Source organism: Lissotriton helveticus, chromosome 2_1 (genome assembly GCF_964261635.1).
Source record: "Lissotriton helveticus chromosome 2_1, aLisHel1.1, whole genome shotgun sequence".
In the NCBI taxonomy this organism is placed as follows: domain Eukaryota; kingdom Metazoa; phylum Chordata; class Amphibia; order Caudata; family Salamandridae; genus Lissotriton; species Lissotriton helveticus.
This window is the reverse complement of record NC_136059.1, coordinates 329,995,063-330,139,241: the sequence shown is the minus strand read 5'-3', so window position 1 is coordinate 330,139,241 and position 144,179 is coordinate 329,995,063.

Here is a 144,179-nt window from a genome sequence, read left to right as displayed (position 1 = left end):
AGTTGCAGTACACGCTCCATTCCGGTGTCCACGGTAGTCTCTCCAGACTAGATTACGTGTTGATGCCCTCTCCGCAGGCCTCCTCTATCAGGGAGATTAAGCATCTGGCCAGGGGTGTCTCGGACCACTCCCCATTATGGTTGGTCATAGACACGAAGCTGGGAACGGAGGGTCGAGTGGCTCCGATTAACCCCTGGTACCTCCGGGACCCTAAGGTGCGGGCGGAACTGATTAAAGCACTAGATCATTGCTTTGCGTAGAATGTGGGCTCCGTGTCCTCCTCTGTCTCACTGTGGGAAGCGTACAAAACTGTCATTCGGGGCCAGGCCCTTTCCTTGGTCAGTAACGTCAAGAAACGCAAACAGGAGGCGGTTGTTCGAATTGAAAATGAAATAACTGCTTTGGAAGAGGAATTGGATTCCGGGGTTACCCAGGATGGGCTACATCTCCTTGGTCTCAAGCAACTCGATTATAAAGCACTGGTTACTGACGCAGCAAAAGTAGTGGGCAGTGAGCAGCAAGGACGTCTGTATGATGTGGGTGACAAAGCGGGGAAATTACTCGCGTGGTTGGATAAGAAGGAGTGTGCTAGTCGTGTGGTTCCGGAGATTGAGAGTGCGAATGGAACGAGAATAACGGGCCCTGCTGAGAATGTAGAGTGTTTTGCGGAGTATTTCCGGGATGTCTAACTCTATTCCCCTGTATCAGATAGACCTGAGGAGGACTCTCGGCTGCTTTTGCGGGATATCGCGTTGCCCTGTTTGTCAGACCCTGAAAGGGAGCTCCTCGATGCCACACCCACTGTCGAAGAGGTGGCGACTGCTGTCCGCGCGGTTCTGTCGGGGAAGGCCATGGGCCCGAATGGACTCCCCATTGAGCTCTACAAGATTCGCCCGGATACGATAGCCCCTTATCTTAGGTCGATGTTTTTGGAATCGTTGGATACGGGCTCCCTCCCTCCCGATCAAAGACTGGCTTCTATTGTTGTAATACACAAGGAGGGGAGGCCGCGCGATCGCTGCACCTCCTATAGACCCATATCTCTTTTAAATGCCGAGCCTAAGATCCTGGCCAAACTGCTTGCTAATCGCTTAATCACCGTCATCGGCGACTTGGTTCACCCCGATCAGTCCGGCTTTATACCACACCGTAACACGGCACTGAACCTCAGCGCGGGCGGGGACGCTACGTGAACCGGCCATTTTGGCTTCTTTGGACGCCACAATGGCGTTTGATACACTGGAGTGGTCTTATCTTTGGGCGGCCCTCGCAAAGTTCGGTTTCGGCCCAGTATTTATTAGCTGGGTGAAGTTGCTCTACACTGATCCTTTAGCTCAAGTGGTCGTAAACGGCCGGGTTTCCACTCCGTTTGCCCTTGGCAGGGGGACGTGTCAGGGCTGCCCCTTGTCCCCGCTTCTTTTCGCTCTCGCCTTGGAACCCTTGGTGGCCTGGCTGAGGTGGGAGCCATCTTTGAAGGGCATTCGATGGACTTCAGACTTTGAGGACCGTGTGTCCTTGTATGCGGACGATATCCTGTTGTATCTTACGTCACCTCGGAAGTCGTTGATAGTCCTCTTCGACGTCCTGAACTCTTTCCGTAGAAACTCCGGTCTTGTCATTAACTGGTCTAAGTCCTGTATCTATGTTCTCTCGGGGGACGCTCCCCTTCTGCCTCATGGATGTCCTATACAGGTGGTGCGAGAGGGATTCAAGTATTTGGGGATTTTTATCACCTTGGACCCCGTACTTCGTTATGAGCGTAATTTGTTGCCCCCGCTTCAGCGCCTCAGGTCTGATGTTGCTGCCTGGCGTAGGCTCCCTTTATCCCCTCTAGGACGGGCGGCGTTGTTCAAGATGATGTCCTTGCCCCGTATATATATGTATATCTTATATGCGTTGCAGAATACTCTTGACACTGTGCTTCTAGCTATTTTCGGGAGGTTGAAAGTTTACAGAGGCAATTGCTATGGCGGGGTCGTCCCCGTATTGCCCTCGCGAAGATGACACTCCCGTGGTACGATGGCGGAATCGCGCTTCCCGACATTCGTCGTTATTATTGGGCCTCTCAGATGGGGGCGAATAACCACTGTACTTATAGTCCCGCGCCGAATCCGGCGTTGGAGATGGATAAGTGGTTGTTACCCGGCGGAGACTATAATAGGGTTCTGTACGCAAGATCCACAGGGAAGGCGCTCACGGGCCCCACCAGGATAGCAGTACAGGTGTGGTATCGCGCCACAGCCGCCCTGGGTTGGACGGATAAATTGACTCGAGCGACCCCGCTATGTGTGTCTGAGAGACTGGGGTCCCTATGGAAAACGAAGGGATTCGATAAGTGGAATGTAATTGGTATCTGCAGGGTAACTGATGTGTGGACCAAAGGTAGGATTAAGACGTTTGAGGAGCTGAGGGTAGAGTATGATTTGAATGATAGGGAATTTTTCCGCTACGCGCAAATTCGACATGCGGTGTTATCTGTTTTTCCATTGGGTGTGGATATTCCGGAGGCATCCCCACTTGAAGACCGAATACTGGACGGGTATGTCCCGGACAGCACGATTTCGCTAATATATAAAAAGTTGATAAATAACAGGGTTGATCTCCTATGTCGCCTCCGAGAGGCTTGGATCAGTGATGGCTTGGAGCTGGACGATGAGGATTGGCAGGCGGCAGTATCTTCTCCTAAGGAGGTGGCTATCCCGGCACGCCTTCGGTTCGTTCAACTCAAAATTCTTCACAGGGTCTATGTTACCGGTCCGCGTCTGGTGCACATGGGATTTTCTTTGGATGGGCTGTGTAGGCGTGGTTGTGGCCTCGTGGGTACCTTTCTCCATATAATCTGGGAATGTCCTGCGGTAGCGCGCTATTGGACTCGTATGCATGAGGTTATGAGTGAGGTCACGGGTGTGATGTCGATGCCTGAGGCTAGGCGGTGCTTGTTGAACGTGTGGGAGCCGAATGATTACAATGTGGCGCAGCTCCAATGGGTAACCCTGGGCAACATGATTGCCAAGAGAGATATAGCCCAGTTGTGGGGCGCCCAGAGGCCGCCTACGGTTCTGGCGTGGAAAAAAAACATGGATTGGTGCATGTTCAGAGAAAAGACGGTGTACGTTGCTCGTGGCAGACCTCGTAAATGGGGGAAGATCTGGGACCAATGGAACTCATACCGTGGTGAGATATGTGCTCCCCCCACACGGAACTAGAGTCTGCACTGCTTCCCTCCCAACCTGATGTTTCCTCCGTAACCGTTTAAACATTTCTCCTGTTCCAGATTTCCTCTCCCCTGCCTCTCCCGTGACTTTGTCGATTGTACCGCACTTGAATGTCCCAATCCCCGCTTTGATGTAACACGTTTATGACTCTACTGCCTTCTGTTGTTTTTTCTTTATGTTTATCTGTTTTTCATTTTAATAAAAAGAAATATAAAAAAATAAATAAAAAAAATAAATAAATAACAAATTTATTAAAGTACAATACAGAACAAAGTACAAAGACTTACCCTCACTGTGGCGCCCCCAGGCCGCCATCCTCCTATTCCTTGCGTCTCAGGGTAATCTTCGCATGTGCGCACGCACGCACTTGAGCATTCCTTGTGAGAAATGTGCATGCGTGGGAGCGCACTCATGCGCAGATTACCCTGAGACGCGAGGAAGAGGAGGACGGCAGCCCGGGATGCCGCAGTGAAGGTAGGTCTGTTTCTACTTTATTCTTTAATGTATTTTTATTTAATTTTTAATGTGGGGTGGAGGGGGGCGGCAGAGTAGAGCGGAGCGGAGTTCCACGGAGTTTATCCCCAACTCCGTGGACTTCCGCGTAGTGCCGCTCCGCCAGCTCTGCCCAGCCGTAGCTCTCAGGAATCCCACTGTGTCAGACTTACTGTAAGTAACAGGAAGACTTCGGGCCCCTAAGAACCCTCAGCTCAGCATCCAAGAAGACTTCATCTCGCAACCAGCTGTGCTCCTGACTGTGAGTTTACAGAGTGGTGGAGAAAGGGGGCATGGCTACCAATGATCTCTCAGCAATTTCACTGTGTGTGACTTACTGGAGGTAATAGAAGGACTTATTGGTCCCCAAGGACCCTCTGGAGCCAAGGGGACTTTATCCCCCAACCAGCACTGCGTCAGGAGGCCCATTTGCAGAGTGGTGGAGAAAGGAGGCATAGCCTCTGAAGTCATCTCAGCAATCACTCTCTGGGTGTCTTACTGGAGGTAACAGGAGGACTTGTTTGCCCCAAAGAACCCTCAGCATCCAAGTAAACGTCATTCTCCAACCAGCAATGCACCAGGAGGCACGTGTGCAGAGTGGTGGAGAAAGTGGGTGTGGTCTCAGCAAACCTCTCAGCTATTTCACTGTTTGTGACTTCCTGGAGGTAACAGAAGGGTTTGTTAGCCCCCAAGGACCCTCTGCAGCCAAGGGGACCTCATCCCACAGCCAACTGTATTTATTACAGGAGGGTACCATGTGCCCGCCTTTCCTGAGCCAATTTTGGCCCCAGGAATCCCATTCCCCTGGACCATGTCTTTTATCAATGGGGGGGGGGGGCACATGGCCACCCTGCCTGGGCCAATTGTGATCCCGCAGACCCTATTCAATGGGGCCTGGCCCTTGTAAAAAAAAAGTCATTAACATGAAAGGAAAGGGGGCAGTGCCCAGGGCATTGAGGGCCCCAAGAGGCCCCCTATTCATAAACAAATAAGCCACGGGGAGGTGGTGGTCCACAGGGCAGCAGGGGAGGCCATACGGGCCTTCCCTGCATATCCCTTTTATCAAGCCCCAGGAAGGTGGTGGTCCTCAGGGTTTCAATGATCCCCAGGAGGGGGGAACTGTGCCCCCTCTTCTTTACTAAAATGCCCTTGGGATCTGTCCCACCTGGGCTAACCCAGGAGTCACTTTACTGCACTCTATACCCTTCCAGTCTATGCCACTATAATGACAGTATGAAATGCCACTGCCCTTGACTATACAACATATTACTCCACTGTACGAAACGCAACTCTACTGTTGGACAGACCACTAATCACCAGTCTCTGATACTCAACTTCACTCGAAGATACTCAACTGTATACCACTGTACGAGACTACACCATAGTCTATGAAATTCCACTCAACAACAGTCCACTCTACAACACTCTCCTCTACTGTACTGTATTCTATGCCACAGTAAGGCACTGTACTCCACTGGATACCACTGTACCATACTCTGCTACAGTACATAAAAGTCTACAAACCTCTACTTGACAACACTCCACTGTACAACCCTATGACACTCCACTGTACCACAATCCAATCTACGACACTCTCCTTCACAGTACATTACGTTATTCCACTCTACCCCACTCCACTCTATGCCACCCCACTTTGCAAAATCTACTCACTCTGTGAGGGGATAGATCTTGGTGCAGTCAATGGGACTACGTGTTCCAGAATTCTTTGGGGGTCCAGGAGTTGGCCCTACCAACCACCAGCTCATATACCTGCTTAACTCGCGCTATATAGCGCTTCCACTGTAACTGTTGTGTGGGACAGATCTGGGTGCAGTCAGTATGACTATTTGCCCCAGAACCCTTCAAGGGCCAAGGAGGTGGCTCTACTAACCAGCAGCATCTGTACCTGCTTAACTTGCGCTATAGAGCACTTCCGCGGGAAACTGCTGCATGGGTCGGGTGCAGGCTACGCCCGGGTGGAGCCATCCTGCGCCCATCAGCACCAGGAAGAGACAGGGCAGGGCCACCCCCTTGACCCTTGAATCAAAACTCCTGTGACATGCTCTGTCCTCAAGTACATTCCCCAGTATGTCTGTCTTCATTTACCTGCCAAATAACTGTTTGAAATGCAGGTCTAAGAAGTATCTATTACAAAGTGAAAGGGTATATTGAACAAGAGACCTATTGAGTTATTGAGAGCCACTATGGGGAAGAGGAAAGCGGCAGAAACCGTGTTGGCTACTTCTGCCAAAAATTGCACCTTTAGTGAAATAAACAATTTAATTGTAGAAGTGGAGGGGATACTCAGGCAAGACAAAAACACCCTGCCATACTTGATAAAGCAAATAAATTCACCCATTTCTACTTGGGCAAACAATTTAACACAAGCAGGAAATAACACACTCCAGGCAATAAATTGAGAGATCACAACATAAGCCCCTTAGGGATTACTGTAATTCCTAATGATGCTCCTTTAGAACCCACACAATGTCCCAGCCACATCTGTGGCTGCTTTAGGATTGTGAGCATGCCTTCACATGACCTGCCAAGCAAACAGAATGACAATCAAGCTCCGCTTCCCAGCTCAGCTAATCATCAAATTACTAATACCCATACAGAGGAAAACAGCAACTCATCTACTGACCTGGTATCAGAAGTGGGGTTAAACACTACTTATACTGGGGACTTACAAGCCTTAATCGCCTTTCTTAAAATTGAGTTTGCCCAAATCAAGGAGTCAATTTTTCCTGCTAAATTCCAAACTAATTATTTATAACAAGGGGTGGTGATGGACAGAGTCTCTGAATTAAGCAGAGTACTCTCACCCAGTCAAGAGATCAGGGCTAGATCCAACACCGTTTTTTAGCTCATTGCACCATCCCAGTTTCAGAACCTGGCTGTATGCAAATTAGTCTGTCCCTGGCCCAGTGCATCATGGGAACAGGGCAGACCAGACTACAAAAGCCAATTCTTACACTGGGAAGGAAACAAGCTTCCGGGGACCGGTTTCTGGCATTTCAGCCGTCTTCGGCCCGGCTTGCTTGAATCCTGATGGTGCAATGAGCAAGGGACTCACATCTGAGTATACCCTTCCACGCTTAGGGTGGACAAAATTATTTACAACAAGGGGTGGTGATGGACAGAGTCTCTGAATTAAGCAGAGTACTCTCACCCAGTCAAGAGATCAGGGCTAGATCCAACACCGTTTTTTAGCTCATTGCACCATCCCAGTTTCAGAACCTGGCTGTATGCAAATTAGTCTGTCCCTGGCCCAGTGCATCATGGGAACAGGGCAGACCAGACTACAAAAGCCAATTCTTACACTGGGAAGGAAACAAGCTTCCGGGGACCGGTTTCTGGCATTTCAGCCGTCTTCGGCCCGGCTTGCTTGAATCCTGATGGTGCAATGAGCAAGGGACTCACATCTGAGTATACCCTTCCACGCTTAGGGTGGACAAAATTATTTACAACAAGGGGTGGTGATGGACAGAGTCTCTGAATTAAGCAGAGTACTCTCACCCGGTCAAGAGATCAGGGCTAGATCCAACACCGTTTTTTAGCTCATTGCACCATCCCAGTTTCAGAACCTGGCTGTATGCAAATTAGTCTGTCCCTGGCCCAGTTTGGTCTGCCTGTTCCCATGATGCACTGGGCCAGGGACAGACTAATTTGCATATAGCCAGGTTCTGAACTGGGATGGTGCAGTGAGCTAAAAAACGGTGATGGATCAAGCCCTGATCTGTTGACTGGGTAGGAGTGTTCTGATTAACTCAGATACTCTGTCCATCACCACCCCCCTTTTTGTAATTATTTTGGCCACCATGAGTGTGGAAGGGTATGCTCAGACATGAGTCCCTTGCTCATTGCACCATCAGGATTCAAGCAAGCCGGGCCGAAGACGGCTGTAATGCCAGAAACCGGTCCCCGGAAGCTTGTTTCCTTTCCAGTGAAGAATTGGCTTGGCAGTTTGGTCTGCCTGTTCCCATGATGCACTGGGCCAGGGACAGACTAATTTGCATATAGCCAGGTTCTGAACTGGGATGGTGCAGTGAGCTAAAAAACGGTGATGGATCAAGCCCTGATCTGTTGACTGGGTAGGAGTGTTCTGATTAACTCAGATACTCTGTCCATCACCACCCCCTTTTTGAAATTCCAAACTAAGGCCTCAGCAGGAGTCTATTACTGCTGATTCAAATCTCCCCTAGAATAAATGAAAATGAACCACACAAGGGGCCAGATGTAGGTAAATTTTATTTTACCACCTCTTAAATACCACATCATACCGACTCGGTATTTAAGAAGTGGTAAAATAAAAGTACCGAGATGTAGGTAAATACAGATGTGCATTTACCGATTCGGAAACAATCGGTATTTACCGATGCGGTAAATACCGACCGGTAAATGCCCATGCATTCCTATGGGCTTTGAAGCCCATAGGAATGATTGGGCATTTACCGGTCGGTATTTACCGCATCGGTAAATACCGATTGACACAAGGGTGCAGGGGGTGTCACTTTGACACCCTCTGGCACCCCCAAAAGAGGCTCAGGTGCCATGTGGCAGGCATACCTGCCCTAAGGGCAGGTCTGCCTGTCATATGGCATAGGTGTGCATGCACACATGTGCAAGCACACCAGAATCGGTATTTTACCATCAAATAGTATTTGATGGTAAAATACCGATTTTTTAATGCTTGTGGGACTCAGAAGAGTCCCACCTACATATCAATTTTCCCTATTCCGTAAAAATACCGACTCGGTATTTTACATAATCGGTAAATTTACCTATTGGTAAATTTACCGAGTCTGTAAAATACAGGGCCCTACATCTCAAATTGCATTTACCGGTCGGTAACGGCCGAATTCGGCCGTTACCGACCGGTAAATGCCTACCTACATCTGGCCCAAAGTATTTATAAAAATATGTATTTATTATATAACACTCTCTAGTACGTTACAGTATCTCCTACATGGCGTAGAGCACTCAATACCTTAGCAAAGAAATCACAGTAAATAGCACTAATATACAGTGGGCCCAGGGGGGGGGGACCAAACCATATACTAAGAAAGTGGTATAAGAACCACGACTAGAGTCAGGACAATGTCAAGAGGACGTAGAATTGCTAGGGACCCACAGAACCAACCAAGGTAAGTAGATAGGGACCCCACATAGAGTGTGTGCAGTGTGTGAACACAACCACGTGCCCAGTAGAAGTCTATGTGTAAGTTGCAGATGAAATTTTAAAGGTTAGGAACACTTCCCAGTGGACTCTGAAGAAACCCTGTGGAAGCTAGACGGTTGGAGAGCCACTCCACACGTGGATACCGTGGTACACAAGTTACCACTCCCAGGGAAACCAGGTGCATCAGTGTGAAGTGGCATCGGGAAACGCAGGCAAACCCAATGGAGGACCTCAGGAAAGTGCCGCTGCTGGAAGAGGAGAAAGTGTCCAGGGGATTCCAAATGTGGATTCTTGAAGAGGAGTACCTGGAAGCAGAGGGGACAGTGTCTATATCACTCAGGAGTAACCAGGAGACTGGGAAGACGAATGCCCTCCGATGTCGGGTGCTTCAGGAAGGATGACGGTGACTTTGACTCAGCAGCTGCTAGGACCAGGCAATGCTGAGGACAAACAGGACCCAGATATGAGTTGTCACACAAAGGATATCGAGTGCTGAGGGGTCGGTGTCCGGCTGGAGTACCAACAAGCCTTGGCAAAGGCAACCCATGCAGGAAGTCAAGAAGGAGCACGGTTGGGACCAGCAAGATCCAGGAGATTTACCACAAGCAGGGGAGTCAGAGCAGGGCCCGAGCAAACAGGGGAGCACAAGGAAAGCAAATATGACCCTCAATCGGACCCAGAGGCTGGAGGCACATGGATCGCGAGAGGACACCGAGCAGCTTCCAAAAAGGAGCAGGCCACGGTGCCCACAAGGTGATGTGGCTGAAGATCCTAGTGGAAGAAGTTGCCGGAGGTTGAGGCAACTTGGAGCTCAATGCACTTAGGAGCCTTAGATAACCTCTGCTTGTGTTGTTGAACTCTTCAGAGTCCACAGGAGCTTGGGATAAGCAGACTGGTCAGCAGTGTTGAGGTGCCTATGAATGTAGGGGAAATAACTTTGGTTGTCCTTGATGCTTCACAGGCCTTGGAAGGTTCCTGGATGATGCACAGGCACAGACGATACAGAAGACTGGAAGGGAGACAAAGTCAGGCCCAAACAAAATCCACCAAAATCCAGAGTGCCCAGACTGTAGAAGTGCAGTGATTTCAGTTCTGAATCTAATGCCAGGACAAATCTAGGGACCTACACCCAGGTAAGCTCCTAAGTTACCCTGATGAAAGGGTTGGGAAGATTCAGGGGACTCTCCCAGGGGAGGGTCTGGACAGGGGCGAGGTTACTCCCAGGTCCTCAGTACAGTTTCACGCCATAGCAGGAGCCAATGGCTCCCAAGTCTGGTTTGAACTGTTCTATGCACATGGACACAAAATGTGCCCCTCATGTAGACTTTCAGGCACTGGCAAGCGCACCCATTCAGCCCAAATACACTAAAGGGAGAGCCCTTTCTAAACTGCCAGAGGTGACAGGTGAGGACGCTACCTTGTGGAGGCGGAGAACGAGTCCGCCAACGGGTCCAGCGGGTCCAGGAGCTGCGTCCACTCTGCTGCCGCCTTTCACCACCAGCAACGCGGACAGCAGAGCAGGGGACTCCAACCCCCAGGAGCCTTAGCGGGGGCGCGCAGCTGTGACGCGCATGTAGGCGCCCGGAGGCGCTACAAAGACCAGCGCGCCCGGAGCACCGTGGAGAGCCCTTTCTAAACTGCCAGAGGTGACAGGTGAGGACGCTACCTTGTGGAGGCGGAGAACGAGTCCGCCAACGGGTCCAGCGGGTCCAGGAGCTGCGTCCACTCTGCTGCCGCCTTTCACCACCAGCAACGCGGACAGCAGAGCAGGGGACTCCAACCCCCAGGAGCCTTAGCGGGGGCGCGCAGCTGTGACGCGCATGTAGGCGCCCGGAGGCGCTACAAAGACCAGCGCGCCCGGAGCACCGTGGAGAGCCCTTTCTAAACTGCCAGAGGTGACAGGTGAGGACGCTACCTTGTGGAGGCGGAGAACGAGTCCGCCAACGGGTCCAGCGGGTCCAGGAGCTGCGTCCACTCTGCTGCCGCCTTTCACCACCAGCAACGCGGACAGCAGAGCAGGGGACTCCAACCCCCAGGAGCCTTAGCGGGGGCGCGCAGCTGTGACGCGCATGTTGGCGCCCGGAGGCGCTACAAAAGACCAGCGTGCCCGGAGCACCGTGGAGAGCCCTTTCTAAACTGCCAGAGGTGACAGGTGAGGACGCTACCTTGTGGAGGCGGAGAACGAGTCCGCCAACGGGTCCAGCGGGTCCAGGAGCTGCGTCCACTCTGCTGCCGCCTTTCACCACCAGCAACGCGGACAGCAGAGCAGGGGACTCCAACCCCCAGGAGCCTTAGCGGGGGCGCGCAGCTGTGATGCGCATGTAGGCGCCCGGAGGCGCTACAAAGACCAGCGCGCCCCAGCACCGTGGAGAGCCCTTTCTAAACTGCCAGAGGTGACAGGTGAGGACGCTACCTTGTGGAGGCGGAGAACGAGTCCGCCAACGGGTCCAGCGGGTCCAGGAGCTGCGTCCACTCTGCTGCCGCCTTTCACCACCAGCAACGCGGACAGCAGAGCAGGGGACTCCAACCCCCAGGAGCCTTAGCGGGGGCGCGCAGCTGTGACGCGCATGTAGGCGCCCGGAGGTGCTACAAAAGACCAGCGCGCCCGGAGCACCGTGGAGAGCCCTTTCTAAACTGCCAGAGGTGACAGGTGAGGACGCTACCTTGTGGAGGCGGAGAACGAGTCCGCCAACGGGTCCAGCGGGTCCAGGAGCTGCGTCCACTCTGCTGCCGCCTTTCACCACCAGCAACGCGGACAGCAGAGCAGGGGACTCCAACCCCCAGGAGCCTTAGCGGGGGCGCGCAGCTGTGACGCGCATGTAGGCGCCCGGAGGCGCTACAAAGACCAGCGCGCCCGGAGCACCGTGGAGAGCCCTTTCTAAACTGCCAGAGGTGACAGGTGAGGACGCTACCTTGTGGAGGCGGAGAATGAGTCCGCCAACGGGTCCAGCGGGTCCAGGAGCTGCGTCCACTCTGCTGCCGCCTTTCGCCACCAGCAACGCGGACAGCAGAGCAGGGGACTCCAACCCCCAGGAGCCTTAGCGGGGGCGCGCAGCTGTGACGCGCATGTAGGCGCCCGGAGGCGCTACAAAGACCAACGCCCCCTCCGCGTAGCGGGACGCGAGCGGGGAACAGCGCGGGGCTAAGCCAGGGCAAAGGGCGGGCCCTCTGTGGCCCTCCGAGGCCTGAGGAGCCTGGCCTGGGCCAGAAACCCTGCCTGACTGCCATTAGCACACGGACAGTGGGACATCTGAACTGTAAGTTGGCTAACCACCCATGCTACTTGCTATTGTGACCTATTAGGATATTGATATTTCGAGACTGGCTGTTGTTCTCACCAAGATCATCCTTATTGCCGGGCACTCGTAGGGTCTGCCATGAATTGCCCAGAAACTAGAAGTAGGGCCGCTGCAGGAGTAAAGAAACTGACTGGTACCCTTGACGATTTCATTGTTCGCACCAATGCCTTAATCGATGAAGGGATCATACTTATGGATAGAAGGGTGTCTCAGGATTTAGCCGCGGCTAGACGCTCCTCTTTAGGTCCTATTGCTCAAGCTCGTACTCCTACTAGTGTATCTGTTGCGAAAAATCCTGGAAATGTACAGAACAATGGGGGTCATAATGCTCTAGGCTCCCAGGAAGATCTGGAGGCAACTCCTAATCTCTCTTTGTTAGTGGTTAGCAATTCAGCTGAAAATGAGACTGAAAATTTACCCGTGGTTAGCGATTTAATCCAAAGGGGTATGAAAGAGGGGGCAATCCCTAAACAGAAGATTATTATTCCAAAAACTATTAAACCTAACACGAGCAAAGGGAGAAAAGGCAATATTAGTAAGAATCAAGATCTGACCATTTCAGATCCCCTGCCTTTGAATGTGAGCAGTAATCCAGTTGCCCATACTAGTGATGAGAGGGCAGGCCACCAGCCTAACATCGGCCTACCATTAAATCTCCCAGACGAAACTGTCTTAGATAGTAGTTTGGAGGAAATATTGGAATTAAGTGGTGTAGTAAACAATCAAGCTAAAGGTAGTGAGGACAGTAGTAGCCTAAATATGGCTAATAATAACATCTTCGAAATGCTAAAAAATCTCCTCGAACCTATCGAGGTTAGGTTACGCTGTTTGGAAACTATATTAAAAAATATTCATAAAGATATAAGTGCCCCTAGCTTAAACTTGAATAATAAAGCTCCTCCTGTAAAAAGTAACACGAATAGGCCACTAGTAGCTGCTAAAAGTACTCCTACCACGAATCCATCATCAAAAACTATATCAACCCCTAAAACTCCCGCCCCGAAAGATAAAGTAGTGCCAGTCCCACAAACTCTTAAACCTCAACAGGATAAAGATAACTCAGAAAAAAGGGAGGTGCGTAGAAATATACACTTACCCCCAAAAGCCGCACCGTATGTTGTGGTTCTTACAGGAGTCCCTCAACTAAATGCAAACTCAAATGAAAATAATGGGGGACTTGTAAATAAAACCATTCATTGGCTGAATGATAATTACCCTCTCCCGCCAGCTATCAAAAGTAATATCCTGATGGTTGAAAGGGCCCCATGGCTTGGGTATAATAAAAAAAGGGCATACGGTGACTGTGTGGTAATAACATTTGAGAACCCACTAACTGCGAAATATATTACCACAAGACCCCCTAGTAACCATGGTCTTTCCATTACGGCTAGGGCTCTATCCTATTTTTACCCTGAGGGTGACCACCCGGACAACAGGTGGAGTTGGACTAGGGACAACCGACACCAAGGAGGTAACAAGGGCATGGCTTCTGATAGTAACTATTATAACATACAAGGGGGAGGGAGAGATGATGAAGAGGGCTGGAACGTAGTGAAACATAGAGCAAGGCCCCTTTACCGCCATCCACAAAGTTTTGACCCAGGATGGCTAGGCAATCTACAATTTCCTCCGATCTTTCCGTGTTCCAACCGGTTTGATTGTTTGGAAGCGGTGGATTGACTCCCCATGATAAAAGAAGAGGTATTTAAGACAACTAAACCCGCAGATTTAGGACCTATCAAACCCTTGGAGTGTGTTGAGATACACGAAATTCATGTTGAGACACACGAAATTCATGGGGTGGAAGAGATTATACAAGGGAGTCAGGTTAGTCAAACTGGAGTTATTGCCGAAGAGTTACCCATAGAAGAATACTGCAAGGTGGTTTTTTGGAATGTGGCAGGTCTAAAGCAGAAAATTTCCAATTCGTCTTGGTGTGATGTAATTGCCGACGTTGGCATATTAGCCTTACAAGAAACCTGGACCACCGCACCGATACACATTAATGGTTATAGAACTTATTTCACACCTGCGGTGGGGGGCGCACACGGAAGAGCCAAGGGAGGATTGACTGTGTATATATCGAACCTGCTAGTCTATGATAAGATCTCCTTTTCTCTAGGATCCAGTTACTATCAGAAAATAGTGATAGACACAAGGAATGGTCCAACGATTGTTCTTCTTAATTTTTACAATAACTGTTTAAGCAGCATGATTAAGGATGTATTTGTTACTATAACCGCAGATATACAGAATGAATTTGATACAAAAAAGGGTGAAGTCATGGTGCTATGGGGGGGTGATTTTAATTGTACTCTGTGTAAAAAGGGTCAGAAGGGTATTTGCGGCCTGATGCTGGAACAGGATATTAACTTGACGCATTTTGAACATACCCCTTTAAGTGATTCATTAAATGAGATGATTTTTAATTTTGATCTTGGGTTTACAAATGAACTAGCCCACCACACAATGCCATTTGTTCCAACATTTGTGGGGCGGGGCTTCATCTATCATTGATTTTAGTTTGTGTACAACTAGCTCTGCGGGCAGACTGATTAGCTCTAGTATCATGGACCTACCATTAAGTGACCACTACCCACAGGTAGTAAAAATGGAGAACCTATTTTCTGCACCCGATCATATAGTAGGTCCCAACTATATGGCGCAGGATGTAAAGTTAGGTACCCAAAATGGTTATAGTCTTAAATGGAGTAGAGTGGTCCCGGTAGATTTTTTGTCTAAATTACTGAATAAGTGTATGAGTAGCTTTTTGATCTGTTTGAACGAGCATGCAGAGAGTAATGACATTTTAAAACATTTTAACATTATTTCCACCGCAATTAAGGAGGCGGTGTGGGTTGCAAGAAAAAACTCCCTAAATCCCACTAGAAAATGGTTCGATAAGAAATGTACTAAAGCCTTATCAAAGCTTAGACATGCGATCCACAAAAGACCACGGGATGTAACCCAAATTAGAATTCTGAGGAGGGACTATAACATAGTATTGAAGGACAGGAAGGTCTCCATAAGAAGGGAGGCTTGGGATGATTTATGTGCGGCGTCACAATCCAAGGATCCGGCAGCTTTTTGGAGGGTTATTAATACCCCACTCCCATATGAAAAAAAGGCATGCATGGAAATCGCCATCCCAGAAGATGAGTGGGTGGCGCATTTTTCCTCCCTTTACAGGGCTGTGGAACCAGTCTTCGATACAGACCAGGACCCTATGATTTTTAACTCGGACACATCCAAAGCTTTGGTTGTAACCCTTCCTGAAGTGCTTGCGAGCTTGAAGGCAACTAAGGGGGGTAAGGCGGCTGGACCAGATGGTATACCAGCAGACCTCTATAAGGCTAACATCGAATTATGGGGGCCAGTGCTTGTCCAGCTTTTTAACGTTGCTTTGGCAAAAGGTTTAGTTGCTACCTGGTTTACATCGACTATAGTCCCAATCTTCAAGAAAGGTGACAGGCAGAACTGCATGTGCTATAGGCCAATTTCTTTATTGGACTCTTCTATAAAAATTTTGGGGAGAGTGGTTTTAGATAAGCTGCGAATCTGGGCAGAAGATAATGGGGTGTTAAGCGATTTTCAATTTGGGTTCCAAAGGGGTTTAGGGACTATAGAGCAAGGATTGAATTTGTTTATCCTGCAACAGAAGTATATAAGGGTTAAAAAGCAACGTCTATACCTCACCTTTGTTGACTTATCGTCAGCTTTTGACTGTGTTTCACATAATAAACTGTGGTCAATTATGGCCGAGCTGGGGGTAGACAATGCCATTATATGCTTCTTGCGAGATCTATATTCCGGGGCCACTGCAAGTGTCCGTTATGGGAAAGATGGAGAATGTAGTAGACAATTTGGGATTGGTCGGGGTGTACGCCAAGGGTGCGTTTTAGCCCCCTTTTTATTTTTGTTATATATAAATGGCTTGGAGAAACGTCTCGTGCAGGAGGGTAGGGACATGCCTATGGTGGGTGGAAGGCCTGTCCCAGCCCTGATGTACGCGGACGATGCTGTTTTGATGGCACGAACCCCAATGGCGCTACAAACTTTGGTCACATCTTTCAATAGTTTCATGCTTGGCTTAGACTTAAAAATTAACTGCTCAAAAACTTTGTCTATGTACTGTGGGTTAAGAACAAGCAAGCATATGAAACCTATTTTTATAAATTCTAATCCCTTAGAAAATACCTCCACCTTCCCATATTTGGGAATTCTGTTTCATGAAAGTGGCTCATGGACTAGCGCAATCTATGCTAGATCCCTGCTGTTTTCCAAAACTATTAGGGCCTTACAATGTTTTATGAATAAGTTAGGGAAAAAACCCATAAAGGAAATTTTAACCATTTATAGGGCAACTTGCTTAGCTGTAGCCACCTATGGATCAGGTTTGTGGGGTTACTCAAATATTAGTTCAATTCAAACTATGGAAAACTAATTTTTACGTTACATCTTGTCCGTGCCTGAAAGTACTGCAACTATGATATGCCATGTTGAATTGGGAGTAATCTATGTTACTGATACGATTAGGATTCAGCCAATCCTTCTTTGGCACAGGGTTTGGACAAATGATGAATGTGTGGTTAACCGGGCCATCTTAAAGGACATTTTAGCACTGGACAATATTAATGATTTTAAATGGATATGCTATGTCAGAAACTTCCTGAAGGAACTAAATTGTGCCCAATACTTTGAGGATCCCTCATCAATGGCATACATATCAAGAAGAGACCTGAAAAATTTGTGCATTACCTATCTCAGGGATAAAAGACACTTAGAGGAGGCAAGAAAAAAGACTGTTTCCGCTCATCAGGACATTTTATGTGGAGAGAAACTACAGCCATATTTATCATTGTATATGTCCAATCATGAACGTTTCCTTTTAACCCGGTTCAGACTCAACATTGTTTTTAGGGTTTTATCTTTTCCTGTTATGAATTGCTGGTCGAAAGAACTATCCTCTTGCCCATGTGATGACGTGTCCCCACAGTCTGATATACATATTTTATTCTTTTGTAAATTTTATACCTTTTTTCGAAAGAAACTTATCATTCCTATTCTTAAAGACTTAAATATATACAGATGTCGCTTAGCGTTTTTAGAGTGCCAGAAAATGGAAACTGTTTTTATGGTAGCCTCACTTGGTGAATTTTTTTAATCTGTTTTTAAATGTCGCAAATCGATTCAATTGAATTAATCGCTATGTTGTACACATGTATTTTAAATAATGAATCCATGACTCCCCTGTAAACTGTACCTTTTCATGCTACTTTTATGGTTATTCTTGTTTTTTAACCGAATAAAGTATTTTGAATCTGAATCAGTTCTGAATCTAATGCCAGGACAAATCTAGGGACCTACACCCAGGTAAGCTCCTAAGTTACCCTGATGAAAGGGTTGGGAAGATTCAGGGGACTCTCCCAGGGGAGGGTCTGGACAGGGGCAAGGTTACTCCCAGGTCCTCAGTCCAGTTTCACGCCATAGCAGGAGCCAATGGCTCCCAAGTCTGGTTTGAACTGTTCTATGCACATGGACACAAAATGTGCCCCTCATGTAGACTTTCAGGCACTGGCAAGCGCACCCATTCAGCCCAAATACACTAAATCCTGTCTGGGAAGTTGTCACACCTCCCTGTAACAGGATGCCTATTGTTCTGCCCTCCCCTGCTCGAGCTTGGCTCAGCAGCAGGAGGGCAGAAATGTGTCTCTGGTCGGCAGCAACCATTTTGTGCTGTCTGGGACTAGAAGGCTGGTACCAGGAACACTGAGAGCCTAACGGAGGGCTCTCCCAGACCTTGAAATCACACCTTCCACACCATAAACGGTGTGGAAGGTATGATTCCAACATGTTTGATAAGAAACATGATAGGATCCGTTGCATCCGTTTTTGAGATGGTCATCGTGCGATTACGCGATGCCCCTCTATATAGTATGACGGTTTCACTGACAACCTGGTAGCATGGACTCCGTAGGCTCCAGGGGTGTCCTGACCATACAGGGTCACCCTTTCACTTACAACCAAGCACCCTGCCCTCAGCATTGTAAAGGCCTGCTATAGGGGTGACTTATAGGTTTTAAGTGCACTGACCCTTAGATATAGAAAACATATATCTTTAGGAAGTGGTGCATGCACCAGCGTACACAGGCTGCAATGACAGACCTGTAGTTCCAACAGTGATCTATAATTCTTTTAATACTCTAGTTGGACCCTTGTCAGATAACTATTATCAATTGAAAATAAAAGAGCGGCTGACTATAGTTATGCACACAGTATTTCAAAGTATGAAATCAAAGTCCAAGAATTGTGCACAAGACATCCAGAGTATGCCACAACAATACTCTCTTGCAAAGCAGATCCCAGAGTTCATGTATATAGGGACGGTGCACCAAAGGGAGTACTCGAAAGCTCCAGATCTTATTCCAAAAATTCTTTTATTTTATTTAATTCTCATAAAAACAGACTCCTCAGCCAACGCGTTTCACTCACATTGAGCTTCGTCAGGGCTGAAACAATTCAAAATGTGCAATCAATGCACAGCTTGAAAAATGCCCGATAGAAAAACACCAACTTACAAAGCATTATATTAAAAACAAATATTTACATGTGCCTTAATCACATAATGTAACAGTGGTTTATAGTTTGGAAGGGAAAACCAAGGAAACACAGTACATATCGAAAAGGACCATTTAAAGTCAATTCTTCTAAGTCTTGAAAATATATAGCATCACATAAAACAAAGACATAAGGTGTGCAATTTCATGATTTCTAAATGGAAATAAATATGTGCACATATTTGAGAAAAACCATAATGTGTCCATTGCTTCCTAGAATGTTACATTAATCTCCAATTTCCAACCATCAATAGCATTGCCTATACAAAGAAGTGAAGAGGGAAAGAGAAAAGGCAAGGTAGGGCAAGGGAAAATAATTGTGTTTTGAGTTTTGGAGATTACGGAAACAACTAAAACAACAAGTGCCCACCCGAACATGCCCTATTAGATGCGTATTCCTCACCTATTAAATTGAATGAGCTATTCCGCTGTATTTAGCTTGTCATAAGGCTGTTGTGGTCATTCCACAGACGGGAATTCCAATTGTGACCATATAGTGGTTGGGCACTTTATTGGCAACTAAGTGGGCTTCCATTCTATAAAGAAACAAAGCTAATTTATAATCAAGTTTCTTTATATTGTTATTGTTGAAGGTCCAAGCATTTAGATTGGCCAGTATTCGTACAAATTACATATCCATTAGGGATGTTTTTAGTAAGAGTTTGAGATCTACGATGTCACCTCTATATAAGAAACGAAAGAATCTTACCTCACTGAGACGAAATAACTGGCTTGATCCCAATAGCTTGATAACTTAGGGAGGGTCCGACCAAAAATCTTGGCTGCCCGTTCTACCTCAGAGATGAGAAAAAAACAACAAAAAAAGAGAGAAAACACCAATTAGAATTTATATGTGCCACCCACGGGAGGAGAAAGAAAACAGGAGAAACATACGCCTCCCTGTAACAATTTTGAAATCAATGGGACAACCTGCATTAGTCTCTATACCCGGCTGTCTCAAACAAGAGGTAGATATATAAATGTGGCAGTAGCTATCAAACCGGACCAAATCCTTAGTATGTCAAAGCCCATATGGTCAGGGGTCACCGGAGGACCAGCAAAGTAAATAACAATGCTTTCAATAATTTTTACAAGAAACCAGCCATCGTGTTCGCCAGATAAATAAAGTGTGTCATAAAAAAACACAAACAACAATATTGTGTCCTCTATTATCCCCATAAAACCCCAAATCATGTTAATAAAGAGGGGTCAGAATCATATTGGTAAAAAAGGGGGGGGATGTTCACACATAATTATGTGTGTATCAAGAAACCAGACATAATGCTAGAAAACACTAGAGAAAAGACCGAAACCCCTCCTCTACGCTCACCGAAAGATTCGCCGTGTCACGAATGAAACAGGTCGCAAACCAAACCGTAGTTGTTTCCTGGTTTAAATATCCCGGCAAACTTCCATAAAGACCCAATTTCCGGCGTTTTGCGACGGAGTAGACTGTGTCTCATATATTACTGTGTGTTACCGTCGGCACCATATTGGAATGTATACCATTATGTGCCAGCACTATAATATTCATATATATTCAAAGCCCAGACTGACTATGGTGTTGTATTAGTTTGAAGAAGTTATATCAACATTAATCCGAACGGTCTATTTACGTAATCCGAGTGCTAGGGGCATTATCATTTTGGAAGACATTGTCCATATTTAAAATATCAATATAAAAAAGAAAACGTGCGAAATATATCTATTGCCCGTCGATAAAGTAACGGCACACATACATATTATATCGATAGTAAGATCAGTGAGGCGAAAGTTGTTATATGCTAGTAATTGGGGGCCGCGAAAGTAAAAACGGACTAACCGGGTAGTAAATTGGGCGCCATCTTAAGACGGTCAAGTCCTTTATGTCGTATCTCGAATTCTTGAGAGTACTCATATATTAACATGAGTCCAAATGATCCAGTCCCAGGCAAGGATAAATTTAGTCAAACACAAGGTTAGAACTTCTGTTTAGTAAAGGGCAGGGGGCGGGGGGGGGGAACAACAATATTTTTGGGGTCCCAGTAAGTGTGTGTTGGTATGATCTCTTCATCAAACAATAATAGGTTATGTGTTGAAGTTGTGATCAGAGAAGTAAAAGAAGAATAAAGGTTAATGAAAAGGGGCAGAAAGGAAACAATTTAATCTATTAAATATACACGATCCAAATCGTATTATATTTTACTGAATACAGATTTTTAGATAATAATTTATTTTGTTTTCACTCCATAGTTTCATAGTGTATCAAAGGCAAGTGCACCAAATACTTTATGCAAATTGTCAGTTCAACCACAATTGTATTCCAGTTTAGTTGTCAACATAGCAGCTCATGATAAATTGTTTATTTGTTCAATCAATCCCACTGGGCCCTGTGGGAAGTGTTCATATGTAGTGCGCCTTACAAGAAGTGGTGCATCTCATCATCAGTATTGTGCCCAAGACTGATGGCCCTCAAGCGGCAAATCCACTTTGCCTCTTTTTGTCGTAATAAAAGTTCTCTGTTGCCACCCCTTTTTGGAACTGGGATATGATCTATAGCATGGAACCAGAAATCAAGATCATTAGGATGTTCGGCCATGTAATGATTCGTGATGGGGTATCTAGTATCCCTATTTCTAATTACGCTTCCATGTTCTTGAATCGTAAGTTTGAGTGGGCGCACTGTACTACACACATATATGATATTGCACCTGCATCCAAGTATATATACTACATGTGTGGTGTTACAATTTATAAAAGAGTCAATTTTGTAATTATTACTCGAATTGTAGCCAAAACTAGAGATCTTGTTTTTGCCCATAGGGCATATATTGCACGTGCCACATATGAAAAAGCCTTTTGGCCTCTCTGGGAACCAATTTGTAGTCGATTTTGGAGTAGTTATATAACTGGGACATAGTGTATTTCTCAAAGAGACCCCTCTTCTATATGTCACAGTTGGCCTATTTTCAATATACTCTTTAAGGCCCGTAACATCTTGTAAGAGGTGCCAATGTTTCCGAAGAATGTTGAAAACCGCACCACTACGTGTGGTATTTTGAGTTACAAACCTTGCTTTCGAATGTTTGGTTTCGTCAGTGGTGTTTTCTTTTAGGGTATCATTCCTAGTAATATTTTTAGTTCTCTGTTCAGCTCTTTTGAGTACACCCTTGTCATATCCCCTCTTAGCAAACCTACTAACAGTATCTTTAATGTTAGCATCAAAATTTTCTTCTTCACTACAATTCCGTCGGATTCTTATCATCTCTCCGTACGGAATGTTGTTCTTAACTGAGGGCGGGTGTGCACTTGCCGCGTGCAATACTGAGTTGCACGACGTTTCCTTTCTGTATAAGGTGCTGTTAATCCGACCATCCTTGACGTAGAACTTGATATCAAGAAAATTGATATATTCATTGTGATGTGTCATGGTGAATTTAATATTAAAGGTGTCATCATTAAGAAAGGCAAAGTATTGCTCAAGCTGTCCAGTGGTGCCGGACCAGAGACATATCACATCGTCAATGTACCTCCCCCAGTACACGATGTTGTTGGTTCAGGGGGAGGCCGCCCGTTCTCTGCGGTAGAACGGGTGGCCAAGATTTTTGGTCGGACCCTCCCTAAGTCATCAAGCTATTGGGATCAAGCCAATTATTTTGTCTCAGTGCGGTAAGATTCTTTCGTTACTTATATAGAGGTGACATCGTAGATCTCAAACTCTTACTAAAAACATCCCTAATGGATATGTAATTTGTACGAATACTGGCCAATCTAAATGCTTGGACCTTCAACAATAACAATATAAAGAAACTTGATATAGCTTTGTTTCTTTACAGAACGGAAGCCCACTTAGTTGCCAATAAAGTGCCCAACCACTATATGGTCACAATTGGAATTCCCGTCTGTGGAATGACCACAACAGCCTTATGACAAGCTAAATACAACGGAATTGCTCATTCAATTTAATAGGTGAGGAATACGCATCTAATAGGGCATGTTCGGGTGGGCACTTGTTGTTTTAGTTGTTTCCGTAATCTCCAAAACTCAAAACACAATTATTTTCCCTTGCCCTACCTTGCCTTTTCTCTTTCCCTCTTCTCTTCTTTGTATAGGCAATGCTATTGATGGTTGGAAATTGGAGAACAATGTAACATTCTAGGAAGCAATGGACACATTATGTTTTTTCTCAAATATGTGCACATATTTATTTGCATTTAGAGATCATGAATTTGCACACCTTATGTCTTTGTTTTATGTGATGCTATATATTTTCAAGACTTAGAAGAATTGACTTTTAATGGTCCTTTTCGATATGTACTGTGTTTCCTTGGTTTTCCCTTCCAAACTATGAACCACTGTTACATTATGTGATTAAGGCACATGTAAATATTTGTTTTTAATATAATGCTGTGTAAGTTGGTGTTTTTCTATCGGGCATTTTTCTAGCTGTGTATTGATTGCACATTTTTAATTGTTTCAGCCCTGACAAAGCTCAATGTGAGTGAAAGACGTTGGCTGAGGAGTCTGTTTTTATGAGAATTAAATAAAATAAAAGAATTTTTGGAATAAGATCTGGAGCTTTCGAGTACTCCCTTTGGTGCACCGTCCCTATATACATGAACTCTCAGATAACTATTATGTAGGAGTCATGGAAGTGCACCTTGAACTGTTTAGCATTCAGATCCTGTTATGCTAAACACCTACACCTTCCACTAGCAATAAAGCCATCACCACAATATAAGGCCTAGAAAAGGTCTCAATAAATTATTCCCTTGCTCAACCATTGGCAGCTGGCAACTAACAGGCAGGCTTAACTTAGGACACAGGTGTGTAAAGCGTTTACAAACACCAATACATTAAATAAGTAAGACACCGCTCACTATAAAAATCCAACATCAATTTATAAACATAGGACAGATTTTTATCTTTAAAATGACACCACAATGACAATAATCCAATGTAGGAAATTGGAGATATGAATAAACACTTTCTAGTTCTTAATCTGGTTATGCTTGACTGGGACAGAGTAAAGTTTCAGGCCAACTGCGATGGAACCCTAGTCAGATACACTAAGCGGGACGCTTTGATCAAAATTTTACCTTCAAGCTTTGACATTTTTCTGGAGGATTTTCTCTCAACATCGAGCGTACCTCTACAGCAGGCCGGATTCACAGTGGCTTCATCGGGTTGGTTCAGACTGAGCCTCCAGTCAAACTCCTGAAAGTCTTAAGCTCCGGAGCTTTCAGAGGGACAAACCTGGAATCCAGGCTGGGTCATGGTTTGACGTAGTCAGCTTCACTATTGACGTTGGGCCAGTCACCTTATGGAGCTTTTTCCTAAAGTTACTCTAAACTTCTGGAACATTTTCCTGAATGTCCTCTTGTGGGTTCAAAGTGTCCAAAACACAAATCCAAGGTTACAGACCGTCTGAGTTTCTCCCTGGAAGTTGGGACTACTGTTCCCACAATGAACCTGGCCAAAAAAAAAACAGCTGAAGGCCGTCAGCTGGGTTTTTCTTTCTGGAGATGATGCAGGTGCAACTCTGTTGCTTTCAGGGAGTCCATGCCTTCTCTTTTTGAAGCAAGGCAAAGTCCTTAGGGCTGTGGTACCTTAGAGTGCAGCAGGTGCAGTCCATCAGAGTGTAGTCCTCTTAGTGCAGGCCAGGGTTCCAGCAGGGCAGTCCGTCTTCTCCTTGTAGTTCCAGGCAGGGAATCTAAGTTGCAATGCAGCTCTCCTAACTTTATCCAGTGTTCTTGGGCGACAAGAGGGTGGGCATCTGTGGCCAATGGAGTACAGTGTGCCTCCCAAAAGTATCACAGCTTCCTCCAAAGTGTGCCATAGTCTTGTCCCACTGTACTTTACAAATTCAAGATCGAGAATCTGTCTCCTTAGGGTTAAGATCTGGCAAAGCCAACCTTATGTTACCTTATGTTTTCACCAACTAACATTGAAGGCCCCTTGTCATGTCTGAAGAGTGGAGCCATGTTTGGAGCCTCTTCAGGACCACCATTTGCGATTGCACAGGTGTCAGCTGAGACGTCACTAATGGTGGGGCCTTAGTAATGTATGCTCTCTGAGTAAACATGCTCAAGAAATATTCAACCTGCTCACTGATCTCCAGCTTGACTTCCTGTTCATCACAGAGATGTGACTCAAAGAGTGGTACAACCCCTATATTGTAAATGCTTCATGTTAGAAATGGGATCCCTGGCTGGCCAGGGCTTGCGCCAAAGTCAGTCAGAGACCACCACTTCAACGTCAGGGCAAGGGAGTTACACGCCAAGATAACCCCTGCTCACCCCTTGGTAACGTAGCACCAGCAGTAAGGCTAAACTCGGAGGCAATGTGAGTTAAGTGTTTGCGCACGCACCCCAGCAACAACACCCAAGGCCCACCACAAAGGAAACTCCACACAAGGTTATATATAAAAATAGCCTTTGTATTACACTAAAACACATTAGATAAAAACACACACTTTACAATGTGCCAACAGGCACGGGCAGAATTTACAGGGGATATGTACAAGTCAGGGCCACCTGGATCACTGTCAGGAATCAGCATTTTTAGAACTTAGCACTTAGAACATAGAATGTAAAATCACTGTAGCACAAATTAGCACACCACCAGTCACTACTGGTAACAGGTAAGTACCACCTACGTAACCCTAACCACCTTAGGAAAATATTGCGCAGGGAACCAGGACCTCACTAGCACCACCTGCACTAGGAGAAAAAACAACCACCTAAGTATCACAATACCTGTAGGGGTATAAGCACAGAACACATGATGCATAACATACATTCAGCGGTGTAAGGAACAAGGCACATGACGCATTAACAACACATTCAGAGGTGCAGGGAAGGAAAACACATGATGCCTAAAAACATTCAGAGGTGTATCAAGAACACAATTGCGCAAAAATCACATTAGTCACCACCTGTGACTGTCCCTAGGCCAACTGGCCTCTCTAGGGCTAGGACGCCCTGTGTCCCAATGTCAGGGGCCTAAACATGGCAGCTGCCCACGAAGTGCTAGGCAGCTGGGGAAAATGATGGGGCCAACGTGGGAGCCTCGCAGGCTCTGTAGAAATAAAATGTCCCCCTGAGCCTCTCAGGGCTCAAATGAAACCAATCTGCCCCCACGAGCCTCTCTTAGGCTCGAAAACAACGTGATGCCGCTACGAGCCTCTCTGGCTCCAATTAAGAATATGCCCCGCGTTGGAGTTCCCCTCTCTGGGGACTCGAAGTGAGCAAACTGCCCCCTGGGTCGTTGGAGTCCCGCTCGGGGACTCAAGAAAATCTGGGGCACTGGGGAGCCTCTCAGGCTCGTAACTCAGGTAGATGGGTGGAGCCTCTCGTGGGCTCGGAAGCAATGTGGGCCAGACGTTGGAGTCCCGCTCGGGGGACTCTAAAATAACAATATGCCCCCAAGGGTCTCTTGTGGCCCTCAAACAACCAGAATGGCCCCCGGAGCCTCTTGGGCTCAAAATCACTCAGCGCCCACACAGAGAGAGCACTGGGGGGGGGGGGAGGGGGCGGGCACCGGCAATGTGCCCCGACGGCCCCCCTCTGCCACCCACACCGGGCCCCACTCACCAGTGGCTCGCGCAGGGATGTCTCCTCTCTCGGGCTGACCCTCCATGCTGGGGAGCTCCACTCTGCTCCCGGTCGTGCTGCAGCGGCTCTTGGGCTCCGGGGCTCTCCCTTGGTCCCAGGAGCCCTGAGAAGGCAGGCGCCGCTCTCCCTCTTCACGCACCGGATCCCGGGGTCGGCTCCCGGCAGCTTCCGGCTTCCTCTTTCCTGTCCCGGGCCGGCAGCCAATCACAGCGCGGCCCAGGAATGATGTCAGGGGGGTGTCCCGCAGTCCCGCCCCCGGCCTGCCTGACTTCCTGGTTGCGGGCCGGGCGGCGATTTTCCTGGCAAAACGAGGGGTGGGCTCCCTCAATGAATTTAAATATAAAGCGAAGTTGGCACTCGCTCGGGCCCCCAAGAACGGCACCAGGTCCCTGGCGGGGTGGGCACCTGCCAGGGGCACGAAATGGGTAAAAACGGGCCAAATGCCGGGTAGGCACCGGCGAGGAACAAGTGAAGCGCCCTCAAGCACTAGGGGGGGCCAGGAGGCTAAAAGAAAAGCGCTCCCAGGCGCTATAAGTGAAATAAAGCGCTATGGAGCGCTAGGGACAAAAATACAGCGCTCCAGCAAAGTTCTGTGATGGGCAGGGGGCAAGGCTGGGCCCAGAGCCAGCTCACTGGGCCTCCAGGCAGGGAGGCAGTCCAAGTGGCGGTCCTCCTGCCCAGCAACAGCAGCAGCCCCCTCAGGATCCTGGAAGAGAACAACTTGTAAGGGGACACAGCCCCTTCTTATACTGTAAAACCCTTTGTCTGTAGGTGCAGGGTCGGGGAGAAACCAGTCGCAGCTGGTTTTGGAGCACCCTTGTATTGCGACTTATATAGCGCACGTATCACCCAAAGGCATCAAGGCGCTTGCCTTGGGAACCCGTCCTGGCTTTTTCCCTGTGAGATAATCCCTACTGGGTATCCCCAGGGTGAAAGCCAGGCATCCCGCAGCGGGGTGGGCCGCCGTAGTGGAGATTAAGCAACTATTGCCCAGAGTTGCAGCGTGGGACCCCATGATTAGAATAGGCACCGAGGCGAGAATTATCGAGTCCGTGGACATTTTGGGCTCAGGACCCTGCCGCGTCGGGAATTGAACCCTGGTCCCGGGCCAGACATCTGCATCAGAGTCTGCCACTCTAATCAGTGAGCCACACTCCTCCACATTGTGGAGCTCAACCACCCTTTTCATTCACTAGGGAGGCTAGGGTCGTTAGACGCACCACAGGGGGCGGAGCCAGCATTGTATGGGGAAAAGCTCAGCCCTATTCAGGAGCCAGGTGCAGCCCTCCCTCACATCACTCATGCTAATCTCTCCACTCACCACTGGGCATCCCCATCCAGACATCCTGGAGCCAAGCTCCAGCCAATCACGTGTCAGCACACTCACAGCACACGCACAGCCATGTCTAGAAGTGGCACTTCCACACTAGACACATACACGCCGCATACATCATTTCGCAGCATTCAATCACACGAGTCCGCACATACCAGACTCGAGCCTGTACACCCCACGCATCAGGAACTACCAGGGACACATACATTCCCTATGCATTCCTATGGAAGGGCAGCCCTATCTCACCACATGCACTCAAAGTGCGCACGCACTTTCCACTGGGACACAGTGAAAGTGCGCGGAACCCAAAAATCACCACCACCAGGTCACCATTAAAAGCAAAACGTTTAGGGGTGAACCTGCCAGAAGGGCCAAGTCCAACACTTCACCCTTGGGCTACACCATTCTCATGCATGATAGAACAGAGCCCAGAGGGGGTGGCTTGGCTATAATTTTTCATAAGGCTTTTCAATGTCAAACCTTTGATTGATTACCCCTGAAAGAGGCAGAAAGCCTTGGCATTTGTCTTATGATTAATGCCTCTACATCTTCTTCTGGAGGGTTTATCTATTGTCCCCTAGCACTTGCTCTAGCTTCGCTAGGAGACACGCTTGCTCCTTCTGTAGTTCGCTATGCGAATTTTAAAATTCTGGGAGATTTCAACCTCCATTTGGAAGCAAGCAATAATTTGTAGGTGTCTAATTTTATAGACACTTTATGTACTTTTGATCTATACCAATTGGTCACCTCATCCAATCACACTGCAGGTCCCCCAATTTGAAGAAACCCCATCCGGCAGGTCTGGTGGGACCATATGCTGATCCCGTTTAGACTTCGGATTGAGTCAGGTAGTTTATATTCCCCTACACCAGGGCCAGGCTCCCAAAACCTTTGGCAATGGGGAAGGTTACTGTCTGTTCCCAATGATACCATAGGGCTATCCTCCTCTATCCCCACTTTGTCAGGAAATGTAGTAGTGGATGCCTCAGCCTTTAAGAACTGGATCACCCAAGCCATTAATAAATTAGCTCCAGCCATTCATTTTAAGAATAAACAGAGCTCTCAGCCCTCAGTTCCATGATACCCTCAGGCCTCAGCAGAACAGCACCTCTGTCAAACAACTGGAAAGGAAATGGCATTGAGCCTATAATGCATAAGACCTGCTTCAATTCAGAAGGGCGTTGAAAATTTACCATGGCCAGATTAAAATGGCAAAAAGGCCCTTTTCTCCACCCAAATCGACAAAGCCCCATCCAACCCCAAAAATTATTTTTAAATTGCCAAAGCATTTTTATAACTGAAAGCAATGATCAGGGACATTCCATCTTCTAAAATCTTATGCAATCAAATATTCTCATTTTTTAATGAAAATACATGCAATTCAACACCAGTTTTGAACCATGTCTCCCTTTAAAAACTGAGCCGGTGGGGAACACTCCCCCGACAGGAGTGTCACTGACAACTTTTCAGGTAGTCACCTTACCTCAGTCTCGAAAGGATATGCTCTCTTGCAAATCCGGATCACCTCATGATCCCTGTCCCCTTCTATTCTTCATAAAGTGTTTGACAGCATCAATCCTGTAATTATTGAAATCCTGAACACTTCACTGGCCACTGCTGAGGTCCCTAATGACTGGAAATTAGCAGTTGTCAAACCACTTCAGAAAAAACAATTGTCTAAGCATGCAACTCTCTCAAACTCCTCCCTGTCGCACTTCTACCTGCTTCGAGAAAGACCATCGAAAAATAGGTGAATGACCAATGAACTACGTTCATGGATGAGGCAAATATCCTCCATCCACAGCAGTCTGGTTTCTGCCCAAGACCCTCCACAGAGCCCAATCTATTGGAAGTTGCAGACACTCTAAAGCTGACCTTGGATGCTGAAAAAATGCAGTGCTGATTTTGTTAGAATTACATGACATCCTGCTGCAAAGCATTAAGAACTGTGGCATCTCTCATCTTGCACTGTCCTGGATCAAATCCTTCCTCTCAGATCGTAGACAAACGGCCATGCTAGGGCCTATTTTATACCCCAAAAAGACTGTTAATTCACAGGTCCCACAGGGCTCCTCGCTCAGCCCTGCATTATTGAACATATATGGCCAACTTGATTTACTTGATCACCTCTTTTAGCATTGAAGCCACATCCTGTGCGGACCACACACAGTTGAGCCTGCCATTGCAAAATCTTGCATTGGCTCAGAGGACAATTTTAGGAACTGCTCAACTGAAGTCATCCGGTGGACTCAATTTAATGACTTATAATGCAACACTGATAAAACTGAGATTATGCTGCTCGGGAAGTCCAATTTCTTTGATCCGGCCTTATGGTGGCCCAATTCTTCACTTCTAACACCAGCTACATTTAAGGTTGTAAAAAACCTTGGAGTAAAATTTGACACCCTCTGTCATTCTGCCCACAAACTCTTGCAGTAGCACAAATGTGTTTTAGTCTAATGAAATCACTAAATAGTTCTTTGACTACCTCCCATTAGTGGCAAAAAAGACAGTGGCCTTTGCTTTAATAGCATCCAGACTGAACTACTGTAATAGTTTGTATGCAAGTTCATCAAAAGAAACTATGCAGAAACTACAAGTGGTACAACATGCTGCTTCTAGATTGGTATTGAAACTCCCTAAATGATCCTCTACGTCAACAGCTCTGGAATCTCTACACTGGCAGTCTGTGCATAAATGGGTCCTCTTTAGATTATTTTACACACTTTTAGAGCTCATAGAGTACTAGGGCCAAAATATCTAATTTCCAGATTCACACACTACACAACATCATGGGCACTAAGGTCATCACATGCTAATATCTTTAAGCCTCCGACGTTGAGACTTAAAACACAGGGTGGAAAATCCTGTGTAGTCCTCGGTAAAAAGACTTAGAACTATCGCCCCAGGCCCTTGAGACTCATTTATTTATGTATTTATTTACAGAGCGCTGAATCAGAAGTCATCTTTAGAAAGCAGCTCAAGAGATGGAAGGATCCCCAATGCATTGTGCTACTTGCTCATTCTCTAATCTACCCCCTTGCAGGCCACTGTGTGCTATCTAATCATACCTGTTACAGCTCATCTTGGGTTTGAACTGGAGAAAGGCTGACATCAGCAAACCCGGTCTGCCATTGAAATGGGACAGTTCGATCAAATAAGGCCAAGATGCTGCTTAAACAGATGATTTCACATTGGTGGCAATGGCAGACGGAGTGATCCAAAGTCACCCCTAAGGTGTACCCTAGGTGCCGCCAGGGCAATAAGCAATAACAATAAGCAGAGACATTTTTAAAGATGTTTCAAATGCCCTGGTGAGGGGAAAAACTGGTAATTATTTAGTTTTCCCCATTGTATCATTTTAGCTTTATAGACTACCATGGGAATACTTTAATAAAGTATAACTATTGACAGGAGTGAGCTAAATTAATATTTCAAGAACTTAAAAGATTGATAAGGATAACTCCAACAACTTCCCATTGTTGTACTTATTATAACTAGTACAGAAAATATGTTTTATATATATTAATAAGCTTTCTTATCTCATTCTGGAAGGTGCAAGTATCCCCGAAACATGGAGGGGTGTGGAAGCCATCCCAATGTATAAGAAGGGTGACAGAAATAATCCTGGGAATTATCGTCCCATAAGTCTTATTGACAATTTACAAAAGCCATTTTGTTATCAGGTTCTGGAAAAGACTAAGGATTGTTTAATCAATGCTAGTATTTTGCCCCCTCATACAAGCTGACTTGAGACAGAAGACTAGTACTATATACCAAACCCATGGTTCACTTTAATGCAATGGAAGTATATCCAGTTATCTAAGGACCATCTTTACGTAGCTTTCATGGACTTTAAAAAGGGTTGTTATTTGGTACTTTGGGCCAAGCTATAGCAAGTGCTTGAGTAGATGGGGATGGACCTGTCTCTACTACATATAATAATTAGATTGCAAGAATCAAATTATGCACAGGTGAGATTAAACAGACTTATTACAAATTGCAATCGAGCCTGGCGTCCGTCTGGGCTATTCGTAAGCCCAGAATCTGTTTTTGCTATATATTAATGATGTACTGAAGTATTTACTCGATTACATTCATGACTCCCTTAGATTGTGTGGCAAGTCTATACCAGTACTTTTATTTGCCAATGTTACTCTTCTGGATCAATTGACACTTTTCTGTGATGAGAGGGGTCTTGAAGTCAGCATGTCTAAAACAAAGTATATGTGCTTCAATCCCCTTAGATCTCATAGAGGTGGTTTCAACATGGAAGGTATTTCCCCACAGAGCAAGGGTACATTTGATTATTTGGGTATTTCAATAGATAAATCCAGTACTTGGGTGTCACATATGGGCAAAGCAAGTGCTTCTCTTTTGCATGGAGCAAATGATGTGTGAAAGGATATAAAAGCCTCACCAGCTATTGAAATATATTGCACAAAGAGCCAGAGTGTGGCCTTCTACGGGGCAAAGATACAGGGACAAAAAAAGAGGTGACAACTAAAGAAAATGTAATCCTCAGAACATTGTTTCATGTATCGCAGAGTACCCCTATTATTCCTTTAGTTTTTTTAATTGGTCTCATGCGGATCGGTGATATAGCAGACTTTCAACCTTTGCTATTTTCGGTGTGCTTATGGAGTACCCCAGAGTTGGTACCATACAGTAAAGAAGGGGAACAGCCATTGCAACGCGGGTTTTACCACGCGTTGCTTTTACATCGCATACATTACAACGCATGCGATGTTACAAGGCGTGGTAAAACCATGCATACCATTACATCGCATGCGCTTTTACAACGCATGCGATGTAATGTGTAATGGCGGCGGTGGGGGCGGTTATCCACGTCGTTGTGAGGAAACTTAGGCTGTTTCCTCACAACGACGTGAAGCAAGCAGGAAGGATGAAGCAAGATCCGACGGCGACGCTGGAGAGGAGAGAGGTAAGGGGGTTTGTGCATGGGGAGGGGCTTACTTTTGTAGGGTTTAGGATAGTTTAAATGTAGTGTGATAATGTTTGTGTTGTGTGTGTTTTTAAAAAAATGTTTTAGTGTGTGTTGTGGTGTTGTCGTGTTTGTTTAGTGTAGTGTATTAGGGAGGGTAGTGTAATGTTTATGTAGTGTCGTGATTTAGGTTTTAGGGTAGTGTAGGGTTGTAGTGTTTGTTTATTGTAGTATATTAGGGTAGTGTAGGGGTGGGAGTAGTGTGGGTAGCATAGTAGTGTTTTAGGGTTTAGGGTAGTGTAGGGGTGGGAGTAGTGTGGGTAGCGTAGTAGTGTTGTAGGGTTTAGGGTAGTGTAGGGGTGGGAGTAGTGTGGGTAGCGTAGTAGGGTTTAGGGTAGTGTAGGGGTGGGAGTAGTGTGGGTAGCGTAGTAGTGTTTTAGGGTTTAGGGTAGTGTAGGGGGTGGGAGTAGTGTGGGTAGTGTGGTAGTGTTTTTCAGTTGGGGTAGTGTAGGGGTCGGAGTAGTGTGGGTAGCATAGTAGTGTTTTAGGGTTTAGGGTAGTGTAGGGGTGGAAGTAGTGTGGGTAGCGTAGTAGTGTTTTAGGGGAGTGTAGGGGTGGGAGTAGTATGGGTAGTGTAGTAGTGTTTTAGGGTTTAGGGTAGTGTAGGGGTGGGAGTAGTGTGGGTAGTGTAGTAGTGTTTTAGGGTTTAGGGTAGTGTAGGGGTGGGAGTAGTGTGGGTAGTGTAGTAGTGTGGTAGTGTTTTTGGGTTGGGGTAGTGTAGGGGTGCGAGTAGTGTGGGTAGCGTCGTAGTGATTTAGGGTTTGGGGTAGTGTAGGGGTGGGATTAGTGTGAGTAGCGTAGTAGTGTTTTAGGGTTTAGGGTAGTGTAGGGGTGGGAGTAGTGTGGGTAGTGTAGTAGTGTGGTAGTGTTTTTGGGTTGGAGTAGTGTAGGAGTGGGAGTAGTGTGGGTAGCGTAGTAGTGTTTTAGGGTTTAGGGTAGTGTAGGGGTGGGAGTAGTGTGGTTAGCGTAGTAGTGTTGTAGGGTTTAGGGTAGTGTAGGGGTGGGAGTAGTGTGGGTAGTGTAGTAGTGTTTTAGGGTTTAGGGTAGTGTAGGGGTGGGAGTAGTGTGGGTAGTGTAGTAGTGTGGTAGTGTTTTTGGGTTGGGGTAGTGTAGGGGTGGGAGTAGTGTGGGTAGCGTAGTAGTGTTTTAGGGTTTAGGGTAGTGTAGGAGTGGGAGTAGTGTGGGTAGCGCAGTAGTGTTGTAGGGTTTAGGTAGTCTAGGGGTGGGAGTAGTGTGGGTAGCGTAGTAGTGTTTTAGGGTTTAGGGTAGTGTAGGGGTGGGAGTAGTGTGGGTAGTATAGTAGTGTTTTAGGGTTTAGGGTAGTGTAGGAGTGGGAGTAGTGTGGGTAGTGTAGTAGTGTGGTAATATTTTTGCATTGGGGTAGTGTAGGGGTGGGAGTAGTGTGGGTAGCGTAGTAGTGTTTTAGGGTTTAGGGTAGTGTAGGGGTGGGAGTAGTGTGGGTAGTGTAGTGTGGTAGTGTTTTTGGGTTAGGGGTCGTGTAGGGGTGGGAGTAGTGTGTTGTGTAGGTGTAGGGTTGTCACTTACCTTGCATACTTTTACCACGAGTATAGCTTTACCACGCATGCCTTTGCGTTGTAATGGCATGCGTGGTAAAGGCATACTCGTGGTAAAAGTATGCGATGTAATGGCATGCGATGTCATTGACATTGCGTAGTAATACCCGCGTTGTAATGGCATGCGTGGGATTAGTATGCGATGTAATGACATACATTTGTAAAGAATTAACTGAGATCATGAGTATTCCTAATTTTCAATCCATCAAGTGGCTTTTGCACTGAAAAATACCTTTCTAGAGATAGTCATGAGCTGACTTTGGACCACTCCATCTGCCATTACCACAAATGCGAAATCAGCTGTTAAAGCAACATCTTGGTCATATGTGAAGGAACAGTACCATTGTAATGGCAGATTGGGTTTACTGACATCAGCATTTCTCCAGTTCAAACCCAATCCAGTATCTGAACCTTAGCATGATGATATACAACCTGGCCATGCGAGGACCCTACTTGTCAACATTTAGATTGGGTATCCTCCAGATGGGGCATTTCACCAAAAGCTAGAACAATCATCTTGCAGATTATTTCTCTTGCAGCATGTGTGGAGCACTCTGTGAAGCTTTTGAACATATTTTCTTTTGTCACCAGTATAAATACTCCCGTAGGAAATGGCTTTAGCCCATTTGCAACAATCTAGGGCTTAGAAGCTATGCAACAGCCCTGAGGATTTTATTTATTTATTTAATACATTTGTAGAGCGCAGCTGTCACCTGGCAGGTATCCTGGCGCTGAGAGTTTTACACCTGAGTTGGAAGCAATGGGGGACTGTTTAGGGAAATGAGGGGAATGAGGTGGCGGGAAAACTAGGGGAAGAGCCACGTTTTGATTCGCTTTCTGAAAGGTAGGAGTTGTGGAGTTTGACGGATGTCTGCGGGCAGACTGTTCCAAAGTTTAGCAGCAGCCACTCTGAAGGATCTTCCCCCGGTCCTTACCTTGTTGAATCTAGGTACCGTCACAAGGCAGGCTGTAGCGGATCGTAAAGTTCTGGTGGGGGTGTACCAGGAAAACATCTGTTGTTGGGATCTGGGGCCTGATCCATGTAAAGCCTTGAAGACCAGGCAGAGAGCCTTAAAAGCTATCCGTTGTTTCAGAGGAAGCCAGTGTAGCTCGGCTAAGGCTGCTGTGGCCGAAGATCTCCTTGTCCAGCCAAGGGCCAGTTTGGCTGCTGCCGACTGGACACGTTGGAGTCTGTCCAATAGTACAGCTGGGGACTCGAGCAGGAGAGCATTACAGTAGTCAAGGCGACTAAGAATAGTACACCTGACTATCAGCGCTCTGGCCTGGGCGGGGAGTAGTGGCAGAATTTTGCGTAAAGAATGCATAAGGGCCGAGCAGGTGGAGACTGTTTTGGTTACCTGTGTTTCCATGCTTAGGTTATTGTTGAGCATAACGCCCAGATTGCGGACACTGGTAACCGGCTGTGGTTTATCAGAGTTTTCCGGGGGCCAGAATTCCACTGGAAAAGGACGAGGGATTCGGCTCCTGGGACAGAACAAGACCTCGGTTTTCGAGGAATTGAATTGCAGGGAATTCAAATGCAGCCAGCCGGCTGTGTCTCTTAGGCAGTCATGGAATGCTTCCATGGGGATAGAGTCTTCTCCCTCCCAAGAAAGAATAAGCTGGGTATCGTCCGCGTAATATACTGTTTTCATTCTGTGACTTCTGATTAAAGTGACCAATGGTTTTAAATAAATATTAAAAAGGATCGGACTAATAGACGAACCCTGAGGTACACCGTGAGGGACTTGGGAGAAGGCAGATTGAAAAGGGGGAAGGGATACAGCTTGTTTCCTATCGCTGAGATAGGAATGGAACCAGAGCAGAGCTGTGCCACCGACCCCTGCCTCTCGCAGTCTCTTTAGCAGAATCACGTGGTTAACCGTATCGAATGCGGCAGACAGGTCCAATAGGATTAAGGGCACTGCGTGGCCCCTGTCTGCACGCATACGAAGTTCTTCCATGGCTGTGAGCACTGCTGTTTCGGTGCCATGTGCTGGTCGAAATCCGAATTGGAAGTCATCCAGAACGTGACTCTGCTCGAGATAGGTTGATAGGCAGGCGCTAACCCAGCGTTCCACCACTTTCGCTGGAAAGGGTAGAAGCGAAATAGGTCGAAAGTTGGAAAGACACTCTGGGTTCAAGGATGGTTTTTTCAGCAACGGGGTGATGAGTGCTCGCTTCCAGGGGGTGGGGACGAGTCCGCAACACAGCGATTGGTTGCAAATCTTCCGGAGGGTGTGGAATAGTTCTGTTCCGCACGCCTTCCAGGTTTTTGGGGGCAGTGGGTCAAGGGGGGACCCAGAGGTGATTCCGTGTGCCAGTCTGTTGAAGTCCTCCTCGGGGATAGGGGGGAGAGCCGGTAGACCTTCCCTAGGTAGGCAGCCAGGGATTGGTGGATCACAGTTGGTAGTTTCAACTACGGGGGAATTAAGATTGTTTTGCGGTGGGGGGGTTGCCAAATTATTAATGATGGTCTCAATTTTGTCCGTGAAGAACTGGGCGAGATTGTCGCAGAGGGTCTGTGAGGGGGGTATGATTTTCTTAGCGCAGTCAGGGTGGATGAGGTTATCAAGGATCTGGAATATACTTTTCGAGCTATTAGCTGCGTTAACTATAGTGGAGCAGTAATAGGTCGATTTGCTCTCTAAGATGGCAGATTTATATTCGAGGAGCTTTTTTTTCCAAGTGGTTTTATCAGTGTCGCAATAACCTTGTCTCCACTTCCTCTCAGCCTGTTTGCAGGCGAGCTTGAGGTTCTTCAGGGCATCATTATACCATGGCGCAGGTGCTCTGCCTTTAGGTTTACAACGTTTTAGTGGAGCGATAGAGTCCGTGATGGATACTATCTTCATGCTAAAGGCTCTGTAGTTGTTTTCAACCGAGTTGGTTGATGAGAAGCTATCTTCCACATTGAAGACAGTGGTGGAGGAACTCAGTTTTTCCAGAGCTTTCCAGTCTCTGTACGTAAATTCTGGTAGAGTGCGTTTGTTCAGTTTTCTAGTTTTTGTGCAGGTAATATAAAATGTGATAAGAGCATGATCCGTCCAGCTCATAGGCAGAATGTCATTCACATGTGTTAAACCAGGACTAGAAAAGATAAGGTCGAGTCGATTGCCTGCTGAGTGGGTAGGTTGCTTGACCAGCTGGTGAAGTCCCACGCTGTCACAAGACAGCAGGAGGTTTTCTAGACCAGTGTCTAGGCTACCGTTTGGCCAGAGGTTAAAATCCCCCAAAATGATAAGTTTGTTATGGGAGGTTGCCATGTTCGTAAAGGTAGTGAGTAGTGCTTGCTGTTGATGGGAGGTAAAGGACCCTGGAGGTCGGTAGCAGATGATCGCCGTGAAGGTATCTCCTAGGTGGCAGTTTATGGAAAGGCCGAAGAGCTCAATCCCGGCCACTGGATCTATATCTATGGTGTATATCTGCCAGGAGGCTCTGAAGATAATGCCTACTCCGCCACCACGGCCCTTGGGTCTGGGAAGGTGCAAAATATTAAAATCTTGCGGGCATGCCCATGCTAAGTCAATGTCGCAGTCGGCGTGAGTCCATGTCTCAGTTAGAAAGAGGACATCTAAAAGGTGGGATTCTATAAGGAGATGGATTTCGTTAGCATGCTTTGGTAGTGATCTAACGTTCAAAAGACCTCCCAGGAGCAGACCCTTAGGTGTGAAGTCAAGCAGTGGAGAGGCTGTGTCGGCAAAGGTGATCCGACCTTCATGAGCGAACCCTAGGAGCAAATACAGACACGCTTATTGTATCTGCCATGAGTAGATATCTCTATGCAGTCTGGCTTGTAAGCAAATGATTTGGCAGCTTTCTGTAATTAGTTTTCACCTGGTTTTGTCTTGTAAAGTTTTCCATTATAAGGAGCTGTGGCAGGAGGAAGTCTCAGCAGCTGTCGTATCCAAGACTCTGATGTTAATTATTTTTAAATTTGGATTTTTAGGGAAATGTGAATCCCATGAACAGCTTTTTTAGCAATGTACTGATGGCATTGTTGTTGCACTGCTACTTTAAGTTATTAGATCAAAACACCATGACAGATTCGTTTTAATATTTGCATATTTTTCATTATTTTACCTTGTATGCTCATAATGTTTTACGAATGTTGCTGTCTATGGCTATGCACATTTTATGGGTTCATTGAAACCTGAAATAAACTATTTGATGATGATATACTCAAGAGGTGCCACTTTATGACACTACATTCAACAACACTCCACTCTAGAATACTCCACTTAACCGGTACTCCTCTAGACGACACTCTATTCAACAACACTGCTCTTTACGACACTCCACTGTATAACACTCCAGTATATGCCACTCTACTTCACTTTATGCCATTCCAATCTACAACAGTGTATTCTACTTTAAAATAAATCACATAGCACTGTAGTACTGTACTATGAACACACAATGTACTATAGAGTCACCACAAGGCACATGTTTAATTTACCTTATACGTACATTTTGTCTCTACATTAATTACACTGTTGTATTTCTGATACCTGAAAAAAGTGGTTAATAATAACACAACTTTATTTTTTCAGACATTTGGGTAGGTATGAAAAGACCTATGTTTTCTTTTTAAGTTTCTTCTAGAAGTTTTTTTTGTTTTCACTAGTCAACATGACCAACCAACAAAAAAAAGATGAACAGGAAAGAAGAGGACAACAAAGGAAAAAACTAAGGATGTTGGGGAGGACACTGGTGAGTCACTCCAATCTCACTGTGTATGCTTGGACCTTTCTTACCCACAACAATTGCTGCATGGAGCAGCAAACAGTAGGTTGCTTTACTGGCCTTCTTGTTCCCAATGTGCCTATCCTGCCTTAATAATTTGACTGGTACCACAGTAGTAGGAGCAGGTACTGATGCCGTGAGTGAAGGAGTAGGTGGTTGTGGTGGTCCTGCCAACAATGATCGGGTTGTGCTGTAGTGTCGGACGAAGTGGCTGCTGCAGCCTTTAACAACTCCTTTTACCGCCTTCTTTCGAACTGCGCCATCCCGGATGTGTGGATCACCTCCCAATCCTTGCTTTTTCCCATCATCCCAAAAGAGTACTGCCATCAGGTACCATGAGAAATTGGATTCTTAAAATGGTTGCAGATAACCAGTTTTGCATTTCCAATGTTCCCCAGGCAGTCAAGGAGAAAAACTTCCAGGCAACACTTTTCAGTTTTTTCATGCCCTTCACCCTATGCTGTTCCTGTTGAGTCGTCTGCTCATCCTGTTCTCCCTCCTCCTCCATTAGGACAGAATTGAAGCTGTGGTAAATGAAAAAGAGGCTTGCAAGAGAAGATTTTCCCTCAGGAAAATAATACGACCTTCAGCTTTCAGGATCTGAATGGAAATGGAGAAAAGGGGTGTAAACATTCTGTTTACTATAATAGATAGCGTTCTAAGACAATGAAATGCTCTTTAACAAAAAGCAAAAGTTCCACAGTGCTATCGCAAAAGTATCTAAGAGTTACCATGGTACTAATGATATACAAAAGTAAAAATTGAAATGTCACAAAATGAACATACACATAACAAAGGCTGGCTGTTACAGCAGCCATTGTGCTGTTTTTGGTTAACATATTCTCAAAAGATAAGCAAAAAACATTTTTACAATGGTTAGTAGCACCAAATGGGCTATAAACAGAGCCCAGCACCATAGAGACAGTAGTGACTGTTAGAAAGTAATACCAAATGGACTATAAACACAGGGCATTTCTACTAAATACCAGCAACAACCATAGGCATTGTGATGGCTGTTAAAAAGCAATACAGCTTTATTTCTTCTTCAAAGAAATGAGAGAAATGGAACATTATACCTCATCAGATCCATGTATATATGCTTCCACATAAAACAGGGACATTTCTATGCCAATCTGTTTAGTTGATTTGAAAAACAATGATAGATTTATTTTCTGGTATGTGACCATAAATTAAAACAAAATACACATTTAATGACAACGCAAGGGTTACATTTTAGTTATAGTTAGGAAAATGATATTTAATCTTTCCATACAAAACTAGTGTAAACTACACAAGCCTTAGAAATTCCAAAGTTATAGCTTTAACTTGTGCCCTGTCTAAAACTTCTGATAACTTGCACATCTCCATACACAGTGGTGTGAACTCGATAGCAACACAACATTAACTATAACTTGTGCCTTCTCCTTGCACTGTTTCTGCCCTTTCATATTACATCACTTAGACCATATTAAATAATGACATACCTAATAACACTCATAACGTATCTAACAAAATAATTTCTGAGAACACTGTGCATGGTAGTAGGTCAAGTTATAGTTAATAGGCCACTGGATGGCTCAATGGATGAAGGAGAGGGGTACCATGCCCCCGTCGACATGAAAATGCTCAGTCCCTGAAGTAAGGGGTCAATGGAACCTTATGTGGCTCAGGGAGAGGGTCCCTACACACCCTCCTCAAAAAACAATAATCAACCAAGGGGTCCATGGGGCCCTTAAATGGCCAGGTAGGGGCCAGATGCCCCACTTCCCTTTAAATAAGAAATCATCCCCAGGAGATGGGGTCCCTGGTGCCTGTAGAAGGTTTGGGGAGGGGGTTGCCTGCCCATTTTTCTGGAAAGAAAACCGATCAGCCCCAGGAAATAGGGGCCACGTGCCCTTTTGTGGCTCAGGAAGGGGGCGTGCATGCCCCTTCTACATAAAAAAAATGGGATAGGCCCCGGGGCATGGGGCCCGGCGGCCATGAAATCTACAATAAAAATAAATAATAATAACAGTTAGCTGAGTGGAGTAGTTTCTCATTTCACATTCACTGTTCTAGCAGGGGAGTGCCCTGCAAGGTCTTAAAAAAACAGTGATGTAATTTGAGATGCCATCAGTGATGTCACTGACTATGTCATGAGTGATGTGATATATGAGTTCATAAGCAGTGCATTGCGGGGGCTTATGTTATAGTTAGCTCAGGTAACTATAACTGCTGAATTTCTAGAGTTTTGTGCGTGCAAAATCTAATCCTAACTATAAACTCATACAACCTTTGCTTTTTTCAGTGAATTTCTAAGGTTTTTAAATTAGATTTTCTAACTATGATATCCTTGTAACCTTTGTTTTTTTTCAGTGACTTTGAGGTTTTTGTCATATAAATTGTACTGCAATTTTACGTACAATTTCAATTCAGAAATTCAATTTTTTACAACTTTATAAAAACATTTTATTTTCACATTTATTATTATTATTATTTTAATTAATAATAATATCAATTTTAAAAGTTACAAATCACAATTCAAAGTAATGTAATTAATGAGGTGTTTTTGTAAATGCAATAAAACACTTTTTTCTAAATTCATTGTTCGAATCTGCAGATTCATCACAGATTTTAAAAAAAGGTGCCCATACAGCTACTCTTTGGCTGCTAGTTTTTGTGACAAAATCATAGCATACACATATATAAATATAATATACAGGGCCCTCAGATTTAAAGATTTCCACCATAGAAAACATATCTATAGAAAATATTAGAGGCCTGTTTGTATTTTTCAACATAATCTTCTTGTCTCCCGGCTCGGTCAATCCATGGATCCACGGGCTGAAATTACGTATCTGCTATGATGCTCAAAGCACAACTTACAGTTTACAGTTTAAGTGTATTGTTATTAGTTAAGAAAAACGGTCACAATATATTATAATTAACACAAATTAAGTGTGCATATATTGGAGAAATCCTTTTTTTAAATATTCAGTTTTCTTAAAAGCATAGATTAATATTGCCAGAATACAGGAAAATATGTTGGTCTTCTTTACATCATGTTATTATAAAATTCCTTCAATTCATAATCGTTAATACTCTTCTCAGTTATTATAAACTGGCATGTGCATCTGTGTGAAATTCACTACTAGTTTTCTTTATAAAAATATCCGCGGCTCCAAATGTCAACATCCCACAATTGTGTCAATGTATTTTGCTCACAATATCGGCCAACTTCCTTTTACTGCTGTAAGCAGCTTGAAATTCTGTTTGACTGCTTTATCGTGTAATTGTAAAAACTTCAAAAGTTTTCAGTTTAACTGAGAGTCTGTGGGGTCCAGGCTTCTCATGATAGCTGTTCTACATGTGCGACTCTCTCTCTCATTTAATAGGAGCTTTAAAAGTGTACGGCGTACATTATTTAGTATGGTACATATGCAGACCAAATGCAATGGGGCATCACATAGTCTGCACATTCATGGCCTTTGTATCTCCATAGCAGTTTATCTGCTAAGGATGGCAGTTCTTCTAAGCGTGTAGCCAATAGTTTTTTCTTGAGATAAGCCAGATAGGTTAGATGCAAATATGTTGCCGGTTGCAATGTGACATACGCTTGAATTGTCATCCAGGCATCGGATCGCCGTGAGAATATGCTTTTATCATCAACTAGCAAATGTATTTTTGCTGCTTTATTCATCGCTTGGCAAAAAGTAGAATGCGTCAGATTCAAGTCCCATAAGTCACCCATATTAGATATTTATAAAGATGATAGCAAATATTTGTTATAACTTGAATTAACATCGTTGGTCAGACATTCCCATAAAACGCTGATTAAAGGGCTGGATTGATTGTTTCGTATTTTGTGCATGGATTTAATAAAATTATATCTTCTTGCTATATTTTGCTGGGTCAATCCACATTCCATATGGATTTGAGAAGGGCAAGCATTACAGGTGAGACTAAAGACCCATTTGTATGTTTTGATTTGTAGTCTATCCAACTATCGAATCCTTACCATCCATCACCGTACTTGTGTAAGTTAGTGACTGAAGCAATTTTGCTTTGATAACTGAGAGCAATGGTTGATAGGAGGGGAAGTATAGTTTTTTGCAAGTAAACAGAATGCATGTATTAGAGTGTTGTTTTTTTCTTACCATGTACTGTTGGTGTGTTATCTAAATTGTCGCCCAAGGATTTGTCCATGCTAACCTCTTCTATGATTGCATTACCAGCTTGATCTTTAGTGAGGCATAGGGATTATTCCCTATAAACATGATTTTAGTCTTAGCAATATGAATTTCCAATTGATTGAGTTTTGTGTTGCCGCAGTTTCTTTAATCCGTCTTTGTCGTCCAAGTTCTGTGTGACTCAGAAGCACAATAGCATCGGAATATGACAGATTGGATATCATTAAAGAGCCTAACCTTGGAGCGTGCAACTTTACTTGGTCCAGGTAAGTGGATAAATCAGCCGTAAAGAGGTAAAAGAAATGTGGTGCTAGCTCACACCCTTGCTTAAGGACCCTTACGGGTGGTATTTTCCTTGATATTCTCGTCCCATCCCCCACCCTAATTTGGATCCATGTTACTGCATATAGCGATTCAATTGCTCTTAAGATTTTTTCATGAATACCCCATCATTTTACTTTAGCCCATAGGAGTGGTGATCCACCCTATCAAAAGCTACTTTCAGATCGATAAAGCAGAGTTGCCATTTTTCTTTTGGCGTTTACTTTTTTCTGCAATTAGTGCAACTTTTATGTTAATTGAGGTACCATACCCTTTCCGAAATCTTGTTTGTTGGGGTTGAATCAGTTTCTTGGTATTTGACCACTGTATTACATCTTCCAATATTGTTGATGCATAATATTTTGCTTCTGAATCAATAAGGGCTATTAACCTGTAATTCGATGGCTTTGTTTTCTCTCCTCCCTTATAGATTGGGTTTATTATTGATCCCATCCAATTATCTGGGATCATACCTGTGTTTTCCACCTCTTTAAACAATACCATTATTGGATTAGCCCAATATTTTGGGTCCAATTTAAACATTGCCTGGTGAATGCCATTTGGACCTGGGGCACTGTCACTTCTGCATGCTTTGATCACATTTTCAACTCTTGAGAGTGTACAAGATGCATTATCTGAAGCGGTTACATACTCGAGGCAATCCAGGTTGTTATCTGAGCCTCAATGACTTTATTAGTTTTATTTAATCGTAGCTGATTTTGATTAGTGAAGAGTTTTGTCAGATAAACCATCCAATCTTGTTCCATAATATTTGATGATACTGTTACATTGTTTGCCTTGTTTAAGCTGTTTATTTTTTTTCCAAAAAGCTTTGTTTTTTATTGTCTGCAATTGTGGAACAGCTTTGCCCAGAACTATTCTGTACTTTTTCTTTTTGCTTGCCAGATATGTTTCTTAAATTCCTTCTTCAATTGTTTTAGTTTTACTCATGCATGAGTACCTAGTTTTTTTTACCTTTCTCATTTCTCTTCTCAATTCTTTTTTTAACTCTTTCATTTTCTGTGATGATGGGTGAATGTAACTTTTAGTACGTCTCAATATTAAATTTGGTTTTTGGTTCGTCAATTCTGACCCAAATTTGATCCAGGCGCTTAGTGCCATTGGAGATAATGCTATACTAGCCCCCAAGATCATTTTAGCTTTGTCTGCAAGTTTTGGAAGTCGATGAGATGACCAATTCAGTCGTTTTTGGGTAGTTACTACACTTCCCTCATCGATTGTTGGAGCAAGCTGATATCTGTCTGGATTTATATTTATATCTATTTGCTGGATTGAGTTATCGCTGCCTGTAGTGCACTTAATTTTGAACATTCTTAGTTGCTATATTAGTGATAAGGAAAGAATAGTATAATCAATTATAGATCCAGACGTTGGTTCTTAACATGTTAAATTTGGAGGATCATCGTCCTGTAGTCTCCCATTGATTACTCTCAAACCAAAATATTCTAGTTCTTTGCCTACTTTATTAGCTTTGCCTACTTTATTAGCTTTCCTCCAAGGGTGGTTCGTTTGATGATTTACCAATCAAATTTCTTTTTCTGCTGCTAACTGGTCATCATCATCCGGTGTGTGAATAAGATGGGTATTAAAATCACCTGTAATCAATATTTTCCATTTTGGGGTATTATATCCTACTTCAGCTATTTTGTGTATTAACTTTTTGAATGTTGTCGATTTATCCTGGGCGTTTGGATGAGCGTAGATGAAGCTAACTCTAACTCGCCGTCTTGTTGTTTTTTTTGGAGTCCTTTTGCTTGTTTAAATAATTGCTGTCTTTTTTTGTTTTCGTGGTTGGGCTTCTTTTGGTAGATTTTAATAAATTATTTGAATTTGAGGTGGTAGGGGCATAGCTGGACAGCTCCCGGGCCTGGGACAGCTGCAACGCCTTTGTGTTGCGAAAAGACGGCCTCTGTGCTGATGAGAAAAATCTTCCACGACATTAATGTAACAGCAGGACTCCAACTCATCGCTGGCATATGAACGGCTATCCATCAGCGAGAGCCACGTGGCCTTTAAGTGAGTCACTCTCGCATCACCTCCTGCGCCCTCCTCAGTTACAGCCTTCCGAGCACTCCCTCCTCGGGGCTAGGTTCCGCCCACCGCCGCCACTGTAGAGTGCCACTTCTGTGTCCAGGCTGACTGATCTACTTCTACAACCCACCTCGGGCCAGCGCCGCCACCGAGACCGCCATGAAGGGTGTAAGTGGTCGTTTGAGGGTTCAATTTGCTCTCTTTTCGCTGTGATGAATTACGCTGCCCCAGCTACCGCACCCACCTTCCCACGGGGTAGAACTGCTCCTCATTTCTTCCCTCACCCCGTGTTGACAACATCTCAGCCTTGAGTATTCTTGGGTTATCGAACAGGGCATAGACACAGTCAGAATCTTATGAAAGTCCTTTGAAGTGCATCCTACTCATGGGGACCTTTACACCTTGATTTTGAGAACTACCTGTTTTCATTTGTGAAAGTGCTTTAGTGCTCTGTCCCAACCGTATATATTTCACTGCTTAATTTTCATTCATATTTTTGAAAATGTATTGAATTTCTCACGGATGTAATCTTCTATGGGCGTTTGTCCATTAGAACCATTGATTGGGCTGGAATTATATAGTTTCTCAGGAGCCATTTTTTTTTTCTTTCACAGGCCCTTCTAAACGCCAATGCTTGTTTCATGGTCCCTTCTGGTTTCTGAGATGCCACATTGTGCAGTGTGTTAGGAAAGAATTTCAACAATTGTTTAACTATGGCTAATTCACCCCAAGGGAAGGATCTAGTTGAAAAAAGTGGACGATATATGGCACTGTCATCGTTAGTAAACTGCTTAGGTGGGACTTAGTGTACAGTGTGTCTGCCAAGCACTCCATCAAATTGTTTTTGTAGGGAAAGGGTCAAAGGCTAATGGGGCTGGTAGTTTCATGTGGAGTTTGATAGAAGAGGGGCATCTCCTTTTAGCACTGCTGTTAGTGATCTGTTTCATATCTTCTCGTTCTGTTTTTACTCGGGGGAGATTGGCTATCTACATACAAGTATAACGTAACAACCCTCACAGTCTGCTGTTAGATTTAGAGAGAAGGATATTTTAAACAACCAACTAGATCAGAGTAAACATCTTTGATGTATGGAAAATGTAACTGCTCCTCAATTTTTCAGCCACTCTACTTAATTTAAATGGAGTTGTCAAGTGGAACAAGCAGTGCAACATCCGAAGACAGACTCTACAAGTTTCACAAACGTTGATCCACGATAATGTAAATCTTTGCACTTCCTTAACTTCACAGCTTTGTTCTTTATTTATCTTGAGGTACTGTAGCTGGCAAACAAAGCTTCAGTTATAAAAACACTGACAGGCTACCTTGCATTTGAGAGGATATGCTGCAAAGAAACGCAGATGAGGCCAAGAAAACAAGCATTTACAATGCAATAGGTCTCGCATTTGCGAGAGTTTATGCTATTGGCATTGTAAATGACAATGCCTTTTATTTATTTGTTTCAATAACCAACACATTAATAAAAGGCATTGTAATCTACAATGCCAATAGCTCAAACTCTAGTAAATGCGAGACCTATTGCATTGCAAATGCTTGTTCTATTTTCTCTCGTAGGGTTCCTGCACTTTATCATACAACCTTGCAAACGGCATCTGCATGATTAAATGACCAGAGGCAGCCCACAGACTGCATCGTTTTGACATTTTATCTGCCTGCTGCTGAAAACCTGGAAAGAGGCTGGAGAGCGCAGCGATGGAAGGGAAATGTAATGTGTAAAGGCTTTTGCTGACCACCACAGTAGCACGGGGCTCTGGAATGTGCGTATTATGGCTTGTTAACAGTTTTACAAGCAGTGATGACACATGGCAGCGATGGGGGCTGGTGGGGGAGCATGATAAAATTGGGCACATGTAGAAAACAAGAAAGGCACATAGCTGCCCCCAGGCCCTGAAGCCCCAACATGCTTAACAAGCCATAGTTGTAGCTTATTTATCTTATGCAACTTATAACCATTGACAAAGCCAATAGTCCTTACTTGTTGTAGGTATGATGTTACTTGTTGTATCACATATCTGGATGCCTTGACAGAAACAGCAAAATACAAGTCGGGCGGCAAACTATGCTAAACACAGATTTTTAGCGTAAGTGTTGTAAAGCCACGCCCCTAATTACACTGGCCACGCCCCTTTGAGAGCCCTCCCCCCCCCAGTTTTTTCATCCCACTTAAAGCCCTGACTGTGGCATTGTAGAACACTTTTGGTAGTCTAGGGTCTTACCTTCCAAACGTGTCCACTGCAGAGTCCGATACAAGGGGTTCTCGTGAGACGACAGTACAATATGGGAAAGATCACAGCTGGGTACATTTCACAGGTCCCTGTATGACTGCAGTACCAGGATCTAAAGGCGAGCAGCACCATGACCTTAGGCTGGGCTCAGGAATTACTGCATTCCTAGGAAGCCACCGGGCTCACAAGTAACCTTTAAGGCTGTGAACACTGCAGCTGTTGGGGTGATTTCTGGAAGATGTCGCCGCTGGCGTACCTCCTTTAGGCCACGGTGTTCAGAATTGCAAAGTAAGCATAAGCTACTCTGCCATGCGTTAAGTAGTGCGCATGCTTAGTTGTCCTCCGCTACTGCTGAGTAGGTATCAATCCCCCTACCTCTCAACCACATGCATCCGTTCACTTGGTAACACGGCCCTACGGGACACTGCCTCGACCGGGCCAAAGTGCCGTATGGAAGTCAGTGCTCGACAAGAGCTTGTGCAGTTCTGCAAACTTTGTCCTCTCTAGGTATGGCGCCTCGTGCCTTAGGGTAGTGGCTTCTTTACTTTGTGTTCGGTCTGTGGTTCTCCAGCTGCCTTCTTCTGGTTTGTTAGTCTAATTTGTCCATACTGAGTGCCCAGCTGATGAGGCGTCAGTTGTTTTTCATTGCACCCGTTTTAATCTCACTGCCCCAAACGTGCACTAAAATACCAGTTCTGCTCTCAAATGTGGTACTTGCTCCAGTAGCTCCTTGACTTGCTCCAATTAATTTTTCTCTGGGGGAGTAGCAGGCGGCTAAGGGAACAGAGTGGCTAAAACGTGACAATGGTCAATGGATGCAGCAAATGGCGTGCCACCGCGCACGTCACCGTCCAAGGCCAGAAGTCCACGGGGAAACTGAAAGGCCATGGACACAACTGATCATTGAAGCTTTTGTCAAAATGCAATTGTACTTGATCAATAAGTAAAAAGCGTGAGAATCTAAAACACAGTGGACGGGGGAGGGGATGGGGGCACACCCACTACAAGCACAGCAAACAAACTACGTCCGTCACAGAGCAAAGGATTTGATAAACACTACTCTACACTGTAATGTTCGTGGGCGGCGAGTTAGCGGCCCAGTTGATCGGGCACGTAGACGTGCGCATACGCGGGTGTGACACGTGACACCGCGTACGATATATAAATAAAGGAGGCGTGGCCCGAGGTTAGTTCGGACCACGCGGACGAGACTATCGGTGTCCCAGGTCCATTTGTTAGCGCAGCACCAGCGGCCCTGCGCACGTGTGAGCAACACACGACAATGGCGACGAGGGAGTGAACCGACCCTTGCTCGTCCCTGCCTGCCGCTCTGATCTCCCCGGCGGCGGCGCGATCATTGGCAAGCCACGTCGGAGGCTCGTCTGCTGTGGGCCTGCTCTGACCTATCGGCCCGATCACGGACGTCAGCGCATGGCGGCGCTTCTTGCAGTCGACCCCCACTGCAGTGCCCGGCCAGGAGAGAGTAGCGGCGGAAAGAGCTGACGACGGAGTACACGGGGGCGTGATCACTGCCCACCACACGACTCACCAGATAAGGGCAAGTGTGGCCTACAGCTGGCCTGAGAAACCCCGTGTACCCTGCCAGCTCACGCCCCAGTGCTCAGTGCCCCTCCGGGGCCCAACCTCCGCCGACCTGTGCCTGCTCCAGGGTGGTTGTGCGCGACAACCGGTGAGCAGATCAAGACAACCACCGCCGCATGCATCAAAGCTCAAAGAAAAAGAGATAACAGACACTTTTGCGGCACGCGGGAAGGTCCCACGTGCTGCGAAATGGCGGTGATTCCCCCCCATTGAGCCGTTTCTGGTCGACGGCGCGCCGCCGTCCCTGGCGCCACGATGGAAGGACTGGGCGGAGCGTCTGCAGTTCTATTTCGAAGGTGCTGGGACGGCGAGAGAAAAGCGCAGGGCGCTTCTCTTTCATCTCGGTGGGAAAGACATACACAGGATTTACAAGACTCTGGTGGAGGCCACACTACACACCTACGTCACGCTCCTCAACGCGCTCAACGCGCTCAACACGCACTTCGAACCAATGGCCAGTAAAGACTACGAGCGTTTCATATTCAGACAGGCGCGACAAGAGGCCGATGAATCGCTTGACGCATTCCACGGTAGGCTCAAGGAACTCGCCAGCACCTGCGGTTTCCGCGACGAACAAGAAGAGATCCGTGGCCAGATAATACAGGGATGCTACTCCTTCAACCTGAGAGTCAAGATCCTTCAAGAAGACGGAAAACCGTTAGCGGACATTTTGAAACTAGGGCGGTCTAAAGAACTATCACAAGCTAGAGCGTCACACATGGATACAGCACTCCATAGACCTGTCAAAACAGAACAAGTGAACACTGCCGAAAAAATCAATGTTGTCCGACCGAAACAATGCCAGTTTGGACGAAGAAAACCGCAAGAACGCCGAAAAGAATGTGGGTACTGCGGAGGCACGCCCCACCATGCTCAGGACTGTCCAGTGCAGGGAAAGAAATGCGGCTCGTGTGGGCAAATGAACCATTTTGCGTCAGTCTGCCGGTCATCCAAGCAGAGACCTGAAGCTGCCCATGCGGTCAGAGAAAGCCCGGACAGTGAAGATATGGACGACGACTCCAATGACTACCCGGTCCATTACGTCTTCGCCATTGACCAGCCCCTGAGGAAAAAGAGGCGTCTCCCAAAGTGCCGAATAAGAATACACAACCAAGAGGTGAGGGCCATGATAGACATGGAAGCCTCAATTGAGCTCATGGCAGCAAACGTCTACAACCAACTGCGGGACAAGCCAGCGCTGAAGACAGCCAAGATCCGAGTCTTTGCATACGGACAAAAGACCCCGATTCCTCTGATCGGATGCTTCCAAACGGAAATACAGCACCTGGACCAGAAAGTATCCACTACGTCACCAAAGAGGGCAGCGGCATGCTTCTCAGTGGACAGGCGGCTGAAGACCTCCAACTAATATCATTCGGGATGGCGGTGCTGGAAGAGGATTTGGACACAATTCTCGAGGATTTCGAAGACACGTTCCAAGGCATCGGGGGCCTATAGGGAAAGGAAGTATCTCTCCATATTGACCCGTCCATCCAACCTGTAGCCCTCAGGCACCGGAGGATAGCATTCCACCTGAGGAAGAAAGTGGAACAAGAACTAGAAGCTCTCAAGCGACAAGGAATCATCGAGAAAGTCAGCGGCCCCACTCCGTGGGTATCGCCAATAGTGGTGGCGCGAAAACCCAAGCAGCCGGGACAGGTCCGCATCTGTGTCGACATGCGCCTGCCCAACGCAGCAGTAAAAAGGGAACGACATTTGACGCCCACCATCGACGACATCCTGGGAGAGCTGAACGGAGCGAAGTGGTTCTCCAAAATGGACCTCAGGTCAGGCTATCATCAGCTGCCCCTGCACCCGGACTCCTGATAGATCATCACTTTCTCTACCCATGTGGGTCTCCGGCGATACCTACGACTCAACTTTGGGATCTCGAGCTTCGCGGAAGTCTTCCAAAACACTATCAGAGAAGTCCTGAGCGGGCTCCCCGGAGTCCTGAACGTCAGTGATGATCTGCTCATCTACGCGAACACCGTCGAGGAGCATCACCAAAGACTGAGGGGCGTATTGCAGAGGATCAAAGACTCTGGCCTAACGTTACATCGCGAGAAGTGCCAATTCCTCCAAAACAAGATCAGTTTCTTTGGATACACGTTCCCGGACCAAGGGATCGCTCCGGACCCAGAAAAAGTGAAGGATGTGCAAGAAACACCTGCGCCGACAAACATATCGGAGGTACGAAGCTTCCTCGGCATGGTGAACTTCTGTGGGAGGTTCATCCCAGATTTGTCCAACCTCACCAGGCCCCTCCGAGAACTCACCAAATCTTCAACCCCCTGGCAATGGGGAGAAGAACAAGATGTGGCATTCCAGAAAACCAAGACAGCACTATCGGCGGATAAAACCTTGTCATATTTTGACCCAGCTAAACCAACCAACATTGCTGTGGATGCCAGCCCATACGGCCTGGGAGCTGTACTGACACAATGCCAGGGATCTGAAGACTGGGCACCCATCGCCTATGCCAGCAGGTCGCTGACGGAGACCAAACAAAGGTACTCTCAGATCGAGAGGGAGGCGATCGCAATACACTGGGCCTGCAGGCACTTCCATGTGTATGTGTACGGACATCCGTTCACCGTCTCGACAGACCACAAGCCCCTTCTCCCTCTCTTCCGAGGGTCGGTCTCCAAACCTCCACCCAGAATAGAGAAATGGATCCTGCAACTCCAGGAGTACGACTACCAGCTGGAATTCAAACCGGGAGCGACAAACCCAGCAGACTACCTCTCAAGGCATCCCAGAGCAGCAACCAGCAAAGAAAAGGAAGACGCCGACGAAACAGAGGAATACGTACAGGTAGTACTGGAAAGATCAAGGCCCCTCCCCATGAGCATAGACATGATCATCGCAGCAACCCGCAGTGATGAAGTCCTCCAACTGGTGATACATGCAGTGCAGGCCAACGAGTGGAAGCCTCTCCAAGCATCATTGAGCAAGAGAACACCCCATGCGAAAAGTGCCCTAGAAACCATCCTAAAAGTATGGGAGGAGCTGTCTGTGGACAGCCAAGGGTGTCTACTGAGGGGACCACGGATCGTAATGCCAACGAGCCTGACCCGACAAGCAATCGAGCTGGCTCACCGAGGACACCAAGGAATGGTGAAGACCAAGAGCAGACTCTGCGCAAAGGTATGGTTTCCAGACATGGACACCCGAGTGGAACAGGCCGTCAAAGAATGTCAGTGGTGCCAAGCAGCCGGGCAACCCGATTGCCCGCCCCCGATAGTCACTGAGGACAATCCACGGAGGCCATGGGAACAAGTCAGTGCAGACTTTGGACACCTTCCAGACGGCAGATACATGCTCGTCATAATTGATGACTTCACCAAGTACCCGGAGGTAGAAATAGTAACAACGCTCACCGCGAAAGAGGTCGTAGCCAAATTTGAGAAAATCATCGCCACACACGGCATATTCGAGAGAGTCAAGACGGACAATGGACCTCCCTTCCAGGGACAAGAGTTCGCTGATTACCTCAAGGAGTGGGGAATCCAGCACCGGAAAGTGACCCCCCGGTGGCCCCAAGCCAATGGGGAGGTCGAGAGGTTCATGCACACTCTCAACAAAGTCCTCCGAATCGCCCACGCGGAAGAAGCCCCGTTGGAGAGGTCTATCTGCACGTTTCTGAGAGAGTACCGGCTCACGCCCCATCGCACCACGGAAGCCGCTCCAGGCCCTTCTGCCATGGGAAGGATAGTTTGCGACACTCTCCCCAACCATCACACCTGGACTCCGACCAAAGTAAGCCCTCAACGGACCCTGATCAATAGGCGGCGATCTAATGACAAAGCCAGTTTCCGACGCTGACCCAAAGAACAGTCCATTCGGGAAAATGATCAAGTCTACGTGAAGGACCAATACCCCGGAAGCAAGTTCAGGCTCCCATTCGAACCAAGACCGTGGACAGTCACGCGCCGGACCGGCACCATGGTGACAGCTCAAAGGAGTGGAGAGACCGTCATGCGAAACGTGTCATTCTTCAAGAAAGCCGCCCATTCCCCAGGAAGTCACCCACGTCAAGAGTCGGATCAAGAGCCACCCCACTCACCGGAGGGGAGCGATAATCTACCAGGGAGTGATCCCAAACACCTGCCTAACAGCCCACCAGTGGGCCCCCTGGCTGAGGGGACACCGCCAAACACTAACTCCTGCATCCCTACAGGATCCCGAACAGAGGGAACACCACGCCAAGAAACCCCACGGAGAACATTATTCCGCAGAGAGGCCGCGGGTTATGGACTGAGAAGGAATCCGCCCCATCTTCACAACTGGCGGACTTTGCTGTGGGCTGAGGCCAACAGGACCGACCACCTGACTGGTAACAGGCCGGATGGCCTTTTGTTTACTTTACCACCTGACTCTGCATGATGAATCCCTAGTAATACTGGTGTTTTGTTTTAAATAAAGGTTAAAAGGAATGTAATGTTCGTGGGCGGCGAGTTAGCGGCCCAGTTGATCGCGCACGTAGACGTGCGCATACGCGGGTGTGACACGTGACACCGCGTACGATATATAAATAAAGGAGGCGTGGCCCGAGGTTAGTTCGGACCACGCGGACGAGACTATCGGTGTCCCGGGTCCATTTGTTAGCGCAGTGCCAGCGGCCCTGCGCACGTGTGAGCAACACACGACATACACAACGATAACGTCTTGTGTTTTGGAAACTTTCTGCCATTTGTACACAAACAAAATAGATTCCCCTGGAAATGTGCACCCGCTTAAGACTAAGGAGAACACAAGCTTCTCTATAAAACCTCCCAGTACAGGGATAATATATTTTTCTCGACTCCATTCGCTTTTAGTTTACTTTTCACCACCCGGAACCTGCCCCGTTTTAGATAAAGCAATGCACTGGAAGTCTGCGTCTCTATTAAAACAAGCGGCATTGAAAGCTTTTAAAAAAAACAACAACAAAAAATGCCCGCGAGTGGGGATAATAAAACGGCTGCTCTATATTTGACGTTTACTGCCCGGGCCACCACTGCACCGCGAGCTTCTGTAGAGAGCCATAGTCGCCACGAGCCGCCCCAGACGCTTGCGCTGTGATTTCAGCAGTTGGGCCTCGCCGGGGGTGCCTCTGCCTCTGCTGCTGGGAGAGCTCCGCTGGTGGCCTGCCTCTGCCGCCGCCGTGAGCCACGAAATGCTGCGGGAGTCTCACAGAGGGAAGCTGGTATTGTGAGTACGGTGACCAGCCCCCGCCCCCCAAGCCGCTGCGTGGTCCTGCTGAGACCTGCCTCTGCCGTTGCTTGCGCTGTGGGCACTGCACCACACAAAAAATTACAACCGGTGAATACAAGCAAAATGTACGTGCGCCTCACTCAGAGAGCTCTGCTGAAAGCCAAACTACTTAAGTGTAGTTAGTTATAATGCATTTTCCAGAGCACATATCTTTTTTACCTACCACAAAAAAAAGCGATCGCGAAACCGAAAGCGATCGATTTTTAAAACAAAGCCGCAAGTGGTGCGCACGTGCGCCATATGCTTTCAATTATCGCGCCCGTGTCTGGGCACGATAATTGAAACCATATGCCAGAAATGTGCGTAATAGACACCAATAGGCCAGGGGCGGAGCTATGCGCCCAATAATTTTATAGCAAGCAATTCAGTTGCTTGAGTATTTGAAGAAAACCTTCTTTTTCATAAACATGGTTGGTGGAGGATTGCTTTTGTTTTCAGGCAAGAGTTGTACAGCTAACAATGACCTTTAAGTTTCAAGGGCTTTGTGGGCTACATATAGAATATGTGATGTACTGACAAAGTTGCCTAAGCTTTAGGTAATCAAATAAATGTAATACTATATTAGTTAGAAAACAAAAAGTAGATGTATTTTTTAATTGAAAAAATAAGTGGATGACAATAATAAAGACAGGAGGAAATGAGGATCAAAAAGGTAGTGGTCTGCTTTATATGTACAATGGGTAGGATCCCCTATTAAGCTGTGTGAATCTTCTGGTTCCTCCCTATTTCAGACTGTAATGGGTGACACCAGCAGTCTAACATATAGTACTATTGTAACCCGCAAAGTAAATGTACTGCTACCTGGAGTGGGAGAATTTGAGTGTTGAAATAGTAAAAATAAAAGTACTAAAACCAAATATGTAAGGAAGTGGAAGAAGCAACTGGTTGTAATGGTTTATTTAGCATGGAGGTCAGGGGAGAGGTAATATTATCGGTCTGTCTTAATATATCGAGCTCCGTGTTAAAGTTTAAAAAAAGAAACTGAGCACAGTGTCCTTGAAGCGTCGCCGCGCTCAGTTTTGCACTTAAAAAAGTATTTGCAATGCAATAGGTCTCGCATTTACGCGAGTTTAAGGTATTGGCATTGTAAAAGACAATACCTTTTATTTATGTTTAAAAACAAAACAAACATAATAGGCATTGTCATTTACAGTGCCAATAGCTTAAACTCGTGTTAATGCGAGACCTATTGCATTGTAAATGCTTGTTTTACTATGATTTCACTGTCTATAGGCTCTGTAGTTGATTCAATTGCATAAGGTGTTGATTATTGCACCTCTTGCGTTTTTGATGACATTGTTTTTTGTGACGCAAGAGGAGTGAGCATACCCTTTTTTATTTCCTGTTTCAGAAAAAATTGCTGCCGCCGGGTCCTTAAATACATTTTAAAGTTTTTTTGTTCCGATCTTACTGATTTTACTAAATACATTTCCAGTGGGGAAATTATTGGGCTGGAGTGACTTACTATCCCTTGTGATCCCGTTAATAGTGCGCCCCTGTTGTAATGTATTTCTTTTGGGACTTTTTTTGTTGGCGTGATTTTTGAAGAGGGAGTACTTGCCTGACCCGCCCTGATATCATTTCACCTTTTCCGCTTTTTTGGTGTGGCACCAGTTGGCAATTACCGTCACAGTTGCCTTCTAATTGCTTTCCAGTTAGTTATTAACATCTCTTATTCCCCGGAGTCTTTCCTGATGTACGAGTTTTGACCTTGTAGGATCTATTCTCTATTAAGACGGTATGAGCAATAGGAACAATAGGAGTGAGCCAAATTTAGTTTCAAGTCCAGATACTGGTAAGAGGTGCTGTAATCTCTCCTGTAGTTCTCTTGCCAGGCTGTCTTTAAACCTGGTCAAAAACTTCCACTGGTGGGATCAGTAGGGGTCAATTAGGTCAGAGGGATCAACAAGGCAGTGGTTGGCATGACGCCCTCCCGGCCTCCTCCCAGAACAACAATACGGGAGCTGATGGTAAGGAATGGGGGGCAGCACTGTGCAGGCCGTGCATCTACAACTCAGTCAGTCATCCCGCCAGCCAGACTTCCAAACGCCAACAGACCCACCAGCAACCGGGTTAACAGAATTTCCCGCTATCACCAGAAGCCAGGTGCCACAATAGCCAGGTAGCCACCTCGTCCCCCTACACCTATCACTTTTCCAGAGTCAACCACTTTATGGTATACTATTTATGCTCTGTTTCTAGCCTCTTTTGTTCTCAGTTTTTCCCTTTGCTATAGGTCCCAAGCTCATGGCAAGGAAGCAAGAAGAAGGAGGAGCGTCAGCGAGGTGCGGCTGGGTGAATCAGCAGCCGAAACAGACAGAGCATTTTTCAAGGACTTGCTCCTTTCCACCTTCTCTCACCTCGCTTTGCTGCTCAGCCACGCCGTCACCGCCACAGAGCAACAGTGACTGCTATCGCTACCGTTGTTCGCTGCACTTCGCCTGCTGCTCAACTCCTGCAGTCATAAACACACAGCCGCTGCCGCAGCCGTTATTCCACTGCTCGCTGTCGGTCTCAGCCTTACGCCTCAACCGCCTCACCCTTGCCTTGTTTGTTGCTCATTGCGGTTGCAGTCACACAGGGTAACAGTCGCGGAGGCAGAAGGCAGTAGACTTCCACGGTCAAGCTCAGTGTGATTGTCATGAACGAACAGCAAACCGTGATTGGTTTCTGTAAGTCCCAACTCCTGCTCATGGGGGACCACACCCTAAGTCATTTGGGTTTCAGCTCTCAGCAGAGACTACTGAAAACCAGTGCTGATGTATCTCTTTTTGGATTTCCAGAAAAAACATTTCAGATTGCTGCCAGTATGTCTTCAGAAGACCCAAGACAGCCTATCTGGAGGAGGAGGAGGAAGACACACCACCACCAAAGAAAGAGTCCGAATTTTGGAAGCATTTTACCATACCTTCTGGTGGAAAAAAATTAATTGCCAAAACTTTGCAGTGGAACATCTGTGGGAACAATTATCGTGAGGGACGGGTAAGAAGTACTTTCATGGGACGTCTTCCACATGCAAGTACTTAAATACCACCCATGAAAAAACCTACAATAAGATGATGTGGGAGAAAGCGGGTGCAGGAGCAGGAGAGTCTTTATCTGGAGGAGTACCTACAGGGCCATCTACATCACACAAAGTGATAATAATTCCTGCTTATCCTTGAGTACATACATGTACACAGTTAACAACCACAGAAGTTGAATGTTTGTTTCATCCCTGTTCAATCTTACCTGTTTTTGAGACACAAAAGCCAGCTGTTTCCTCCAAGTTGGCTTCTCTTACCCTTTTTATTACCTTGTTTATTTTGTTTTCCAAAATATAAAATATAAAACAATATAAAACTGTTATAAAAACAAAATGATTCTTATTTGAATCACCACATCAGTTCACACAATGAGCTAACATGTTTCATGTTTTATGTAATTGTGTGTTTAAGTGTTTGTGAGTTTTTGTAAGTGGCTGTTTCAATGTGTGGCAGGTGTGTGAGTGGCTGTACGGAGGTGTGACTTGGTGTATGAGTGGCCGAATTGGTTGTAAGTGGGTTTGTGAGTAGCTGCATAATTGTATTTGTATATGTATCACAACCTGTATAAATGAAATTAAAATAGCACATGTTGACTAATTTAATATTCACCAAAGGGAATAAACCTATCAAGTATCAAAGAAGACACCAGCAAATATTTTGCAATGACATCTAGAATATTAAAATCAAGATGAAAGTGCAAGTGACTGTGTGGATGTGTGGCTAAGTGTGTGGGTGGCTGTATCGATATGTGACTGGGTGTGTGAGTGATTGTGATGGAGCGAGGTTCAGAATAATATTTTGTTCTGACTCGCAAAGTTAAACTTCCATAATATAACCGTATTAATCAGAGTATGTTGATATGTACTAATCAACCTAGTTTAAAATGCACACACGACACAAGGGACTAACATCTGTGCTCTATGTTGCAACTGCAAGTTTGTAAAAAAATAATGAATTAACTTTGTCTATTGTCTTTGTCAGTATTAAATGCGGCTGTTTTATTAATGGCATGTGCTTATTTTGTGTGCTTATGTTATGTCATTTCGTCTTTTATGTGGCATAAGTTTGTAAACTTTATGTGCTTCAGCTTTTTGCTAGGTAACTTTGATTAATGGGTTAATAATTAGTAAAGCGGGTGGGTAACAGAAGGGTTTCCAATACTCTAATTAATTGATGTCTTGTGTTTCTTTGAATACTAGTTCTCCATGAGAGAGGCCTAAGGCCTGAGGCCTAGCGTTTTGAAAATGAGTGTTTGGAATCCTGTCGTGAGGAGCTGAGCACAGAGAAATAAATAAATAAAATTGGTTGTGCAAGATGAGCTCTGCAAGTGACAAAATAAAGGACAGATAGGATGTGGCAGACCTGCCAAGCCAAGGAAGCAACAGACTGTTTCAAATATTGTTGCATTTCCGAGGAAGCTAATGGTCTCGTGAGAAAGAGGACAATGGTGTTTTAGTATAAAAACTTATCCCTAACACGGGAGGGGGCTGCTCGCTTTCCGAATCCAGAAGGGCGTGACGTGCTGACGAACATTTGGCGCACGTAAGGATAGTAGGCCTTAATGACTTTTCCTTTTTAGATGAAGGGAGTTTTAGACAGGGAAAATAGAACTTAGGGTTTGAAGGAACTTTGAAGGAACTGATCATTTTTGTTTAACTCATGCTAATTGATTATTCTTTGAAATGTCAGTCTAATATGCTTTTCCTCAATTAAATGCTGCTTATTCGCTAATAAAATAATGACTTATTAAAGAAATGCCTTTTCTTTGAAGAATAACATTAATAAATTAGATTTTGAAACGACAAGCTGGTCTTGTTTATTCATGGTCTAGTTACCATCAGATTGATCCATTTACCTAAGTGACTTAATTAAAATGTTATTTGCATAAAATCCATGGTAAGATATGATAAACTGCAGATGTATGTAAATGTGTAAATAGTTTTTAAATAGGTTCTGTTTAATTAGGTCACATGATTCAGCTGAGACACGGCTCATGATCTTCCACCATCTTGTAAACTGAAGGGGAAGAGTGAATAATCGACCGTAGGCGATTTTTTTCATATACTATGATCAACAACATCGTCCCCCCCGGCTGGTAGGAGCACCTATGGCCAGATGAGGTTGTGAAGACGGTTGGGTCCATATGCAGTGGCTTTAATATACATGACGCCCTGATGAAATTGCCTAAAATTCTATGGGCAATGAAACATGTCGGCAAGTAAATCAGGATTGGTTAAATAGGTGATAACCACGACTACTTTTTCTTTTTTATCTTTCCATACCCAACACAAGAGGCAGAATAAAATTGTATATCTGTGTTGGAGTGTGAGTGTTTTAATGAGTTGATTGACACTGTACTGGTCACTTTCTTTCTTTATTTACGTCCACTGCATCTTTTTCACAAACTACTTGTGTTTTTGGACACGTTTTTCCTTTCGAGCTTGATGGTACCAATGATGAGAACAGGGCTATCCTGGCGAGTACCAGTCAGGTTCCCGTTTGGTGGTGCGCCCGTGAGGTGCCATCTCACTCTTGCACATTTTTCTTTGGTTTAGCACAATATATGTTGGACACGAGATTAGGTGCGGTATGAATGGTCTCACAACTGTATCTTAGCTGTTTGAGAATCAGGCAATGGTATAGCACTACCCTAAGGTATATCGACTACCCCATCAACGCTTAAAAGGGGAGTATGGTTTGCAAAAAGAATGCAACAAACGAAATATCCTAAATAAGGGTGACGTTTTTTGAGTGCTGAAATAGTCTAGGTCTTGTTTTGTACTAGTCACATGATTCAGCTGCCCAAAATTTGTCTCGGTAGTTTATGGGCCTTGTGAGAGATTTATGAATAATGGTAAGTATTATGGAGTAGGGTAGTGTTGTTGAGACAGATTTTCTATAGGGGCGCTGCATCAATTCCATGGTAGCAGAGGATGGTTACTATGGTAACGAACATGCTACATGTTAGTTACATAGGATCGATGTTTAACATATGTTAAGTTTGTCAAGTTGTTATATGTAGTCGAAAGGTTTTTTCCAGCAGTGTGAAAATTCCTGGTTTGTACCGGTACAAGAGTAGTGTAACAGGTGAAGTTGCACAGTGCATTTGTTCTGTTTCAAAATAGTGGTATTGTCATATATCACTAGTGTTGTGGACGTACAGCACAAGTTTAGGGACTCTAGGTGTGCTAGGTAGAATGTATAGTCAGGATTGTCTATGAAATCGTAGCTTTCGAGTATAGGGACTAGGAGCCTGTTTTAAAACTCACTGTGAAAAGAGTAGTAGAATTTATCCAAGCTTGAGTGAAGGGTAAGAAAGCGTTGTCTATCTTACTGGCGAGTGTGGGTATTCAATGGTTGGTTAAAGTCCTACCAAGAATCATGTATGCATGGTTAGGTTTTTCTTCCGTTTGAAAGTGCGTAAATGATTTTGTAATATTCGATCAAGTGAAACTTTGAATTGTCACTTTAAGTGCATTCAGAGAGAATCGAGTTCGTTTTTACCAGTTAGAAGGGTAGTGTTGTTGAGACAGATTTTCTATAGGGGCGCTGCATCAGTTGCATCAGTGTATTAGTGGCTGTGTGGCTGTGTGAGGGACTGTATCAATGTGTGAGTAAGTGTTTGAGTGGCTGTATCAATGTGCAAGTGGGTATGTGAGTGGCTTTATCAGTGTGTGAATGTATGTGTGGCTGGCTATATTGGGGTGTAAATATATGTGTGAGTTCCTGTATCAGTGTGTATCTGGTTGTGTGAGTGGCTATATCAGTGTGTGTCTGGTTGTGTGAGTGGATGTACCAGTGTATGACTGGGTGCGGCTTCGCAGAGGAGAGCTGGGAGAGAGAGAGGTCGCGCACAGAAGGACTCGCTGGAATTGCGTGGAACGGGACTCGAAGTCCCAGGGGGCCAACAACCTTCCTCACCTGTGTTGGAGAGACCCGCCCACAGCCACAGCCTCTTAGCTCCTCGCCGAGGAGAGCTGGGAGAGAGAGAGGTCGCGCACAGAAGGACTCGTTGGAATTGTGTGGAACGGGACTCAAAGTCCTAGGGGGCCAACAACCTTCCTCACCTGTGTTGGAGAGACCCGCCCACAGCCGCCGTCTCTTAGCTCCTCGCCGCACCCGCTCTGCGGGTGCCGCTTCGCAGAGGAGAGCTGGGAGAGAGAGAGGTCGCGCACAGAAGGACTCGCTGGAATTGCGTGGAACGGGACTCAAAGTCCCAGGGGGCCAACAACCTTCCTCACCTGTGTTGGAGAGACCCGCCCACAGCTGTCGCCTCTTAGCTCCTTGCCGCACCCACTTCGTGGGACGAGTGCGGGCGCGCGCCGGACGAATTCCGGGCCAAGGGCGGGCCCGTTTTAGCCCATTCGAGACCGTACGAGGCCGGTCCAGGCACCCCTCCAAGTCATCCTTATTCAAAAAGGTCAGTGCATCCCGTAGCACGCCGGAACTTATACAAAGTGAATTTAATCCGGGTTGCATATTCTTTTATTCTAAGCCTATTGGATTTGTTACAAACACCATAGAGAGAATGAATGTGCGTGAGGGAAAGGGAAGATCTGTACAGCCAACTGGTAGTATTGTAGGCACCTTGGACCAGTTTTTAATTAGAGCTGGTTCCGTTCTTGCCCACGAAATCGCACTAACTGAAAGGCGTCTATCGCTTGATATTCAAACTGCAAAGAGGTAATCTTTGGGTGCTATAGCCTCCGCACGTACCCCAGATCGCATAATGGCCACTGACATTGTGTCGATTGAAGAAGATGGTGATTTGGGTCTGTCAATTAATTTATCAGAAGAGGCAAAAGGTGGACAAGGTGGACAGGGCACCCAGAATATATTGCTAGCCATAGTCCCGGCTGTAGTGGGTATTGAAAATTCTCATAGCCTCCCTCCACCTCGCATTGTTACTAGATCTGCCCAACAGGATAAACCCTGTGTTCTTGCAAATAACCAAGACTCTTCGCAAAAAAGGAAGCGGGGTGGTGGGCCGCAAAGACAGAAACCGGCTAAATTAAAGAAGCCAAACAAAGATGGAGGGGCTACAGCATTTCAACCCCTTCCATTGGAGGATTCACAGTCAATAAGGTTGAACATGTCCAGTACTTTGAATTCAACTGCTCTAGAGGATTTTTACGTAAAAACCTTTGATGCTATGTGGGGTAGATTGGAAAACTTGATTACATCGTCTTTGTCCCCAATTTTGCACAGGTTAACTAAAATAGAGGATAGATTAATCGCCTTTGATTTAAAGATTATGCAGAATGGTGGGAGTTTGGAGTAACGGAGCACATTGTCAGTGGTTGGTGGGTCTTGTACCGCGGTAACTGGAAATCCCCCCCTCCCTAATTCCCTTGCAGTAGGGCAAACACCCGTTACTCCAAGCATGATAGGAAGGAATGTAGATGCTGCAGATATAGATAACATCGACAGAGTAAATGGCACTGTTGATGCCTGTGGCCAGGGAAGAGGGATAAGTGGCCCAAATGTGAGGCTTAGGGGTGTGGTCTTGCCTGATTCACCACGGGGGGCTCGTGCTCAGACACTGCATCAGATGCCGAGGGACAAGGTTCATAGGGAGGTGCCAGTGGGTCACCAGGTTTAACATCTCCCCCCAGCAGCAGCTCCATTGGTAGTGGTCTTACGGAATGTCCCACCCCTCCGAGAGGGCCAGATAGAAAACACAAACACAGATCAATTAATGGCTAAAACCAAGTATTGGCTCTCTAATCAACTGAAGAATATGGGGGTGGTGGGCCTGGATATTTGGAAGGATATGATAATGGCCAGACAATGTCCTTGGGTTGGGCAATCAAGGAAAGCAGGAGGAGGAGATTGCATAGTCCCAAATTTTAACAACAAGCACGCTGTGGGATTTCTTTTGAATTGCCTGGGGAGTACTAATTTAGATTGTAGTTCCGATAAAATTGATCTCTTACCACTGTTTTTTTTATAGACCATATTTAACCCAAAATAGTTGGTGGACGCAGGGGGAACAAAACAATTATAGAACACATCAGGATCCCAGCCAAAGATTGCCCTTTCTAAATTTAGAGAATAGATTTGCTCCATTGTCAGGCCTAGACTGTTGTGATTGACTACACCCTATAAGTTCAATACCTTTGGCATGTTCCATCACTCAACGACTAGTGTCCTTAGTGACTATCCAGCCCAGGCAGTTAGATATTGTAGAGGCTGTGGGGGAGAGTTCGAGTAAAGACAGTACAGCGATACACAAGAGTAGGCCCCTACCAGAGGGTGAGTTAAACTCCGTGAGTCGGCCACAGTCAGATTGCTTACAGATAATGACATGGAATGTGGCAGGGGCTAGGAACAAACTACAGGATGCAAACTGGTATAAAGCTTTTGAGCACTGTGATTTGGTTCTAATACAGGAGACATGGCTTACGGATTCTTTCTTTGTAAATGGTTCCAAGACTATTGCAACAAATGCAACCCCTTCACAAGCAGGTAGGGCTAGCGGTGGTTTAGCAGTACTTATTTCATTGTCTTCTAGGTTGTTTTTAAAGAAATATTATACCAAGTTGTCGTATTTTCAGTTTTTATTTTTTACAATAGAAGGAATTCAGGATATAATACTTATCAATTTTTATAACAATATTTTTAATGCTTCGAGACATGAGGTAATCACTTCGCTAGATAATGAGCTGACGGACTTCATGAAGAATGTAGGATGGGATTGCTCTATTATTTGGGCAGGGGATTTGAACTTAGAACCATGTGACCAAATATCTAAAATTCAATGTGGTTACGAAGAAGAACAGGTGGCGCTTTGATACATTTCCCACATAATAATTACGGGGAAAATATTAATTTTGTTATGTCCTAAACATAACCTAGAAATTACAGATAAGACTTTACAAGGTAGTAGATGGGAAGATAGAGATAATATCTTTACCTTCGAAGGTGCAAGGTCATCATCATGCATCGACCATTTTATTACTTCAATAGATTTAAGGTCCATAATTTTGGAATGCCTTATTGGCCCCAGCCTAGTGAGTGATCACCACCCAGTATTGATAACTGTAAGTATCCCGCTTAGAAAATCGTTCCAATCAGGTACTTGTGAAGCGGACATAAAAACACATGGGGGAAACGGGATCTCAATCGAATAAGCAGGTGTAGACCCAGATGCATTTACAAATACAATTTTATTAAAAATATCAAATAATATTGGCACCTGTTTGGATGATTCATCAAGTAGCCTTGATATTGTTAAGGCCTTCCAACTTATTTCTACTGTAATTTCAGACAACCTACGAAGAAAAAGTAAGAAACTTATATTGAATTCTCCAAGGTGGTTTGATAAACTTTGTTCTAAACTGAATAGGGAATTAAAGTTGGCGCTTAAAACAATACCACGTAACAGGGAGAGGATCACCACATTACGGAAACTATATAAAGAAGCCCTTAATAAGAGAAAAATGGAGATAAGGGAAAATGCATGGGAGTCTTTAAACAAGGCCGCAGAGCTAATAGAGTCAGGGCCAGATGTTGGTAGCCCAATACCTGGCCGAATTTACCGATTTTCGGCCGTTACCGACTGGTATTGGGCATTCGGGATGTAGGGGACCCAAAAACACCCGAATCGGTAAATTTACCGAATCGGTAAAGTTTCCGAATCGGAAACCTTACAGAATCGGAAAATATACCGAATCGGTAAATTTACCAAATCTGTAAAGTTTCCGAATTGGAAAATTTACCGAATTGGAAAAATTACCGATTCGGAAAGTTTACCGATTTGGTAATTTTACCGATTCGGAAAATAAGAAATGGTAAAATTGAATTTTGAGATGTAGGTAACCTTTTAAATACCGAATTTGCATGAAATTCGGTATTTAAGAGTCAGTATTTACCATGGATTGAAATCAGGTGGTAACCAGGTGCAGGCTATAAAAAAGGCCCCAAAATGCAACAGTTTCACCAGAATGGTGGCATTCTATGTCATTGCGAGGCGGCTACGGCTACAGGCAGAAGGAGAGAGGGTCTGGCGGAGGGAGGAGCAGGTGTACAGGCAGAGAATCACTCTATTCTAGCTAACTGAGCCAGAGATCCTACAAAGGTACAGATTGGCTCCCCAAACTATCCTGGACCTTATCAGGGACCTCCACCCACTCTTGGACCATCCAACCCCAAGGGCACACGCCATCCCACCCCATGTGCAGGTGCTGTGCAGCCTACACCTGCTTGCATCTGGGAGTTACCAGAGTGTGGTTGCTGCGGTAAGTGGGCTGTCTTTCCTGTTTCTTCAAAAAATTCCTTGATGCCATGTTGCAGAGAATGCATCACTACCTCAGCTTCCCTGCAACGCATGCTGAACTGCTCAGGACAAAGACAGACTTTTATCAGATGGCGCATTTCCCAAACATCATTGGCTGTATTGATGGTACCCACATACCAATATGCCCACCTGCTGCCACAGAGTACATTTATCGGAACAGGAAGTCCACCCACACCATAAATGTACAGGTGATCTGTGATTCCAAGTACATGATCACTGACATAGTAGCCAAATTTCCCAGGAGTACCCACGACTTACATCTTCCAGAACAGTGGGAACTACGCACGCCTGACAGCGGGGGAATTAGGCGAAGGATACTTGCTAGGTAACACACTGTGTGAAACTCCCTTGATACATATTGCAGATGGATGTGTGTGTGTGCATGTGAGTAATGTTTTTTCTTCTTACAATTAGGGGACAGTGCATATGCCCTCCGGTCCTTCATCCTCACACCCTACCTCAACCCTACAACACAAAGCCAGAGGAGATACAACAGGGCACACAAAACAACCCGAAACATTGTGGAGCGCACCTTTGGTATGTGGAAGAGCAGGTTTTGCTGCCTACTTAAGAGTGGAGGGGCTCGCCAGTACACACCAATCACCTGCTGCAAGATGATTGCAGCCTGTGCAATGCTGTACAACCTTGCGGTTATGAAGGGCACCGAAGTGGATACCATGATGACGAGCAAGCACTGCCTGAACCACACACATCTGGAGTAGCAACACCAACTGATGGCAGACACAGACGGGAGGAGGTCACACGCAACTTCTTTTAAGTAAGTAAAGAGACACCGACAGGTGGAGCATGCACCCAATGTATTTTAATTGTGTCATGAAATAGGTTTTTAAAGTACAAATGTGCAACAACAAGTATTTAACTTCAATGATGTCAGTCGTGGTTCACTTCACCATGAACTGTAATAGTAATTTACGTCCTCGCTTCCCAGTGCCACTTGTCTGGTGCTCACTCTGCTCACTCTCTTGCTGCGCTGTGGCCTCAGCGTGGCGCCTGCTGCTCCTCCTTGTCTCTGGGACAAGGGAGCTTGCCATGCTGCTCCTGCTTGTGCTCTCCTCACTCACAGGCACATCCAGAGCAGCTGTCTGTGCAGTTTGGGCATTTAACAGCGCCTCAAGAGCACTGGTTATCCTGCCCATGCCCCTAGTGACCTCATTGCTGTTTTGGGTCATAGCCTCCTGCATGTTACTGCTCCTCCTGCATAGCAGGGATGTGGCTGTGGCCAGGCGGTTGATAGCTTTATTTTGGCCATGAGCACGCTGCCTTTCCTTGCGCCTTGCCGCAGATTGAGTGTCCAGTTTGGTGCATAGCAGCTGCACCGATTGGCTCATTTCGCGCATCCCTGCTGCCATCTCTTTGTTCACTTCTACAAGCTCCCTGATGCCCTTTCCTATGTCTCCTATGTTACTGTTCAGGGACCTCATTTGGCGTTGGCATGCCTGGATGGCTCTTCCCTGCATCCTCTGGATTCTCACCATGCTCCCCTCCAGGCCACGGAACACACTTGGACCCTCCACAGGTGCATCTGCAGCCCTTTCTATGACTCTGCGGCGTCTAGCACCAGTATGGCCCACCTCAGCACTGGAGTGCAGTGTGCCAGAGCTAACATCCACAGGCAAGTTGCGCGTTTCTTCCCCCTCCATGTCAGCTGCTGATGACTCCATGTCTAGAAGTGGGGCCACAACATGCCTCCTGCTTGGTTGTGATGCAGGTGTTGTGTCATACTGTGATGCAGGCATTTCTTGTGATGACAGCAACAGAGGGGATTGAGATCTGTGAGGGGACGCCTGCAACTCTGGAGGCATTTCTGAGTCTTGTGCTGGAGGATGGCTACTTGGTGCACCTGTGTCCTGTTGTACGTCTTGGGTAGGTGGACCTGGCTTCTGACTCTCCTCCCTCTCTGGTGGTGTGCCTTCAGTCTCCTGCGAACGCCTGCGAGACGTTTCACCTGTGGACATATGAGCCTACATTAGCTAAGCGCTACTGTCTCACAGTCACTACAATTAAATATTTCTCACTTTAGCTTTATTCTCTCTGCAATTATTTCCCTAACTTGGTGGTTGCTGTGCTGTATGACATGTTTGTTCTTACATTTCCTGACTACATGTGCCATGATGCATTGCTCCTGTATAGTGCTAGCAGTACTGGACTGGGGTTCACTTGGCCACAAAGGGTACAGGTAAGGATGATGGTATGGGGGGGAATGCTGTGCATGTCTCTTACCTTTTTTGCTTGCAGCTCTGGCTGAGCTGTCTACTTCTCCCAGTCCGCAGACGCTGTCTGGTTCAATGGTTGAGGCCACCATCTCCTCCAGGTCAGTAAGGGGGGGTGCTGGGTTCTTGCCTCCGCCAGTTTTTGTTGCCTGCTTGTGGTGTTCAGACAATTGTTTCTTGGTTTGACTCCTGAAGTCATAGAATCTTTTTTTAAGGTCCTCCGTGTCTCTGGTAGTCACCCCCACTGCATTAACTTTGTCCAGTATGTCCAGCCAGAGTTTCCTTTTGGCAGATTCTGCCACAGTGAGGGACTGCCTGCCAAACAGTTTTTGGTGCACCTTCACTACCTCCTCAACAAGGACCTGCAGCTCCATGCTGCTGAATTTGAGTTTCCTTTTCCTCTCTGCCTGCTCTTTTTCTTTGCTGCTTGCCATTTTGCAGTTTTAAAAGTGCTCAAAACCCTTTCTGCTGCTCAGGGACTCATCTCAGCTCCAACTGCCTTTCCAGAAGCTTCTAATTAGTTGCAGCTGCCTCTGTAGCCACTTCCTGTAGGGAGGGGGAGGGTGGTAGCACCTGATTGGCTGCCTACATAAGTTTCACTTTTGTTTGCTTTCGGATTCGGATTTTACCGAATCGGTATTTACCGAATCGGTATTTACCGATTCGGTATTCCCCATTCATTCCTATGGGCAAAATGGCCCATAGAAATGAATAGGGAATACGGAATCGGTGAATACTGATTCGGTAAATACCGATTCGGTAAAATCCGATTGTCCGATTCCGGATTTTACCGAATCGGTATTTTTTACCGATTTTTTATCTACATACCATTTACCGATTCTAAAATACCGATTCGGTAAAATTCGGTATTTTAGAATCGGTAAAATCGGATTACCTACATCTGGCCCCCAGTTCTCTTCTGGAAAACTCTGGATTAACCCTTTTTTAAAGAGGCGCAATCAGTGAAGATTGATACCGTAGTGGCCCCTGAGGACTGGTTAACTGATTTCGAAGCCATTTTTAATGAGTCCAAATAGGGTCTTTTAAGAGTTCAGGATAATGCTGTCATAACTACATATGATATTAATTTAGAGAGTATATCTCAAGACGAAATTAGAACAGCCCCTAAGAATAGTGCCGGTGGTAAGGCGGCTGGCCCTGACGGTGTCCCAATTGATGTATTTAAGCACAACATGGACCTTTGGGTACCAGTCTTGTTTAAATTCTTCAATGCAACAATAGATGGGGTGATACCGGCCTCATGGGCATAGTCCCTATATTTAAAAAGGGAGATAGAAGTTGTCCGAGTTGCTATCGTCCAATATCCTTGCTTGATTCAACGTCTAAAGTCATGGGGCGCATATTGTTGGCCAGGCTAGAGCTTTGGTCAATAGAAAACAATATACTATCAAAGGCACAGTATGGCTTTAGACGGGGCGTTGGCACAGTTGAGCAGTGCCTGAACCTGGATCTAATAATAGGAAAATATACCCTTGTGAGGGAGGGCACCCTTCATCTCTGCTTTGTGGATTTATCAAGCACTTTTGACTTGGTAAACCACTCAAAGCTATGGGAGACATTAAGGGGAATGGGCGCCCCGGATGATATTGTTAGTTTCCTATCACAGATTTACGCACGGTTATCGGCAAGGATAGGATATGGAATTCAGGGGGAAAGCACGAAGCACTTTAAAATTACCCGTGGAGTAAGACAGGGCTGCACTCTTGCCCCCTTATTATTTTCACTTTATATAAATGGGGTTGACTCTTTATTACAGAACAGCGGGGTAGATGTCCCAATGATTGGTAAGCGGGCAACACCCCTTTTATTGTACGCCAAAGACGCCGTCCTGATCTCAAGGACGGCTAATGGCTTACGGACCCTGATGGATAATTTTAATAGTTTTATGACGGAGAAACATTTGAAAATTAACCTAAGTAAGACACTGGTAATGTCCTGTGGTAAAGGGAATGTAAAAATTAAATCCCATTTTATCAACGGGACACAGATAGAGAGAACATCTACGTTTTCTTACTTAGGGATCCTTTTTAACAGAAGGGCAATTGGAAAAAGCATATAACGCTAAGCAAGCTGAAATTTGTAAAAACGGTGGAGGCCATATTTAGATTCTCCCAAAAAATCGGTAATAAACCTGTCAGGGAGATTCCTAAGTTGTACGGAGCAAAGTGCATCGCAGGGAGTTGTTATGGGGGAGCCCTATGGGGGCCAGACCGATACTTCTTCACTACAAACTCTCGAAAACAACTTCCTTAGAAGCATAGCCGTCCCTGGTGCTACATCTTCTATCATCGTTCACAGGGAAACTGGATCTCGGTGCATATATGACTTAATAAGTATGGCCGCATTAAATCTATGGCATCGAATCTGGGTTAGGGAAGAGACTCATTTTACGAGGGATATTATTTTAGATTGTATGTCTCAAGATGTTTGTAAAAAATTTCCCTGGTTAAGTTATATTGTTGGCCTTTGAGAGGACTGTGATTTAACTGCAAACAACTTTATTCTGGGAGATGCTCAATATCCCAGTAAGGTTGAATTAAAAGAGAGATTGTTGAGTGTAAGGGCGGCTCGTAGAGATGAGGTCAAACCCTAAGAACACAGTCATCTGTTATTTCGAGGGTCCTTTGGCCAGGGGTTTACAACCATATCTTGCCTTTGTAACCAATGTCCAACATAGATTCTAACTTACCAGATTAAGATTGTGCTCTTTGCACTTTTTATTTGCATTCCCTAAAAGGGTTAAGTGGTGCGCCATTATGCCGAATTGTCCATGTGATGGCAGTTCCAAACAAAGTACCCTTCACTTTTTATTGTTTTGTAAGTTTTATACTGAAATTAGAAAAAGAATTCTCCGGCCGATTTTTAAATCTAATTGCCTGTTTATCTATAAAACTGCTTTTAATTATTTACAGTACCTGGATAATGTTTTAACTTGTAACGCCGTTATCTCTTATATACTGATGGCAATGAAACAAAGGAATGAACTTGCTCCTTTGGAAAGACTGAATTATGAAGCAACGTAAGCATATTTGTTTAGCTCTTTGCTTATTTAATTTAAATGATGAACTGATGTCTCCTGATGTCTTCCCTTAAATATCAGATGTGTTTTCTTCTGAACTATAAATGTATTTTAGTCTTTTTACTGTATAGTATGCTTTTGTGGACATTTTGTATGATCTGAATAAAGCTTGTTTTGATTTATTTTTATAACTGGGTGTGTGAGTGGTTGCATTAATATGTGAGTGGATGTATGAGTGGCTGTTTCGGTGTAAAAAGTGTGTGTGAGTGGCTGTATGTATGTAGGAGTGGCTGTATTGGTGTGAGAGTTGCTGTACCAGTTTGTGATTAGGAATGTGAGTGGCTGTATAGGTGTGTGGTTGGGTATGTGAGTGGTTGTATGGAGGTGTAAGTGGCTATATGGGTGTGTAGGAGGTATGTGAGTGGCTGTATGGGGTGTGTCTTGGTGTATAAGTTCAAATGAGTAAAGGGATGCACACCGTATTTATCCTGTTTCTTTTGTTCTTCCTGTTCCTCTTGCCTATGTTCAGATTGCGTGCAGAACGGTTATATTAGGCCTACCCCACTGCCATCTGTTAAAATGAACTGTTGAGGGATGGGGCTGCATCTAGCCCCATGAAACCAATCGCACAGCGTCATGCCGCCCTTGGCGTGCATATGTATTCGAAGGTTCTTTAACCATTTTTCAGTGTTTATTCCATATTTTTCTCCATACTTTAAGCTTCTTGTTTAAACATTTTCATCAGTTTTTTATCCAAATCCACAGAAACCGATTTTTAGCCAATTTCCAAATTTCTAATATTCTGATTGTGCCGATCCGGGCCTCTTAAAAGAATATGAGTAATGCGTTGTTCATCACAAGCAGTCTTTATTTCACTTTAAAAACCCAATGCATTTCGGGCCACTCCGTGCCCTTCTTCGGGGGTCACTACAATTAATAATAACAAAATTTACATTAGCACTATTATTCATAGATGTACACATGGTTACAATTAAAGTTCATCATTACTGCACTTTTCTACCATAGCCTATTCACGTCTTGCATCTTCCCCCTTATATTATATCCCTCGCACGCCCTTTCCTCCACCTTAACTGTCTCCAACTGTCACTTTCTCTCCTAAAACTGCTGCTAACTGTTCTCGGATGGTACCAAACTCTTTACCTCCCTCCGACCTATTCCTCCTCCAGCCCTTCAATTTCCGTGCCGAAACTCTCCTTCTGCACCCGAGTTTACTCAAAAAGTTACCACTGTTCTAAGGGATTGTGAAAGCGTGTTAAGGTTATTAAACATGCGTATCCTACGTCCTTCTTACACTAATTAATTGGGAGTCTAAAGGAACCAAACTCCTGTGTATGCCCCATGCTTATGCCTTACGAATCTAGCAATGTTTCCCTCACCCCGCTTTCCTCCATACCTGCTGTGGTCGTTAGTTAAAACCTGCGATCTTCGCCTACTTCTCTGAGCTGTAAATCAGTTACTTGCTCCCACCCACTTGTTTAAATCGTATCTCTCACGTGCTTTCCCTCCCAATCGGCTACGTATTTCAAACCTCCCGCCCTGTCGTGCGTTAGACCTTTTCAAAACTACATTTCCCAACATGCAAAACCGCGATTAAAAAAGTGCCTCGATTCTTTTCCATAATGTTTTTGAAAAAATGTTGCCACAATATATCTTTGCATGTTATAAATTAATATGTACAAGTTTGGTCCCACTTGCGATGAACTCGGGTCTTCCGTCCATTTCTGTGTATTAATGTTCTATTGCATCTTCTTTCCATTTATTGTTGCTCTCCGGTGGGTGCACTCCCTTGGTGGGGTTATAGTATGAATGTTCAAATGAGTAAAGGGATGCACACCGTATTTATCCTGTTTCTTTTGTTCTTCCTGTTCCTCTTGCCTATGTTCAGATTGCGTGCAGAACGGTTATATTAGGCCTACCCCACTGCCATCTGTTAAAATGAACTGTTGAGGGATGGGGCTGCATCTAGCCCCATGAAACCAATCGCACAGCGTCATGCCGCCCTTGGCGTGCATATGTATTCGAAGGTTCTTTAACCATTTTTCAGTGTTTATTCCATATTTTTCTCCATACTTTAAGCTTCTTGTTTAAACATTTTCATCAGTTTTTTATCCAAATCCACAGAAACCGATTTTTAGCCAATTTCCAAATTTCTAATATTCTGATTGTGCCGATCCGGGCCTCTTAAAAGAATATGAGTAATGCGTTGTTCATCACAAGCAGTCTTTATTTCACTTTAAAAACCCAATGCATTTCGGGCCACTCCGTGCCCTTCTTCGGGGGTCACTACAATTAATAATAACAAAATTTACATTAGCACTGTTATTCATAGATGTACACATGGTTACAATTAAAGTTCATCATTACTGCACTTTTCTACCATAGCCTATTCACGTCTTGCATCTTCCCCCTTATATTATATCCCTCGCACGCCCTTTCCTCCACCTTAACTGTCTCCAACTGTCACTTTCTCTCCTAAAACTGCTGCTAACTGTTCTCGGATGGTACCAAACTCTTTACCTCCCTCCGACCTATTCCTCCTCCAGCCCTTCAATTTCTCTCCTTCTGCACCCGAGTTTACTCAAAAAGTTACCACTGTTCTAAGGGATTGTGAAAGCGTGTTAAGGTTATTAAACATGCGTATCCTACGTCCTTCTTACACTAATTAATTGGGAGTCTAAAGGAACCAAACTCCTGTGTATGCCCCATGCTTATGCCTTACGAATCTAGCAATGTTTCCCTCACCCCGCTTTCCTCCATACCTGCTGTGGTCGTTAGTTAAAACCTGCGATCTTCGCCTACTTCTCTGAGCTGTAAATCAGTTACTTGCTCCCACCCACTTGTTTAAATCGTATCTCTCACGTGCTTTCCCTCCCAATCGGCTACGTATTTCAAACCTCCCGCCCTGGGTGAGAGATACGATTTAAACAAGTGGGTGGGAGCAAGTAACTGATTTACAGCTCAGAGAAGTAGGCGAAGATCGCAGGTTTTAACTAACGACCACAGCAGGTATGGAGGAAAGCGGGGTGAGGGAAACATTGCTAGATTCGTAAGGCATAAGCATGGGGCATACACAGGAGTTTGGTTCCTTTAGACTCCCAATTAATTAGTGTAAGAAGGACGTAGGATACGCATGTTTAATAACCTTAACACGCTTTCACAATCCCTTAGAACAGTGGTAACTTTTTGAGTAAACTCGGGTGCAGAAGGAGAGTTTCGGCACGGAAATTGAAGGGCTGGAGGAGGAATAGGTCGGAGGGAGGTAAAGAGTTTGGTACCATCCGAGAACAGTTAGCAGCAGTTTTAGGAGAGAAAGTGACAGTTGGAGACAGTTAAGGTGGAGGAAAGGGCGTGCGAGGGATATAATATAAGGGGGAAGATGCAAGACGTGAATAGGCTATGGTAGAAAAGTGCAGTAAGGATGAACTTTAATTGTAACCATGTGTACATCTATGAATAATAGTGCTAATGTAAATTTTGTTATTATTAATTGTAGTGACCCCCGAAGAAGGGCACGGAGTGGCCCGAAATGCATTGGGTTTTTAAAGTGAAATAAAGACTGCTTGTGATGAACAACGCATTACTCATATTCTTTTAAGAGGCCCGGATCGGCACAATCAGAATATTAGAAATTTGGAAATTGGCTAAAAATCGGTTTCTGTGGATTTGGATAAAAAACTGATGAAAATGTTTAAACAAGAAGCTTAAAGTATGGAGAAAAATATGGAATAAACACTGAAAAATGGTTAAAGAACCTTCGAATACATATGCACGCCAAGGGCGGCATGACGCTGTGCGATTGGTTTCATGGGGCTAGATGCAGCCCCATCCCTCAACAGTTCATTTTAACAGATGGCAGTGGGGTAGGCCTAATATAACCGTTCTGCACGCAATCTGAACATAGGCAAGAGGAACAGGAAGAACAAAAGAAACAGGATAAATACGGTGTGCATCCCTTTACTCATTTGAACATTCATACTATAACCCCACCAAGGGAGTGCACCCACCGGAGAGCAACAATAAATGGAAAGAAGATGCAATAGAACATTAATACACAGAAATGGACGGAAGACCCGAGTTCATCGCAAGTGGGACCAAACTTGTACATATTAATTTATAACATGCAAAGATATATTGTGGCAACATTTTTTCAAAAACATTATGGAAAAGAATCGAGGCACTTTTTTAATCGCGGTTTTGCATGTTGGGAAATGTAGTTTTGAAAAGGTCTAACGCACGACAGGGCGGGAGGTTTGAAATACGTAGCCGATTGGGAGGGAAAGCACGTGAGAGATACGATTTAAACAAGTGGGTGGGAGCAAGTAACTGATTTACAGCTCAGAGAAGTAGGCGAAGATCGCAGGTTTTAACTAACGACCACAGCAGGTATGGAGGAAAGCGGGGTGAGGGAAACATTGCTAGATTCGTAAGGCATAAGCATGGGGCATACACAGGAGTTTGGTTCCTTTAGACTCCCAATTAATTAGTGTAAGAAGGACGTAGGATACGCATGTTTAATAACCTTAACACGCTTTCACAATCCCTTAGAACAGTGGTAACTTTTTGAGTAAACTCGGGTGCAGAAGGAGAGTTTCGGCACGGAAATTGAAGGGCTGGAGGAGGAATAGGTCGGAGGGAGGTAAAGAGTTTGGTACCATCCGAGAACAGTTAGCAGCAGTTTTAGGAGAGAAAGTGACAGTTGGAGACAGTTAAGGTGGAGGAAAGGGCGTGCGAGGGATATAATATAAGGGGGAAGATGCAAGACGTGAATAGGCTATGGTAGAAAAGTGCAGTAATGATGAACTTTAATTGTAACCATGTGTACATCTATGAATAATAGTGCTAATGTAAATTTTGTTATTATTAATTGTAGTGACCCCCGAAGAAGGGCACGGAGTGGCCCGAAATGCATTGGGTTTTTAAAGTGAAATAAAGACTGCTTGTGATGAACAACGCATTACTCATATTCTTTTAAGAGGCCCGGATCGGCACAATCAGAATATTAGAAATTTGGAAATTGGCTAAAAATCTGTTTCTGTGGATTTGGATAAAAAACTGATGAAAATGTTTAAACAAGAAGCTTAAAGTATGGAGAAAAATATGGAATAAACACTGAAAAATGGTTAAAGAACCTTCGAATACATATGCACGCCAAGGGCGGCATGACGCTGTGCGATTGGTTTCATGGGGCTAGATGCAGCCCCATCCCTCAACAGTTGGTGTATAAGTTGCCATATCAGTTTATGAGTGGGTTTGTAAGTAGCTGTATCAATGTGTGGCTGGGTGTGTGAGTGGCTGTATTGATGTGTGTGTGGCTTTCTTGGTATATGAGTGGCTGTATTTGTTTGTGGCTGGGGGTGTGAGTAGCTTTATTAGTGTGTGGCTGGGTGTGTGAGTTCTTGTATGGGCATTTAAGTGGATATATCAGTGTGTGAGTGACTTTATCAGTTTGTGAGTGGATGTATCAATGTGTGGCTGGTCGTGTGAGTGGCTGTATCAGTGTATGACTGGGCATATGAGTAGCTTTATTGGTGTGTCAGTAGGTGTGTGAGCAGCCATATCAGTGTGTGCCTGGGTATGTGAGTAGCTGTATGGATGTGTGAGTGCCTGTTTTGGTTTGTGACTGGGTATGTGGCTGGCAGTACAGGTATGTGAGTAGGTATGAGAATGACTGTATCAGTATGTAGCTTAATAAGCGAGGTTGTATGCAAGTGTAAGTGGCTGAATTAGTTTGGGGCGGTATGTGAGTGGCTATATGGGGATGAGCAACTGGCTGATTTGGTGTGAGTGGATGTGTGAGTGGCTATATCGGTATGTGCCTGGGTATATGAGTAGCTATATGGATATATGGCTTGGTATGTGAGTGGTTGTATCTGTGTGTAAATTGATATGTGGCTGAGTGTGTAAGGGGTTGTATGAGTGTGTGAGTGGTTGTATCGGTGTGTGGCAGGGTGTGTGAGTGGCTGCAGGGGTGTGAGTGACTATATCAGTATGTGAGTGCCAGTATCAGTTTGTGAGCGGGTTTGTGAGTGGCTATATTGCTTTGTGAGTGGGTGTGTGAGTGGCTGTATCAGTGTGTGGCTATGTGTGTGAGTGGCTGTATGGGTATGTGAGTGGATGTATTGTGTGGCTGGATGTGTGAGTGGGTATGTGAATGGCTGTATTGGTGTTTGGATGGGTATGTGAGTGGCTGTATCACTGTGTGGATGGGTATGTGAGTGGCTGTACCAGTGTATGTTCAGGTTTGTGTGTCTGTATCATTGTGTGAGTGCGTTTGTGAGTGGCAGTATCAGTTTGTGAGTGGGTATGCGAGTGGCTGTATAAGTGTGTGGCTGGGTGCGTGTGTGTGACTATAGAGGTGTGCGAGTGGGTGTGTTAGTGGCTGTATTGGTATCTGAGTAGCTGTATTGGTGTGTGGCTGGGTTTGTAAGTGGCTGTATCAGTGTATGCCTGGGTATGTGAGTAGCTGTATGGATGTGTGAGTGCCTGTATTGGTTTGTGACTGGCTCTACAGGTATGTGAGTGTGTATGAGGGTGACTGTATCAGTATCTTTCTGGATATGTGAGGTTGTATGTAGATGTAAGTGGCCGTCTTAGTGGGTGGCGGTATGTGAGTAGATATATGGGGATGTGAATGGGTATGTGAGTAGCTGTATCAGTGTGTGAGGGGTTGTATCAGTGTGGCTTTGTGAGCGATTGGCTGTATTGGTGTGTGAGTAGATGGGCAAGTGGCTATATCGGTATGTGCCTGGGTATGTGAGCAGCTATATGGATATGTGGCTTGGTATGTGGGTGGTTGTATCTGTGTATGAATTGGTAAGTGGAAGGGCGTGTGAGGGGTTGTATGAATGTGTGAGTGGTTGTATCCGTGTGTGGCAGGGTGTGTGAGTGGCTGCAGGGGTGTGAGTGAATATATCAGTATGTGAGTACTAGTATCAGTGTGTGAGTGGGTGTGTGAGTGGCTGTATTGATTTGTGAGTGAGTGTGTGAATGGTGGTATCAGTGTAAAGCTATGTGTGTGAGGGGCTTTATCGGTATGCGAGCGGGTGTATTGGTGTGGCTGGGTGTGTGAGTGAGCATACTGGTGTGTGAGTGGGTATGTGAATGGCTGTATTGGTGTGTGGATGGGTACATGAGTGGCTGTATCAGTGTGTGGCTGATTATGTGAGTGGTTGTACCAGTATATGATAGTGTGTGTGTGTGGCTGTGTCATTGTGTGAGTGGGTTTGTGAGTGGCAGTATCAGTTGGTGAGTAGGTCTGTGAGTGGCTGTATACATGTGTGGCTGGTTGTGTGAGTGGCTGTATAGGTGTGTGAGTGATTGTGTTAGTGGCTGTATTGGCCTATGAGTAGCTGTCTTGGTGTGTGGCTGGGTTTGTGAGTGGCTGTATCATTGTGTGGCTGGGTGTATGAATGCCTGTAGCAGTGTATGAGTGGGTATGTGATGGGTGTATGAGTGCCTGTATGGGTGTGTGAGTACCTATATTAGTGTGTGGCTGGGTATGTGAATGGCTGTACCGATGCATGAGTGGGTGAGTGTATTGGTGTGTGGCTAGATGTGTGAGTGGTTGTATGGAGGTGTAAATGGCTATATTGGTGAGTGGCATTGTGTGAGTGGCTATATGTGGGTATGAGTGGGTATGTGAGTAGCTGTATCATTGTGTGAGTAGGTGTATGAGAGGTTGTATCGGTGTGTGGCTTTGTGAGTGACTGTCTGTATTGGAGTGTGAGTTGATATGTGGGGGGCTGTATCTGTGTACACCTGGGTGTGTGAGTGGTTATATGGGTGTATGGCTTGGTGTGTGAGTGGGTGTGTCTGTGTGTGAAGTTATAAGTGGCTGGGTATGTGAGTGGTTATATGAGCGGCTATATCAGTGTATGGCTGGGTGTGTGAGTACCTGTATGGGGATGTGAGTGACTATGTTAGTATAATAGTGGTAGTATCAGTGTATGAATAGTTGTGTGAGTAGCTATTTTGATTTGCGAGTGTGTGTGTGAGTGGCTGTATCAGTGTGTGACTAAGTATGTGAGTGGCTGAATAGGTGTGTGAGTGGCTATATCAGTGTGGCTAGGGGTGTGAGTGGCTGTATCAGTGTGTGACTGGGTATGTGAGTGGTTATATTAGCGTTAGTTGGTGGGTGAGAGACTATCTGTGTGTGGCTGGGTGTGTGAGTGGCTGTGTGGATGAGTAGGTGTGCAATTGACTGTATTGGTGTGTGAGTGGCTGTACTGGCATATGAGTGGGTGTTTAAGTGGCTGTATCGGTATGTGGCAGGTGTGTGAGTGGCGGGAAACAGCTGTTACACCGCAAGCGCTGCAACGCATGCCGTTACCCCGCATGCCGTTGCAACGTGAAAGGTGTGTAGCAGGCTGTAGAAGGTGTTGGATTTAACTCCAGCACCTTCCCTACTGTTGCACACACTGGAGTTGGAATAGTTAATTAAACTATTCCAACTTCCAGCGCAGCCCAAACAGCAAGTCGGGGTAAAGATTTGCGTTGCAACTGCATGCGCGGTAGTGGCATGCGTTGTAATGTCATACAATCGTGAGTGGCTGTAGGAGGGTATGAGTGGGTGTGTATGGCTATATTAGTGTGCGAGTGGGCATGTGTGTGGCAGTCTCAGTGTGTGGCTTGGTATGTGAGCGGCTGTATCAGTGTGTGACTGGTTTGTGAATACCTGTATTGGTATGCAAGTGGGTGTGTGATCAGCTACATCAGTGTATGCCTGGGTGTGTGAGTAGCTGTTCTGGATATGTGATTGCCTATATTGCTGTGTGGCTGGGTATGTGCGTCATGGTGTGTTAAAATAAATTTATATAGCTCACGTACACCGGGTTGGTTTCATGGCACTGCGCTGATGGATACCTGTGCCGTAAGGAGTTACTCATAAGCCTGTCGAAACAGACAGGTCTTAGGAAGTTTTCTTAAACCGAAGAGGTCAGTGCAAAAGCGGATTTCAGAAGGAAGAGAATTCCAGAGTTTGGGGGCCAGAATGGCAAACCTTGCACTGCCTACACGCTTCAATTTAAATGAGGGAATGGACAGGAATTGCATACGGGTCGAGCGCATGTTGTGTCTGGGTTCCTGTCTTATAATCAAGCTGTTCAAAAACTTGGGCCTTCTTCCATTAAGAGATCTGAAAATGAGGCAGCAAACCTTGAAGGCGCAGCTCTGGGCAATCGGGAGCCAGTGTAGTTTCCTCAGGAGCGGAGTGACATAGCAGTTTCTGGGTTGATTGGAAATCAGGCACGCAGCTTGGTTCTGCACCAGCTGCAGACGTTTTAATAGGTATAAAGGGATGCCAAAATACAACAAATTGGCATAGTGGGTATGGGACATGACCATGGCAAGAGTCACCTGAATCAGAGCTTCCTGGGTAAGTAGTCTTCGGATCTTTTTTATTTTCCTCAGATGGGAGAAACAGGTGGAGATTACTGACCCAATTTGGGACTTGATAGTGAGATACTGGTTTATTGTTACCCCAAGGCTCTTGGCCGAACTAGAAGGGGAAGGAGATTGACCCAGTTCATTGGGACAAAAGTGGGGTCTATGAATGCCTCCTGATAGAACCAGCTCCGTCTTATCCGGGCTAAGTTTTAAATAGTTGCTGTTCATCCATTCACTAATGAACAGCATGGTCAACTGAAAAGCATGGACCGAGTCAGGAGAGTTGCTAATGGGAAGTATAAGTTGGAAATCATCAGCGTGGTTAAACACGCAAACTAGACGTTTCTTCAGGGCCCGGATGAGGGGAAGGAGGTAAAGATTAAACAACAGGGGAGAAAGTGAGGAGCCTTGTGGGACGCCGCATGAGATCTTAATCCTGGGAGCGGTAACATCAGCGGTACAAACCGCTTGAGAACGGTTTTCCAGGAAGGAACTAATCCAACCCAGTGCGGGTTTCTGAATCCCAGCATCTCTCACACGGTCGACCAATAGACCATGGTCGACTGTGTCACAGGCAGCAAAGAGATCAAGCAGGACAAGAGCCTGCAGGGAGCCCTTGTCAGCATCACTACGGAGAGTGTCCAACACTCTCCATATCACTGCCTCAGTTGAATGTCCTGGGCGAAAGCCAGCCTGGTGAGGATCGAGATATTCATATTCTTCTAGAAATACGGAAAGGCACAAGGTTACATAGGCTTCTAAAACCTTAGTTGGTATGGGAGGAGGGAAATAGGGCAGTAATTCGTCAGGATCTGGAGGTCTGAACCAGGTTTCTTCAAGAGAGGGACAACAGTTACCTCCTTGAAAACTGCGGGGACGATGCCCTGGGACAGTGATTCATTCAGAAGGATTAGAACCGGGCTAGGAAAGGTAGTACAAAGTTCTTTTAAAATGGTAGGGGGACAGCAGTCCCTAGGAGAGCCAGATGTGACTTTGGATAGGAGATCAACAAGAGTCTGATTACTGATAATAGGAAATTGTGTGAAGATGCAGGGGTTTTTGATTGTGCTGGAGCTTATTTCTGAAGTGAGACAGGCGGGGTACTGGCCTGATTTTAATAATTTTGTCTATAAAAAAAGAGTTCAGAGAGTTGTACAATGTTTGAGAAGGGGTAGGTTTAATTGAAACTTTCGGAATTAGACAGTTCATTCACAATAGAAAAGATTTCCTTGGATCTGTTGATTGCCGTCAGAATTTTGAAGGAAAAATAAGCCGCTTTGGCGGTCATAATGCATTTTTTATATGCTTTCATGGTGTGTAGATAGATCCTTTTATTTTCTGCTAGATAGTTACGTCTCCACTTTCATTCAAGCTGTCGCAGGGCCAATTTTTGATTTTTTTATATCATTGGAAAACCATTTGGGAGCATCATGGCTGCGGGCAGAATGTATCTTCCTAAAGGGAGCAAACTTGTCACTGGCTGTTGTAAGCCATGTGGTTAAGTGTTCATCGGCTAAATTTATAGAGGGATTTGGTGATGGAACAGAGTTGGCAAGTGTGTTGAGGAATAATGGTTTATCAATTTTATTCCAATTTCTTCGTAATCCCCCTTCAGAAGTGGAGATTTTGGACATAGGACAATAATCAATAGTCAATTTAATCAAATGATGATCTGAGCAAGAACAAGGTAGGATCAACATAGTAGATATGGTCAGGTTGGCTGTCCAAACATGGTCTAGGGTGTGCCCTTTGATATGTTTGGCAGATTGTACTTGTTGTGTAAGGTTGAGCCCTGTGAGTAACTCCGAGAGTTCAACTGATTGGGGACCGCCTGATGTTTCGTTGGCCCAATAATTGAAGTCACCGATCAGCAGAATTTTTCCATGGTTAGTTACTAAATGAGTGACCTGCTCGCCCAAAGAATGGAGAAAAAGAGGCATACTGTGGAGGGCCTTGAAGAGCAAAGCACAGATTAGAGGGGCAACATCGGATTCCAATTTCACTACCAGGTTATCTACTAGTGGTAGATCAAACGACAATAAGGTAGTAAATTTCCAATCCTGGCATATAATTGCAGCTACTCCTCCCCCAACTTTCCCCAGTGGATGGTTGGCTTGGAGGATATAGTAGTCCGAGGGTAAAGCTGCAAGGATGTCTGGTGAAGATTCCTGGGACAACCAGGTTCCTGCGAGCAGAAGGATATCCGGTTGCTCAAACTTAAGTAACATAAAGATATCTTACTGATGTTTAACCATAGAGCGGGTATTAAAATAGATGACAGAAAGTTTCCGAGCTCCAATTCTTCCATGGGTTTGGAGAGGGCGTATGGTGTGAGCGGGGTCAACCAGTTCAGGGTAGGATGTTCTTGTGACCATAATCCCATGTTCTACCAAACTGTGGTGAATGAGAGGAATTAGTTTAAGTTTGCTGTGGAACTTAAACAACTTCACACAGTTAGAGTAAATTACGTTTTGTGCATAATGACTGGCCCCTGGGCCCGGATGGGCACGGAAGAGCGCAGACGGGCTTGCCTTTGGCGCGCCCTCGGCTTTACTGATGTATGAGTAGGTGTGAGTGACTGTATCAGTGTGTGGCCAGATGTGTGAGTGGTTGTATGGAGGTGTAAGTGGCTGTAATAGTATGTGGCCAACATTAATAAATGCTGCATCTACACTTAAACATTGTGATTTATGAATAGCAACAGCACATGCTTCAGAAACCGGAAACTGTTTCAGTCAAACATATAAATCTTCTACAAGCAAAAAACGTGCAGCAGATTGTCCAATTTGCTTTGCATTGTCAATCTGATCAAATTTAATGACAAGGTATTCTACCTCATTCCTATTTGGGAAATTAACAAAATCCACAACCATACTGGAATGTTATTACCATCCCTGATGATAGGAAATTGTTCCACCAGTACAGGGTGGGAACTCTTCCAATCAACACATTCACCAGTACATGGTCTACTAACAATAATGATGCTTTGTGCCCCTTCTGTACTACCCAACCAGAAAGCCTAGCCCACGTCCTTTTTATATGCCCTGAGTACAAATTTCCAAGCTCCAAATGGCTGAGGCCATTATGTATTCTGAAAGGCATTAAAAGAGGCACTGAAGCGCTAAGGATTTTAAGAACAGATGGTTCTGATATCTTGGTAATCGCCGTGGCCAAATTTTTTAAATGGATGTGGGTAATTCGTAGGAACAAATTAAAATTACTGAACACTCCATTAATTTAATCCTGTATTAAACTTTGACTGTACAGAAATTAGAAATGTATTGAACACTTAATTCATCTTTTTTCAAGTTTTTAATTCTAGTTTTATAATATTTATTCTCTCAACACCTTCAGCGCGGCGCAGATTCCTACGCTGTGCTGAACGTTCTAATGAGCCAACGGGCTCATGACGGAACGGTTCCGTCATGAGCACAGCTCAACCGACGCTCATGACGGAACCGTTCCGTCATGAGCATCGAAGGGGTTAACTAATGTGTATGGAACAATCAGTGGACTGGATCAATTTAGATGTCTAAATAAAAACATCCCTTAGATCTTGTAAAATAACGGATGAAATAACCATCCATTGTTGCATTATGGATCTGATATTCGGGTTAAGTTGCGCCCATATAAATTCACAATTCATTCATGTTGTGATTTTATTTTTATCTATAGTATAAAACTGAACATTAATTCTGTTCCTGTCTTTGTTGCTGAATAAAGTTTTGTAAGATGACGGCTTACTAGAGCATGCCTTCCATCAAGTTTTGTAAAACGACGGCTTACTAGAACATGCCTTCCGTCTTTTGAAAAAACACCTACTGTAATATCTTTCAGAATAGTTCCATATGTAATGTCAGATGCTTGTTGCATTTTCCAAAGTAATACTTTGTATTAGAAATGTAACCAAATATTCACATTGGCAATGCTGCCCAAAGAATTCCTAGTTTCATCATGTAGCAGTGTTGTATTAGAAATGTAACCAAATATTCACATTGGTAGGAACAAATTAAAATTACTGAACACTCCATTAATTTAATCCTGTATTAAACTTTGACTACAGAAATTAGAAATGTATTGAAAACTTAATTCATCTTTTTTAATTCTAGTTTTATAATATTTATTCTCTTAACACCTTCAGCACGGCGCAGATTCCTGCGCTGTACTGAACGTTCTAATGAGCCAACGGGCTCATGACGGAACGGTTCCGTCATGAGCACAGCTCAACCGATGCTCATGACGGAACCGTTCCGTCATGAGCATCGAAGGGGTTAACTAATGTGTATGGAACAATCAGTGGACTGGATCAATTTAAATAAGAACATCCCTTAGATCTTGTAAAATAACGGATGAAATAACCATCCATTGTTGCATTATGGATCTGATGTTCGGGTTAAGTTGCGCCCATATAAATTCACAATTCATTCATGTTGTGATTTTACTTTTATCTCACGTTGTTTTTAAATATGTTGTCTTTTATGACTTGTAGTCGAGATAAAGACTTATTTTGATAAAAAAAAAATCCACAACTTTATCCATAGCACCATTAACCAATTCTTCAACATTTAAATTTTGGCACATAATCATTCTACAGTTTTCACTTAACTTTTCATTTAGCAGTACAGTAACACCCTGGTGTTCCATTTTATCTATGGCCTCCAGTTGCACAATTTCTTCTTTCTCCTATTCCAGCAATTCATCGTTGAAAGATGCATAAACTCCAAAGTAGGCATTAGATACACAATATGTTTGCATTTTTGTATAAAACTGAACATTAATTCTGTTCCTGTCTTTGTTGCTGAATAAAGTTTTGTAAGATGACGGCTTACTAGAACATGCCTTCCATCAAGTTTTGTAAAACGACGGCTTACTAGAACATGCCTTCCGTCTTTTGAAAAAAACACCTACTGTAATATCTTTCAGAATAGTTCCATATTCAATGTCAGATGCTTGTTGCATTTTCCAAAGCAATACTTTGTATTAGAAATGTAACCAAATATTCACATTGGCAATGCTGCCCAAAGAATTCCTAGTTTCATCATGTAGCAGTGTTGTGAACTCAGGCTGACCCTTCATAGGTTTTAACTGCAGTAGATCTCCAAAAACAGTGTATTAGTGGCTCTATGGGTGGCTGTATCGATATGTGTGTGATAAATGAAACACTCTGAATCTATTTATTTAGTTAATGTGTATGAGCAATCTTCACATTCATGGTTCCATGAGGCACTACGTTCAAAGAATGAATCATAAGGAATTTCTTCTTCTTCACAACGTGCAGATGCTTCAACAAACAGACATTACATAACACAATACCTTCCGTTCCTTGTTATCAATTGTATCTACAACACTGGATAATGCAAACAATACATTTATCACAACATTAGCACAGCAGTTTACACCAGAGAGGTTTGAAAACTGGTAAGCAACAATATCTCCCTCATTTTCAATGTTTTGCTTCTAATCCCCTTCTGTCTTCTCTTTGGTTTCATTCTTTGCAACAACATCACTACAGTGCTTTGAAAGTTTTCACATTGGACAGATGGTCCGTTTCTCATAAACTGGATACTGTCCTAAGTGAGGGTCATAACAACTTCTTAATCGGTTGTATTCTTATACACAACTTGAATTTCCATTTACTCTGCTGTCCTCAAAGTTATACAGATACAAACCAGACAATGTCCTAACTCGAGACAAAGCTACATATGACATGCCTTCCTTAAACTCTTTACTATCAATATGAATAAATGCTGCATCTACATTTGATCCTTATATTTTATGAATAGTAACAGCAATAGATTGTCCAATTTGTTTTGCATTGTCAATCTGATGAAGTTTAGGGGCATATTTACAAGCAACTATCGCTACCACAACGTCACTTTCAGTGACGTTGTGATGGCCATAGGGGCCTTGCTTTATTTACAAGGCAGCGTTAAGCCACTTAACATGGCTGAACACTGCCTTGTAAATAAGGCACCTTCTTATACTATATTTAGCATGAAAGGGGAGGTCAATGAGTGATGTGGTGGGTGTTCCACCACAACACCCACTGATTTTGACGCTGCCTCATTTACAAGGGCAGCATACATAGGAGGCAGCGACGAAATTAAGACCAGGGAACACCTAGTCTTAAACAGACAATACAAGGAGAAATGCTTTATTTCTTCTTGTGTTGGCTGTTTCTATGTGTGCTGTCTTGTGCAGCACACATAGAAAGAGAAAATTGCTGATAATTGTATAAGTGCAGGAAGGTCCCCTTCCTGCACATGAACAATCATTAAAAAATTGAGTTTTGCAACTTCTATGTGTGCTGCATTTAGCATTTAATTATTGTTTATGTGAAGGGAGGGGGACTTAAGAGACGCATGAACATTATGTTCTTCCGGGCCACTGGGTTCAGATTTTCCAGGAGGTAAGATTGAGATACCCCAGGGAGGTATGAGATGTTCAAAGGAAGCAGGATAGTTTATGTTTTTAGAACCTGGGTGTCCATCCGGTGGGAAATTTGTCTGACCTCCTCATTGATAACCTTTTTCCAAACTGTGTATGGAATAGTGTCTGCGGTTAGTAATGAGTTATCGATGTCCAGCGTTCTTATGGCCTTTATGATTTGATGATTCCACGGATGCGAGCTGAATGGAAGTCACTCTGAAAAGGGAACATTCAGTTTCGAGGCACTGAAAAAATGGAGACAGCTCATACATTAGGAGACTCTTTGGACAGGTGAGCACATATATCAGAGCTTTTAAATGATATGGAACAATCCTCAGTAAACGGATATGGACACTAGCTACATGTACAGAATATTGTGATTAGACACCGACACAAACACAGAGAAAAAAAACCATTTGAAGTCTGACCATGCATCACTTGAACTATGAATAAACACACATATTTTAATCCGCATCCAGAAATTACTGGAGAGCTTTATCTGTGATTTCCATTACACATTCTCCAGATAATCTCATAAAGGAATGTCTCATTAGCTTTAAGAACAATAATTCACATTTTAATAAAACCACGTTTGTGCATTTTAAACAGAGACAATGCAGTTTGCGCTTTGTTAAATTATGCCCAAACCCACTGAACATTAAACAGTTTGGATTACGCACTGGGCTTGCTCTAATTTCCCCGGTGCATTTTTCATAAAAATACGGTTGAACCAGCTGATTAAGAAACATATGTTAAAATACAATTTTATTGGGGAAAATAGATTCCTGTCACGTACGCAAACTTGTTGATATAAACAAAGGTGTTGCAGTAAAAAATAAATGGTGCTTGGGCTGCCTGCTAGATTACCAGTGTTTCTTGTATCTCTCAGGCTTTTTTATACGTTCCCACGGTGGTGCCTTAGAACATGGGCACCACAATGAGAATGCCAAAAACAGTTCCAGCGCGGCATGAACAGTGAAGTCCATACTGCTCAGAAACTGGGATGCATGCACACGGGGGCACATGTTATGCCCCCCTGCTCTGTAGGTCCTCCTTTGTTTCCGTTCTACCATGGTTTTCATGGAGTAGGAACTGTCAGAAAAACTGTGGCAGAGAGGGAATACGTAATATGCTTGGCAGTACCGTGGCAGTCCTGGCAAGCATATTGCAGCCTCAAGACCGCAGCAACACCACCAAGTAATAGCCGTTCCCCTGGGGCTGCGGCGGGGCTATGGAGGACCGACCGACCGCCCTAATTGTAATAGGACCGTCGGATGAGCACCACCACCGCACCCCCATGAGTCTGGCTGTCCATGAACTGCCATACTCGTAATCGCACCCTTAATGTGCTCATATTATTATTATACATTCTTGATATAGTGCATGGCTACCCGAAGGCGTCCCAGCGCTCTAAGCCATAACTGTACATATCCAATCTCACTGCAAGTGCCGGAAGAACGAGGTTTTACGTTTCTTTCTGAATTCGAGGTGGTGGGTAACTGCCCGAATCGTGATGAGGAGGGAGTTCCATTGAGTGGATGCATTCCGAGAGAACAGGCAGCCGCCCGTTCTCGTCCTCCTTAGGGACTGTGGCTTGGAGTTGATTGGAAGATCTCAAGGTCCATGACGCACAATAGAATGATAACAGATTTTTTTGTATTTCGGGACTGGTGCACCACAGAGATTTATGTGCTCTGCATAGCGCTTTAAATTTTATTCATTCTGTGATGGGTAGCCAGTGCGTCCCATCAGGGCCGGTTTAGCTGATAAATTTCTAGGGACGTTGTATAGAAGCCTCGCTGCACAGTTCTGTACCACCTGAAACTTACTGATTGTAGTCTTGGGGGGCCCCCAAATATAGGGAATTACAATAGTCCAGAAGTGTCAGCACCAGGGATTGTACCAATGTTCAGCATGCCGTTTCTGGGAGCAGAGGCAGTATTTTCCGAAGTTGTCTAAGAATGCCGTAGCAAGTATACAACACCATATATATCGGAGGGTCTAAAACACAAAAACACAAAACGCGCTCAAGGAGTCCTAACAGGGTACCCTGCAGCAACCTCAAACTATGTGTATCTAAAACTGGATCATCCCCAAGGTGGTAAGGAAGGGATGCCCATCAGTCACCACACGGAACCGCCCTTCATCATTTGGGATTCCACCAAGACCACCACTGGGATAGCCAAACAACTATCACAGTCGGGGGTCCAGATGTAAAAAGGAGCTCCACTGCCGGTAAGTAAGGTCTAACTTAGGTCTTGCTACTCAAGTTCTGAGGAATTGAATGTCAAAACTAGGGGACTGATCGGCTTGGATGCCGACGCTGAAGTACCGACGGACAGAGCGGTGCTTCTCCTCTTTCCTGAGCCGTGGCCAGGTGGGGTGAGGTCTATACCTCTTACAAAGATGAATAACTTGTAAAGAGGAATCAGAACACCTAGTAGTTTCAGGTGAACTCTGTATCTTATTTTGATTTTGAGCACTTATTTGTATTCACTATCACTTATTTTGCAGCAGCTAATTGTGAATTTGGTCCTGAAGAAAGCAACGTTGAACCTATCTTTAGTTTGCTGAAACATGTCGACCACGTAAAACATCCAGACAGTCTGTATATTTTTGACTGTCATTGACAACTACTTTTTAACATTGGAGGGTTGGGTAACACCTGAATAAAGTTATAACTACCCCCCCTATCCTATTTTATACTCACTAATTTTTCTTATTTATCTAATTTTTCAAATTTTTTTGAGCACTGCAACATCAGTCCCCTAGTTTTGATATTCAATACCACCTTGGGGATGATCCAGTTTTAGATACACAGAGTTTGAGGTTGCTGCAGGGTACCCTGTTAGGACTCCTTGAGTGCGTTTTGTGTTTTGTGTTTTAGACCCTCCGATATATATGGTGTTGTATGATTATAGGGAACATATTGGAGCTTGGTCTTTAAATTCCCATTGGTCTTAATTACCTGTTTATTGCTTGCCGTAGCAAGTAGCCAAAACTTGAACAGCTTGGTGTTCAAGATTTAGGGAGGTATCAAGCCAGATTCCTAAACTTTTTATTCTATCTTTAGGTTTGGGGGAGCCCCTAGATGGCTGGGCCATGGTATTTGGGGGGAGCTGTGATGTTTATCCCCCAAGATCATAAGCTCCATTTTCTCTCCGTTTAATTTTAAGAAGGAGTGATCCATCCAAGCAGCCACTGTATTCAGACATGACTCTAAATCGATATCCGTCTTCTTAAGGTGGTTAAAGGACAGAACAAGCTGCATGTAATCTGCTTACGTCACAATCTGTACTCCATAAGGGAGGACAATGTCGGCCAGAAGCTTGAGATAGACATTAAGCAGGGTCGGGCTTAAAGAGGAACCCTGGGGACACCACAGGTAAGTGAGATAGATCTTGAGGAGTGAATGCCATCAAAGCCCTGGAAGGTTTTCTCCTCCAGAAAAGAACCAACCAGGCCAGGGCTTTACCTGCCACTCCTACCGCTTTAAGTCTGTCCAGTAACGTGCTGTGGTTTACAATATTAAAAGCAGCCCTTAAATCGAGGAGGATAATCGCCACCGTCCCGCCCTGGTCAAGCATAAGACGTGCTTCCTCCATAACTGTAAGCAAAACCGTTTCCATCCCATGATTGGGGCGGAAACCTGTCTGGGAAGAGTGCAGGATCTTGTGTGATTTTAGAAAATAGGTGAGGGTTTTATTAATGTGCTTCTCTAGAATTTTGCTAGTCATGGGGAGTAAAGAGATTGGTCGATAATTGCTCCAAACCTCTTGGTTAAGGTTGGGCTTTATAAGAAGTGCTTTAACCATGGCATGTTTCCATGTCTTGGGCACTTGGGAGGTGTTAATGGGGGCATTGAGAACATTTAGGAGAGCTGGTAGGATAGCCCCTCTTAATTTCTTCAGTAGATGCACTGGGGCTGCGTCCCAAGGGGAGCCTGATTTGATTGAGATCCATAGTTGGGTGAGCGTGGCAAGGTCCAGTCGGGGGAAATCCTCTAGAACCGCGGAGTTCTCTGCCACGGTTTCTAGGATCCCGAGAGGGTTCTCCAGGACTGTGGTGGGGAAGGTGTTATAAATATCAAAAATCTTATTATTAAAAAATTCTGCCAGTTCTGTACATCGTTACGGTGAGGATTCCACTAATGAGTCGGACTGAGGGGGACTGGTGAGTGTTTTTACAATCTTTTCAATTTCCTTAGGGGCACCAGCTGATCCCTTGATTTTCTCCGTGTAGTAGAGTGCCTGGGCTTTCTTGATCTCTATTTGGTACATTTTTATCGCTTCCCTACATGTCAGTTTCTTATCAGGGCTATAGTCTGCCCTCCAAGCCCGCTCAAGCTTTTTACATTTTTGTTTAATTTCACAAATCTGAGGTGTATACCAAGGGGATCTTTTGACTCTAAGATTCTTAGTGATCCATTTCTGCGGGATGGTGACATCCAGAGAATCCTTAATCCATTCATTGAAGTTGTTTGAGGCTATCTGGGGGTTGAGATACGCTGTGGGGCTGGAGTTAACAAGGATATCAGCCCACTGTTCTGTGTTAAAATTCGCCCATTTACGGTTCCAACTCTTGGTGGATTGGGTAATAATAGTTAGGGCTGATGTTGCCCACCAAATAGGAATTATACAGTGATCTGACCAAGGAATAGGGATCGGGCAGTCAGTAACCAGATCATCCAAATTGGAGAAAACTGGGTCTAATGTATGACCTTTCTCATGTGTGGGGCTAGAGACTTTTTGTTGTATCTGAATGGCAGTAGATTCTGAATAACCTTCTGCCCTTCGGCCTTAGTAGGGTCTTCAAAATAAAGGTTAAGATCCACCAGATTGATAAAATTGGCGGCCGAGCACGCCATAGATGCTGCAGTGTTTGTGAGGGAATCGATGAACTCACCGTATGACCCTGTTGGGCGGTAAACCAGAAATACTGTTAAGGTACAGGTAGGTCAAAAGGTAAGGGTGAAGCCCAAGCTTTGGCAGTCTTGAATAATATCAGGGTCTATCCGCCCCTTTATGCTTTTCTTCAATATGATTGAGATCCCTCCACCCATCCTAGAATTCCTGTCCCTCCTAAGGATAAAATATCCCAGGGGAATTGCCTGCACAACATCTGGATCAGCATCTTTATGTAGCCATGTTTCCGTTAGGAACAGCACTTCTGGCTGCTCCTCGCTGTGTAGAAGATTGATTTCTGTCACATGCTTTGGCAGAGACCTGCAGATCAAAAGGAGCAGCTTAAGCTTAGTGCTCCTCAGTTCTATGTCAAGTCCCCTGAGAGGGTATTCTAGTTTAAAAGGACAGTTTAGGCAGGTTCTAGGTCCTTGTGCTATGTTTATATTATGTCTACACTTCTCCGAGGTCCTCTTTTGCAGTGCTAGGAGCTGGGGCCCACAATATTTGAGTACGCACAAGCTGGGTGTAGGGTCCCTGGCCCCTGGTCCTGGTCGGGCGCGGAAGGGCGCAGACGGGCTTGCCTTAGGCAAGCCTTCGGCTTGCCAGCGCCGCGCGTCTGCCGCGCGTCGGCGCTGGCAGGCAATTCATGATACGGCCCCCGGGGAAAGCAGGTCGGCAGACCAGTCTTTTCCCCGGGGTGTTCGCGCGAGAGGGACAGGCAGGAAGTTAGGTTGGGGCTTAGGTTAGGGGTGGGAGGGGTTTAGGAGGCTATTTAGGGGGACAGGAGGGGAAGGACTTCTTCTTCCTGTCCCCGGTGCCTCAGGGAAGAAGTTAGTTTTAGGAGCAGAGCATTTATTAGGTAGGCGGAGTGTTATTGTAGGGTTTTGCACGTCGCCCCTGGTGCCCCAGAGCGGCGATTACACAGTTTAATTGGTGGTTAGGCAGGTGGGGTGGTATTTTGATTGATTGCCGGCGCGTCGCCTCTGGTGCCCCGGTACAGCGCGTAGGTGCTAAACCTCACGCATCTCGCAGACGGAACGGGCGGGTGCCAAACCTCATGCATCTTGCGGACGGGACGGGATTGAGGGTGCCGAACCTCACGCATCTCGCGGCCGGACCGCGAGCTCAGGGATCATCATGGCAACGCCTGATGCGGAGGCAGTGAGGGCTGCGCTCCTTGTGCTTGGCTGGGCTGGGAGGACGAACCTCCTCCAGCCCGGTGTCCTGGACCAGGCGTGGGTCGGGATGACCCGCACGCCTAGGTCGGCGTCGGCGGGGGTTGCTGCGGTTGTCGCAGCATGCATGGATGAGCCCGTTGGGGCTCGGGAAGGTGTGCCCAGGAAGGGGAGGGGTAAGAAACAGCAGGAGGCGCCCAAGAAAGGGGGGAGGCGGCTGAGCCTTCCGGCCAAGATTGAGGTCGGGGAAGCGGTGCCCGGAGAGGAGGGTGGGGCCGCAGGGGTAGGGCGCAAGGACCAGACTTCACTGGCATTACATGCCGGGGGGTCAGGGAGCATGGACCAGCTGGTGGGGTATGATGAGAGCAGCGAGAGCAGTGGGGGGAGGACCTGGGGGAGTGGGAGGTGGTGGCTGGTGAGCATTTTGCTCTCACACTGTCTGGGGGGGGGAGTCTAGGGGTGAGGAAGGGTTCACCGTCCTGGAGCAACCGGTCGACCTTTCGGGGGCCGGAAAGGGGTTGTCAAGCCGCAGGGTTCCAAGGGCAAAGGCCCTCTGAAGGCGCAGCAGCAGAGTGGGGTGGGGCAGGCGGCGGGGAGTGCTGCGGCACCCGCACCAGGGCGGGAAGGCCTGGGGGAGCCCGGGCGGTCTTCCATGTACGACAGGTGGGAGCACATGACCGAGGAGGAGCGGGCCCGCGATCAGCGTCGCGTCATTGCCAAGTATGAGAGGGAGTGGCAGCGTTTAAGCGAAGGTGGGTGGGGTGCTCAAGGGCGATGGGGCCCAGGCACCTGCGCGTGGCAGGGGGTCAGCTGGAAGTAGAGGCAAGGGGGCCCCTGGGGCCCAAGGGCAGTGGGTCTGGGTGGAAGATTCAGGGACTGCCTTGACGGACCAGAGACCTGTTGGCACCGGGGCCTCCCCGAGCGCATACGGCTCGGAGGGGGGTGGGAACAAGCCAGCGGGGACAGCTGGCAGAGAGCGGGGTGGGCTGACGGGGCGCAAAACAGCCTCCAAACACCGGGACGAAGAAGCAGGGGGGTCCGCGGCGCCTGCCCTCCATCGAGGGAGCGGGCACCGGTGGTGCTGGAATGCGAGTTTATGCCTGGAGTGAAAGGGAAGGGTGCCAAGAGAGTGGTGACGGAAGTGGTGCCGCTGGATGTTCAGGATGAGTGGTTGGACTATGAGGATGAGAAGGATGACTTGGAAGAGGGTGAGTTGCAAGAGTCTGAGAGTGTGGGCAAGGCTAGGGTGGCACCTGCCACGGTTGGTGTTTCCCATGAGGCAAGGGATGGCGCCAGTTGGGCCAGCAAAGGGACCATGAAACTGGCGGACGCACGGCGACGGGAGATGGACGCTCCTGCAACCTTTTCAGGTGCGGGCGCTTGGTGGGACGCCTGGACAGAAGGGGGAAAGGAGGGAGGAAGAAGCCCTGCCGGTCGGTGGGGGTGGGGGATGGGTCTGTGCGGACGGGGTCCCCTGTTGGGGTGGAGCCGGTGGCGGCTGATGGGGGGAAGCAGGTCACGACGGCCAGTGCGCAAACTGACAAAGTGGAGGACTTGGGGGGTAAGGAGGATGGAGTTGAGAAGCTCCGGAAGAAATTGCCATACATGGGGTTGGCGATGCCCCTGGGTTCTCATTTGTCCGAAAAGACGAGGGGGAAGATTTGGAGGCATGAATATGTGGATGTGTTTAAGCTGCTGCATAGAGAGATTCAGGCGAAGGAAGGGTCTAAGGAGGAGGAGTGGGAGTTGACCAGGTGGCCGAGGGTGCCGGTAACGATGGAGAATTGGACGTCGGCTTTCTTGATTTATGCAAGTATCTATTGCGAGAAGCATGGGGATCGGGGGCGATTGCTCTGTTCAAGCATATGGACGTGATCCGGAAGGCGCAGCTGCATTTCGGGGGTTTGCTTGGCTGAGCTACGATGAGGAGTTTAGGGCCAGGGTCAGCGTTAATCCAGACAAGCCGTGGGGGGAGGTGGACCAGGAACTCTGGATTCAATGGATGTCTTCGACGCAGGCGGCGGCTTCCACTCATACGGCTAGTGGTCTTCCGGTTACTTATCGGTCTTTTCAGTCGCGCCCCGCCCAGTCTGGGGCGGGTAGTCAAGGAGGTTCAGGTGGTCTGGGGAACCAGGCTGTGTGGTCAGGGGCAGCGGGGCAACAGTACAAGCCAGTGTCTTCAGGGGCCTGTTGGGGGTTCAATACAGGTTTCTGCAACCGCCCCTCTTGTAAGTTCAAGCATGAGTGTTCAAAGTGCGGGGGTCGGCACGCAGTCACTCAGTGCCTCACGTTGGCTTCGCCGTCAAAGCAGTGGAAACTTGCCAAGGGTAGGGGGCAGCCTGGGCCGAAGGGCCCATACTCCGGTTAAGGTGGAGGCCATGTGTCCATGGCTCTCCCGGTACCCTGATAAGGAAGCGGCGTTGCGTTTGTATTGGGGTTTCATGGAAGGTTTTCGGATTGGATATCAGGGGCCGAGGGAGAGACGTTGGGCGGAGAACTTGCGGTCCGCCAAGAAATTGCCGGAGGTGGTGGCGCGCAAATTGGAGAAGGAGGTTTCGGAGGGCAGGATTGCGGGTCCTTTTGCAGATTGGCCGATGTCGGATCTCATTGTCTCACCTCTTTGGGTGGTGCCCAAAAAAGAGCCTGGGGAGTTTTGATTGATTCATCACTTGTCCTGGCCGGAAGGAGGGTCTGTGAATGATTTTATTGCGGAGGAGGATTCTAGAGTGCTGTATGCGTCGGTGGATGATGCCATAGGCTTGGTGAGGTCCTGTGGGAAGGGGGCTGAGTTGGCCAAGTGTGACATCAAGTCAGCCTTTCGCCTTCTCCCCATTCATCCAGCGGATTTCCCCCTGTTGGGCATGCAGTTTGACGGGTCCATCTTCGTGGACATGGTTCTGCCGATGGGTTGTGCGATTTCCTGCGCGCTTTTCGAGACTTTCAGCTCGTTTTTGCGGTGGGCCTTTGTGGACCGCAGTGGACACCGGCTGGTGTCCCACTATTTGGATGACTTTCTGTTTGTGGGCGCTGGTCGCTCTGGCGCCTGTAGACAGGCTTTGCAGCAGTGTCAGTTGTTGGCGCAGGATTTTGGGGTGCCGATGGCGCCGGAGAAGACGGAAGGGCCTAGTTGTTGCCTGACGTTCCTTGGGATTGAGTTGGATTCGGTGGCTTGGCAGGCTCGTTTACCGGGAGGGAAGGTGGCGGAGATGCAGGAAGCTTTGAGAGGTGCGATCGAGGTCCGGAAGCTTGAGTTGAGGTCCGTGCAGCGCTTGTTGGGGTTGTTGACCTTTGCATGCAGGGTTGTGAGGGCCGGGAGGACGTTTTGTAGGCGGCTCGGCATGGCCATGTCGGGGGCAGCCCTCCCACACCACAGGATCAGGATCACGCTGGGGGTCCGGTCGGACTTGCGAGTGTGGCTGGTTTTCCTGGAGGATTTCAATGGTGTGTCCTTGGATTTTGCGCGTGACAGGATGGTGTTGCAGGTTCAACTCTACTCGGACACGGCGGGTGCAGCTGGTTTCGGGATTTTCTGGGACGGCCGCTGGTGTGCGGAACAGTGGCCAGCTCATTGGCTGCGCCAGGGCAGGAGCATTGCGTTTTTGGAGTGTTTCCCCTTGTTGGTTTCATTGTTGGTGTGGTGCCCTGAGTTTAGGAACAGGTCAGTGTTGGTTCATCTGGACAATATGACTGTAGTGGACTTGGTGAACAACCAAAAGGCGAGGGACCTGCGAGTGCTGCGAAGTTTCATGCTGCTGTGTCTGCGTTTCAATGTGCTGTTTCGTGCGCAACATGTGCCTGGCGTGAGTAACGAAATTGCGGATGCGTTATCTCGTTCGCAGTGGCAGCACTTCACGGAGCTGGCGCCGGGAGCGGAAGCTTGCAAGACCAAGGTGCCGGAGGGTATCTGGGCCTGGGGGGAGTGAGAGTGGTTGGGTTGGTTGAGAAGTCGATTGCGGAGTCCACTAGGCGGGCGTACAGGTTGGCATGGGCTGAGTTTGGGTCCTTTGTGGGGGGGAGATGGGAGTGGGAAGGTTGCCCAGAGAAGTGTGTGAGCGAGGGGTAGTGCAATTTGTGTTGGACTGCATGGATAAAGGGCTGTCGCAGACGACGATTGCTGGCAAATTGGCGGGAGTTTCTTTCTACAGCATGGTGTATTTGGGTTTTGATCCGGCTAGGACGGATCTGCTGAGTCGAATGTTGAAGGGTTGGGGACAGGTGAGGGCGGAAATGGGTGGGGGGGGAATTGCCACGTCAGGCGGTCACGTTTGATTTGTTGGGGAAGGGTTTACGGGAGTTGCATTTCTGTTGTTATGATGGGGAAGAGGTGGTGCTGTTTCGCCTGTGCATGATGTGGATGTTTTTTGGTGCATTTCGGGTGTCGGAGTTGCTGGGGACGCGAGGGGCGCCGGGTCGGATGTTTGCGGATGTGCGTGTGGACGGGGTTCGGTTGGGCATATGGTCGGGGCGTTCCAAGACCGACCAGATGGGTCGGGGCAAATGGGTATGGCTGTCGGAGAGTGGGTGCGCGGGTGTGTGCCCGGTGCGAGAGTGGCTGGGGTTTTGTGGTCGAGTGCGGAGGTTGGAAGGGGAGAAACTGAACAGGGCAATGAGACTCTTTTGTGCGGATAAGGGCATCAAAGTGCTGGCTCATGTCGGGCTTCAGCTGGAGCAGCCACTTCTTTTCCGAGATGACGGCGTGCACCTTTCTCACATGGGAAATGCATTTTACCTGATGGAGTTGCGGGATCTGATTAGTTGTCTGTGGAATGAATCGATCTGGTGTAGGAGAGACTGAGTTCGAAAGGTGCACGCTTGGTGGGGCAGGTAACCGCCCTCTGGGGGTTCCCTGGGTGGCGGGAACTGGGAGGGGTGGGGAGTCCATGACGGGCAGAATCACCCTTTCAGGGAGGGGGTTACAGGTGCAGGATGGGGGGAGTGGTAGACGGGAGTGCGATGGATGGAGATGACAGAGGAGTTGGAAAGTGAAAGGGGAAAGTGAATGAGATGCAAAGAGGTCATGGTGTGAATTGGGAGTGGCTGGTGGAGCACGTGAGTGGATGATGGGGTGAATGGCAGGATGTTGGGGGGATTGTTCAAGTTAATGATGTTATGTTTATTTCTGAATGTCATGCCTGTCCTATTAAATGGCCTTTTACGTTAACTGATGCGTGGAGTGGTTATTGCGCGAAGGCAATGGCTCCGCCTCCTGACCGAATGACCGTCTCCCAGTCACAACCTCCTGCCTCAGATACCTCAATCGGAATAATCCGTGGTGGACCGGGGAAACGGCTGAGAGGGAGAAGGGAGCGGTTCTTAACTGGGTACTGCTTTAACCAGATTCTGCTTTGATACAACGCTGTATTCCTAAAGTGCTTTTCAGTAATATGACAAGTCGCAGCAGCAGTTTAAAAAGTTGATTAAAGCAATACCAGCTTGCTGATCTGTTCAGGTACTAACTATATAAAAAGCAGCAGCTCTTCATGTACCGTTGCAGCAAGAGTGTTTCAAGTTGTGAGTTTAACCGCTGCGCGTCGGCGCTGGCACACAGTTCATAAAGGCAAAGGCTCCGCCTCCTCACCTTGTGACTGCCTTCCAGTCCCTTCCTCCTGCCTCAGATCCCTCCACTCAATCTGAATAATTTGTGGTGGACCGGGGAAACGTGATTTCCAGTAATATGACAAGTCGCAGCAGTTTTTAAAAAGGGTATTTAAAAAGTGGATTAAAACGATTCCGGCTTGCTGATCTGTTCAAGTACCAACTATATCAAAAGCAGCAGCTCTTCACGTACCGTTGCAGCAAGAGTGTTTCAAGTTGTGAGTTTAGTGAAAGAAAAGTATGTTTTCTGACCCAAATGCCTGAGGTTCAAGCTGGTTTCTATCCTTATATCAGATTATTACAAAAATGTTTAGACTATGTTGAAATCTATTTTCAAAACTGACTACATTTGTCAGGGATCGAGCAATAGTTTGAGAGAGGGATATTTGATTCTGTCAGAAAAGGAAGTTACAGCAGGCAGAGGTGTACTGTGCATTTTTGTATCAGCTGATAAACTAGAGAAGTACTTGCAGTTGTTCCTATTCTAAAGCACTGGGAAGTTCCAAGGTTGAAATGTAGCACACTGAATTGTCTGTCAAATGCTTAGCTCTGCGAGTTCCATGGGAGATTTGATGATTTTAGAGTGATTATTCAAGATTCAGATTTGTTTTTATTAGAATGGTTATTAAACCTCACGCTCAGGGCTCATGCATGGAGCCTGTTTGGCCTTTAATGCTATTCAAAGGTGTTCTCACATTTGAAATGGAGATAATAAATGTCCTAGAGTCAACAAATTTTAAATTCTCATTCCTAATGATGGTTAATGTGTTAAAAGAATTAACATGAAATCACGCTGAGCCTTTTTATGAAGTTCAAAATGGACCAGAAAAACATTCATGAGGATTAAATTGGAACATATCCCTAGACATATCAAAGTTCTTTTTACCGCCATTCACCTTCTCTCCTCGTTTTTTTTTTCTTTAATTGTGGAAAAAAAGGTACAATTATTTCAAGATCTCAAAGTAACAATAATTAATGTTGAAGTTTATTTATACCTATATACATATATACAATCCCTTAAATTTTATCAGAAGATCCAACAGCATACAACATATGGTTAAACCCATATTTGGCAATATTAGCTGCTGAATGAATTGCTTTACCACTCGGGGCAGTTCTCGGGGCCTATCAGATAGAAGAATGGAACCGACCAATTACGAGAGGTTCTGTGTAAAGTGCAAACCATTAAGATCAGAGCTCTCTTGCTGGTGCCAAGAAACTGGGGGGCCGCAGAGTAAATCAATTCAGCTCTGGATATATCTAATGGCGCATGAGGAAAAAAAAATAAACATTAGCTGCTGAAAGCATAAATGTCCATCACCTCCCGTATACATGTCTGCATATCCGGGCTAAACACATATTTCCAGTGTTGGGCTATTGAAGAACTTGGTAATTTTCGCTCTCAGGGAATACTTACTAATATAACAAGAACTTGGCACAGACTCTGAAAATATGAAAATACATCTTTATTAAACTTAACATAGTGAGGCCACGTCACCCAGAAGCCGTAGCCAGTGGATGAGGTGGTCTGAGGAACAAAGAGGACAGAGGCCTTTTATATGTTTTTAGCGTTGCATGACTCAGTACAAAAAAGAAAGGGGCAGTTCTAGCTTTTGCAAACATGCAAAAACCCAACATTCCTTCTTACACAAGCTGCAGAAACCCATAATAAAAACCCGGCACATCCCCATCGTAAACAGGCCATAAAGAAGGGAGCAGAGACAGGTGTGAGTAAGATAAGACAGGGTGTGTGTGCGATGAAAAGGTTTATGGCATGTGTGCCTTGATGCTATCTTGCTCGGCCATTGGGAAAGGAACTGGCCGGGCAGGTTCGGCCTGGGGCAATGGTTTCAGCTTGCCCAGGTCACAGAGAAGTCAATTAAGGTGTACGTGTCCTTTGGAATCGAATTTGGCTGTAGTTATAAGCCTATGTGAGGGCAACTCACAAAATGGCTGCTGTACACAAAATGGAAGCCAAGGGTTCAGGACGAAAATGACGATTTCGAGGTGAAATCGTTACTGGAATATGACGAAAATGCTTGTATATAGTGTACTAGCCATTCTCGGTCATTTGATATAAAAATCGTCATGCTACGACAAAGTTTATTACACGAGTCCAGAATTCTCAGTACCACAGACGCTCCTTTTGCCCTTACATAGGCAATAACCTATACTCACGCTAGTCTGAGTCCAGGTCTATATTTATCAAATCATCAAGATGTTGCTGAAGCATAATCCTATTACTTAGCAACTCTCTCGGGACAGGTCTCCTTACACACGCAGTAGCACAAAGGCCATATATGGCAGGACCAAATAGGGAATGCCTCTATCTGTAGTATGTGGTATAAGACCACACACCCAACAATTAGTGATGTTCACTACTAACTGGTGTCGATGCAGAAACTGTACAAAAGGAATTATCAGTAAACTCTGACCTCCTAACTAGTCCATGTTCAGGTAAAATCTGGAAAGAATGCAAAGAAGTAGAAGTAGGAAGAGACATTGGTTGGGAGGTGGGTACAGATGTGAATTGGGCAGCAAAAACAATCCCACCCATAAAAGACAATGCCATGTTTATAAAACACTAGAAAACACGTCATTAAGAACATATAGACAAAGTAGTGACCGCTATTAAAAATGAAATCATAATTTTTCACAACCCTAAGCAAAAGGTAAATCCTAAAATTATCTAGTAACATTATAGGTCTTCCTTTGCATTTCTGTAATTCATTATATGTTCAAGTGAAACAGTGGTGACCCTCATTAATGATCTGAGTCCATTTCACAGAAAATGGACTTTATTCTGCTTTTACTAAACAGAATACTACTTAAAAATATTGCCAGTTGAACAATAAAATCATTCTCCTAACACTTAGTCTATACAATCACACGGAAACCTCTTGTGAAACCAACCATGCCCAGAGTCTGTTCCAAAAGCCTCTCTGGCAGGCTTCTATTGTCCAATCAAGTCTGCTCCCGTTGTTGCATGTGCCTTTGGATTCAGGCCTCCCATGCTGTGATGCTCAGTATCTGTTGGAGTGCCCTCCTGGCAAACACTCATAGCTCATTCAAAAAGTCTCAATGTCTCAAGGCAGTGCACCGTATCTCTCCTCTGCGGCAGACACTACAGATATTGTGCTCTTCATTGGTCAATGGGCACAGATCATCTCGTGCAGACCCGGGACCATTCTCAGACTCCAACACTCATCATTCAGTGTCAGAGGACGCTCAGGCCGCTCTTTCATGGGCACCAGAATGGAGTGCCTTTTGCCACTCTTGGATCCTCCGGGGCACTGCACTTCCGTTGAAGCAAGGGAAAAAGGGGTGCGTGGCCAAAACTCAGGCCAAGGGGCTCAAGGGACTGCACACTGTCAGAGGTTAACCAGCACATGACAGGCGCTCTTTTGCACTGAAATCTCAAGGGACTGTGGCAAAACCAGCTCCTTCTTCTTTTCTGATGTTGAACGCCTTCTGATGAAGCAAGTGCGATGCTTTAAACAGTTCACTGTACAACAAGGGGACTGCAAACAGGTGGCCTGCGATCTTCAAAGGAGTGGCCACACGCCATGGGACAATTCTGTGTTGAAATACACTGTCATTCTCAAAGGCAAATACAAAAACAAAGGCAATAGGCAAAACGTGCCTCTAGGCTCTTCAATTGGGTTTCCGTGTGAGAGCATATCTTTCATCATCATAGCGACATGGGAATTCTATCTGAATGGATGTCCTCACACATACTGGCATGTCTCATGGGGCAAACACATTTTATCTCAATGATACACATAGGTGTTCCTAAATTCTAGAACATCTCAAAAGCGGGATCACATACATGTTATAATAATAATTGTGCATAAGGTGGGACTATGCAATGCAAAAGCTAATGATTAAGATGTGGGAACAAAAGACAAGAACTAGAGAGTCCTGGTATTTCCATTATTTAAAATACATCTGGTCCATTAAAATTAAAGCAGCAGAAAAAGGAACTAAAATCCAAATTAGAATAGGCATAGGATTTGTCATATTCAAAAGAAAACGTAAAGTGTCTCCTATTGAGGTGGAAAGCTTATCTTACTATAGTATTGAGTCAGTTAATCAGTCCTAACAGTCCTAACAGTCAGACTGGAAAAACATCAGAATAGGCCTAAAGAAAATTCTTAGAAACCAGTCTAGTTATGCAACAGGGAATTATACATAAAATGGGGGTCCATGGTACATTACTGCAATCTGAAAGTGCGTACCTGAACAATACACTAATAATAAATAAAAGTTGACTGTTGAAAGGAATACGGAAAAGAGAATAGTGTAGAAAAAAGGGTCAGGCAGATCAGGTTGATTACCCCTTTTCAAGGTTTGCCCGGCGTTAGCCGCCTCTCACCCAACTCACGGTTACCAAATAAAGAGGCAGGCGCTGGAGACTGGAAGGCAGGAAACAGGAGTTTATTCCGACGGAGCAGAACACGTCAAATCAGACAACAGGGTATCTTCTCGAGGTGCTCTAAACGCATCCTTGAGGCCTGGCCTCTTATACACAGGTTTATTGCTTTATTACATGAAACACATTCTTGTCAATACTTTGAGGTACGGAAAGACATCCTCGGAATCCTCACTGTGGGCCTGTTCCCACACACATTTACAGTAGAAGTCCCCACCCCGGTCACAGTAGGTGATGACTATTGCACACCAGGACATTCCGCCAGTTCCCGGAATGTGGGCGGCTGATCGGATCTCATGGGGTGGGGGCTTTGATCAGTCAAAGATTCTTTGAAGAGGGACAGCTTCCTACTGTAAGGGGCAATAAACTGCATCCGCAGGGCTAGGTGATGGCCTGGGATCGGGCCGGACAATCGGGCACAGAGGAATGGGGTTCATCAAAGGATGTGTGATCATCAAAGGGACGGAGGGAGGTACGGGATGTGGCTCCGAGGCAGGGCCGAGCTGAAGGGGTGGTTTATGGCCCAAGCATGTGAGAGCGGGGGCTGTCAGTGCGCGGGTGGATGCTTGCGAGGTCAGAGAGGGAGAGAGAGAGACGCGCTGGCTATCGGCAGTGGGCAGCGAGGCCATGGCATTCAAAATGGCTGCTACTGACGCGCACATATGAGCCTAAAAGGGGACAAGATGGCGCCGATAATGTTTACGCCGCAATCTAGATTTTAACAGTCCTCCCTTTTCAACATATCTAGCCAGCTTGTCAATCTAGGTCTATCCCCATCATATTACGGATTTCTACATCATACAAAGCTTTCATGCGTTCAGCTTCAAAGTTCGGAGTCTTAGGGCAAACACAGTTAGCAAATAGTGAACACAGAGGTGGCAAGCATTGAATACCCAGGCAGAGTCCACATATTACGACGATTGGTATCAGTACAATCATGAGCAACCTCCATCCCCAGTCCTTTACAGCACTTCAGAACCAACTCCCAAGCGACCATCCTTCTTGTTCCTGATGAACTTCCGAGGAGAGTCTGTGGAGGTGTTCAATGGCCTTGTAGACGGAGGGTGAATTGTCTGGTATGTAGGTGCAACAGCTGGACCCGATGATACGACATGCTCCTCCACGGTCTGCCAGAACCACATCTAAAACAAGGCGGTTTTGAAGAGCCACCAGACGGACCGCCTGAAGCTCGGCTGTATTGTTTGTGGAGATACCAGCTGTAATGTTCATCGTTGTCTCGAATGCCTGGGATAAATGACGAATGGCACGGCTGTTCGCCATCGGACCCCAAAGTGGAACAAGTCCCTTTATTGCATCCAAGAATTGTGCTCCAGTGGAGTCGGCCTGCTCAATGTCCTTTGCTCGTCTCTGTCGGTGATGGTTTGCCGGAGCCACATAGGTTGGAGGAAGAATGAAGGCAATGTAGCAGGTACCTCCCCAGCCCTTTGGGAGCCAGGTGTAGGCTTTTGTACCACAGACAAAGTACATGTTTGGAGAGGTGACAAAAGAGGGGGGGTCGGTTGAGTCCAAAGTTCTGGTGATGCGGCAAGTGCTGTGGCCCACCATTTGTGTCCCATGGCCTGTGATGCATACAAGGCCCGAGACATTGATGACAGATAGGGCCAAAGTCAGGGTGGCAGCTGTTCGTTTCCGGAGGTAGGAGAAGGTGGGTCTGGCTGGATTGTTGAATATTTGCATCTCCACCATTTCTTTGGCGGGGATGTCCATGTGAACAGAGGCATTGGAGGATAGAGGGCAAAAGGGAGCAGCAGTCCTTCCGGTTTTGTTCAGCCAGACTCCATGATAAAAGTGTGACATAGTTTCGCTGGAAGTGGCATTGTCTCTGTAGCTCTCTTGCAAGAGGATCAGCCAAGCAAGGCAGGAGCCATGAACAGAGAAAGGTGAAGGGATGAAGGGGATGGAATGTCCGGTGGCATGTGGTATCAACCCACAGATCCAGCAATTCGTGGCATTTGCAGCAAGGTTGTGCTGGTGCAGCAACTGTACGAAGGAGTTGTTCCAGAACTCCTTACGCCTTTCTTGGATTTGAGGTGAAAGAGAGACCAGGTAGTGTTCTTTCATGGTGGTAGGCTGTGCAGTCGTTAGAAATGTCTTATGAGCCGATGCGTTCTCTTCCACGATCCAGAAGGTAGTCATGAGGAGGAGGCAAAAGAGAAGAGTGATAAGAAGAGCAATAGTCTTTGAGCTGTGCAACCTGTCAGTTTTCGGGTTCCTGTAGCGGGTCTTCGGATGTCCGGTTGCTTCCATCATCTTCGTATCGGGCGCTTCCATCATCTTCAAGGTGCTCGGTAGTGGGCAGAACCACAGACTTTGTTTGGTTTCTCTCCTGGCAGCCTTTGTAGTGTCAGGCCGCCACTCTGAGAATGGTAACTTTAGTCAGTGGTCTACTTAGCCGAAACTCCCTCCTTTCGTCGCAGGTTATACCCTTCTCTGGATGGCACAGTGGGATCAGGGAATTTCGCCAATTCGAGTGTCTCTGTTTCAGGGTAGCAGCTCAGGGATGGTCGGTCTTTGTGCAGGAGCTCTTCTTGGGTGGTCACGTCTTCGGTCGATGTCAGGGTCGGAGAGATTTTCTTGCAGTGATGTGCATGCAGCCAATTTCGTTTCCCCTCCACTCGAAGAGCTGTTCGGGTGGTGATCAAGACTTGCCAGGGGCCCGTCCAGCGGGGTTCCAGACTCTTCTCCCGCTGGAAGTTCCGAATCAGGACGAAATCTCCAGGCTGGATGGTATGTCCGGGGCCCCTGGAAGCATCGGGGATGGCCTGCAGCACCTGATGATGAATAGCAGACAGTGTTTTAGTTAGGTTATACAGATAGTCAGACATTAGGACGTCCGGGACGTCGTGAATAGATGTCGGTTTGGGTGCGGACCAGATACTCATGGGCCGGCCGAAAACGACCTCGTAAGGGGTCAAGTGGTGTTTGGTGGGGGTGGAACGCATTGACAGCAATGCTAGGGGAAGAGCGTCTGGCCATTTTAGTCCTGTGGTAGCCACTATTTTCGCCAGCTTTAGTTTCAATGTGGCATTGTGCCGCTCGACCAGTCCAGCAGATTGGGGGTGGAAAACTGCGTGGAATTTCTGTCGTACCCCCAGTCCTTTCAGGATGAGCTGGATAACCTCGGCTACAAAATGGGGGCCATTGTCACTCCATAAAATACGGCAAAGGCCGTAGCGAGGGAAGAACTCTTTCAGTAGCACTTTTGCAGTGGCAATAGCAGTGTTGTCACGTGTCGGGTAGGCTTCCACCCATTTGCTAAAAGCACACACAACAACAAGTACATACTTCAGTCCTTGACATCTCTCTAACTGGATATAGTCCATCTGTAGGACTTCAAATGGATGGTTGGGGACCCCAAACCCTCCCCGGGGTACGACAGTTCCTTTCCCAGGGTTGTGTTGTAGGCAGACTAGACATTGCTGGACTAATCGTTTGGCTGAGTCTGCAATTCTATCGTTATGCCAAACTCGGGAGACAAGTTCGGTCATAGGGGCAGATCCTATGTGTGCAGGGGAATGGGCCATCGTCAGTATGGGGATCAGGTACGAGTTGGGTAGCAACCATTTGTTCGTGTCTTTTGTCCGCCAGCAGCCTTCATCGTCCTTTAATCCCACCCGTGCCCATTCAGTCAATTCTTGTGGTGAGCTGGCCATTTGGATGTCCCTAATAGTTTCCCTAGCGTCCGTCCATTTTTCTGCTTGTGACCTAGTCACGTACATGCGAGTCGTCGTCCTGTTCTCAGCTGTGGTTCGGGCAGTGATGTCGGCCAGTGCATTTCCCTGTCCAATGATGTCTGTCACCTTTTTGTGTGCTTGGCATTTGATTACGGCAAGTCCTTTGGGGAGGAGAACCGCTTCAGTCAGAGCGGAGACTAGATCTCCGTGCAGGATGGGTGTGCCATGAGATGTCAGAAATCCCCTCTCCTTCCATAAGAGCCCAAAATGATGAACCACCCCGAAGGCATACTGGCTGTCCGTGTAAATGTTTGCTGTCATTCCCTTTGCTAGGATACATGCTCCTGTGAGGGCAATCAGTTCTGCCGCCTGGGCGGATCGTTGCGTGATGCGGGCGGTTTCAACTACAGTTCGGGCTGTGGTAACTGCATAGGCAGCTGAGGTGGTGCCGTCGGGGAGTTTAATGCAAGAGCCGTCTACCCATAGCTCTCCATCAGGGTTTGGGAAGGCAGTTTCTCGGAGGTCAACCCTACTCCTAGACCGTTCGTCCGTGAGGGTCACACAGTCATGTATTGGGGGCACATCGGGATCGTTTTCAGGCAGAGGCAGCAAGGTGGCTGGGTTCAGTGTGGTGCATCGTTTCAACGTGATGTGAGGTGCGAGCAGTGTCAGTTCGTACCCAGTCAGTCGTGCGCTGGTCAGGTGTTGTGTCTTGGTCTGGTTTAGGAGGGTGTCAACAGCATGAGGCACTAGTACCGTGAGGGAATTCGAGAGTACGATTCCCTCACTTTGTCAGATAGAGACAGCAGCAGCGGCTACTGCTCGAAGTCAGGCAGGCAAAGCTCTTGCTACGGGGTCAAGAGTGGCAGAGAAATAGGCACATGGTCGTTGTTTGGGGCCAATGGTCTGAGTCAGGACAGACAAAGCGCATCCCTCCCTTTCGTGAGTGTAGAGAGAGAAGGGCTTTGTATAATCAGGGGTTCCTAGGACGGGTGCTGAACAAAGGGCGTCTCGTAGTTCCTTGAAGGAGGATTGACATTCAGGGGTCCAAGGGAGCGGGAAGGGGACATCTTTAGCCAGTAGGGAAAGTAGTGGTTTCACAATGAGGCTGAAATTTGGCAACCATTGTGGACAGAAGGAGGTGAGGCCTACCAAAGAGCGGACTTGCTTCGGGGTTTTAGGGATAGGGGTCTCCAGAATAGCCTGAATTTGGCCGGGTGTGAGTTTTCTCCCGTCTTTGGACAAGAGGTGGCCTAGGTAAGTGACTTGAGGTTGGCAGAATTGCAACTTCTTCTTGGAGACCTTGTGGCCATTTTCCGCGAGGAAGTGCAGGAGTTGGATGGTGGCTGTGACTGCAAGTGGAGTGGTGTCGGCCGCCAAAAGGATATCATCGACGTACTGTATCAACACCACTCCATCCGGCAACTGGACTGCATCCAGCTGTCTCTTGAGGGCCTGGCTGTAGATGCTTGGACTTTCAGTGTAGCCTTGGGGTGCTCTGCAAAATCTATATGAGCGGGATTTTAAAGTGAAGCCGAAAAGGTAGCGACTGTCTGAGTGAATGGGGATGGAGAAGAATGCGTTCTTGAGATCGATTACCGTGAAGGTGGTGGCAGTGGAAGGAATCAGGGTCAGAATGGTGGTGATGTCTGAGACTACAGGGTACTGGGGTACAACCACTTTGTTGACTTCTCGTAGGTCGATGATGAAGCGGTACACTTTTTCATCTCCCTCACCCTGCTTCTTCACAATGGGTAGGATAGGGCTGCAAACATTGCTAACTACTTCTTCTACCACTCCTGCGTCTACCAGGGACTGGATGATTTTTACCAATGCCTTCTCGCCTTCGGGCGATATCCGATACTGTGGGAGTTTTGGGAGCACTGCGTCCTGTCGAACAGTTATGTGTACAGGGTCTATCATCATGCGTCCTACGTCCGAGTCAGTCTTTGCCCATAGGTACAGAGGTAGAGTGTCGAGTAGGGACAAGTCAGCGTCAGTGATGGAAAACATGCGTGGAGTGCGACAAGATCTGAGCAGTGTTGGGTTGTTGTACAGAATGACTCGAACTCCGTCTTGTGAACACCTAATAGTAGCTCGAAAATGTTTCAATAAGTCAAGTCCCATAATGGCGTCGGGGGTGTTGGAGGAGAGCAAAAACGTTGTGTCAGTGGTGTTATTGTCCAAGTTAAAAGAGATCGGTGTGGACAAGGGATTAGTGGAGGGCGTTCCATCGAAACCTATTGATGTCACATGTGAGCCAGACAAGGGTGCCCTGGGAATCAATCGTTTAGACAACGCACTACGTGTTGCACCAGTATCTACCAGAAATGGAGACTTCGTACCTAGGACCTTAGCGGTGACATAAGGGCCTTGCTGGTCAACATAGAGCTCGACTGGATCCCTTCCTTGCCCTTGGCAGTCCTATGCAAAGTCGTGGGCATTGTCGCAGTCAGACTGTTGGCACTGATTCTGTCGGGGACGGTCAAACGTGTTCGGTCTGCCAGGTCTGTCATTGTTGGTGTCGTTTGTGTGCCCTCGTCCCTGTCCTCTATTTCTCGGCCCGCCCGCTACGTCTCTCGTGTCTTTATTTCTGAGTGCTTCTTGCAGAACTGGACATTGAGACTTCCAGTGGCCAAATCTTTTGCAAAACGCACACTGGTCCTCATCGAGGTCTGTTCGTGGAGCGCCGGGTGCGGGTGTGCGGTCTCTAGGGGGTGGATTTCTAGGAGCATTCGACTGGTAGTTTCCTCTATACTGTTCCCTTCCTATAGTCACCCCTTGCAACTGAGCAATCATCACCCTCTCTTTCAAGTCCTTTTTCTTCTTCTCAATCGCTTGATCGTTCTCGTTCTTTTGTCGCTCATAGTATTGAGCCATCTGAAGGATAGCTGCGGGCTTGGAGGCCGCCCAACTACTCTCGCTAGTCTGTAGTTTCTGCGAGACTTCTGGTGTCAGGCCTTTCACATAGTTCTGGACAAACAAGTGATGTCCGGTCGCAGTGGTCATGTCCTGGCCGCTGTAATCGGAGAACACCGTTTCAAACCGGGAGAAGTATTCTGATACGTCTTCCTGGGGTTTCTGGCGACAGGCCGTTACTATCGACCAGTCCACCTTCCTTTCTGGAACTAGGGTTTTTAATTTCTGCACAATCTTATCTGGTAGGTCTAGAATGGCCTTCAAAGGTTTCTCTCCCGGTTCCCGTTGTTTGTCAACATTACCGAGTTGTATCCAGGTATGTCCGAACAGCTCAAGGTGGTCGACTTTCCGGATTTGCTTCCACACATCAGCTGGCAGACATAACCCGAAAAACAAATCGATATCCGCTAGGGTCATAATCGTTGAACCCAAAGCGGTGGCTAATTCTGTATAGAAGGCTGTGGGGTTCTTTCGCAGATCAGGCAAGGACTTTCGGAAAGTCAGGATGTCTAGCCGATCCCATGGTTGGTAAACCCAGTTGTAAACTACCCTCCCTCTCGCATCTTGGTGGTTAATATCGTCGTGTGTTCCCTGTCCTCGTGGGGGAACCCAATAGGGAGCGGCCTCCTTTATGGGCATCATCGTGTCAATTTTTTCTACTCCAGCTTCAGTTGCTGCAGGAGTCGTGGTGTTAGTCTCTGGTTTCTGTTCCGTGAGGTGGCGGAAAACTTCAAGCGTACGCGTGAAGAGGTTCGTCACATCACACTCGTCCCCATCTCCGACATCAACTTTTCTATACAGAGTCGTTAGGTTTTCAGGGCCTTTTCCTTGGTATCGGTCTTCATAGGCATTAAGGGTATGGTAACAAAGGCGTACGACAAAGTGTCGTCTGTGGCTATTGGCATATGTATTGTACATATCCGTTATATAATCCTCACTTTCCTTTCGCACCACCAGTGTCTTTACAATCTTATCGATCCCAGCTCGTTCATCCTTACTTAATCTATTCGATCTAGCAGGGTCTTTCCTCCCAGCTTCGGGATCATCTGAAGTCGCTGCTCCTGTTACGCTGGGAACGAGGGGTTCGGTCGGCGCAGAGGCCATGAGGACCGAGGCTCCGGCACTACTCTCGCCTGTCGATGGGGGTTGCGGGTGCTGCGCTAAGGGTTGGGAAGGGGCATATGGAGGGGGCATGTAGATGATCGGGGGACCTAATAGTAAATCATCGTTCGTTCGCTGTTTCGAAGGTAGCTCGGGGTAAAGTGTAGAGGGTGTCCTGACGGGACACTGGCCTGATGATTCGGAATCTTGTTTTAGCTTGGTTTCCTCTCTTTCTTTTATTTCTTCCTTCAATTTGTTAGCGGCCAGGTGAGCTGCTTTGCGTAATTCCTTTTCTAACCTGACCTCATTTCTCTTTTTCCGCTGTTCTGTTTCTTTGCGCCACATGCCGAAGCTATCGAGCATAGTGGGTGTTGTCTTATTGCTATAAAGGGCTGTTTCCAGCGCGTTTATTTTATCGTTATCAAAGGATCCTATCAGTGGTCACTGACTTTCCCGATCCTTTCTCGTGTATTTATGACACAGCTTACTATAAGCCACGGCGACTAGTCCATATTTAGTAAACATGTCCTTATTAGGGGTGCCCTCCAGTGGAGCCGGATGGTTCACCTCTAATAAGCGGTCCGGGCTGAACCAACTACCAACAAACGGGGCAAAAATAGGCATGACGGGTTACAAAGGGGACAAAAGTCTGCACTACCTATCACTCACTATCCGCAAAGACTAAACAGAGTATTGCGACTCTGTGCTTATTTGTGAATAGAGAATAACCCAAAGAGAACCAATTCCGAACGATCAATGTTCGGTCAAACAATCAATCAAATGAGGGATAAAAATAGGCACGACGGATTACAACGGGGGCAAAAGCCTGCGTTACCTATCCTTCACTATTCACAAGGACTAAACAGAGTATTGCGACTCTGTGCTTATTTGTAAATAGAGAATGATCCAAAGAGAACCAATTCCAAAACAGTAAATGCTTGGATAACAATCATTGAAATGGAGAGGGAAGTAGGCACGACGGATTACAACGGGGGCAAAAGCCTGCGTTACCTACCCTTCACTATCTGCAAAGACTAAACAGAGTATGGCGACTCTGTGCTTGTTTGCAAATAGAGAATTTCTCAGAAACAATCAAATGAGTAATACTAGTATTTTCAAAACAATCAAACAATCAATTCGCAATTCGTCGTGTTACACGACCTTACCCGGACCGCATGGACGGTTTCTCGTCTTCCGCTTGCAGCGCCCGATCGTCCTCTATTCTCCGTTATTGCTGTGGCACTCCTGATGGTTCCCAGTCAGGACCCTAGATCACTCGAGAGAGGTCTGCTCAGAACCGGTGAAGTTCGGATGATCGGCTGCCAGACGAGGGTCTATCGGGCAGGAGCTCTTCCCGATCGTTGCAGTCGTTCGCACTGTCGTCGGGACCTCTCCCACTGGATCCACGTGTCGCTGATGGGCCCCACGTTTGGGACGCCAATTGTAGAAAAAAGGGTCAGGCAGATCAGGTCGATTACCCCTTTTCAAGGTTTGCCCGGCGTTAGCCGCCTCTCACCCAACTCACGGTTACCAAATAAAGATGCAGGCGCTGGAGACTGGAAGGCAGGAAACAGGAGTTTATTCCGACGGAGCAGAACACGTCAAATCAGACAACAGGGTATCTTCTCGAGGTGCTCTAAACGCATCCTTGAGGCCTGGCCTCTTATACACAGGTTTATTGCTTTATTATATGAAACACATTTTTGTCAATACTTTGATGTACGGAAAGACATCCTCGGAATCCTCACTTTGGGCCTGTTCCCACACACATTTACAGTAGAAGTCCCCACCCCGGTCACAGTAGGTGATGACTATCGCACACCAGGACATTCCGCCGGTTCCCGGAATGTGGGCGGCTGATCGGATCTCATGGGGTGGGGGCTTTGATCAGTCATAGATTCTTTGAAGAGGGACAGCTTCCTACTGTAAGGGGCAATAAACTGCATCCGCAGGGCTAGGTGATGGCCTGGGATCGGGCCGGACAATCGGACACAGAGGAATGGGGTACATCAAAGGATGTGTGATCATCAAAGGGACGGAGGGATGTGGCTCCGAGGCAGGGCCGAGCTGAAGGGGTGGTTTATGGCCCAAGCATGTGAGAGCGGGGGCTGTCAGTGCGCGGGGGGATGCTTGCGAGGTCAGAGAGGGAGAAAGAGAGACGCGCTGGCTATCGGCAGTGGGCAGAGAGGCCATGGCATTCAAAATGGCTGCTACTGACGCGCACATATGAGCCTAAAAGGGGACAAGATGGCGCCGATAATGTTTACGTCGCAATGTAGATTTTAACAATAGGACACAGCTAAAATCCCCAATAACTAGGCCTGATGTGCTTGGGTGATAGTCAGGCATGTGACACAATACCAAGAGTATGGGTGATACAAAAAAAAAAAATCACAATAGTCTACAAATTTAACCCTAAAAAAATGAAACCTGGATTCTTTTACGGTCCAGAGCCATAGGAAAGCCACTTAGGAAGCAGAATAAAACTGACTAATGTGAATAGAAATTAGGTCACCATGTACAAGAGTCACAAATCTATAATTTATCCTTACGTCCAATCAGGATATATAATTTTAGGGCTGCCTGTTCCTTACAGGAAAGGGCAGTATCGTGACTACAAATGACACAATTTTCTGTTTATTTTTCTTCAATACTTATAGCCAAATTTGACATACACTGGTGAAGTGTTGTCGGTCTGGTTCATAATATGTAAAAAAATCATATCTGTGAATTTTAGTATCAGCGAAAATTTTACCCAACTGTTGACAGCGACACGTATCATCATACATGTCCCTCACAACAACACGGGTGAATTTGTAATAATTTCTTAAGCGGCAACATACAACATAAAACATGCAAAAACGCACAAAACGGACGTCAAGCCATCAGATATACTCGCTGTAAAACGATAGCATATATAAATGAGCGGTGACGCATAATACCGTATAAGGATACCCTCCTGTTTGACAGTAGATCACCAGTAGTGGGTATCTGCTGTCAAATACAACTTTCGGACACACAGAACCAGCAAGAACAATTCATGATAGAACAAAATACACAAACATGAAAAACGCATGGACATTTCTTTTCAAAGGAGTTGCGCAAAAAAAAAGAAAAACCCATCTCATTTCAACCAACCAAACTCACGTGTCTTGTTAGGCTTAAAAGCCCTCAGAGCAATCCAGGAATGATCTGTGAGCAGAAGCGAAAAGGAAAAAAAAATACACAGCACACAAAAGAGAGACATATACAATATGTACAGATAATACAGATAATAAACAGACATCAATTGTAACTTTTAAGCGGAAGACAAAACATGATACACATTAACAAACACAAAAATAAATTTCCATTACTTAACTGTTACCATCTTGTCAGTCACCTTGCAACATGAAGCCTTTTTAACTTTTAGAGGTAAAATCCTTTCCCGGACACCTAAAATTAGTCTTGTGCCACAATCTCCATGAAAAAAAAAACTTCTTAATTGGCAAATCGTTCTTACTTATTCATGTAGGCTTCAAAATTTTAGTAAAAGGCTGCATCTTATTTTTTTGTCTAAGACGTAATGCAACACTTCTTTTTCTGTACTAGCAGACATTATTTTTTTAGAGCAGAAATACAAATGTCATGATGTTGGGACTTTTAAAGAAACCTTTTTTATATTTCCCTTTGGAATTAAGTCTTTAACTTTAAACCAGAAATTCCACCTTTCAGAGGCCTGTTTAGCAAGGTTATTCTGCATTTCACAGAGACAAGGCTTGAATTTAAAAGGTCACAATGTCAACATGACAGAGACAGAAGGCCTACTACATTTACTGTGAAGGGTTCACACATACCAGTTTTTAGAACAAATGCTTGGTACCGCTAAAGTTAGAACCTTTAACCCTGATATTAAACACAAACCTCTGCACCGGGCACATTGGCTCACTGAGCTATAAAAAACAACCTTAATAACAACTCGCAAGTTTGTATTATACACAAATGTATGCATTTACTGAAGCCAGAGACACTTTCACTATGGTAAATGACAAGAATCTGTGTTAAAAACCCATTTAACTCAATTTCGACTTTTATCTTTGGGGCCCTTAAAAATAAATATCCTTTAATTGTTTTACATATTAATCATCCTCAGGATGTTCTTTATACGTTACAGATATTTGACATTAGTCATATCTCATGTAAATCCTTGGAAAAATGAGTTTTTTATGCCTGCGCCAAGTGAAAACCAACATGCAAATTACCTAATTACACCGTAACACATAACTTAAATCAAATTTTAATACTAGGAGGTCATAGTATGAGTATTAAGCTTTATAAATATCAAAAAACGATTTTAAAAAGCATTTATTTTTTTCTCAAATAATTTTTCCATAATTAATAATTTTTCGTTCAATGAAACAAATTATGTTTTTATGATAACTCCACATATAAAGGTAAGCTGCATCCCTTGCCTATCATTTTTAGATGCATTCATTTATGCGCCTACGCACAAAAGGCCTAACTTAAAACATGACATTTTTTCGCGCCATTTTTAAAGGGCAATCAGTATTTTCAACAGAACCAAAAATATACTTTGAAAAAGATGTTTTAAGAGAGGAAAACCGTATTTGGAATGTCTTCCAGTGATACAAAGTGATGAACCTTATTTTGTAACCCTCTAAAACACTATTCTGAAATGAAAAAGGCCAACTGTGATTAACTAACAGCTAAGTCCTGGGCTAAATAAACATTCCAATGCTATTTATGGCCTTCGAAAAACATCTGCTGCCTTAAGGCAGGAAAGGCTGAAACCTGAAAGAGTGCTGAAACCTGAGCAGGCTTTCAGTTTTAACAGACATTTCAAGTTTTTAAAAATGCGCGTGCAAAAAGATGCATTTAAATCTAGCAAAAATCCACCTTAGCTGAAGTGTTTGTCTTTTTCATGTACTACAATGCATGTAAGTAAAAAATGCAATAAATTCGTTTTGCTACAAAACACACAATTATTTTTGAGGCCCTTCGTATTCCTAGTGAATGTGAATTTTAACTTTATCTATTTTAAGCATTTAACAGTTTGCACATATGCGTTTGTGCTTAGTCTGTAAATTAAATAGCAACACATAGCGATTTTTAGCATGTGACATAGTAAATTGCTGGAGTGTTATTTAATTTCTACTTAATATTAATTAATCTGACATTTTACTTAACAGACTGAAAACATCAAGAAACCTACAAACACATATTGAGAGCTCATTGCAGACATAAAGAGAAAAGATTTAAACACTCACACAATACAGCGCTGTAGCTATTACTGAAGTTACACTAATGAGAAAAACCACATAGACATTGAAACACACATTGAACCCACAAATCGACACTCAGGATGAAAACAAAGCCATTTGTAAATACTAGCTGTAAGTCATATTTACAAGAAGCACGTCGCAATAGGGTTCCAAATGACTGCAAAAAACATAGCCCAACAGACTGCTGTATGTGCATGAAGCCACAATACACTTAATTCACTAGCTTTGGCTGGCAGAACACCAAAAATCGTTCTGCATATCTCCATTCATAAAACTGTACAGAACAAAGGATCCTTGTTTTTGTATTATGTCATATTTTAATTCCCTGGGGATACAAAATCACCAAGGAAGAAATATGTTTTTAAATCTAAACCTATTTAGATATCCCCTTTAGGGTAAGCCGGCTAATACAAACGTATACAAAAGTTGGCCAACACAAATCTCCAAATTCGCAAAGATCAGGCATCTTATAGCTCACTAATCTAGCTTCAAACTTCAAGGGGCTATCTCTATCGATACACTCGTAAATATACAAGACCCTCGGTTTTTGAAAATTGCAATCTTCAAATAAAACTAAGGACAAATCAAACTAAGAACCAATCAAAATCCAAAAATCAAGGAACAAAGGACTGGGGGCGACCCACTTATACTTAACTCTTACTTTTACTAATCAAAATATTATCCAGATTCTAACTGTCAAGTTCTACATGACCTAATGGTCTTTTTAACAATACTCACGCAAAAAGGTTATCAGTCAGGAGTGACATCATGTGGAGGATCAAAAATCAGGAAGATCAGAAATATACTGGGCTGCAGAAACAAAGAATCTCCAGAATCCCTGTGCACAGAGTACCTTCTTAGTAGAATCTTGTTCTGTCCTCCTCAGTTTATTTCAGTCTCCTGGCACGATCACTCCCACAGAAAGTCACTTCTCTGATGATCCCCGCGTTAGGGCACCAACTGAAGAACTTGGTCATTTTCGCTCTCAGGGAATACTTACTAATATAACAAGAACTTGGCACAGACTCTGAAAATATGAAAAGACATCTTTATTAAACTTAACATAGTGAGGCCACATCACCCAGAAGCCGTAGCCAGTGGATGAGGTAGTCTGAGGAACAAAGAGGACAGAGGCCTTTTATATGTTTTTAGCGTTACATGACTCCGTACAAAAAAGAAAGGGGCAGTTCTAGCTTCTGCAAACATGCCTTCTTACACAAGCTGCGGAAACCCATAATAAAAACCCGGCACATCCCCATCGTAAACAGGCCATAAAGAAGGGAGCAGAGACAGGTGTGAGTAAGATAAGACAGGGTGTGTGTGCGATGAAAAGGTTTATGGCATGTTGTGCCTTGATGCTATCTTGCTCGGCCACTGGGAAAGGAACTGGCCGGGCAGGTTCGGCCTGGGGCAATGGTTTCAGCTTGCCCAGGTCACAGAGAAGTCAATTAAGGTGTACGTGTCCTTTGGAATCGAATTTGGCTGTAGTTATAAGCCTATGTGAGGGCAACTCACAAAATGGCAGCTGTACACAAAATGGAAGCCAAGGGTTCACGACGAAAATGACGATTTCGAGGTGAAATCGTTACTGGAATATGACGAAAATGCTTGTACATAGTGTACTAGCCATTCTCGGTCTTTTGATATAAAAATCGTCATGCTACGACAAAGTTTATTACATGAGTCCAGAATTTTCAGTACCACACTATCCCAATATAATACAGTGGGTGTCATAATGGGCATTTTACCTATTTATACAACAAATCCTTTCAAAAACAGTATTCTAATATGATCTAATTTTTTGCCAGATTGCCAACATATCTTTGTGGCTCCTGCAGCCAACCAATTGACACGGAGGGCAGCTGGCAGTTATATCAGGCTCCCATTTGTTAATTTTAGGTGGTGTGATATAAAAATAAAATAAGTTGCAATAATGCTGTAGTCTATATTTAACAAAGAGTGTAGCTGTAAATCCCATCAATAAAAATGTGCTGAAAGCCTTCAGTGTGATATCTCTGCCTAACCATTTAGACCAATTCTAAGATCATTGTTCAAATCTGTCATCCCCTCCTATGATAATCATTTGATAGTTTGCCTTAATATGAAACAAAATGTGTTTTATCAACATTAGTTCGTTGTTCATAAGCTTTATCTGAAGATATTTAAAGATTTTGGTATTTGGGATTTTGCATTCATCTGTCGTGTGTAAACTACTTGAGGGGGCCTGTGAATATAGTTGGTGCGAGAATCAATCCTTAAATCTTTAATCTGTGTGCTGTGAAAAGTTCCAGCACCAATGTAGTAGGAAGGGTCCGGAGTATAAACACACAAGAAGCACGGGAGGCAGATGGTGACTTTAAACTCGCTGACGAATTATGGGGAGATCAGATAAGCTTACAGTTTAAGGAGGTTTGGGTGGAGTCATTTAGTCTCCTGCATAAAATAGTAAAACCTGCCTGGCTGAAACGTAACCATCTTTTTACTGCACAGAGGGCGTATTTTTCCCCCCTAAACCTATCAAAATTTCAGCCCGGGAAAGTTTGCAACAAATGTGGCCCCACCGAAGCATCGGATGTCCATATCTTCAAGGATTGTCCGCTAATCAGCTCCTTTTGGGTTGATGTGAATAATACTCTGGACTCTATCTTGAAGACTTCGCTGATCTTCACTCTTCATTTAATCATCTTTGGTCTTGATGACAATGTTATAGGCCAAGCCAGATCTCTTCTTTTCTACACAATTCTTATGGTCAGAAGAGAAATATGTAAATTCTGGGTAGATAGTGCTGCCCCATCCCATTCAGGCTGGCTGACTTAGCTATACGCAGTGTCTAGAACGGATCTGGCTAGATCCTGTAGCAGGAAAAAATATGCTTTTTGGGATCTCCTGATATGTTGGAAGTAGGATTTCTGTTTTTGTTTTTTTTTCCCCCGGGTCCTATGATTATGCCTTTCTTTAGCTCCATGGGCCCGTTCGGTAGGTCTCCTCGCTTAAACAGTATGGTCCGCAGGTTGTAAAACACCTTGGTGGAGTAAAATCTCCTACCCTCTCTGTGAATGCTCCTCCCGCCGCTTATTCCATCGTATCTTGGTCCAGTCTTAACATCCATATAAAAAATCCCTGAAATTGTTCAGGATAGATACGCATGGTTGTTGGCGCTTCCCAAAGAGGGCTAAGGCAAATGAGGACAAAAAAAAAAGAAGCACTGGAGAAAATCACAGAGAGGACATGGAAGAAAAGTCTATAGTCATTGAAGATGGGGATACTCGGTCCTGTTTACCACGGTAGGAGGTTTAGTGTGCACTAACTTGATGTCATGTACTTCCACTTGACTGAAGTTTATAGAAGATCTTGAGGGTTTGGCTCAGGGAGTTGCGTGGGTCCAGAATAGCTGTGCAGGAGCGGGCATGAGGAATGTGTCAAGGGAGCTGGTGCCACGGAAACCACAGGATCGGATGGACTTGAAGGATACCCGAGCGCTACTCAGTTCTGGCAGGATTCTACACGTGAGTGGGAAGGGTGAAGCCTGTTCTGCAGGGAGTGAGGACAATCCACAATTCAGGATCGGGCGGGGTTTATATACCTTCTCGAATGCTCAATAGATGTAGCTAAATCACGTGCGGCACTTGGGGCACATGGCCGACTGGAAGGTTCTTGAACCTTGGAGAAAACATGTTAGTACACTCTCTTTGTCCTTACAAAATAAGCAGGTGCAACTTGTGGTATAGAACAAATGGCAGGAAAAAAATGTATCGTGTTCGCTCGAATGTGCATAATGGAAAACACCGCTAAGGCCCCAGTAACAGAGAGAACAAGGCTTGCCATTGACTCATGGGATTCAGGGAGAGGCTTGCAGAGATTCATTGGAAACCCACACCAAGGCCATAGTAACAGTAAGAGCAGTTAGTCCATTGGTTCACGGAACTTAGGGAAGGCTCGAAGGGACTCAAGTGTAATAAAATTTCGGGTGCTGGGGAAGCATCGGTCACGAGGGTGCTGGGGGATTATCAGTCATGAGGGTGGTGGGGAATATATGTTATGAGGGTGCTGGGGGAACATTGGTCATGAGGATGTTGGGGAAACATCAGTCATGAGGGCGCTGGGGGAACATCAGTAATGAGGGTGCTGGAAAAACTTCGGGTTTGATATCATATAATGCCATAAAGCACCATACGGGGGAGCAATACGAGCCCTGAGCTCTAGGACCAATACACAGAGGGCACAAGAGGGGGTTGTGACATTCTGGGCCACTTCTAAAACACTTGAGATACCAAAATGAAGTCTCCTATACCTCAGGTGTGACACATGGGTCGAGAATGTGGTGATATACTGAGAGCCAGGATGCAATAACAACTGGTGACAGCCTGACCTGAGGTATACGTTTGAAAACAATGTTGCTCCACTTAGTTCTCTAATGATATCATTGGTCATGTGCAGTTCCCGTTTTACAGCTGCATTTGGGAGTTGCATATCCATACATATACAGACCTCACCTGGCTGCTTAACTTTTCTACCTACCACTGTGTGCGACAGCCATGCAGTGGGACCATCTAATTTTTTAACATTATCAGCATCATCTTCAGTTTCTAGACCTCCACTCCTGTGAGTTGAACGAGAATAGCCCTGTGTTATTCTACAGCCATCCCCTAATGCGGCGAAATAGAATTCTAGCTGTTCTACACATACTTTCCATTTGGGATTTTGGGTCGATGGATGCGCTGTGATGATGAACGGTTCTTGGCTTTGCAGCCCACAGCAAGTGTGATATGTAGAAAATTAATATTATTATGTCTCTACAGTGATAAGGCCCTTCACGCTAGTTGCACTGTGGCAGGCATATGTGCCACAGTGAAAATTGCTATAATATTGATTAAAATACTAATACGGTATCTTAGGAATGGGACCAGCTAAAATATTAATTAACCCACTAATTTTAATAGTTATTAAAAGTCCAATTCAATGGTGAAGTTAGATTTGTATTAAGCTTTAAGGAAAAGTAACTTTTAGAAAGACACCTGTTCCCTGCCTAATGTTCCTAGGTGCTAATTTGCATTACCTCTCCAGCTTCTCCCAGCCTGCGCTTAGCCTGGTAAGAGGTATGACATTCCTCCAAGGAGCACAATGTGCAAAGATGACTCTTCTGACCCTAATAGAATATGCTGGATGGGGGCTGTGGGCAGTCTATTGCCATCACAGTGTTACATTCTGCTTGACTAGTCTGTCTAAAGCTTGTGTAAAGGTTTTGTACCATTCAAAGGGTGCAACCAGGATGCCAGCATAACTTTTCATCCAATATCTGTTTGTTAAATAACCCTGCTTTTGTCCTATCCGACTTCAGTCTCTTGGTTTGTGGTGGGTACAGTGAGCGCTTCAAACTGGATTTTAGTGTTAGATGAGGGTCAACACTAGCACTAAGATTACCTTAGCAGACTCCCCACCCAGGCTCCTAGTCTTTGGAGCCAGAGTTTAGTGTGGCTCCAAAGACCATGACCATCTTGAATGTGCCTTGGCACATTGTATTTAGGCATGTTTTTAGTTAAGCAAAAAGGAACTATTGAACAAGTAGGCACGCCAGGGCCTGGGAACAATAAGTCTGTGGTCAGTCCATGGTCAGAGAGGGACTAGGTTTGTCTTTGGGTTTCCTCCAACCACAGTCTAGTGAGCTCTACAAAGCTGGACCCTTACTCAGTTTTCTCTGCTGGACTTGCAAAGGATATCAGGTGGTTTGAGCCTGTTGGACAATGGCATTTATGACCCCCGAGAAGGACCTGAGGAGGTTGGACCCCTTCTACTTGAAATCCAAGGAACAAAATATTTACAGGGATTAGAAGGCTGATCCCCTGGATAGCTTCAGGAACATAAAAAAGCTGAAGAGAACATTACTGCGAAGAATCCCAGCAGACTTGTAGCAAATAGACCTGTACTGGACCTTGATGTTGCACTCTTCCTGATAGTCTTAAAGTTCACCCCTAAGGTCCTGGGAGCCTTGGAAGTGTACTCCTATGTTTATTTGTGCACCAAAAGAAGTTTGGGTGCTGCATCAAAATATTGCTTCAGAGCTCCAGATCTTTAGCGGGACAGACCTCAAAAGCATATCTGACCTGCAGTTCCACTGTGTCTGACTGAATTTCAGGTTTGTCTCACGTAGAAAAGAAGTATTCCTCATAAAAATGTCAAGTACCTTTTCAGAATGAGACTTAGAAACATGTTCAAACTTCCCTACTTCCAGGCCCTAGTGGGGCCAACCTATTTGGTGTATGTGCTCCACACTATATCGTGATCGGCCTCACATTGCGCCTAGATCCCGTTTTACCACTGGGTGCTTTGTGCTTCTTTGGGGCTATTTTCACTTAAATCTTAAAATATCTATGGTTCCCCTTATTGATTGTTTTGCTGTCATTTTGCTTATTAAATGTATTTATATTTTTATAAATTGGAGTGGGACTATTATTTGCAATTTTCACTGTTGCTTTATACATTTTCTCAAAGGTAAGCTTGTCTGGTCAGTACCATAGCTACCATTGGCTGAGCTCAGGTGTAAATTACTGAAACCTTGAACTGAGCAAAACATATAGTGACTTTAATACTTGTGGTGGACACCAATCCAACCAAATAATAAGCCACTTTGTCACAGATGTCAATTTAAGTTATTGTAGAGTTGTACTCTTACACATATACATTATTCAAGGCGTTGCTATTTAGATGGAAGGTGTTGTATAGAGTGTGATACTTCTGTTGTGAGGCAGATCATCCTCTTAATTGGGCTGATGCAGGAGAAGCAGCAGGAGTCATGGAGTGCAGATTGTTGATAGTAGACCTGGCATTTTTGGTGTGGTTTTCACCCTAACTTTTTGCCTTTACCTCTCCTCTTTGGCTGACTTACTTTTTGCTTGCTTTAGAACTCGTTACATGTTACTGCTTGTGAGCTCTTCTTAAAACATGGTAGAATTGGGGATACCCAATTGGCATATTTAGTTTACTTGTAAATCGTTAGTAAATAGGAACTACCTGTGCCCAGGGCCTGTAAATTAAATGATACTAGTGGGCCTGTAGCACTGATTGTGTCACCCACTTAAGTAGCACTTTAAACATGTTTCAGGTCTTTCATTGCAGCTTTGGTGTGCAGAGATTATATTGCCATTTTGACCAGGCAAAATTTGCCTTGTGCCAGCCCATACCTCCCTTTTTAATACATCTAAGTCTCCTTTAGAATGGACCTTGTACAACCCCGAGGGCTGGGTACAGTGTATTTCAATAGTGGGACATGTAGTTTTAGTTTTCAAGGCCCTGGCAGTGAAATAGTCTTAAATTCCTTTTTTACTACTACAATTCTGAGCATAATTGATGCATTTAATTTGCTGTGAGCGCTCTTCTAGCACAAAGACTCCACATTGACCTCGCATCCTGCGACTCAACCACTGCTGTGCAAAGCTTCACCAATACAGGCCCCCCACTCACAAATGACTCGTCAACAGCAGCCTCAATAATCAACAGGTTCTCGCACCGCTCACTGCCTGTTCGTCAGAACTGTTGCATTGCCTCAACTGTGCTATACATCCTCACTGCCGGACTTTGCATTGCAAGCTTTCGTCAACGGGATCCTCGATGACGATGCACAACCTCATATCATAGCTCTGCAACTCCTCCAAACTGATGCCTCACCTTGGCTGTGCAATGCATCCTCAACGCAGGACCATGCAACACTCAGCGACCAGGACTTAAGCTACTCTTGTTCAGCCGGCCTACCTTGGTCCTTGTGGCTGGCTGTGTTACATAGCCTCAACTTGTGACTTTGTCCTTGTCTGGCGCAACCAGATATCCACAATTGGGGCCTTATGCTTTTTTCAGTTATTTTCACTGGCAATTTTTTAATTGTGTATCTCCAGTTATACTAATCGGATGTTTGTTGTTTTCATCCAGTTATATTTATTAAAATTTACTCTATTTTACTATATTGGTGTGGGGTTTTTCTTAAGTCTGTTTTAACTTTATTGCTGTTTGAAGTGCTGAATAATTACTTTACACATAGCATTTAAGTTAAGCCTAACTACTTTGTGCCAAGCTACGAGAGGGTTGAGCACAGATCAATTTGGGGTTTGCTTGTGCCTCAGCCTGACAAAGATTGTGGTTGCTGCTTGAGTAGGGCTTCACTCCCCTCAACTAGTAATTACATTTCACACGGTGGAGCACTCTGGTTTAAGTAAAAAGCGTAATGTTGCTGCTTGAGATTTACACAGTATACCTGACATCAAGTATTGGCTCCTGCTAAGCCTTGATTAAAATCTGCTCCTGTAACATTGCTGGTATTGAAAAGCAATTACAATTGAGAGTGATAATTGGGTACGGTTTTTAAATTCGTTTTCTATTATTTGTGGGAAGGACTCTTGAAAACTGACAAACTTTTCTTTCAAGAATTTCTCTACCTATAAAACCTTTGCCTCAAAGGTATCAAGTGGTAGACCTAGCAGGGGCTTGGACACTTTGATTAATTTCACTGTAGGCAGAAAAGGGGGTAACATTGAATGTTAACTCTAAATTTATTCTCGTCATTAAGCTTGTATCTTCATGTAGCTATTTGCTAGATCAAAGTGTATTCATTCCTAATGTTTACTATACCAAAACATTTCTTAATGTATTGTGAGCTACAAAATGTGTTTAATCTGATTGAATATCATGCTAACCTTTTAATAATTGTTACTGGAAACATTAATTTAAAGTCACTGTGAATTTAACTTTTCAAATACAGATTCAATTGGACAATATTCTATCTTTACACAAAAGTGGTGAACAACTATCTTCTGTAGAAAAACACATATTTTATACTTTAGTGGGACTGGGTTTTCGTAGTTTAAACAGCCACTTTAGTTCCAATCGACCTAGCAGGACACTCATGTTTTTATATTTCAGAGTACAATTTTGGATTACAATTTTTTACATATTTCTGTATTTCACTGTTGCTCGTATTTTAAAATCATTCCTCTAAGAAAAAGTGATCCGTACACTCGGTTTCCTATTTGCTAGGCACAAGGGGCACTTTATCACTTTATCCCTTATAATACTTACATAAATAATGGGAAACTCTGATAAAACTACCACATAACTAAACAACTTGGGGGCATATTATCAAGGAACGGCGTTAAAATTATCGCCGCTTTAGCAGCAGGAAACTGCAGCTGATACGGCGATAATGGGCTTGTTAATGTGCCCTTGAGAATTCCAATAAAAGCCTACGTTAACACCAGAACATGAGCTTCTATTGGAATTCTCCAGGGCATATTATCAAGCCCATTATCGCAGTTTTAGCGGCAGTTTCCTGCCGCTAAAGCGATAATTTAGCGATAATAAGCCCCTTGCTCCTTTAAATGCTTGTGCTTATGTGAGAGATATACTTGTTCAATTTAAATATTCCATACCTTTTAAAAAGTATGTTTGTCAAATTTGGATGAATTTTGCTAGGGCCTTGTTTAATTCCTTATTTGTCAACAATAAATCTGGCAATCATGCTCAAATTGCAGAATATAAACAAAGGAAATTAATAAATAAACAAATTGGTTATGCTAAATGCCAATCAATCAATCAATCAATCAATCATAGGATTTGTAAAGCCCGCTACTTACCCGCAAGGGTCTCAAGGCGCTATGGGGAGGGGGGGGGGCTGCTACTGCTCGAAGAGCCAGGTCTTGAAGGCGAGTAGGTCTTGGGTCTGTCGCAGGTGGGTGGGGAGGGTGTTCCAGGTTTTGGCGGCGAGGTAGGAGAAGGATCTGCCGCCGGCGTGGTTCGTTGGATGCCGGGGACAGTGGCGAGGGGGTGTAGAAGCTGAGTCTGCTGTTTAGGTAGGCTGGTCCGGCGTTGTGGAGTGCTTTGTGTGCGTGGGTGAGGAGCTTGAAGGTGATCCTCTTGTCGACGGGGAGCCAGTGTAGGTCTCTCAAATGGGGGGTTGATGTGTCTGCAGCGGGGGGCATTGACGATCAGTCGGGCGGAGGCGTTTTGGATGCGTTGTAGTCGTTGTAGGTGTTTGGCTGGGATTCCTGCGTAGAGTGTGTTGCCATAGTCCAGTCTGCTGCTGACGAGGGCCTGTGTCACTGTTCTTCTGGTTTCGGTCGGGATCCACTTGTAGATCCTGCGGAGAGTGCGGAGGGTGTTGTAGCAGGAGGAGGAGACGGTATTGACTTGCTTGGACATGGAGTGGGAAGAGTCGAGGATGAATCCCAGGTTGTGTGCATGGTCGGTGGGGGTTGGTGCTGTTCCCAGTGTGGTAGGCCACCAGGAGTCTTCCCAGGCTGAGGGGGAGGGTCCGAGGATGAGAACCTCCGTCTTGTCAGAGTTCAGTTTCAGACAGCTGCTCCTCATCCAGTCTGCGACGGCCTTTATTCTCTCGTGGAGGTTGGTTTTGGTGGTGTGGGGGAGAGGATGAGCTGGGTGTCGTCGGCGTAGGAGATGATGTTGAGGTCGTGGTGGCGGGCCACTTGTGCTAGGGGGGCCATGTAGACGTTGAAGACACATCTTTTGAAGTCTAAGATTTCCTTAAGGAGGAACCTAGCAGTGAATGATTTAAGATTTGGATACTAACAGCAAGTGTGTGGCATTTTGAGACATAAACATGAATGTATGAATTGGGCAGAATTGTTTTGTAGCATATAAAATAAAGACACACTGTATTGCTGGCATCTAATAATTTCCGGTCGGAATTGTTACTTACAATATTACTCCAATAACATCTGCTCTCACATTCGGGAGCATCATATATTACATTTGTATTCTGCAACTTCAAAAACTATTGTTATTAGTTCTCCATGGGTAAGTAATCATATTATTATCCTTGCAAATAAGGTACTTTTGTTGATAAAGTTTAGTTATTCGTCAAGTGCTCCCAGTTCCAATGGCATCTCTATTGCAATACCCAAAGATAATCCTACACTTTGGTACATCATATTGAGTGATTTATTTTACTAATGTACATAGTTAATGGATGATACCATCTTCCTGGAAGGGTTCTTTTTTGTAACCACTTGTTAAGCATGGTTTTCACTCTGACCCTAAAATGTATCATCTAATCACAATATTGGACTTTGAAGGCAAATCTTTTGCAAAATTGTTGGAATGGTCTCATGAAAAAGGTTTGTTGAAATTTTTCTAAACTTTCTTTCGACCCAGTTGCTCTACAATCGATAATATAGTGTCTTTGGAAATCTTAGTCTCTCCCAGTAATCAAGCAAGAAGTTGCCAACTTTTTGTCTGCTTTGGCATCCAACATGGCTGACAGAAATCGCCTATTGTTTAAACCACAATCATGCGGGTCAGTACTATTTAGTTACATCTTTTGTTACAATATCATACAATCGCTTTTTGCAAGTGTTTGGACGTCGATGGCAAGGGACTCTCACCCAAGATTGGCACGGTTAATCGTCTTAAACAGAGGTATATTTGTGTTGCTGCTTATGTTTCCTTTATATACTGCAGATCTTTTAACATTTTTAGAACATGAAGATGTTCAGACCCAAATTTGAGAGATGTAAAAGTAAATATAATATTGTGGAATCCATTTTATTTCAGGTTCCATTTTGCGACACTCAATAGGAGTAATCCTTAAGAAGGTGCACATGCCGTTGGCCATCAAGTGAACTTGAATTGTCTGTAATTTTGCTGTAAAAGCAAGGCAGCGGGAAATGACCAGGTCATAAGTGTATCGGACAAGCGGGTGGTATGCTTCTCTTGCTGATTTCATAAATAAATGCCCATGTAACAATCAATCAATCAGGGGTTTGTTAAAGCGCGACTACTCACCCGTAAGGGTCTCAAGGCACTAGGGGTGGGGGGGTGGTGTTGGGGGGGGTGCAGGTTCCATTCCATCAAGGAGGGGGTCTGTTGAAGAGCCAGGTTTTGAGGTTTCTTGCGAAGATGGGGAGCGATGTTGTCTGTCTGAGGTGGAGCGGTAGGGCGTTCCATGCTTTGGCCGCGAGGAAGGAGAAGGAGCGGCCTCCCAATCTGGTCTTTCTGGTGCGGGGGACCAAGGCGTAGGAGAGCTGGGCTGATCATAGGGTCCTTTGGGGTGCGTGGAATTTGAGTCGGCTGTTCAGGTATGCTGGTCCGGTGCCGTGGAGGGCCTTGTGTGCGTGGGTGAGCATTTTAAAGGTGATTCTCGCCTCGACGGGGAGCCAGTGGAGGGTGCGCAGGTGCTGGGAGATGTGGCAGTGTTTTGGCAGGTTGAGGACCAGTCTTGCGGCGGCATTCTGGATGTTCTGTAGCTTGCGGATGAGGTTTTTGTTTATTCCGGCGTAGAGTGCGTTGCCGTAGTCGAGTCTGCTGGTGACCAGGGCGTGAGTGACTGTCTTTCGGTGTTCGAGGGGGATCCATTTGAAGGTCTTACGAAGAAGGCGGAGGGTGTGGAAGCAGGAAGATGAGACAGAGTTGATCTGGCGGTCCATTTTGAGCTCGGCGTCCAGGATGATTCCCAGGTTGCATGCGTGGTCTGTGGGGGTTGGCGGGTTTCCGAGGGCGGTGGGCCACCAGGTGTCGCTCCATGCGTCGGGGTTTTGGCCCATGATGAGTACTTCTGTTTTGTTGGTGTTTAGTTGTAGGCAGCTGTTTTTCATCCATTTGGCGACGGCTTCCATGCCTTCTCGAAAGTTGCGTCTGGCGGTGTTGGGCTCGTTGGATAGGGAGAGGATAAGCTGGGTGTCGTCTGCGTATGACACGATGTTGAGTCCGTAGGTTCTGACGATGGGGGCAAGTGGAGCCATGAAGACATTGAAGAGCGTCAGGCTGAGGCAGGAGCCCTGGGGGACTCCACAGGTGGTAGGTGTGGGGTCCGAGAGGAAAGGGGGGAGTCTGACCCGCTGCGTCCTGCCGGAGAGGAAGGACCAGATCCAGTCGAGGGCCTTGTCCTGGATTCCTGCGTCGTAGAGTCTGCATATTAGGGTGCGGTGGGAGACTGTGTCGAACGCCGCTGATAGGTCGAGGAGGATGAGGGCTACTGTTTCTCCTTGGTCCAGTAGGGTGCGGATGTCGTCTGTTGCGGCGAGGAGGGCGGTTTCCGTACTGTGTTTTTTCTGAAGCCGGATTGGGAGGAGTCGAGGATGTTGTGTTCTTCAATGAATGTGGCGAGTTGGCTGTTGATGGCTTTCTCGATGACTTTCGCTGGGAACGGGAGCAGGGAGATGGGTCAGTAGTTTTTGAGGTCGGTGGGGTCCGCTTAGGGTTTCTTTAGGAGGGGGTTCACCTCGGGGGGGGTGTTTCCAATCGTCGGGGAATGAGGCGGTCGCCAGGGAGCGGTTGATGGTGTGGCAGAGCATGGGTGCGATGGTGTCGGCGGCTCTGTTGAAGATGTGTTGGGGGCAGGGGTCCGTGGGGGCCCCTGAGTGGATTTACTTCACTGTCTTCAGTGTGTCTTCGGTGGTGAGGACTGTCCAGTCATCAATCGCTGGTTTCCGGGTGTCGGGGGTGGTTGGTGAGGGTTCAGTGTGTTGGTTGTCTCCGTCGAAGTTGTCGTAGATGCTCTTGATTTTGTGGTGGAAAAAGGTGCTGAGTTTGTCGCAGAGGTCTTGTGAGGGATGGATGTCGGTAGACTCGCTGGTGGATTGGGCGAGCTCCTTGATGATGCTGAAGAGTTCCTTGCTGTTGTGTGCGTGGGTGTAGATTCTGTCTTCAATCGCTTTTTTCCTCGTTTCTCTGATGAGTTGATGATGGGCGTTGGTGGCGGCTCTGAAGTTGTTGTGGGCTTCTGTGGATTTGGTGTTTCTCCAGGCCTTTTCGAGGCGGCGGCATGTGTGCCTGGATTCTCGTAGTTCGGTGGTAAACCATCTGGCTTTCTTGGCACGGTTATTGTTGTTTTTCTTGAGGGGGGCTATGGTGTTGGTGCTGTCCGAGATGCATCTATGCAGGGTTCGGGCTGCGGTGTTGGGGTCGTCGTTTTCCGTGATGGTTGGGGTGGAGTTGTTGAGTGAGGAGGTGAGCTGGTCGTCGGTGATTTTGGTCCAGTTTCTTTGTGGAAGCAGGTGCTGGTGTCTGTGGATGGTGGGTGTTCTGAAGGTGAAGTGGACGCAACGATGGTCGATCCATGGGAGATCGGTGGTGTGGCTGAAGGTGATGGAGGTTCCTGTAGTGAAGAGGGGGTCGAAGGTGTGTCCTGCTGAGTGCGTGGGCTCGGTCACGATCTGGCTGAGTCCAATGTTGTGGAGGTTGTCCAGGAGGCATGTGGTGTTGGGGTCCAGTTGATTGTCGAGGTGGAAGTTGGGGTCACCCAGCAGGGTGTAGTTGGTGGATGCGATGGCCTGCGGGGAGATAATGTCCGTCATGTAGTTGGTAACGGGTCCGCGGGGTCCAGGGGGTCGGTAGATGAGGGTTCCTCGGAGGGCGGCGGTGGGGCTGGCCAGTATCTTGAAGTGAAGGTGTTCCATCAGTTCTGTGGACTCGTCAGGGAGTGTGCTCAGGCGGAGGCTGGATTTGTGGACAATGGCGATTCCTCCTCCTGGGTGGGTGGGGTGGTCCTTCCTGGAGATCTTGTATCCTCGGGGGATGGTGATGGTGATGTCCGGTCCCGAGCTGGTGTTGGTCCAGGTTTCGGTAAAGAATGCTACGTCCGGGGTGGTGCTGTCGAGGAGGTCCCAGATTTCTGTGGCGTGTTTGTGGAGGGTTGGAAGTTGAGGAGGATGCATTGCAGGGTCTTCGGTTTGGTTGTGTTCTTGTGGGCGGATTGTGCTGCATCCGTGTTCCTGGCGGTGCTGCAGGTGTGCCGGCAGCGGTGACAGCTGAAGGGTCCATGGGTGTCGGCTGGTGATGCTAGCTTGCAGTTGTTGTTGCAGCCTGGGTTGAGTGCGTGGAGTGCTGCTGGGTCGTAGCGTTGGCGGGGCGGAGGTCCAGGGTTCCTGGTGCTGGTCGCGGACGGGTCGCAGACGGGCGCAGACGTGCTTGCCTTTGACGCGCCTTCGATGCACCAGCGGCGCGCCCGCAGCAGTGGCCGCCATTAAGTAGGGGTCGGGGAGGGCTGGACAGCTGGGAGGCGGGAGCGGGGAGGGGAGGGGAGCTGGATTGGGCCGGTCGCGCTGGGGGGGGAGGGGCCGCGGGGGCAGCAGCGGCGGGGAAAGGTAAAGGGAGGAAAGAAGGGATAAAGAAAAAAGGGAAAATAAGCAGAAATAAGGCACAAAAGAGCAGAGATGTGTGGTAAATGCTTACTATATCTTTTCCCCTCTACCATTGCATCAGAATGTCCTGTGACATCACGGAATGTTAAGTGCCTGACTCTAGCTAGAGAGTCAGTTGGTCATCTCAGGCTGAGGAGCTGGAAGCTCTCTCCTGGTGGGGTTTTCTCCTTGTAACTTCCTATCCTGTAACCTGCCACCTATCTACCTGTCAATAAAGAGGGATCTACTACTACACCTGGACTACGCATCCTTGTTTGTGTACCACAAGATGCAGAAAAGAGCAGAAAGGTGAAAGATAGAAAGGGTAGAAAAACGAGTGAAAACGAGTGAAGGAGCAGAGGGAGAGAAACGGGAAAATGGGCAGAAATAAGGCACAAAAGAGCAGAGGTGCAGAAAGGTGCAGAAAGGTGAAAGATAGAAAGGGTTGAAAAATTAGTGAAGGATCAGAGTGAGAGAAAGGAGACAGAGGTCCACTGGACCACCAGGGATGAGGCGCAGGGAAACCTGCGGGTGGAGGAGGGCTTCGATCACCAACACTCAAGAGTGCAGGGGCAGGGGCACCTCACTTAATGGTGGAGCTGCGAGGGTGGGAGAGCAATTTCACTGACAATGAGTCAGTGATCAATCCTATTTTGAGTAATGATTGGATAAATTAGTAGAAACAACGCTACTGTTTTGCCAAGCAACTGGCTCTTATTGGCTCTGTATCATGGTGTAATGTGTGCAAAATATATTGTAATCTATAAAAACCCATGTTAACTTCTGTATTTTCAGTGAGTCCGCAAGGCCTATAAAGATTTATAATGTTTTTTTAAACTATGCATTTCCTAATTATATCTAATACCCATAAAGGGCAATCATTTCTTGGCTCTAGTGTATATTTTAAAATAAAATATGATTTTTATGGTATATGTTTGTCGTCTTGCCAAAAAGGTAGGGTATGTCATCAGCATAGAATACGGTGTTGATTCCATGGGCGTGGAATACGCTGGCAAGTGGGGTCATGTAGGCGGTGAACAGAGTGGTATGAGTGAGGATCCATAGAAAAGGTTGACGGGGTCTGAGGTGAAGGGGGCCAGAGTGACTGACTGGGTGCAGCCCAGACCAAATCTTGTGAAGTGCAAGACCTTGGATGCCAGCTTTGTGCGGTTATCGAATAAGAATGTGGTAGGAGATGGTGTCAAAGGCAGCAGAAAGATCCTGTAAGATGATGGCCACTGTGTCACCCCTGTCATACAGATGTATGAGGAGGCAATTAGGGCGGTCTCTGTACTGTAGTTGATCCTGAATACAAATTGAGTGTTTTTGAAGAGGTGCTTTTTAGTGAGGTGGATAGCTAGGCATTTGTTTATCATCTTTTCGATTACTTTTGGCAGGTAGCATAGCAGTGTGATAGGCCAAACGTTGGCTGGTGTGTTTGGGTGTTTTGAGAGTTTATAGAGGAGGGGGAGCACTGTGGCAGGTTTTCTGATGTCCAGGTAGGTGGCTGTGATGATTAAATCATTTGGGATTGGGTGAAGACTACACTGAAGGGTCCAGCCCTTTCATGTGGTGATGGCAGGAGTCAATGGTGCTTCGAAGTGTATAGACTGCATGGTTTTTATCAATTTGTGAGTGGTAATGGTGGACCATGTAGTTAGGATGGTCCTCTGGGTTTTTGTATAGATGGGCAGCAGGATTGCAGGGTGGAAGGGTCCATTTGGGGCTTGAAGTTTCCATGGATGCTGGTGATCTTGTTGCAGAATAAGTACAGCAGTGTCTAGAGGTCCTGAAAGGGGATTATGTTGGTGAAGCTTGCTGCTGGTAAGGTGAAGGTTTTCACTATGGCAAAGATTTCTTTGGCGATGTTAGTGCTGATTTCATGTGGCCGGTGAGTGTTGGATGGCTCTGATTTGTTGAGTTAGCGTCTGAGGACGGAATTGTTGGTGTAGTTATGACTTTGTCTCAATTTGCTTGCAGTGATGTTTGGTGAGCTTCTGTGCTTCAATGTATCAGCTTGCTTGTTATCTGGATATCGTGGCTTTGTTGGTTTGGGGAGGTTGTTTCAAGGCCAGTGGTGTAGGAGTACGAAAGACCAAGATACATCTGAGATCTTTTTCTAGCCCCATCATAAAGATTTGATGAAGATGTTTCTGCAGGCTGTGGTCGGACCAGGTGATCGATGTGGGCTTGTTTAATGTGATGTTCCTGAAGCTGGTAAAGATAGTGTCCAGTAGGTGTTCTGCATGTGAGGGCTTTTCAATCACTTTCACTCGCTGGGTGAATCCGAGGTTGGTCAGGTCCTCAAGAAGGTTGGCCATGTTGGGATCAGTGAGGTCCTCCAGGTGGTAGTTGAAGTCCCTGAGGATGATGAAGGTACTGAAATAAGAATCAGGGGGCAAAAAAGTCTGTGATGGCGCTGCCAAAGTTGGTCAGTTGTCCGGGAGAACGGTACATGAGGGTGACACTCAGGGTGTAAAGGTTGGGGGTGACTAGGAGTTTGAAGGTACAGTGTTCCATGTTACTGATGGCGCTTTCAGAGGAGGTTGAGCATTGGATGGATTCTTTAAAGATGATAGTGATTCCACCTCCTGGTCTTTTGTCCTGTCCTGTCTAGCGATCTTGGACCAGATCTGATCTTGTATCATGGAGTGCCCTGATGATTACGGGGTATGGCATGGGAGTCAGGAAGAGCAGGTCTGGTGAGTGGTTGTGTAGCAGATTCCAAATGTCAGTGTCAGAGTTAGTGAGGGAGTGAGTGTTGAGAAGTATGCAGGACAGGGAGGTGTGTTGTAGTGGATGTTGAGTGGGTGTGGTTGTGTGTGTTTCGTTTTTTGGATGTTTGAGGTACGTGAGGCAAGTGAGGTGCATACAGGAGGGTGCATGTTACTTCCTGTGCATTAGAATGCACCTTTAGTGATGGACACCTCATTTGGATTAGTCACCCTAAGCAGGAAAGGTATGCCCAGACGTAGATCCCGTGCTCCCAACACCATCATATTCAAGCTAGTCAGGCTGATGAGGGGTGTTACCCCAAAACCGGTCCCAGGATGCTTGTTTCTGGTCCTGGGAAGACCTAACCTTGCAGTTCGGGCTGACTGTTCCCACAAGGAATAGGGCCAAGACTGATTTGTATATGGCTGGGTATAACCTGGAATGGCATGGAGTGCGAAAATCAATAGATGTAACCCATATTTGGGGGGAATATTTGATTAATTCAACATTCCATCCATAATCTGTTCTTTTATCGGACAACAAAGGGCTGCAGCAGTGCTGGGAGATGCGACTGAGGTTCAGTGTGTGGAGAGTCACAATGGATTAGCGACAGGGGTTTAGGTGAGTAGGAGGAGGACCAGTGGTCCTGGTGCGGTTACGGTTGGGGTACAGATGGGTGCAGATAGGCTTGCCGTTGGTGCACCCATTACACATCTGCTCTGCAGCCTCAACTAAGTGAAGGCTGTTTGTTGGGAAACCAGTGATGTCACTTCCTGTGCAGACGGTTGGTGGGAAATCCAGTGCAGATAGATGATGGAAAATGAGTCCATTTGCTTGGCTTCTTCTTTTCAAGACAGTTTTGTAGGGAAACTAGTGATGTAATTTCCTATGAGGATAGATGATTTATTTTCCTGGAGGATGCTAAATAGTGTTTTTTCTTTGTTGAAGTTAAATATATATTTTTATTTTGTAATGTTATATTTTTATTTAATTAGTTGGAGTGAGTATTTGTTGTGTCAATAATTTGATGCGTTGAGGTGTATATTAAATTTGTTTGGTTTTTAAAGTTTATTTTAGTGTTATAAAATAAATATAATGTAGTTAAATCATTTATTGTTTTCAGAGTTTTTTTATTTCTTGTTTAGTGTAAAATACTGTTAATTTAGTGTTTTACCATTTTGTGGCTTCCTTTTTTGGAATAATAATATGGTCAATGTATATTTTGATTTTTTTAACATTTTCTATGCTTATTTAAAAGTAATGAGACTTTTGTTTCTGACATTTGTGTTATTGATATAAGTAAAAATAGCTAAATTTACCACCAATATTTTGGTTATCAATATTTTTGTTTTTATTAGTTAAGTGTAGGATGGTAATGTTTTTTTTGTTGATATTTGTGATTCAATTTTGTTGTCATTTATAATATGTGGTTGATGTGAATCACATGGGACACATACTTGTGTAAATAGACAAACACCTGGCTAAATACAAATCAGTAATCCCCTAGGTTTGGATAGTCACTCTTCTCCATAACGGTTGCTACTTTGGTTCTGTGCTATGTCTGCCTGATAATTACGGCTTGCCCAGATGTACGGTGGTCTATCTCCTTCCCACTGGGATGGTAGTCATAGATGGTCATGACTGCTCCTTTGCAGACCTGCTGTAAGTGCTGGCTGGATTATGTGCACAAAGATGGTACTGAGAAGGTGGTGACAGGGGTGGCGTGATCACACCTAAATGATGTGCATATATTCTGAGAGCTGTGCTCCACTATGGGCTTGATTACAAGTCTAATCACAGGGGCACGGCAGTGGCGGTCAATTACAATTAGGGCAGTTGAACTGCCATTGCCCCACTGTAGCAGCCAGGGAACCGCAGTTCCTTGGTGGTGGTGAGGGGGTGTAGAGGCAGTCATATGCTTGGCAGTACCACGGAGGTACTGACGAACATATTACAAGGTACCTCTCCGCCACGGTTTTCATGGCACTTCCTCCTCCATGAAAACAGTGGCGCAGAGGAAACAAAGGGGGCACCACAGGGCCCCCTGATGCCTCACGCCATTTGAATGCACACAGGGGGGCACAACATGTGCCTCCTGTGTGCATGTGCCCCTTTGTCCTGCACAGCATGGAATTTACAGTCCATGCCCTGCAGGAACTGTTTTTGACGTTCCCATTTGGGTGCCCATTTTCAGGACACCACCATGAGAACATTAAAAAATAAGTCAGTCAAACATAAGAAAAATACTCGTAATCTGGTGGGTGTCCCGACAATGAGTTTGGTGACCGACCCACTGCCAAACTAGTAATCAGGCATATGTGTGCAGGGGGTTCTCCTCAACCTTCATTTGTGTTATCCGTTTAGTCTTACATCTCCAGATAGTGCATTAATTCATCATACTCTTGATGTAATGGCTGGTCATCGTACCTTCTGGCATTTACAACAGGTTACCACATGCTGTTGTTGATGGTATTCGAAAATCAAATAATTTGGGACACAAATTATTAAACAAATGCACAGTATTGTATGTGTGTGACATACGCATTTTCACGAAATGTACTAGACAAGCAAAGTAGGTAGACTGGTAACCTTGTAGTGGCAATCATCAAAGAGTGCCCTATCTAAAGGGCTACTAGACGGCCCTGCAAAAGGAACTCATGCATCCTCTTTTCACCTAATTTCAACATTGCCATCAGAAAATGTAACCATTGATTACATTTGTATCCCCCATATGGAATGAGCGCCACAAGTCAATGCATAGTTTCCTGCTCCCTAGGATGAACAGAGAGCATTGCTACCTTCAGCGGTGCATAGGAGTGTAGAAGTTCAGAGTGCTACATGTGCAGCACTGCCTAATTTCCATATTCAAACATACTGCTGCAAACCGGTTTTTATACAATTGAGGAACTGCAGAATCTATCACTTCCCTTCCATTAGGAACAAACACCGATTTGTATACCACAATTCCTTTGCTTATTTCTTTATTAGTGTTAGATTTTAAATAAAACCTATTCGATGATATAGTGACTTAGATAATTTAATGGTACAGCACAGAAAGCAGGACGCACCACACTAGAAATCCTAGAATAGATAATTAAATAAAGAAATCAATACAAACAAATGAAAAACAATTCCTGGAGACTACAGATTCTTGTTTGTTTAAGGCTGACATTGACCTCCAAGTGAAAAGATATTGTCTGGTCTGCATTAGTAACTACAGTCTCAATATTCAAAAGATGGAAAGAGTTTAAACAAGTGTATAGTCAACATAGAAGAATCAGTCCAGAAATGAAAATTAGCCCAATATGTATTTAAAAAGAAAAGAAAACTGCCAAACAATCAAAGGTTTTTCAGCTACTCTTCATTTGTTTCTTTGAAAGTAAGCCAATAATAAGTTATTACTCCCTGAAAGTGTATGGCAGTCTCCACTCTATACCACAAACAATTTTCGCTGTGGTGGAAGGAGGAGTCACGCTAAAGAACTGCATACGACTGGTGATCAACATCAGATAAGCACTTATCACAGCGTATATAATTAAGACCAGCAAAACATATGGGGCCGTATTACACATACAGCGCATTTTCCTTCATTGCGCCCGGTGCACCGATTAAAATATACACCCTGCGCAATCATGGAAAATGTGCCGTATTACGGGAGAGCGCATTTACTTGTAAAATGGAATGGCAGCTCTGAAGCTGCTCTGTGTTTTTACAGTGCAGGAGGCAACTCACTGCACTGTTAAAGGGGATTAGAGGTCCTCTTGCAGGCGGGTGCAGTGAGTGACTGCGCCAGCCTGCATGCGAATTACTGGGGTACCTCTTTTTCCCCATCCAAAGGGCTGAAATCAGTGGGGTGCATTGAGAGCTTTTTTGCAATGTTTGCGTATGCACCCGCGTTGAGGGAACGCCCTTTTGAGGAAGCACTGGCGCTGAATGTGCGCCAGTGCTTTTAGTATTACAGAAGGGGATGCACGAGCATCTGTGACCCCTTCTGATTGATATCTGGTATTTAGCAAATATGTGGTTAAAATTGGAGGATCCATGGAGGGTCTTCATAACTAATCAAAACATCAGTTTCCAGTTTTGTCAACAGGACTAAACTCTGGTCTATTTTAATATCAATGGGCATTTTTTGAGCCACCTATTTTGTATTTTTCCTGCCAGCTTTAGATATAGTCCAAAGATTGAGTGCCTCATTTGTGGATTTTTTGCTGTAGGGCACCGCAGCAGGCTTTGCTGCTGCGCTGCCGTACGGCAAAAGAAAACAGCGGGAATGTGCCGTATCTATTAGACACAGTGCATTCCTGTGATTTTCCTCTGCACTGGCGCACAATGGGCTGACGTGCACCAATGCAGACACCTTTGCACCATGCAGGGATGATTATTTTGTGCAGGAAGGAAAACCTTCCTGCACAAAAACAATCACAAGAGGGTTTTTTCCTCTTTCTATGAGTGCTGCAGAATGCAGCACACGTAGAAAGAGGAATAATTCAGAGAAATAAAGATATTTCTCCTCGTTGTGCCACCCTTATGCTTCCCTTCTGAAGTTTGGCGCTGCCTCAAACTTACAATTTCTCATAAATCTGGGGCAGTGTCAAAAAGAAAATGAATGTTGCTGGGAACGCCTCGAGCAACAACCATGGAATGCCCCTTTCATGCAGTTTTCTGCATGAAAGGGGCATATATTCATAAGGTCATGAAAAGCCACATAACATGGCCTTTTAAATATGCCAGTTGCACATTGCGCTGCCGGAATGTCATAAAGTGACATTCAAGCATCGCAAAAGTTCTGTGTGATCAAAAAGATATGAATTGGTTAAACGTGTTTGTGGTGGTGTGACTTTTCCCCTCTCGCCTTATCTCTGTACACAATCAGTTTAGAGGCTCGAAGGAGCAGTATCAGGACACTGACTGCACCGGATAGCACGAACATTCCTGTTTTATTGTAGGCAGATAATGTTGTTCTTATGTTCAAGATAGCAAACAGGCTACAGGACCTGATATGTAGTTATGTTAGAGCTAAGACCTTCTTTCTTAATTAAAAGCCAAAGTATGGAGAAAGTTTTAGGTTTCTATTATTTAGGTTCACTCTTTGATAAAAGCACCTATGTATTACTTCAGGTGACTTCAGTTCATTCAGTAATTGGGGGAAGCATATCATTTTGTCATCCAATCAGGGACTAATAGCCTGATTTAGAGACTGGCGGGGAGGGCAGTCCATTGTATTGGTGAAGGACTACCTTCTCTGCCAAACTGAAGGTGGTTTGCCTATCTTATTTAGATTGGTTGGACTCAGTGCTTAATTTGAGCCGGTGGTTTCCAGTGCTCTGCAATAACACTTAATTGTCTGCACCTATGCTCATGACAGCTGCCACATGGTGGCGCTGCTTGTGTAATTTACAGATGAGCAGAACCATAGTTGTTTATTACATTAATATACATTAAAAACAACTAATACCTGCCGCCCAAGCTATGAATTTAGCTTTGGGGTCCTGAAGAGTATGAATTGTTGCACTTGTAGCAGTGTGACAGTTAGTAGTTATGTAGGTTCTGTCATTGGAAGCGCTGGTAGGGCAATGGGTGGACCAAACTGTGGTGGCATCCTCACGAGGGCCCTGGCCCTTCTTTTTTTTTACAAAATAAGCTCTGGGTGGACCCTCATTCTGCCAATGGCAGAGACTATTCCATTGCCACCGCAAACTTAAACCTCAGGCGGACCAACAGAGTAATGGTTGTTTGATGTCTGACGTGTCTGTCCACCCAATTTAAAGTGTGTGAACAAATGGCAAGTTGTAACTGTCCATCACTGCCAGGCAAAAACTTCTGGTAAGGGGCAGTGAAAATTGCAAAAATGTAAAGAGGGGCTTTTTTATTTACTTTCCAAAACAAAATCTGGCTTTAGGTTTTTATTTTGGAAAACAAACGAATCATTGTGAATTTGCTCGTTGGCCTTGCCTTGTTGACAAAGATATCTGTCAAACTTACAATGTTACAATCCTCACAATTGCTGCCAATGCTAGGGATATCCACTGGACCTGCGGACCTCTCAAAATGTGACAGATGGGGACTCTGTCAGGGCTATGGAGTTCTTTACTCCGTTGTGACAGAGTAAAACCCCATCCTCCAAACTCTAAATCAGATTGTAAGCCTCAGAAGAACATGACAATCATTTATAAAATTAAGGGGGTGATTACGATGTCGGGTGGAAAGCCTCCTCCTGACAGTCTGAATCTCCTAGACTGTATAGTAACCCTTCCGACCGACTTGGTCGGTTTACAATCCAACCAACCAATTAAGATATTTGAGGTCGGTTTGTAAACCACACTGTCTTTCCAAATCAGTTCTGACCATCTCTCGGAGAATCCATGTTGGTCATACTCGCATTGTACAGCTCTACGGCATGTGTTTCCGACCAAACGATTACAATGTCGGTTTCCAACAGTCTTTCCAAATTGGCCTGTCCGACACGAAAAGGCTGTTGGAAGTGACTTTTGGGGCCCGTAGAAGGGCCCCCTTCATTCTGGGGCCTCCAGTTGGGGCACAAGGGGGTACGTAAGGACCACCTCTGTAAAACCCTGCATTGTGTGGCAGGCACCATGGGGTGCCTGCAACAGGGTGCAGAGTTTCCCTCAATCCCCCACTTCCCCAAAGGAGCCTGTGTTGTCGGGCGGAATACGGATTCCCATAGGAGTCAATAGAATTTTGACGCATTGTAATCAGTTGAGAGGAACCGCCGACCGCGATGCGGTCGGTCCCGATTTCAATTCAGTGTCAGGAGGAGGAAACTCCGACCAACATTGTTATGAATGAGGCCCTAACTGCATTTCTCTTGCACCTCTTGGCGCTAGAGCAATGAAAGCTACTCTGGCTTGCAAGCAGAGGAAACACGATTTGCAGTAGTTATTATAGCTCACTCCAATGTCACACTTTCTTTGTTGCAAGGCCTCTGTTGTTTGTAGAGTAAGATAACATTGGCACTATTCGTTTTATGGATCTCTCTTTGGCTTAATCTAGCTTTCCATTTGCAACTTGAGATCACACAAGATTGTTTGAATCTAGATATTAACCATAAGATCCAATGGTAAATAACTTTAAAAAGGTTTATCATAATGGAAACTGACATAAGTTGCATACTATTCATTGGAATACAAACACATTTGATAACATATGGGCGAAAAAATAATGTACAAAGCAGATATTTATTTAGGGACTCCTTTGAGTTTAGAAAAGCGACAGTTAGCCATTTAAGCATTGCTGAAACCTTTATTGGTTTCGAATTGTATGTAAGAGGAGTATCCACTGTGTGTGAGCAGAATCTGTTAGGAAGATTTAGAACATGTATTGCTCATCACTTGTTGTTTTTTTCTGAAAGGTTTGACGTTTGCTGATACTGTTTATGACACCACACAATAACAGTTCTGCTCAAACCATGATGCGCCTTTTGTTTTTAGTTCCGTAAACAGGTCCAAATTAACCCTCTTGCTCCCTTTCTGAAACAAGAGAATTTGACACGCTATGAACTGGCCTTTTCACGTCAAATGATTTCTTACCCATTGACTTGTTAAATAAAGGGTGTTTTTAATTAAAGCCATTAGAATGAGATCTTCAGTGCACGATTAGGTTTTATGTAATTTGTGAATTTCATTCAGATTTTATCTACTGCATATATTTTATCTCTGGTTGGTTCTCATGTAGGTTTGCTTGTATTTTACTGCTTATGAAATATTTTACTGATATAAACCTTACTGATTTAGAATTTATGCTTGTGTTTTGTGCAGAAAAAACACTGGGAACTGGAGTCTTGGACAAGATCAGCCCCTTATTATAGTTATTACTATTGGAGACACAAAGGTAATGTTATGGTTTATTTTATTATTCCAGGCAATTTATTTCAACACTAGTTATCAAGGTTCACTCATGATGCAGCATACTATTTACTGTTGTCCAAGTATACAATATTTGTAGTACCAGTCTTTAAACAGTTGTGTAGTCTGAATTCAGCTTAGGATGATGGTTCTGTCACTGTTTATGGTATGTGTTTGTGATTGAGTGTTTAGAATGTTTATTAATAGGAAATTTGTATTAGCACTGTTAGCATTAAGTCTTATTTAAATCAAAATCAAAAGTTGCCTGTGTGTGAAAATATTTTGGTGCTAAGTTGGACTAATACTGATAGTGAAACAAGGATTCAGACTTGGGACTAATGCTTGGTAGATGAGGCTTAGGTCACTGCATGTGTGAATGCACTACAGCCTTTGAAAGCTTTCCACCGGCTTCCTGCAGAAGCAAGAATAACATCAAGGTTCTCTGCACTGTCCATAAAATCTACCGTGCTAAATACCCTATATAACTAAATGTATCCCTTTTCATGCCAATCAACTTCTCCCTGTACACCATAATAATTGTACACACAGATGCCTTATCTATTGAAATGTAGCATGATTTGTCAAAGCCCCATCTCTTTGGAGAAAACAACCCCATTGCCTCCCTTGTCTATAGAGCATTTCAAAATGTCACTAGCATCTTACAGATTGTAAATAGCCCTGTGTTGACTCCAATTTAGGTTGGACTTATAAGGGCTTTTGAATCTCCTGTGCATGTGTTTACAAAAGACTATGGTCCTTTCTATCTTGGCGTGGAAGGCACTGTGGTAGTCCTACGCTTAAAGACTTTGATAGAAAAGCAGAGATTTTTGGTGAGCAGATCTAGATTGTTGCTGGTGTTGAGGGTGCTCTATACAGCAGCTGCCTTTTGACTAAACTTGAGATCTACCCAGAGTTCTCTGCTTCTTTTTTGTATAATCAATGCATCACTCTATGCCTGAAAGGGTATTTTTTTTACATATATATATATAATATAATATTCTTCCAGAATCCGATAATAGTAGTGGCTGTCAAATAGGGCGTTCCTCGCTCAGGGTATCGGAAACCCTGCAACATTCAACACCAATTCCTGACGAATTTCAGGAAAACAGGACCCCTTGGGAATTGCAGTTTACAGATATTACTGATTGCACCAGCAAAGCGTTTCAGCTTTCGACTTGGTTACACTGAAGGCTAAGCAGCAACACCATCTTTTTATTTTGTTTTTCAAGTGCACTAAACATAATAAAAGGACTATTCCCCCCAGAAAATGTGAAAATGTAACAGAAACTTGGCGGTCATCTTATAATTATCCTACAAACACACTTAAGAAGCTCCAGACTAATGTAAAACCATCAGTTTTGGGACAATACATCATTTGTTCAAGGCATGCTTGTACAAATATTCCATAACATTTGCTAAAAAGCTATATTGGTACAAGCTAGCCAAACAGTCCCCTGTTCACACCCAATATATGTAAACAATTCTGCCCCCATGGGCGACGTAGTTCAATGTATGTCTTGAGCACAGTCAACAATTTTGCCCCAGTGGGCCACAGGTTTTTTGATTCTCTTATGTGTGATATCTGATATGCGCAATCAACAATTCTGCCCCAGTGGGCGATGAATTCCAATTTCATGATGGGTATACTTGGTCTTAGTTAAAGAAGTGCACCCCACCTAGAAAAATATGTGATAGATGCCATAAAATCATGAATCTCTATTAGAAAATTCTTTAAAAGCAGACATATTGTATAAACGTTGCATCTTAAATGATATACTCCACATATATGGTCCATTTCATGAAACCAATTCTTAGATTTTACTGTCGTAGATGAACAGCTAACTCCTCACTTGAGTTTAAGCCTAAGGGGGTCTGGTCTCTAGGTCAATGATGTAAGTTGGTGTAATGCCAATTGTCTGTTCCCACCCCATACATTCACTGGAACAGCATCAATCACCACCATTCTTAAAAGTTTCTCATCTTGAAGATGGCAGTCAAAAAAATGTCGGGCGACAGGATACTGCCTGTTGTTATGGCGTATTGCCCTGACATGCTCTAGTACTCATTTTTTTGCGCAATGAATCGTACTGCCAATGTAGGCTTTATTGCAAGGGCAAATTAATGCATAGATGCAGTACATAGTATTGCAAGTAAGGGCTTTCTTGATTACATATTCCCTCTTTCTGCTTGCTATCGGCAGTGTCATGCAGTCCCTGCTATTGCTGCACGCTTTGCACTTTTTA